This window comes from Tachypleus tridentatus, chromosome 1, assembly GCF_004210375.1.
Source record: "Tachypleus tridentatus isolate NWPU-2018 chromosome 1, ASM421037v1, whole genome shotgun sequence".
Classification (NCBI taxonomy): Eukaryota; Metazoa; Arthropoda; class Merostomata; order Xiphosura; family Limulidae; genus Tachypleus; species Tachypleus tridentatus.
The window spans coordinates 151,247,159-151,391,337 of NC_134825.1; the positions used below are offsets into that span (position 1 = coordinate 151,247,159).

Genomic DNA, 144,179 nt, shown 5'->3' on the forward strand with positions numbered 1-144,179 from the left:
TGGTTATGCTTTTAAGTGTGAACTAGTGTGTTATAGTTGAAGACCAAGCATGAGCTGCAACTAAACACCAATAAATCGTAAAAGGTTTTCATAAATACTTGTTAGAAGTTCTTAAAGTTCAAAAGCTGGCTGATAATAACCATATCTAATAAACATTTGTGGGAAGTGACTCAAAATGTTTGATAAAGTCAAGGTTCTTCTTGACCATCATTGTTGCTTAATAATATGTAAATAAAATATTCTAAACAACAAAAGTGATGGCATTCAAAATAAATATTTACTGAACATCAATGAATATAAATAAATATATTGTTGTGAAATGAGTAACAAAACAAAGCATCAGATCTGTTATACAGTACTCATGATGTGATTAACAGTTTTATACAACACAACAACTACTGAAACTTAACATTTTGAAGAGCTTTGACAATATAAATTTAAAATGCATTTTTGATACGATAAAAAACAAGCCTTTTAGAACAAAATTTCTAAAACAGAATAAAAGCTGTCAGAACGTTTTCAGAGGAAACTTTAAAAAATCAAAAACATATACATTTTCTTTAAAATCTGTGTGTTGTATTTCTTTAAGAAAAGGAATTAAACGTGTAAAGCTATTTTCGGAGTTGGTCAAGTAGATTTGTTTGGGTGTAATCGTTGATATTAAAGCATGCTTACACATGACAACTATTTGAAGTTTAAATTGTAGTTTAGGAAGCTATCGCACCAGCTACGTATTTGTGTAACTCCATTGCAACACTTTATGTACACCTGTACGTTGTCAACAGTCTTGGCACATCGTTCACAGAAGATGCGGGTGGCACTTCCAACAGCACAACCACTGACATCTCTTCTGGTATTGTACCGCAATGGAGGATTGATTTCTTCGTATGAAAAGTCCACGGGTCCGAGAGCAGGCCGGGCCTCGAATACTGGAAGTGTCAGCAGAAACATCAAAAGAGAAAGCTGATATACTGTCGAGGTCACAACTCGTGATTTCATCTGAAACAAGTACATAGATGAAAGTCAAATATGAAAAGGCAAAAACACGAAACGTTTAAACAGATTTTTATCAAATCTTTATAGTACAAACAAACAAACAGAGAAAACTTACTTACTTTTATCTGTTCATGTTTGTGTTGTTAAATACTAATAATATTATACCTTGTTTTTTTAGCAGTAGCTTACCAAAGCTCGAGAGCGTAAAACGTTAGAAACGTAGAGAGTGGTTAATAATTAGAAGAAAGCCTTGGAAGAAATGAAGTAATATTTAACAAAATAACAACAACATTGAATTTAGAATTTATTGAACCCACGTGAGGATTGTTCTCATTGGTTTTCAAAGGGAAATTTATATTTGCGTGTCTGTGTATTGTCCCCAGTGAAACAGCGATAAGTCTTCGAATTTGCAACACTAAAATGAGAGGTTCGATTCGCCTTGGTGGACGTAGCGGATACTCCGATGTGGCTAACGAAACGCACATAAACGCACATTTGTTTGCGTTTGAACAAAAAGCTACATGTTGTGCTGCATATACAGTGCCCATCACTGATATCAAAACTCGAGGTTTCCAAAGAAGAAAGATCCCTAGTTTGTTCCGTTTAACTGTCAAGAAAGATACTGCTCGTTTGTTTGTTTGAATTTCGCGCAAAGCTATATGAGGGCTATCTACGCTAGCCGTCCCTAATTTAGCAGAATAAGACTAGAGGGAAGGCAGCTAGTCATCACCACCCACCATCAACTCTTGGGCTACTATTTTACCAAAGAATAGTGGGATTGACCGTCTAATTACAACGCCCACACGACTGAAATTAGGAGCATATTTGGTGCGACGAGGATTGGAACCCGCTACCCTCAGATTACGAGTCGAACGCTTTAACACACCTGGCCATGCCGGGCCTCAAAATAGATATTTGGAAACGATCAGTATTTCGATCATTAAGCCAGTTTACAGAGTGGTATGCTTGTTAAATTGTTTTGCGGATTCTCATTCGATAATATATTGAGTGGCGTATAAAGACTTTTATGCAGATTATTTATTTTTAAATTTCGCGCAAAGCTACATAAGGGCTATCTGCGCTAGCCGTCCCTAATTTAGTAGTGTAACACTAGAGGGAAGGCAAGTAGTCATCACCACCCACCGCCAACTCTTGGTGTTCTCTTTTACTAACGAATGGTGGGATTGACCATCACTTTATAACGCCCTCACGATTGAAAGGGCGAGCATGTTTGGTGCGACGGGGATTCATATCCTTCAATTCTATGCAGAGGAGTGAGAACTGAAAGATAGCTGTCTAGTCTAATGTACAAAAAATGCTTCCTGAATCTGAATGCATCTTGCTTTTTGCTGATTAAGGTATATAATTACAGTGCAAATAAAATAACCGGTAAAATTGTTATCAGATATTAAAATAGTGATAGAACCTGAAGGGGATTCGGACCTTTTGATCCTCCCAAATATGTCACTCAATATATTACGGCTCCTCGTGTAAGTAACATTTCTAGGTGTCTATTCCTTGGTTAAATTCATGATAAAAGTTTATGAGAAATTATTTTATCGAGATATTTGTTACTTACTTTTGTTCTAAGTGACTTGAGAACTGTCTGCACATCCACAATGGTTCAGTAGTATGTCTGAGGGCTTATAACGCTCAGAAACGGGTTTCGATTCGAATGATAGGTGTATCACAGACAGCATATTGTGTAGATTTGTGATTAACAGGAACAAAAACAATTCAAAAATAGATTAATTGGGAAGTGATAGACTGGAGGGTAAGGGAACACCGCCATTTCATGTTGCACTCTAAGGGAAGGTAGGATTTAACCATTACGTTTATAATACACCCGCGTGGGCCCGGCATGGCCAGGTGTGTTAAGGTTAGCGACTCGTAATCTGAGGGTCGCGGGTGCGCATCCCTGTCGCACCAAACATGTTCGCTTTACACCCGTGGGGGCGTTATAATGTTACGGTCAATCCTACTATTCGTTGGTAAAAGAGTAGCCCAAGAGTTGGCGATGGGTGGTGATGACTAGCTGCCTTCCCTCTAGTCTTACACTGCTAAATTAGGGACGGCTAGCGCAGATAGCCCTCGAGTAGCTTTACGCGAAATTCAAAAACAAACTAACACACCCGCGACCCCGAAATGAAAAGCAAGTTTGTTTGTTTTTCGGTAATGAGACATTGAAGACATTCTAATCACTATAGGATATCAAAATAAATAAAATGTTGTTTGCTTGACCTAAAAACATCCACTAATCTCAGGTGTTTGGGGAGTGAAATCAGTTAGTCTTAAATAAAGTTCGAAGAAAGACTTTTTGACACTTACAACTAAGTACAACAAGAAAGATGGTGTAAAACAAAATTAAAAAATTTAATCACTCAACAGAAATTGCGAAAAACGCAAATTCACCAAAACACTCCGAGTGCAAAGAAATGTGGTAATATGAGACTTTGATTTCACGCGAAAAGAGCAAATACGCAAGATTTATATATTATCTCAAAAGCTATCAGTCCTTGGGTTCAGTGAACCATGACGTTACGCATGAGTCACGGAGACAAAGACCTCAGACAGAATGGAAGGTAAAAAGTGCAGGTCCCACTCCCAGAAAAAGCCAAGATGAAGGGAAAAAGTGCCCTTTCGAAGTCAGAAAGCCATTTCCCTCGTGAAGCTAGATAAAAGTGTTAAAACGTTTTGTTTCATAAAACTACAAAACGTTTCAAAGAGAAGTTTGGAATGAAATAAATAATAAACTCGTTGATTCAAAGTATCAGAGTTAAAGAGTTAAAACTGATAAAACATTATTAAATGATGAAAGGAAATAATGCTTTCAAATGAGGTTCTATTACGACCCATTAGTTTTGTGTATAGGGCTGCCATGAAGCTAATCGCATATTTATTTTACATTTTATGTTATTAGGAAATTTATTTTCACGCATGATTTGGTTTGTTTGTAATTAGACACAAAGCAAAATAAAGGGCTATCTGTGCTCTGCCCATCACGAATATCCAAACACGCTTTTTTAGCGAGGTGACTGCAGACATACCGCTATACCACTGGGGAGCTTTTTGCGTATGAAAGCTGTGACTATGTTTTCTCGCACGTTTATGTGTAGATTCCAATCGCAAGCCTTGAGTTAATCCTTGGTTATCTAAACATATTAAGCCTTATTTCGTACTTCAAATTTAATAAACTGTTACGTGTTAGTTCGTAAGAAGGTTAATTGTTAGTATTTAATTCAACAGCAGTCGTACTTTGAAACGAGAACGAGGACACCAAACTTATATATACAAAAGACGCTGTTTTATCATACTGACTGGATTCAGCATTATTGCGAAGGCCAGGACGTACTATACACACAGAGAGATTACAAGAACCAGTGATTAGTTGGGATAGGTATATACGTCTGTAAAATTAACGGCAAAAATATGTTTTTATCTAAAAGACGTAGAAGGCAATTCTTGGATCACTTAACAACTGGCACTAAAATTATGCTGGTTTCAAAGTCCATAACGGTTTTAAGGGCCTCACCATGAGATTTTTGAACTAATAAAGTGTGTATAATTATATTAATGCATCAAATATAACTTAAAATGAAGAAAATAAATTATATTTTATAATTAAAATTTTCTTCATCAAATTTGATGCTAAATACCTACACTCTGTTATACGTGGAGAACCGCACCCTATATCATTGTAATTTCGTAAAGTTATTTTTGGACCAATCGGGAGATTTTTTTTCTTTTCTCGCGAATATACTTGTAATGTAAACATATTTATTATTGCTGTTTGAGGGCCAATAAGTGGCGGTACATGAGTCGTTTCATTTACCCCACAAAAATTTAAATACATAAATAAGCACGTATCATTAAATCCAGGTGATTAAGGTACTCGTCTCGAAATATGAGTGTCGCGGATTCAAATCCCCGTCGCATCAAACATGCTCGCCCATTCAACCGTGGGGGCGTTATAATGTGCTACAATCAATCCCACTATTCGTTAGTAAAAGAGAACCTCAAGAGTTGGCGGTAGGTGGTAATGACTAGCTGCTTTCCCTCTAGTCTTACACTGCTAAATTAGGAACGGCTAGCGCAGATAGGACTTGTGTCGCTTTGCGCAAAATTAAAAAAAAAAATCATTATATCTTGTTCGTATATATACGTGTGAGCGTGCTGTCTTTCACTTGCGCAAAACTACTAGGCTAACATCGTAATCATTCGTGGTTCTAATCATTCTTTCGTTCTTAAATCGCAGAAGTAAGATACAGTTATGAACAGTTACTTAGCACCAGATGAATGTAATAAGTTTCTTAAGTTACATACGTGTACATATTTAGGTATTTTCTTAGATACATTTATTGTTTGTAAAACTATAAAGTTGTATTATCTAAAATATGATTGTACTGGAAAAAATCTAACTTACAATAATCTACCCATCTGTCTACCATTTTTCTCCTGAAGTTTTTGTATGCATATTTTCACAACATGTGACAACAAACGTTCTGTAGCGCCCTCAGTTTTCTCAAGAGGAATGACTAAGCTCAAGGTGTTATATAGATGACAGTAATGTTTGCATCTTGATATTTACGGTTTGTATTCCAAACCATCGAATATTCAGTGTTTAAGGAAACTCTGTGGAAAGTTATTCAATATCCTTTAAAGTGATTAGATCATAAAGAAAGGCTAAAAGTTAGCGAATAAATAATTCATGACAAATGAAAATCAAAATATCCTTTAATTGGAGTATATTACTTGAGTATAGACAATTACTAAAAGCAATGCCTCACAGTTGAGGGATTTTTATCTTCGATGTATGATAGTTTATCAGACTTATATATTTTTCTCTCCTTTTTTTTAATGTCTCTGTCAGATTTTTGTGAAAACATTGTGATGTCCCAAAACTTGGAGCTATATCAGATTTAAGGTAACGAAGGAAATCAGGATTTACTGGTGTTCGGATAGATACACACAGTAAGCCAGAGTCCTCGTAAACATAAGTTCTCGCAGTAAAATTTTTAATTTCCTTCTCGGCTTAACGTCGTCTAAGGGACGATTTCTTGTAACACGGGCTGCTATATGACGTCACTCTGACGTCAACCATGACCTTGTGGACGTTTATTCCCGACTACAGTAATCAATCAAGTATTCCGAAAGAAAGAAACAGAGGGTGGTAGTATCAACATAAATTTGAGGAAAGCCGGTTTGTAAAGTTTTTTCAACTATGTTGACAGGTGCCTTAAGAATGAGACCACTACATTTAAGAGTTTGGTACAGAGGTTCATACGAAGATTGTAATGATCATTATTTAAATGAACTTAGAGAATTAAAATGTTATCCTTAAAATTTAACACTCACCATAAGTGGTGGTGTTTGTTTGTTCATAATAGGGTAAGAATTTGAAGACGGTGAGACGTTGCTTGAAACTGACCACTAGAGAAAGAAGTGATCGCTATAAAATAGCGGGAAGAAGACAAAGAGGTAATGGGAAACAAATCTGATCTAATTTGCATTTATTAGTACTGATGGTAGCTGTGTAAATGTAGTACTGTGACATCAACGTTACCACTGTAAAAACCACTTGTGTAAAACTCTAAAATCTAATTAATTGCACACAACCTAGTAAATATATATCACTTTATAGCTATTCTTAACCACCACCAGAGGGCATAGGACTTTAGTAATTTGAAATCTTTAGAATCATTTTACGCGTGACCTTTACTGGCAGAACAGGCACAGTATGTCGAAAACGTCCCCTCAATTCCTTCCTTCAGTAACACAGCAATAAATCTGAGAGCTTATGACATTAAAAATGACAATCGTAAGGGGCACGACACAGATAGTCCATTGTGTATATGTCGATAAATAATTTATTTATAAGTAAATAGAAGAGTTTTTGCTGTTCATTTACGGTGGTAGTTTTTGTTAATAAATGAAGCTGTTGAATGAAATTATAACAAGAAATACACAGGTAATAAACATTTCTGTTCGCTAAATGTAGACACCTTTCAACAATGTTACACTTGGTTATAATAAGCTGTTAGCTAAAAAACTGGCACTTGGCGAGAACAGTAGGACATAACATTTACCATTTAAAGTAAATGGTATTAAATTTATTCCTAATAACAATACTTATTTAAAGGATAGGTATAGTGACAGTTATTCATTTTACTAAACGAATATTTTAGTGCTGTCCTCTAGTGATGGGAATTATCAACATATAACACAAAAAGGTTTAACAATTAATTGTAATATAGTCTAACACATCTCATAAAGGTCGAAATTCTTTTGTCCGTTTTAACAATTAAAGCCTTTAGAAATGAAGTAATACATTGGTAATTTCAGCTTGAATATCACTTATGCTCATTTGGGCTAAACGGCAACTTCAGACACACTGGGATTCAAACATAGTTGCTCCTACTTTCGAAATACTGCCCAGGGAGAAGGTAACAGTTAGCAGCACACCTCAGCAAAAGGACTTTGCTCCACTTTTGAAATCGAATTATGGGATTGGCTGGCACTTTTATAACAAAAACGCAGCGGAAAGCGTCATTGTGACTCGAACTTCGGACTTTCTGATCAATCAGTTAAAAGTCAAATAGGTCTATATAGTAACTGACTTAATTACAGATAATTTAAAAAGTTTCCTCTCCTTCATGAAAACATGCAAGGATTTTCTCTCACAATGCATTATGTTTTCGTCTTTCTGGTAAAACATGTTAACGAATGGCTAACACTTATATTACAACTTCGCTCAGATAATTGTATAACTTTCATTGAAAGATAAATAATGTAACATAGTAGCCCGAACTTGCGTTTAATTTTTTCTAAAGTAAATTCATAAATTTTGCATGATGTGACAAAAAGGCTATTTGCATGTGGCTGTCCCTAATGTTTAAATGATAGACTAAAAGCAAGGTAGCTGGTCTGAAAGACGAGATAGTAACTTTATTCACCTTGGTGAAAAAAAAACCCCAAAATCTCACTGTTATTCATTATCTTCCTTAATCTGTGTTTTCTTATAGATAAGCTACATCGAACTATCTGCTGAGTCCACCAAGGGATTCGAACCCTTGGGTTTAGTGTTGTAAATCCATAGACATACCGCTGTACTAGCGGAGGGGATTTCCTAATCTATCCACCGTCAACTTTTTGGCTACTTTTCTATGGTTAAATAGTAGGATCTGACTGCCACTCTTAAAGAACACCTAAGATTTTAAAGTGTGGAACACGTTTCTGCGGCAACAGATAGCAAAGTAAAAATTCTCGATTTTACCGTCAGGGTACACTATTAACTAAGCTTTCTCAATGTTTCAATTATAGTAACTGAATTCAACAAGTATTAACTAGTGCTTGAATGTTCCTTAAGTAAAAGATGTATACCATATTCTTTCTTTAGTGTTAGAATGCTTAACAAATATATATATATATATATTAGTTTTGGTTTTTAACATAGACACTAACTTGCATTGTCAGGTTAGTTTATAGATTTAGGGCTAATCAAAATCCCCTTAGCTGCCCGAATCTTGTAAGATATTATTCGGTTTACGATCAAAAATATCATTAAAAGAACAATAATTCAAGAACATTAAATCATATAAAAATATCCACAGAGATAAAAAAGAACCGAATACAAAAAAATTACGGTTGTCCCAAAAGTTAGAAAAATTCAAAATGGGTAGAGTGTAGATATCCCATCATTAACGGAATATCAATTTCATATATAACTTCCCCAACACAACCGTATATATTTTAAGGACGAGAACAGTTAATATCTAGCTCTTTCGAATCATCCAACGTAATTGTTTGTTTATTTCAGAATTTCGCGCAAGGTAACAAACACAGGACAATTCCCGTATAAAAGTCCCTTATCTTCAACTCATAGACTAGAAGAAAGGCAACTAGTCATTTACGTCCATCAATTACTCTTGTCTGGTAGAACAGTAGACTTGGGCCGTTACTTTATTATGCACCACGGGCACAAAAGTGTGGAGCGAGATTTTGAGGCAATAAATCGCGAACTATAAATAATCGAATTCATGCTAGTCACTAGTCACATGGGATTCCCGTTTGAGACTTAAAAAAGAATAAAAGGTTGTTGTTGTTTTGAAGTAAGCACAAAGCTACACAATGGGCTATCTGTGCTCTGCCCACTACGGATATCGAAACCCGGTTTTTAGCGTTGTAAGTCCGCAGACATACCTATGACCCACTGGGGGCAGAATAAAAGGAGAGAGACTTCATGAGATGGGGCCCAGTCGTGCTCACTGAAGTCATAACATCCATGTTCAAAGTAATATAGCATTTATATAACTGTTGTACATCATTGAGTTATGAGTGCGTTATGCAATGCAGTGTAAATTAAACTGGACGGTACGGTGAACGATGCAGTTTGTTCTGGTCATGTGTAATGTGATAAGTTTTTTTTCCCGCCTCTTGTTGTCGAATGTATTTCTCCTAAGCATGAAATTTTGTAGATTGTTACAGGTATGGCAAACTAGGCTGCTCATGCTTATAAATATCGTAATTCTTAGTTGCTTTCTTATGTGAGCAATATCTTGTTCAAAGAGCAAAAACGTGATTATTTACCACTTCCCCTGAGGTGCGAGGTAATTCTATCCATAGATGGAATGATCTTCCGTAACTATGTCTTATAGGTTTTCGCTTTGAAAGCACGTGAATATTTCAAATTTTATTTTTTTTCTCATAATCTATCAAAGTGAAAGTTACCACTACACTCAATGAGATTTCACAAACAAAAAATCTCTGAAGTTTTTTTTGTAAGATGGCCTCAAGGGCAAGGATTTAAAAAAGAAAGTTATGAACCTATGTCATTAAATAATGAATCATCAGTAAATCCACACAACCAGTGACGGGGAAAATATGGTGATCAGATTATCAGTAAATTCACACCACCAGTGACGGGAAAAATATGGTGATCAGATTATCAGTAAATTCACACCACCAGTGACGGGGAAAATATGGTGATCAGATTATCAGTAAATCCACACCACCAGTGACGGGGAAAATATGGTGATCAGATTATCAGTAAATCCACACCACCAGTGACGGGGAAAATATGGTGATCAGATTAAAAAAAGTCGCCCTAACCGTTGTTATTTCTCTGCTCAGGCTTATTTACTGCACCACTGAGTTGATTACTTAAGATAACAACTTCGATAAATCTTCCTTGTTTACTGTTTTGGTTTGTTTTGAACTTCGCGTGAAGCTACAATAGGGCCGTCTGCGCTAGTCTTCCCCAATATAGTAGTGTAAGACTAAAGGGAAGGCAGATAGTCATCACCACTCTCCACCAACTCTTGGGCTTCTTTCTTAATATCGGGATTGACCGTCACATTAAAACGCCCCCACAGCAGAAGGAGCGAGCATGTTTGGTGCGAAAGGGGCTCGAACCGGCGACTCTTGAGTTGCGAGTCGAGCGTCCTAACTACATGGCCAGGCCGAGCCGCAGAGGATATCGTGATCAGCATTCTGGAGTTATCCCATTTACCTACTGCCGAGTCTCAGGATAAACTATATTAAAGCCTCCCGCAAGTACAGCGTAAGTCTACGAACCTACAACGCTAAAATCAGGGACTTAATTCCCCTCGGTGAGCTCAGCAGATAGCCCGATTTGGCTTTGCTATAAGAAAACACACAGATACACATATACACCAAATTAACATAATTACAAAACAATTCAGACAAATCGAGTTTGATATTATGTTGCTGGAGAACCATGTTGTAAGACATGATAGGAACCCTTTTATCATTATTATATTTATTAGGAATATTACACAACCGATGCGCAGCAATAAGCAGACTTAGACTAGCCCTCTCTGTATACAAAACCAGAAGGAAATTATAATTATTTTTGCCAGTAAATATTTTCCTTTATCCTATAGAAACAGAAATGATATTCTCTTGTTATGCTACTTCTTGGCTACAATGAAAGATTTATTTGTTTTATTAGATGTTATTTGTATAGGCCAGTGGATACCTAAAATGAGTTCAAATAGCCATTGGAATCATTTTGAAAACAAAACAAACTTGGTACCCTTTAATCAGTGATGTCGAGAAAATCCACTTGTAGAGAAAACATATATATGTAAAAACGGCTCGTTTGGGTTGAGAAAAATTTTTACGTAGAGGAGTGAACAACGTTTCGACTTTCTTTGGTCATCGTCAGGTTCACAAAAAAAGAAAGAGGTAACTGACCGTCTTGTAGCTTTACAAAGGCAGAGCAGCTTGCATTGTACTAACTGTCAGTTCTTAACATTTAATTTTGCCATCATCTACATTCCTTGGCCAGGCATAGCCAAGCGGGTTAAGGCATTCGACTCGTAATCAGAAGGTCGCGGGTTTGAATCCCTGTCGCATCAAACATGCTCGCCCTTTCAGCTGTGGGGGGTTATAATTTTAGGTCAATCCCACTATTCGTTGTTAAAAGAGTAGCCCAAGAGTTAGCGGTGGGTGGTGATGACTATCTGCTTTTCCCCTAGTCTTACACTGTTAAATTAGGGACGGCTAGCGCAGATAGCCCTCGTGTAGCTTTGCGCGAAATTAAAAACAAAAAAACAAACAAATCTACATTCCTTTTAAGTTTGTATTACTTGTTGAATTTAAATTGTTAATTTTTAACCGTCCCTTAACCCTTAAGCTTGCAATGTTTAAGAATCAAACTAGTAAACAGAAGCATTTAAATAAAGCAAACAGATTGAAAATAATAATACTCACCGCTGAAGAAGTCACAAAGGAGTTTTCTCTAAGAGAAACAAACATGAATATTGATTCTTTCTTAACAAGATGAAGATGTGAGACGAGACTAAATTTGATATTCATGTTTTTCTGAGCTATATGTAAGTATATATCGTCGTTCAAAGAAGTGTTGAAACGAAATTGAGGAATTTTCTCTGATAAACATTGTTCAGTTCTTTACATTGCGTGTGACGTCACTAAGTACGCGGGAAAAATATTATCGTTTCTTCTGCTAAAGTAGCCATTGAGATAGTTAATATTTAATACTGTCTCTGTTTGGTATTTTTATAACAGTTAATCATAAAACATTATAAGATTGGAGCTTACAAAACATATATGAGATAGCTCTTTTAATTTCTTATCAGAGCTACCACTTTAAACCCATAATTTTTCGTCTTTTTTAAATTTCTATATAACTCAAAAAGTTAATGATATTGAAGTCAGAGGTCAAGGTCAAGTGGGTCCTACTTATCTAAAAGTATTTCTACTAAAACACCTTTAACAGAAGTAATTTCCAAATGTATTAAAGAAAAAGGAAATTTTCTTTTTCTGAATCATGTGAAAGAAAATCTAATTTAATAAAGTCACAAATATTTCAAGGTGTGTTAGTACCTGTAGCCACTATCAAGGTGTTAGTACCTGTAAACACTTTTAAAGTATTATTACCCGTAGATATTTCAAGGTATTAGTGCCATAGTAATTATGGTTTGATATTTAACATACGAGATGTGACATTAAAGTAAGAATCTGCCTTCATATTAAGCTTAATTTATTCACCTGAATTACAAAAACTATTTGGATGATATGGAGAGTGAATATAGCTTTCGTTGACATGTATATAAATTATGTGGTGGGTACCTTCTTCACCTTTGTGAATCTACTTTTGCAAGTCGGAAATTTAGTGCCAAGTTTCTGTTTTCTTGTTATATTTTCACACTTTTCCCTACCGCTAGGCCTAGCATGGCCAGGTGGGTTAAGACGTTCGACTCGTAATCTGAGGGTCGCGGGTTCGAATCCCGGTCGCACCAAACATGCCCGCCCTTTCACGTTATAATGTGACGGTCAATTCCACTATTCGTTGGTAAAAGAGTAGCCCAAGAGTTGGCTGTGGGTGGTGATGACTAGCTGCCTTCCCTCTAGTCTTACACTGCTAAATTAGGGACGGCTAGGGATAGCCCTCGTGTAACTTTGCGAGGAATTCAAACAAAAACCCGTATCTCTACTGCTTTGACTTTCCTCGAAACAATAATAACAGTTTGGGTTAAATTTATTTTGTGGACAAGAAAATTATATTTCCGAATCTTCCCAACTATTTGTTATTTACCATGAAATTGGTGAAACTCCAACATTAAACGCTAGAGAAGATGTCTATTAGATATATATTATATACCTGCTCGCATACGACTAATGAAAAACTTTGCAAATTTCAAGTTTCAAAATAAACGAAAGCATGTTCTTTATTCACTGTTCGTTCCGTAAGTTAAACAGTTTATCTTGTTCGTGAACAAGTAACAGGTTTGATTCATAAACATTCTTTGTTTAAGAATCGAGAAAAGGAGCCGTTTTTAAACTTGTTTACCGACTTTTTAAAAAGTGATTTATTGTACTGTTTCATTTCAGTATGTTATACTTATGTTGATTGTAATTTTGTGTGAGGTATAAAAAGTGTATTTAGAAATTATATTGTGTGCTTACTACTTATTCAAAGCAATATCTGAAACCAGAAAGCGTGAAATAAATGTAAATTAGGGTATGTGTAACGAGGCACCATACGTTGTTTTAGTTCAACATTTGTGTATTTATGTTCAGAAAGAGACAGATAAATTATGTGTTTAGACCTCCACAGTAGGAAGTTTAACAGTTGTCTTATGTACGCCACGAAGCAGTGTAACATTTTATGAAGCTTACTGGTCTGTTTACAATGGTTCGTTAGGGGTTGGGTAGGTGTTATTTCTAATACACTGCTGTCTCTGAAATGCCAAAGTTTTCTGATAACTTTATGAAATGGTTAGTTAAAGCAATCTTGTAAATCTAGGACACACCTTAACATCTAACCCTTAGGGTTGGAAAGTGTTGCAGTGTTATTACTAGCGCAAGCTTCATTTGGCAGTGTGGTGTTTTCAGTGCAAACTTCTAGGTTTATTATAGCAGTGATATGGTCACTGCACCAGTCATAACATTTAACTTCATTATGAAGTGCTATTCTGACACTTACAAAAACAACAACAATGAATGTTTGTACTCACGTGGATTGTCTGCCTCTACTTCTGTGAACACCTGTTCAGCTCAAAATTTGTAGAACTCAATCAAAAATACTTTGTCCTCCTCTTGACAATGACAAAAATTTTTATTATCACGGTGAGCCCCACGTTTTTAATGCCTAGTTCATCCAACTGCATATTCGTTTGTATTTTCTAACTTCCGTTGGTGCCAGCCAAATCAATCTCGCACTTGATGTGACACCTAGAGAGCAGTTAGCATGCGTTAAAACGCTACTGGCCCTAGGGGTTCCGTGTTGCTCGTATTTTCTAATATATTCCATGTGCTCATTTCTTAAGCTCTTAATATAATCTGACCAAAGTACATGCATATGTAGACAAAATTACAGTATTTTTATGTTTCTATGTGCTTGCACAAACGATGTTTGAAACAGTGCTGAAACGAAAGAGCAAATGATTTTAAACTAGACGTTTCTTTTCTATTAAGAAGCGTGTATTGTATTATCTTTATTCTCAGTTGGGGTAAAATATGTAAAGCGCAATTAATCATATTTTGAACTAACTGTTGAATAATAACCTAACTTGTTTGTAAGAGAGAAACCTATTTCTATTTCAACAATACTTCTAACTTGTTCATTTATCAACAACCTGTCTCCGCTAACATGTTCACTTCTGGGTTTGAATAATAGTTATTTGTATTTTGTATTTATGAAAAAGCTACTAAAGCTGTCGTTATCCTTATTGACCAGTCAATAGCAGCATATATTCATAATCCATGCTTCGATCCTGACTGTCACTATTATAACGAGTTCACCCCTTAAAGTGTAGGAGAATATTTTATGAAATCGCTCGAGTTGAAGCCCGGCTAGTCAGCTTCAAAATAAAGTATATTATCATAGAGCCAATAATAATTATAGTAAATAATTCAGATATTCAGTAATAGGCAAACAGCTTCGAAATTGAGAGGTACAAGAAAGTATATATTAGTGGTATGGAATGCAGTCTTGTGGTCCTACACTATGACATTTATTATTGATATTAAATGAAGAGTTGTGGACCAATCTTTAAAAATTATTAGTGGTATGGAATGAGGTATTGTGAACATAGCTTGTGATAAGTACTATTGGTGTGGCATGAGATGTTGTGGGCCTGCGATGTGCGATGTGAGAATTTCATTGAAGTTGTTGCAAGTCGACTTCAAGTTTATATTATTAGAAACGTTTATTCATACAAATTATACACCAAGAATGTCAACTGTAAATGTATGGGCAATGACAATTGAAACATTTTAAACCTAATGTTAACAAGCTTATTCCAGAACAACTACCGTTACAAGTATGACAGCAGCTGGGATGAACATCCTAACAGAACTATGAAATGATGAAAAACAATCAGTAAGTGTGTTCAAAGTGCTACAAATGTACTTCAGTTGAGTACTATGCTATCATTTAGACATTATAGTAGGGGCGGTAACACAATGCTTACGTGTTACCTTATGTAAAGGGATTTAATTTTGTTTTTACCTTTTTTGTTCTTCAAATATGCAGTGATCTGTTTATGCAAAATTCTGGCGTTGTTGTTTGTAAGTACCTCTATGCACGTGATTAATTCTGGCTTAAAACAATTTATTTCGCTTTTGTAGTTCAAACATTCCAACGTAAACGGCGGGAGTAACTATGGCTCTCTTATTGCCTCGATAGCTGGACTTTCGATCCCTAGGCCTGACCAGACTTCCGGAACATATCATTCTAATTGGAGGAATATGGAAAGGAAAAACTGGAAAAGATTTGCCCTGCAAGGGCATGGTGTAGAGCTCTTCAAAGGCTCAAGATCTGCCAACCACTGGTTACCTAAACCGGTTGGTATGAAGGCCCACCAATGGGTGAAGTGTCTAGCTCTAAGGGCTAATGTATATCCTACGAAAGAGGGTCTCAGTAGAGGTAACCTCAGTAAGACCAAGGTTTCTTTTAAGTGCCGGGGCTGTACAGCCAGGAGAGAGACCATATGTCATCTTAGCGGTCAACATCCGAAGTTAAAGTCGATGAGAATACGCCGTCACAACAAGATCTGTGACCATTTGGTAAAAGATGCCTCCTATAAAGGGTGGAAGATTCTTCAAGAATTCACCCTTAAGACATGTAATGGTGAACGCCGAAGACCGGATCTGATCTTCCATCGTGATGATAAAGCGGTGGTTGTTGACGTGACGGTTCAATACGAACTCATGTATAACTCGTTACGAGAAGCATACGAGTCGAAGGTTTCTAGATATCACGATCTAGCACTTCAAGTAAAAGAGCTCACTGGTGCCTCTTACGTTGTTTTTCATGGTCTACCAATAGGTGTCCGCGTTGCCTGGTTGCCTGTAAACACGGAAGTTCTAGCAGACCTGGACATCAATTCCAAATATTTCGAAGAGTTCCTATGTAGGCGTACAATCCTATATACGCTTGATATCCTATGGAAAGCGAATAATGAAGAACATCTCGCTTAGTAGGATTTATCGGCTTCAATCGAAGTCTTTTCCACGTCATTCATTCATGTTTAACATCAGGCATCTGTCGGTATTGTTGACCCTGAGGTAAAATTGGGTAATTTGAAATATTGATGCCTCGTCATCTAATTAGTGACGCGCATGAACAGATTAACGAGATTCCCACTGTCCCTATCTACTTTCTAGCGAAACCACAGCCAACATTTTAGATTATTATTCAGTTATGTAATTTATTTGATTGTGAAACTAGTTTTTAAACAGTATTTTGGGACACTTGAATTAAGTGACGTTTTGAGTCATCTATGAATATTTGTTTAATAATGTATATTCAGTGGCACTTCTATTGAAGCAACGATTCAAAACTTCTTTCACGACACTCTGTGCTTAAACACAGTCGTATGGCACTTTCTGCTTAAATGTCGACCCTCTGGTGTTTAATAAACATTTTATATCTGAATTAAATATGTTTAAAACATTGATATTTGTGTGAAGATAAGTAAAACACACGTTTTTAATTTTTTATTAACTGACCGTTTTCTTCATGTGTTGAAATTCCGTTTCAGTTTGTAAGTAAAAAACTACTAAATATAATGAAAATAATTAGTTTAAAATAAGTATATTTATCACATAAAACGTCTATTTAAATCGCATATTATTTATTTGATTTTACTTTAAGAAATATGTGGAAAAGCTATTCCGGTTAAAGCTAGGACGCATATTTCATTCAGTGTATAAAAGGCGTAAACGAGATGTTGTGATCGTTGAGCAAAAGATAACAATTATATCGATATAGACACGTATTTTAGAAGTGCGATATTTATGTATAGCAGATCATCCAGACCGCACCATTTTTATATAAAATAATATTATTAACAACCAGAAGCCTAAATACACATTTGTCAGCCTCAGTGTTTGTTATTTCTAGTACCAGCATGTTACCCATGTGACAAAAAATAATTAGTGGCCGAAATTAAGGTTAACGATATGATGGGAGAGATCAGTAAGAAACTCATGTCTTGTTACGTTACTGCCCACCAATTACCTAATAGGAACCACAATTACAACTGATATACTGTTTATTTGAAGCGTATTTATAAGCAACATAGACTTTTAGAATGTCTGAAATAACATATCCACACAAAGGATAAGCCAAATATATCCTAAACGATATTATAACATTAGTGATATGTAAATTAACACTCGTTTTTAAAGATATTCTGTAACTAGTACTTTTATTATTCGGTTAGGTGATGGTATCAGTTATTTTTCATTTATCCATTCATTCTGTATCAAGTATTTGATGTTGACAATTACCACTTTCTTTTAATATTAGGCTGTCAGTTAGACGTAATAAGGATGACAAGAAACACACGATTATGAGAAGCATTTTTGAGCAGAGCTTCAGATCAATCGAAGTATATTTTTATATTGAATCTTAAGCTTCACAAGACGTTTCCGAAAGTTCAAGACTGAACGAAACTCATGGTTTTAGCATGACGAGCTACAGATCTGAAGGTCTAAAGCTCGAGCCACAATGTACTAGTTGAACCTGTTTCGCACTTTCACCTGTATGAATGTTATAACTGACACTCACACCAACTATTTAGTTAAAAGTATCCATGTAAACGGCGGGTTCTATTGACTGGTTGTCCTTCTAATTAGCTAAGTCTTTCACGCTGAATATACGGAATACTTGAAAGTTTGACATTATAAATATTACATTATCAGATTACGACCCAGCAGAGCGTATCAGTAGAGTTTGAGCAATAGAAAAAGTATTTTATTCAGAAGAATTGAAATTCAAATTCGTAACAACATTTGAAGGTTTAAAATACTACGATAAACTTGTTGCCAAACGTACAAAGGTAAAGTATTTGGAAATGCGACACCTAAGCTGTAAAACTTACAAGATGCAGAATATTATTAATTAATTTATAAACGGACCAGCCAGTCATTATGTAAGGAAGTAGTGTTCAATCCGGGTTGAAGGCGGATGCATTCCTGAGGTTCCCTTGGTATTACTGAGTTTTCACAAAATTAATTTTAGTTCTTCTTACGTGGACCATTTCTTCAATTGATGTGTTTCCCCTGTGTTTTGTCGTTTGACTGATATACAATCATAGTCTTATCCTATTGAGTTTCACTCTGAAGGGCTCGCGTGGAAGCTGATAGTTGTTATTCCTGGTAAATCAGTTATATCGAGTGTTTATTTATAATGAAGATATATTTTGTTACTTACTTGGAACGTTCTTTTTTTTTCTTTGTACTTGAGTATAAGAACTGTTGTATCGGTAGAAAGTAAAACAAGCTGGCAAAGAAACTTTCCCAAGTGGTGTTTCTGTCCCAGAGTTTTTAAGAATATTTATACACGTGAAAACGGCATTTTTAGCCGAAGCCTTGGTAATTCCGGGAAGGCATATAGTTGCCCTAGAATTCCAGATAATTGAAGGTTAAATGTACGCTGTTTTCCTGGAAAAGGATAATCCCATATAATTATGATGTCCAGTTAGTAGTGTGTGGTGATGATTAGCTGCCTTCCCTCTAGTCTTATACTGCTAAATTAGGGACGGCTAGCGCAGATAGCCCTCGTGTATTTTTGCGCGAAATTCAAAACAAACCAAACAATAGAACTAAAATTAAAAATGACTTAAAACAGTAGGAAACTGGTTTTTGAAAACAAATAGTGTTTTAGTACAACTAAAACAAACACGAGTATCCATTTTGAATTTAAAAATAAAATGATTTTAAATTGTATATTCGTGTATAAATAGTAATAGTTATTAACGTTTGCATATTTAAAGAGTAGAAGTTATAGAATATTTAAACTTAGAGACTAATAAAAATTCAAATTTAAAAGAGAACGTTGAAAATTTTGGCAAAATACTAAGAGTTACATTAATTAAAATATATTCTTTGAAAAAAATGCTAAACGTTCAGATGCTAAGAATTTTTTTCACATTGATTGTTTGTTTGTTTATTTTGAATTTCGCGCAAAGCTACTCAAGGGCTATTTGCGTTAACCATCCCTAATTTAGCAGTGCAAGACTAGAGGGAAGGCAGTTAGTCATCACTACCCCACGCCAACATTTGGGTTACTCTTTTACAAACGAATATTGCGATTGACCGTATAATTATAACGCCCCCACGGCTGAAAGGGCGAGCGCATTTCATGCGACGGGGATTCGAATCCGCGACCCTCAGATTACGAGTCGCATGCCTTAACGCGCTTGGCCATGCCGGGCCATATAAGAACTAAAATGTTGATTTACAACACTTATAAAGGAAATTACACACAAACGTTTTGGTTACTTAGCATTAAAAACCCCATAACAGACATTTATTGATAAAAATGAAAATAATGTAACAAAGTAAGAGATTATTGATCGATTACAAATGCAAGGGAGATTTTAATTTTAAATATAACTATATAGGATACCAGATAATTATAATCAATAATATTTACTCAAACGAACTAAAAGCTCTTGTATTAATCATAACTTGTATTGAATCATTTTATAATTGAATTTATATTGTAACGTATTAGTAATTACAATATAACTAGTTTCAATGTATGTATTAAAATAGACAAAAACATCTGAAAAATAAACAAATTATATATTTACAATAATTATTGTGTTAATGTATATATTAAGGTGTGGTAAATGACTAATACATGAATACGTTTTACTAAGTGTTGACTGAGGATAAATAAATGATGTGGTTTAAAACAACACTGATTCTTCTTGAAACTTATTCACTGCCATCTAGGAAATAAAATATGAATGATTTTTTTATTTGCAAATAAAATCAGCATTAGCACAAGAATGAAATTTCCACAAATTTTTCTGAGCCACCCGACCGGTTATCTTATGTTACAGACGTTCCATGACGAAATACTCATCAAAATATGTGGTAAGAATTGTGTATCGTATCATTCAAGGAACCTTTTTTTTATACTAAAACATCAGCTCTGGGCCATATTTAAATAATTCATGTACGACAAAAAAAGGTTTATTTGTTGAATGGCATAAACTGTGTATTTATACAAATGTTATCGTGTAGTATATACTTTTTATCTCATGTACGTTTAGGTTTACTATAGACGTTTCTTTATGTGCCTTGAAGCATCGAAGGAAAAGTCATATTTAATCAGTATTGGTATTTTCAACTTGAATCGCACAAGGACTAAACGTCCAAGTTAGAGACATACAGTGGGTATTTTTCTTATAGCAAAGCCACATCGAACTATCTGCCCAGCTCACCGAGGGGAATCTAACCCCTGATACCGCTGTACTAGCGGGGGGCGGAAATATAGAGCGTCTACAATATATACAATGAAAGATACAATGGTTTTGAACTACAAAAACATGGCACTTGTATTCCTTATAGTGGATCCGGCATGGCCAGGTGGGTTAAGGCGTTCGACTCGTAATCTGAGGGTCGTGGGTTCGAATCCCGGTTGCACCAAACATGCTCGCCCTTTCATTCGTGGGGGGTTATAATGTGACGGTCAGTCCTCCTATCCGTTGGTAAAAGAGTAGCCCAAGAGTTGGCGGTGGGTGGTGATGACTAGCTGCCTTCCCTCTAGTCTTGCACTGTTAAATTGGGGATGGCTGGCGCAGATAACCCTCGAGTAGCTTTGCGCGAAATTCAAAACAAACGAACAAACATCCTTGTAGCGCCTCCACAGCTGGAGGTAAAGGATGCGTAGAAGCATTGTAAGACTTATAATACACCTACAGCTCAAAATAAAGAATTCTCAGTGGCATCGAGGCACGTGTCTTGGATTTGTTTTGAATTTCGCGCAAAGCTATACAAGGGCTATCTGCCTTTTCTCTCTAATTTAGCAGAGTAAGACTAGAGGGAAGACAGCTAGTCATCACCACCCACCACCGACTCTTGGGTTACTCTTTTACCAATTAATAGTGGGATTGATCATCATATTATAACGCCCCCACGAATGAAAGGGCGAGCATGTTTGGTACGACTGGGATTCGAACCCGTGGCCCTTGATTTACGAGTCGAGCACCTTAACCACTTGGCCATGCCGGGCCAACTCATTCGGGAAAAAGGTCATTTTACTTTTTTAAAACCAACTGGTCACGTTCGATTATCAGACACAAATAAGTGGTGTTCACATAAGTGTAGAACAGTTAAAGTGCTCCGATATGGGTTGACGATTTATCTTATAATTTAATTTTCAACACCTGACACTTTTTCAGTAACTTTAAATAAAAGTTTTAATTGGATTTTATCATAGATGTATATTAGAAAATTTTCAAGGTTGGAAAATCAATTTACAGACATTGGGAGAAATGATATTTATCTATTTATATATGGACCCGGGTAGGCTTAGTGATTAATGCTAGGTTGCGGAGTTTAGGCTGTGATGTTCGAATCATTATGCCATTAAGTACACTATTGACTTTCATTCCTCGGTACATCATAAAAGTGATACTTAATTCAGTTACTTCACTTATAAAGATGGGCGAAATTTTTGCGGAGCAGGGTGTTATTCACTATCTTCTCCCCCACCCCACAACCTGCAAGGATCTTTGGTCTGACCTTTTAGCATTTATTGCCACATGTTTCTAGTAATTGATCGCCAGTCCACTTTTTATTTTCAACTCGTTATGATTGTTGCAAACTTCATCCGTATCTCGTTTATTTTTCTGACTTTGTTTTCAATAACTTTCGTTACAATGCAGTTTGTTTACGCTAATCATATATTTTATTGTGCTGTCGATAATATGGTCTACAATACAAAAACAATGACAGACCTTGTTATTTTACTATTAGGCAAATAAAATCTAAATAGATATAGTTGCAGAATTTAGAATTTTTCTACGCTTGTTTATTAAACTTTGAAAAACCAACCTCTTTATATTCTAGAAACTTTGTGTAACAGACTTTTTGTTACATTTTCTGTTCCCATTATTTTTGCACTTGATCAGAGGTTTTGCTAATCAAAGAATTTTATAATATACATGTAAGAACAGAAAGTCAAACGTTAATCCTGACAGACAAGTAAGTATGCAAGCAGACAGAGTGAACACACCTTGAATAAAAAAAAAAAATCTGATAATCTCAGTACCTTATTTCTTTATTTTCATTATTTTTTATTTTTATCTTTTTATGTTTATCTTTTTCTTATTCTAACTTGGGAGAGCAGTCACCTTCCCACAATTGAATGCAGGCAGTGAAGGGTGATATAGATGTGGGACGTTGTAGGCTTGAGCGCTCACTTCCTGCTCTCCTAATTTCTGATCTAATTGTGTCTATTTCTTACGAGTATGTGAGACTAGCGAATTGGAGGTTAAGACTGATAGACGGTGTATCCCCACCGCGATGTGGGTCCTATTCCGCAGTCACTTCCAAAACCTAGGATACATTTTATAATCCCACGTTGCAGCTTGTAACCTAGGACCTTTTTTTTTTTAAATGTAGCGTATTTTGTTTTAATTTTAATGTTTTGGCTTAAAAATTATGGTTATAATTAATCAGCGGTTGGGATTTGCTGTTTCTAACGCAGTCCTTCTTCATAACTTTGTTTACTTATTTAACTTTATTTAAATGTATTTGTTTAATTTGCAAAAAAATGGCTATAATATATATATAATGATAAATTTAATTTGTAGAGAAAGCTGTTAATTTTTTAAATGCAACACAATCTTTCATTACATTATACAGCGATTACGTTTTAATCTTATCGTTTCTTCTGTGAGTTGAGGAACATTTTAAAGAAACTTGGATTCAGTTAGATGTTACTAGTGAAACTAATTTTATATATATACTATCACGTGTACTATTAATATTTAATAGTATCCCAGTAAAATGTCCACTAGAAACAGAGGTAAAGAACCGTGCACCGTTCTTACGTGGAACTATTATTACAGCATAGTGCTATATGAACTGCCTTTGGTTAATGGTGCAAAGACTTTTTCTCAAAAACCGATATTTGGTTTTCAATCGTTAATAAAACCATTTTTAATGCAGTCAAAGATTAAATAGTGTAATAGTTAACATGTAATTACATACAACATGTTTTAATACCTTCGCCCTCTGAAAACGCTTATATTGCAAGTTGTAACTAAATTTGATATAAATATATATATTTATTATATATATTTGATATAATACTTACAAATTACACCTGATATTCTGTGAGTTCTACACCCTGTTTATGAAAATAATAGAGCACTGCAACCAAGTGTTGTTTATATAACTGATGGCACGTAGTTGTTCAAATGTTAGCTAAAAACGAACTGCTACTGACAACTGTAAGATTTTGGAACATGTTGGACGAGAATCTTTTACTGCAGTTTTGACTGTAATATTACTCATATTAAGGAAAGTCGACGTCCATATAGACCAGACTGGAAACATCTTTGTTTAGTAAATTCATTATATATATCTACACATATATAGATAATCATATATAAATCTTCACTGAGACAAAATTAATCACTAAAGTCAGAAAATGTATAGAAGCCGCCATGATAGCACTTAGGAGCTATTTAAACCGAAAACAAATATTTTCTCATTAATTACGAGACGCGGCTACCCTCGTAATGCACGATAAAAGCAGAACACTCGATATAGTAGCTCTGTTATGGAGCAAATGTGGCATTTTGCACTGAATATTTCTCACAACGTAACTACATCATTAAAGAAGCTTCCTTTGTATCAGAAAACGGAAATATTGTAACCGCAAACGTATTTTATGATAATGAATGCAAAAGATTCAACTTAAAAGAAGATTTATTTTAGAATGGCTGCATAAGGCTACACAAAGAATAATATGTGCTTAAACGTTCCTAATTTATAACTGAAAGACTAGAGGGAAAGCAGATAATTAACAGCATCCTTTACCAACGTTTTCACAACTATAAGAGAATAGTGGAATTTAAGTGTTTCTCTTATTATACATCCATGGCGTCAGAATACGAAGTGCGCTTTTACAACAACAGGACTCGAACCAGGGGCCATTGGATTCATATTACGGAATTCTAGCTGCTTCATTTGTAGATTGCTCGATCGTCAAATGAAAGCAAATAAATTATTTGATAGATTGTTTAGGCAGAGTATTCATGATGAAACTTTGTATAATGGACGGAAACTGTCTGTTGTGGAGACACAAGTGTAGAGGACGACGTTTCGAAAGTCTTCTGCCTTTCGTCTTTAAATCAGCGTGTGTGTAAGGTATTGTCGGTCTTTTATAGTGCCCTGGTTCATTGTGGAGAGCGTGTTATGACTGCTCCACTCTACAAAGTTTCAGCAAATAAATTTTTGTCATCATTTCTCGCCTGTGGAACAACTAAAGAATAATTTGTATAAGTTACTTCCATGAACTGAAAGACACGAATGATGATGCACGTTATTTCTGAAAAGAAAAAGGATAAATATATCTGTCCAATTGGCAGAATATGCACAATCGAGCATTTAATCAGAAACAAATGGATACATTTCTGATAGCTTTCATTACTTGTTTCTACTTTCTGCTTGTTTGTGTTAATAACGATAATGCATGATTGATTAAAAATCTCTATTAAACAAATCGTACGAATCAAATTTTTCAAACATTTGTCAACAAATACAAGATAAATGTATTAAGAAACAAATATAATCAGGCAGGCGCGTCCATCAAATGTCATATATAAACATGCGTAAACTTTTACATGTTATGTAAAGAATCAAAATTATATTTTATTTTCGACTTAAGGATTATTCTGTGGAAAACAAATATCCGTCTTATCCGTTCTTGTTACAAGATTTCGTTATTTCATTTTCGCATGGGTAACTCAGTTTATAGATTTTTTATTTGTTATTAAGCACAAAGCTACATAATAGGTTGTTTTCTTGTTTTTGAATTTCACGCAAAGCTACACAAGGGTTATCTGTGCTAGCCGTCCCTAATTTAGAAGTGTAAGACTAGAGGGAAGGCAACTAGTTATCACCACCCATCACCAACTCTTGAGCTACTCTTTTACCAATGAATAGTACTATTGATCGTAACATTTTAACGAATCCACGATTGAAAAGGCGAGCATATTTGGTGCGACATGGATTCGACCTCGCGACACTCAGCTTACGAGTCGAGCGCCCTAACCACCTGGTCATGCCGGGCCTTACACAATGGGCTACCTTTGCTCGGCCCACTGGGCGTATTGAAACTAAAGTTTTAGCGTTACAAGATCTTGGGCTTTTCACAGAATCCACCAGCGAGTAGGAAGGGGCACTATAAAAATAAGTCAGTACTGTTTCGTTTTAGCATTGTTCTATTTCCAGTTAAATAAAACCAATAAACATTATTTTTCATAATAAAACTAATTAGAACTATTTCTTTAAAAATGCACTTAATCTGCAGGGTTTTATTTGATAAACATAGTTTACCTTCAAAATAAATCATTCAGATTTTTTAAAACTAAATTCGTCATTGTTGTATCTTTTCAAAATTAAAATTAATTAGTTTCATTTTTGTCATGTAAAAATTAATCAATGTTGTTACAACATAAACCATAGTTTGCCGACAACTATAAATGATTTGGTTAAGCACAAAACTACACAATGTGCTATGTTCATCATGATTTTCGAAACTTGATTTTCAGCGTCAAAAGCTTGCAGACTTTTCGCTGAGCCATTGGAAGGATAAAAGCTATAAGATAACTTCAGATAGTATGGTTAAAGCCTGCAGACGTTTTGTTGAGTCACTGGGAAGCTAAAAGCTATAAGTTAGCTTTAGATAATATGATTAAAGCTTGCGGCTTTTCGCTGAGCTACTGGGAGGCTAAATGCTATAATGTAACTTTAGATAATATGGTTTAATTTCGATTCAAAGTATTAAAGTTGCTGAATAAAGTATGTGATCTTATTATCTCCTGTTTCACACGAAATGAAAGTTGGAAAAAACTAACATTAGATATAAACAGTAAGAAAAACATTCAATGACAAGAATATCTCACCTCAGGTTTTCTTGTGGATCTGTTGTGTAGAGACTCGAAACCAGCGGTGATTCTTCGAAGCAGAAGAAACCCCTTAAAGGATCAAAGAATACCAACATTTCTTGTTGCGGAGCTTATATCACAGGTATGAAGAAACGTGGTTGGACGAAATTGGTCCAATCAAATTCACGGAACTAGATTTGCGGGGGTGTTAATGTGCTGACAAATAAAAAATAGTCTTATACTTTTAGCTGTGAGAAAGTCTCTGTTGAAATGTATAAACTAATAGCAAGTTATGAATTAAAGCTAAGCAATAGAAGGTAATACCAGGAAAGTTCTACGTTCTAATTGAGTTAAGTATATAGTGTATACGTGGGTTTACATGACATTTCATCAAAAATATTTTCTTGTAGCTCTGCTACGCTATACTTTTTGTGGTAATTTAGAAATAAATTGAGGGTAATTTTTATTCTAAATTATTTTCTTTATTAAATTGTTTAGACTTTTCTTCGAAAACAAATCGGAAATAGAAAGCTCTCTGTGTTTTAAAGATATAAAATTCATTGTGAAATGACGAAGAAACTTTGTTTTGTTTGTTTTTTTGGAATTTCGCACAAAGCTACACGAGGGCTATCTGTGCTAGCCGTCTCTAATTTAGCAGTGTAAGACTATAGGGAAGGCAGCTAGTCATCACCACCCGCCGCTTGGGATGCTCTTTTACCAACGAATAGTGGGGTTGACCGTCACATTATAACGCTCCCACGGATGGGAGGGCGAGCATGTTTGGCGCGACGCGGCGCGAACCCGCGACCCTCGGATTACGGGTCGCACGCCTTACGCGCTAGGCCATGCCAGGCCGACGAAGAAATATCAATAGTGTTTTAACATAAACTTTACAAGAGTAGACACAAAGATACAGTGAAACAAGAATCGAACAACGGATATATTTTGAGGTTCGAGCTTTGTACTTAATATTAAACAACAACTGTTAAGGTTCTAACTTTATATTAATAATCAATTTACGTGTACAATATTTAATGGTAAAGTTAAAAAAATACACGAGCTTATCACACAAGCTTTAACTAAGAATATTACATAATTAGTATTATTATTAGTAGTATTGAAACAAACGAATTTGTTTGTTATTCAAAAAAGGTTGAAACTGTTTCTCTGTTATGGGAAAATAGCCTTAGAATAACCTTTCTGGGTATAAGCTAAAGGACGTTAACTTAAATTGAATTTCAAATATCATACGAATGCTTCGATTCCGTTCTTAAATAAACATGCATTCTGATACTAAGCCTTTTTCTAGTATGAATTAAGCCTTATGTTAAGCTGAGCACTGAACAAATACGTGATGGATAAATAGATATGTCCTTACATATAAAAACGTAAACCCACGTGTTTTGTTTTACTTAGTTTTATACTTACCTCACAAAACTTCACGGAATAAATGAATATTTAAAAAAACAACAACAAATATTTCAAACTGAGAGATCGATTTCAGATGCGCAGATAGCCTAGCTGCTTTGCACTATTGAGCCTCAATCAACAAAAACAACTAATGTTTTCAGTTAAATACTTTTAGCGTAATACAAGTGTTATTATAAATAGATTTCGTAGTCATATAGCTGACTTATATACAAACATTTGGAGTTGAGCGTAGCAATGAGGTCAGCATGCTTGGACTGTGAATTCAAAAACGTATGACTTTTGAACCATTTCTGCAAAAAATAAAATGCTCTTCGCATCTTGGAGTCGTGTGTAACTTTCTAGACCAATAGTCAGAAAGAATAGCATCAAGTTGAAGGTAGGTGCTGTTTATTTCCTTCTGGTCCATCAGCTCAAATTTAGATCTTGTGTAAATTTTAGAAAAAAACCCAACCAAAGAGAATGCTTGTCAGTGAAGACGTCATTGATACAATACACTTGTTGTATTAAGTTATGTAAAAATATTAATTAATTTATATAAAACATTAAATAGTGTAAAAATTCACAAGTCGACTCCGAAATAAAAGTGTTTCAGAGGAGATCAATGTATAATATCAAACAAGGGTTCTATTTCAGTGTTAAAGAAAGGAGATTTGAAGCTGGGCAGATACGTTAGGATTTAAATTTAATAATCAGAAAAATACTTTATTTCATGGGGAATAATCCCCCTCTACACTCTCTGAAGTCTGTAATGCTCTACTTGAATTGCCAAAACATGTGATGAACAAATAATATGAATAAATAAAACTAATTAAGGTAGGTATTATACTTGTTAATACTTCATATCACAATACTAATATTTCAATATTACTTTCAAGCTGCTCCTATGAGTTAACTGACAAACATGCAGTTTATTTGTCTTGCAATAACAGAGATTTTAACTAACAGATAGTTTCGGTATTTCTCTTTTGTGTTTAAAAAAATAGCCAACATTCCTACTTTTCTTTTTATCTCAGTTCTTTAAAGAAATCACTTTAGTTTTTTTTAAAAAAATCGCTTCTAGTGATATATATATTCATACATTCCAATAAATGACATGATTGCATATTTGAGGAATTTTAACACACATTTTAGGATATTTTAGTGTTAATCAATTAAGCTGCTTACAAAACAAATGTCACACTATTTTATACTTAGAAAGAAATTAGATAAGAAGACGCGACAAAAAGAAAGATGAATAACTTGGATCGATAGTAATGACGTAAACAAGACTTCTTTCGAACAGTGAATTATAGAGTTGGAAGCGGTACGGTATGGTGAGGTGGTTAAGGCGCTCGATTCATAATCTGAAAGTCGCAAGTTCGAATACCCGTCTTACCAAACATGCTCACTCCTTCAGCCGTGAGGGTGTTATAATGTTTCGATCAATCCCAGTATTCGTTGGTAAAAGAGAAGCCCAAGAGCTAGTAGTGGTAACTAGCTACTTTCCTCTAGTCTTACCCTGCTAAGTTTGGGACGACTAGCGCAGATAACTCTCGTGTAGTGTTAAGCGAAATTCGAAAACAAACAAGAGTTGGAAGTATTATTGTATGTTTTTATAGCAAAACCATATCGAGCTATTTGCTGAGTCCACCGAGGTGAATCGAACCTCTGATTTTAGCGTTCTACGTCTGTAGACTTACCGCTGTATTAGCAGGGGACAAAGTTACACATGGGCTATCTGCGCTAGCCGTCCCTAATTTAGCAGTGTAAGACTGGAGGGAAGGCAGCTAGTCATCACCACCCCACCGTCAACTCTTAGGCTACTCTTTTACCAGCGAATAGTGGGATTAACCGTCACATTACATCGCCCCTATGGCTCAAAGGCCAAGCATATTTGGTGTGACGAGGATTCGAGCCCGTTACCTTCGGATCACGAGTCGAGTGCCTTAACCACCTGGCCATGTCGCTCCGAAGTATTATTAGAAAGAAGTTTAATTTTTTGTCATGACAAGATATTTTAACATGCTTTATTTTTATATCATTCTATCGGTGTATTAAAGTAAGCAGGTGTATGTGTTTGAAACAAGCACATTATCAATGAATCTGAAAAATATAAAATTACACGTGGGTTGTTTGGAACCCTTAAATTACTGTTTTATCGCAATGTTCTCAGTTTGTGTAATTCGTAACTCTCTGACTAATTACATAGTTAAATGTATCTAGATATTTTATCAATTATGGTAATATATTTATAAATCTGAATATGAGTTTGAAAACCACTAAATTATTTATTTAAAAATAATAATAAACTGCTTTCTCTACACTGCTAAATTGTAAAGCAGAGAAACTAGCTTTACAGTCTTGTTTTCGATGGAACCTGTTTGTAGTAAATCCTTCATATGAAAGTATGATGTTTTTATCTGTTTAACAACGTAAACACCTAATTTGATCCGACGTTTAATATGAAGTATCCACTTTTCTAAACATGTTCAATAACATTAAAAAAAATTGAGAGAACTATAATTCAAACTTTAATTATTTTAGCCACCTAAGTTACAGACTCTGTCATGAATTAGATCTTTAAGATAAGCTTATTTAAATACTGTTGATTACGATATATCTTAATAGATAAGTCGGACCTGAATTACGGATGTATGAATGCTTGATCTAAGCCTGACTTATTTTATCATAAATTATAAACACATTAGAACTACGCTTTTAGACTTCTGACTTGTACTTTTTCTACTTATTTAAGTAAAGTTTAAAACTTGTCAACCACTCAAATATGGTGTTCTACTTTAGTTACTCTCCATTTCTACAAAGTTGTTTTTTCTTGATGGCTAATTTCTTCTTACAGATAACCAATCGAAACGAAACATAACTCAACTAGAATACATCTTTGAGTTAACTAAACTTACAAAGCCTTTTCTCGCTATGTAAACTTTGCAAAATTTTAATTATTCTAGATGTGTAGGAACATGTTTATTACTTTTAATGAGAGCTAGAGTTTTACGGAGTGAGAAAGAAACAATAAGGATAATGGGTTTCTTAGAAAAACATGTTTTAAGAACTAACCGCACCAAAAGGTTGCACTTTACGTTTCTCATCTCTCCAGATTTGTAACAATAAAAACAAAAATTAATTATAATCCCAAATAAAAATAACTAAATATATGACAGATGAGAAATTATGGCGCAATCTTTTCTTCATGTTCTTTTCTGCTGTGGAAGGCTGAGAGTAGTGACTCATTCCATGATGAATGTTGTGTTTGACAAGTTTCCTAGCAATGAAGAAACAGTCCACGAAATGAAATGGATATTATGAAGACTCCGAAACTGATATAAAGGCTGTAAAATGAACACCACTTATCTAAATTATTTAAAAACTTCCAGTACTAAAGAACCCCGCGTAATATTTTGTATTATGACCAATCCTCCTAAACCTAAGACTATCTCAAGCATTTTTGTAGAAACATATAAGTTTATTTCAACTTAATGACCATTTAGAAAGACACCCAGGGGCATAGCGGCATGTCTATGGACTCACGATACTAGAAACGTGGTTTCGATAGTGGTGGTGGGAAGAGTACAAGTAGCCCATTGTGGAGCTTTATGCTTAATTAATTTGAGAGTTTCCTGAAGAATAAACGGAAATTGAAGTATATTATGCTCATTGTAACTTTCAATACACCCCCTTCTTCAAATAAAATACGTTTTCAGACGTGTAAGTTTTAAGAAAACTACCGAATAAACAAAATACGTTTTCAGACCTTTAAATTTTAAGAAAAAACTACTGAAACTGTCAGCGAGAGATTACTTTCAAAACTACACAACTCCATTTATTTTATGCAGTGTGAATATCACTAACCCTACTATGTTAGGCATAGCTGAATGATATTTAGAGAATATGTTAAGAACCATAAATATTCTACGAATGAAAAAAATGCCTTTCCATATCCCAGCTTTCAAACCCACATGATGATTTTAACTTTTATTATTTTCTGAAACATATACTGAGATCAAAAATATTACAAACTGCTTCTTTGAAATTTTTTTATCCATACGGCGTTAACTACATTTTTTTTAATATATTTTACCTCAACATTTTTTTTTACTGCAAACAAAATAAAATCAGTCACTTTTATCTTATTTCTGTCTTCAAACTTTGTTGTTTTTTTTTCTAACTTCAATTCTTATTCAAAACATAAAACTGTTCAGGACATCCAGAAAGTAATTTTTTTTTCAGCACTGAGCTAGAGAGATTCAATTCATCTCTCCAAAAGCAATGTATACCTCTCGAAAACAGACAGGAATTTGTCAACTTTCTTTTACCTTACGTGTCTAAAAATAATGAATAAAATTATTTATTACGTTTAATTATATTGTATATATATCTATACATTCCTGTTCTTTTTTTTACCTCAAACGTTTCTAGTTAATTTTAGTTGATAATTATTCGTTACTTATTGTGTTTTTAACTATGTAACCCAATTTCCTTTTATAACATTTCGTCAAATCTTAATTATTTCTTTCTTTCGCATGCCTTTTTGTCATCCTATTCTTTTCTTCCAAAACACTGAAAATTACAATAATTTCTGCAAACTTTTGTGTCAAAAGCCCTCTGGTTGAATAGCAATAAATCTTAGTATTTACGACGCTACAGTCTGGGCTCGAGCTCCAGTGCTAGGCAGACCATAAAAAACACATTATTTGGCTTGGCGCTGAAAAAACAACAACAAAGCTTCAACCTTGTCAAAATGGACATAAGCTTTTCCACGTATATGCCTACGACGTTACTGAAGATTACTTAACTGTGTTTTACACTTCACTCCTACTTCACGCCTGAAGAGGGAAGATCTACTTCCCAGGAGAGCTTGGCTTATCCGGTTTCTTTAATTATCATATGTAGATAAAATATAGAATAAATACCTGATACTTCTACCGTTGGAGGTTTCGCGTGATAGTTGTGTTTGCTACTTTGTTGGCAGTCTCGTTTTCATTAACTGCTGATAACTGCTTGTTTGCTGAAGGCTTAATAATGCCATTATCTCACCATCTGCCAGCTTCCTGTTATTTTATCTGGTTCCAGATCTGCCACAGTTAGGCCAACATTAAATCCTTGGTCACCCACCCTTTCATCAAAACATTTAATGAACAATGTAACGTTGCAAATTCAAAACAAATCTAATAATTGTGATAAAACATCGGGTTACATTGTAGAAGATACTTTTTAACCTTCTGTTAAGGTAGCCTATTGCCAAATTTGAATCAGAAATGCGTGAAAGTAGTATTTTACACACGCAGGTTTTTGTTTAATGTTAGAATTCTATAAATAAGTTAGATGTATAACAGCTGAACGTTTATTTGAAATGCTAAACTTTACCGACTGTGTACATAGGCTTACACATGGTTAGCGTGTTGGTTTGAAGATCAAAGGGTCTGGAATTTGAGAAGTGCTTCGCATTTCCAGCTGAAGGTGAGTTACAAGAGTGACAATGAATCACGCTTTTTGATTAAGAGTAGCCATTTTAGGCAGAGTGTGCTGTCGACTTGTTTCCTTCCCTTTCATTCGCAATTTAAAACTGAGGATGGGGATACATGAGATATATTGGTCGCTGATATGGCTTTACCAGAAACATAAGTTAGCAATGACTGATAAGGAAAAAAAATTATTTATACTCTGAACAGGAACATTCAACAACTTATTTTCTTTTATAATTTTCCATGAAATTTACACTTTATGTTAAAATCTGAATCACCGTTCACACTCAAATACGACCAAACCACTAGTTCCGACTTGCCACTTTGGCGCAACCTAATGTTATTGTGCTGGATTGTAAATCCGAAAGTTCATGGTTCACGTCCCATTATGCTCATGGGTGCGTTATAAGGATGATAGCGAAATCAGATTATTCAATTAGTGTAACTTAAGGTTTAGCAGTGAGTGATGTTGACTAGATATTTTTTCTGTTGTTTAGCAGTGAGTGATGTTGGCTAGATATTTTTCCTGTTGTTTATCAGTTCAAAATTAGAGACATTTGCGTGATTATCGAAAACTACAATCAACCAGTCCTTCAAATACAAATAAACGTCTGGTACTGTACTGCTAATCTCCTTCAGAGTATAACAGAAAGCAGAATTTAAGAAAACTAACGTAATATTTTGAATATTATGTATCTAAGCGTCATTTTCTGAACTGAATTCATGTAAACACGGCTGAATGTCAAAATCTGAAATCACGCTCATCCGGATTGCAAATTCTGAAATTTTGAACTCCATTCAGTTACTACCAACAGCTAGTTTTGTATGGTATTGATGAACTTCAACAGTACTACTAAATGTTATATTCTGAACATTTTCATTCTCCATTCAGGTACATTAGAATAATAAATCTTAACACTTCTGACTAAGGATTAAGAAATATCAGACTCTACGAACGATCATGTAGATACGTTTTATTCTTATAAAAGAACTGTATAAAACAAATAGTGTTTGATATTGTCTTGTATATTGTAAGAAGATTGCATATCTAGCAGGTCGAATAAAAAGGTAAAGTAATTGCAAGAATGGATGGAAGTATTTAGTAATTGTGATGTGTGTTCCCAGATAGTACAGAAAACATTTAAACCATTTTGTGTAATTTGTCTTCTTGTTTCTACTCATTTATTTTGGTAGTTTAATATTGCTGATGGAACTAAAATTGTTAGATAGATTGTTGGATCCCAAACTGGCTATAAACTTGAGACTCAGAATGTTATGTGAACAGTAGCGGAAATTGAATTTTGGTTAATATGACAAGAAGAACAATTAACAGGCCAGTGCCTAATCTCTAAGCCCTCTCGTGGGAATTGACGTAAATAGTGCTGATGTTCACTTTCATTTTTGTAAACAACGGTATTCATTAGATGACATACTTTTACAACATCAACTTTACGAAGACTTTGCTCTTTAATATTCTTCACACGAGTAACTGTTCGTAATGTTATCCAGCCACCTAGAATAGAGTGTTATTATTTTAAATAATAATTATTCTTCAACGTGTTGAAGACTAAACCTGTTATTTTTCTGACCAGGCTTCTTTGGTTACTGTCAGTCTAATGATAAAAAAACACAACATTATTACATTAAACTGATATTGTAGTTCAACTCTTTAACAAATGAATAACCATCAAATTACGCGTAATAGATCATTCACAGGTTATCGTACTCTTTAAACTGTAAACAGTTTTATGTCATGCTTAACTAATTGCTTTATCGAAAACTGGCACATAGGTCACATGACTATACAACTTTGGGGCATAAGCTAATATTTTAGCAGCACTTAGCCAGTATTCTTTCTTTACGGTGGGCCTGGCATGGCCTAGCGCGTTAAACAAACAAATTTTTTACGGTTTCAAGTTCCTGTCAAAAATGATAAGGCTGTTTGATTTTTATTTTAGCACTTACTGTTTCTGTTGAGCACGAGTTTTGTGATTTTATTTTCAAAATGTCTTATTGTGTGTTTTTTAACGGACCAATGCGTTTTTTTTTTATTTTCAGAGATAATCATGTTCAACCAAGTCAAGAAAGATTAGGAATATATCTTTACATTTTACCTCTATCTTAATTAATGATTTTAAAAGGAAATAAATGAAGTTTCTCTTGTAGTATGACTATGAATAATTCGTTAAATTTTATATTTAAATATATTTGTAATTTTACTGTTTTTTGACATAGTATATTTCGTTCATATATACAGGCGAAATTATTGCATTACAAAGAGTTCACACGAACACTGCAGACTTTATTTGTAAGGAGTTTGTTTGTTTATTTTAGAATTTAGCGTAAAGCTACGCGAGAGCTATCTGCGCTTGTCGTCCCTAACTTAGCAATGTAAGACCAGAGGAAAAGCAGCTAGTCAACACCACCCACCGCCAACTCTTGGGCTACTCTTTTACTAACTAATAGTGGAATTGACCGTAACATTATAACACCCCCTCGGCTAAAAGGGGCGAGCATGTTTGGTGTGACGAGGATTTGAACCTGCGACCGTCGGATTACAACTCGAGTGCCGTAACCACCTGGCCATGCCGGGCCATTTCTAAAGAGACAAACATTATTTTACGTCAAAGAGTATTTGAATATTACAGCTTCAATTTGCTCAGATCGAGAGAAGTAATGCTTTACATCAAAGTTGAGGCAAACATTGCTTATTTGGTTAGCTCTGGTAATTTCACTTTACACCAGAATTCATATAAATGGAAGTAGCGCTTTGCATCAAAACTCGTGCAAACACTGCAGTTTTAACTTGTGTACAAACACAGGAGAACTTAGTTGTCGGTCTACGAATTAATAACTGTTTTTTTGAAGTGGAGAGCTGACTTTTACGATATTTATTTGTTCACTGAAACACGAAATGCTTGTTACATGGGGCCCCCCAGTGGCACAGTGGTATGTCTGCGGACATACACAGTAAAAACTGGGTTTCGATACCCGTGGTGGGCAGAGCACAGATAGCCCATTGTGTAGCTTTGTGCTTAATTCTAAACAAACAAACAAATTGTTACATGGGGCTGACAAGAATGGTGAAAGATCGGTGTTACATACGATATCTGGAACATTATATCCGAAACACACATCTATTACACTAAATTATTGTTTGTATTTTTTTCTTTATTATGTCTTCAAAACTCAGATTACGGAACGATACAGTTCATGTTTTTGGTGAAAACAAAACAAAACAAACAATATGGACTTGAGAATAAGTACTCATCTCATAGTAAATTATTTTATTTATGTGTCTCATGAAATTCAGTGTTATAAGTTTCTCATATTACAAGAGGTAACATTTAGTTCGAAGAAGCAAATGTTTTTTCTTTCTTTCGTCTTATATTATGACTTAATGTTTGTAAAATTTTCCATAGTTTAGGATTTCCAAATATTTATAGCACTAAAGCACGTGAACGCAAAATTATTTTTTGCGCTTAATTTTTTGTTTTACGTCTTCAGGTATCATCAGACAACGAAAATAGTTTTCTCACTTCATTTATTGGTTTTCTTTTGCATAGAATATACAAAAATTATCGCTATTTTCCATTTGTGAAAAAATGACAAAATATTATCAGTGAATAAAACTACAATATTTTTCCTTTTTAAATTCATGTAAAAAATAAATTAATTTGACGCATTATAAGCCCCAGAAAAACAAAATAAAGTGTTTACAAAACATTAATAGTTTTACATCTATGAGCAGAAGTAAACTTGATGTGATGGATGCAATTGTTTATCAAAAATATTTCTTTATTTCAGCTTAATCAGTTAGAATGAGCTAATGACACCTGTTAAAATGGTTAACAGTGGATCAGGTGCGCTTATAGTATTAACTAAAAAAGCCTTTTGCTTGGAGTTGACGTACAATATATATATAATCGATGATACTGTCAACCCTTTGAAATTGCTTAGAACGTTGAGACAAAAATAATTTTTACGAAAGTTCAGAGACCTACTCGAACATCATTAATAAAAAGTTCATTGATCTTATGATACATTATATAAATTGTCATTACACTTTTGGGCATTAGTGTATTTATCGGATATGCGCAGTTTAACAGGAGTTGATATTGACGTATCGGCTATTACTAGTCTGCGTTTTATTTATGTGAAAGGTGGGAGAAAAATCTTGCTTTTCAAACCCAGTTTCTATCTCATAGTTATTTGAGATATATACATGCATATATGTAGATATATACATACAGCATGGTCACTTTGCTTAAATGATGTTGTACTTGAAACTGCATTATCCGTAGTATATTTTTTCTTTATGGGTTATTCTGAAAATTTAAATTGTTTTCTAAAAATATTCCAAGTATTAGCTCATCATTTAAGTTATTAGTTATATCAGTAGACAATAATTTCAAACATGTTCTTTGTTTGTTTGTTAGTAAGCCCAAAACTATGCGATTGTAACCACAGCTGGTATCGAAACCCGTTTGTTAGCAACATAAGTCTTCAGACTTAGCGCTGAGTCAGTGGGAAGTTAAAGATATTCCAAAAGTATCATTTTAACATTTAGTTTACTAAAGATCACTCTAGAATTATTCAAAGAATGTTAACAGATCGTTCATCTTTACAGTTTATATTAATAGTGGATTACTTGGCAGGATATAGAGGAAAATGTCATTGTCTCTAATGATATTTTACTCTATATCCTGTCAAGTAATCTTTAACTGTCTCTAACGAAGTCATAGTTCCACGAAGTGGAATCAGAGGATAATGGTGGATTGCTAGGTTGCCATGACGTAAGAGACAATGAAGAACATGACACACGTCAACGTGTCTCAACATGGCAAGGTTTAAAACACGAATTCATTAGTTCTATATTTAAATACATTTCCTCTCCATTTATACGTAAATCTTCCTGGAAAGAGATGCTTATTTTAAATATCGCGCAATGCTTTAGAATTTACTGTTTCACTAATTTGACTCTTTAATTATAAAGCAAGTGATTATTTTAAAGATGTCCAGTAAATGATCACAATAAAAAAATTCTGGATACTATCCCTTTTAACATGTTATCAAGTTTTTCACAATAACGATTTTGCAGTCTGACCTACATAAAAAGACATATCTATTGATGTGTAGCTAAAGCACAAAGCTGCACAATGGACTATTTGTGCTATGCTCACTACGGGATCGAAATTGTATTTGTAACGTTGTAAGACCTCAGATATACTGCTGCACCGCACGAGGCAACATTTTTCTTAAGGATGTTTTTACATGAAACATTTTACAACAAAATCATGAATATATAGTCCATTACTATCTTTGCGGAATCCAAATTTAGATAGGAATTTTTGTTTCGACATACGTCCACAACGACATTAAGCATTATATATATACAGTGGTACCTCGGTTCTCGAACGATTCCCTTCTCGAACAATTCGGTTTTAGAACATTTTGTTTGAGAAAAAATGTCTTGGTTGTCGAATAATGTCCTGAAAAGTAAACTAAATGTCGTGTGGAAGGCTAATAGTAAAGCATGAATAACCAGGTAATTTTTAATGGAGTGAGTCCCTGAAATGTTTGCCCCAAGTGTAAAGATTTACCTCACGAAAAAAACAGTTACCACTCAAGGCTCTTCTTGTGATGGACAATGCACCTGCCCACCCACCAGGCTTGAAGGACGGGTTGGTAGAGGAGTACAGTTTCATTACGGTGAAGCTCTTGCCCCCTAACATGACTCCTCTTATTCAGCTCCTGGACCAGCAGGTCATATCGAACTTTAAGAAACTCTACACCAAAGCACTGTTTCAAAGGTGCTTTGAAGTGACCTCTGACACAGAGTTAACCATCAGAGAGTTCTGGAAAAATCACTTTAATATTTTCCATTGCTTGAAGATCATAGACAAAGCCTGGAGGGATGTGTCTTTGAGGACCATGAACTCAGCCTGGAAGAAATTGTGGCCAGACTCAGTAGCAGATAGAGACTTTGAAGGCTTTGAGGCTGAGCCTGTTGTCGAAGATATTGTCTCACAAGGCAAGTGTATGGGCTTGAATGTGAGTGGTGATGATGTGGAGGAGTTGGTGGAAGACCACAACACTGAGCTCACCACGGAAAAACTCCAAGACCTTCAGAAGGAGCAGCAACAGAAGGCAACTGAGGAAGTGTCTTCAGATGAGAAGGAAGGAAGGGAGGATGTTCCTAGTTCACTAATCAAGGAAATGTGTGGAAAATGGGGAGAGTTACAAAGTTTTGTGGAAAAATTCCACCCTGACAAAGCTGTAGCAAACCGCAACATAAACCTTTTCAATGACAATGTCATGTGTTATTTCAGAAACATTTTAAAATGCAGGCAGAAACAAACCTCATTAGACAAGTTTTCAATGAAAAATAGGTCCAGTGAGTCTCAAGCAGGTTGTAGCTGTGCAAAGAGACAGAAAAGAGAAAGAACCCCAGAAGGAGAGTTACATGACGTTTTTATTGAAGGTGACTCCCCTTTCAAACAATAATAATCCTCCTACTATCCACGTTCCTCACCACCTTTCACTTACGCCATCAGCTCTCCTCAGCACAGGTAAAGTGCAGTTAAATTTTCATTTATTGTTTTTTTGTTGTGTTTATAGTTTTTGTGGTTGACTTTATGCATGTATGTATTATTATACAGGTATAAATAAGCAATATTTTTACTTAAAATGCTTCATAATGCGTAATTTTTGGAGGTCTGTAATGGGTCAATTTAATTTACAGTATTTCTTATGGGAAAAATTGATTCGGTTTTCGAACAGCCTTTTCAGATATCATATATAATTATTCTAGACTGAACAGTTTCTGAAATTCACTGGAATTCTGCATATTCTAGAACGTTTATAGTGTTGGTTAAAACACTGCAAAAATGCATTTCAATTCGTAAAAGTTATAGTTCACCGAGTTACAGTTGGAATCTCCAGCAGCTGGATCGATAAGATCAAAAACATAGAGTGTATATCCTCTCGACTTTTCGTCATATTCTGTATCAATTTCTTGAACTTAAACCTGTTTTTCTGTCCACTAAATAACGTTTCATAACTTCATGCATACAGCTGAGTATCAAATTCTGGTTGTAAAAGGCGAGCGTGAATCTGTTTTCCATTCACGTTAACTGCCACGAAATTAATATTTTAGTGTTTGAAATTGTATGGATTTTTCTTCTAAGATCTAGTAAATACACCTTTATCAACACATCCTATAACAAGACGTTTAGATGCTTGATCTAAAAACACATTATCGATAAATGCTTATAAGTTTCCACGGGCAATTGAAAACGATTTATACATAATATATTTCAAAGTATATTTAGTTGTTCTTCACGAAATGCTTTAGCGTGTGACAGAATGGCGGATGGGCTGAACTTGACTTTTCTAGTGCAGTTAGAAACATGTTGTGGTACAATGTTGAATCCATATTCATCATTTGATATAAAATAAAACGAATCTTTACTTCACAGGATTAGGAGTTTTAAACTTGCATCGTTAGGTTTGGTTTGCTTTGAATTTCGCGCAAAGTTACATGAGGGCTATCTGCGCTAGCCGTCCCTAATTTAGCAGTTACTCGAGGGAAAGCAGCTAGTTATCACCACCCACCGCCAGTTCTTGAGCTACTCTTTTACTAACGAATAGTGGAATTGGCTGTGACATTATAACGCCCCATAGGCTGAAAGGGCGTGCATGTTTGGCGCATTGTTAAACAAGAATTTGTTCGGTACAAAAAATATATATATTCAAAAAATGTTGACTGTTTAACTACCACGTGTAAATTATATTTGTCGGTCTTTGATTTCGTCAGTCTCACCATCGTTAAAATTGAGACTGTCAAACTACCTGCTGCGTCTTTTATCCACGTGGACAATGACAAATGACTTATCTTAGCTTCCCCATTATAACAAAGTTCTGATCTCCTTGTGTTGTTCGTTGTTTTCCAGCATCTACAAAAGATTTGTCTGATGCTAAATTTATGCCTAACCAAACAGCTTTTTTTTCTTCAGAAATGGTATAGCTGAACTAAACAAGTTACTCCAAACCTCTTCTAATCCATGTCCCTCTTGCTATTGGTTACCAGCATTATAAGCTGAACCATTTCCAACTTGGGAATCGTAATAGACATCATAAATGGCTGGTTCTTGATAGTAAGGAACTTTCATGTTTGCAGAGATGGAACGTTAAGGTCACTCTTACTTGTCCAAGTTAAATAGGTCGACCGAAGTCATCTTATATCTTTATTTCTATAATCTAAAAATTTTGTTTAGATACGGGTTTGTATTGAGGATTTGTAAATGTTTCATTGCTTATGTGTCCATCCTGACCTTTAACTTGAACGATTTATATCAGTGGTAGATTTACATCATCAACATTACTAGGTTTCTTAATGTCTGAGTGAACACAGAGCGAATAAAGTTCACCATGCATGTTAACATTATCTGTAGCTATAGTGAACTCTGTTATCGTGTAATTATTATCAAACCCAAGTATTAGTGGCAGTACAGGATTGGGTACTATAGAGGCTGCATCATTTACATTCACTATTACTTTGCGGGTGAACGAATCATAAGTAAATATAAGTTCATTCTCTGGTTTAGGAAATATTTCTTCTACTTGGTTTAGGTTTATAATTAAATATTGAGGCTGTTTGTTATGACTTGGTTTTATATAATTTATTATGGTAACAGAGTGAAAGCCTGAAAAGTACAATAACAATCGTGTACATGTGTTGAACCATTCTCTCTCTGGAGTGAAACAGTTTATGCATACTTAGAAGACACGTCAATACACGTGAATAAATTCTTAAATTGATTGTTATGAAGAGTTAGGTTATAGAGATCCATTAAATCAACCTTATTTTGTTCCTCGATTCCTGAAACAGTTCTCAGAAACTTATATTTTACTTGTCTGTGTAGAATGTGTGCAATTTGTTGACTTAACCTAGTTAGAATAACAGATCTTGTACTCTGATATAATAAATAGGATCTGTATGCTTATAACAGATGTCTTGTAGGGTTTTATTAGATTATTTTTCCTGGAGCAGATATTCATATTTATGTTTCCAACGAAGAGCCACTACTCACTTTTTAATCAATGTAACATCTTTTATTATCTTAATCTTACCATCCATTAATGAATGATACTCTTTAACAAATGTTATGTTGTTTGAGCTCAGATATAGACTAACATTCCCAGAAAGGATTAAGAGGTAATTTTGCAACTGATCTTTTTCTGGATTAAACACCATATTTTCTAGGGTCAGTTGCACTCATTCATTTTCGTTATACAGGGCAACGTGATTTCGCTTTGCCTCTGATGTTATACAGTGAGAGAACCAACCAGAACTTTCTTGCTTTAATTTAAGAAACTTATTCACATGTATATTTAAAAATATCAAGATTTAACAGGAAAATGATAAATTTCATATATTCTTACTAGCTGGTATCCACGCTCGACTACTTTATTTAACATTTTCTGTGACCCAGGTACTGGTGAAAGCTTTCTTGTTATCACAACGGTTACATGGTCGTGGTGGTCATCTGGATTCCACAAATGATACACATAAAGGAAAGGTTAATCTCTCATTAATTCTAAATGGTAAAACACAATGAAAGAGTTTCATCGCAACTAGAATTTTACACTTTACAAACCCAAAATAATTATTTAAGCTCGAAGAATGTGTTGTTATTATTGTAAAATTTCAACTGGACACTCACAATATTAATATGTCCATCGATATAACAATGTAAAGTCCATGTACTTGATCTTTTGTTTTTCTTTTATATTGTATAAAAGTCTTGTCGCGTTGACTCTCCTTCAATACATGGCACTTCGCACATCCAAACAGGATGTTATTCCTAAGGAAATTCTTTAAATTTGAATAATTAAACTTTATTTTCTTAAACTTATTCTTTCTTATTGCTATGGCCATGTATCCTGAAACTTCCACTTGTTGTTGTTCTTCTAATAAGCCGCATAGTCTACTTAGAACATATATAACATACTGGACCCATGATAATAGCAACTACAAAACTCACAGACCGTGTTTTATTCCTTTCAGAAACTGTCTACTTTATAATTCAGTATTTGTTCATAGCTACTGTTTACTGCATGTTGGATCCTGATCCCCTCGAATTTTTGTATATAATTTAATCATCAGATATTTACTTGGCTATAGATGTTGGTCATAAAGTATCCCTGATTAGATACAATTTGCTTCTATATAGCCATGCATACAGAAACTCTGTTCTGAATTGAAAAATGCAGTGCCTAAAAAAACAATTATAAATAGAACAACAAAAATTTCAATAAGAATTAGCACTAATAGTGTTAGTTTTTCTTAGCTGTACATCTCTTCTTGAAATTCAAAGATGCACTCTTTTTCTCATTACTGAAAGTGCCAATACAGGAATTTTTCAGCGAGTAAAAACCAAAATCAATATCCCCGATATTACTGAGTTGACTTTATATTGCAAAGATGAGAGGAACCCTTTCTGTAGTTCTTCTATTCTAAACGTCTTTGGGAATAATGATAAAGACATAGGTATGAAATTGTGACTGTCGATTATTCTGATTCTCATACTTTTCATCGTCATAACTATAATTTTTTCACCGTTTATGTTAACGTTGGATTTTATCGCTTGACAAATAAGATAATTCAAGGTAAAGTGACCATCAAAACCTTTTTATATTATACACATAGCTGTGTAATTCTTAAGTTATTTTGAAAATAACACTATGTAACACAAATTTTGTTCCTGGATAGTATGTGTTATTTCTTAATTGCTTATGTTGTAAAAGTACTGAAAATGGCCATTATTCCTTTCAAACTTTGCTTTTATGACCTGAATAATGAAATTTAAAAATTAACCTATTTTCTATGTAAAACGTGCAAATTTGCACCTTTTCATTTACATAAGGTCTGAATAAAACAACATATGAATCAAGATTTACATGTATTTAAACTAAAGTTATACAAAAATGAACAAAAATGTTTAGAAGTGAGTAATTTTTCGAGATTTGCGACTGTAATGTAAATCACTTTTACGTATCAGCCCCCAAATATAGTCTTCCATCATGTTTTCGTTATACGCTCTCAGGTCACAAAAGCAAAGTTTGAAGAGAAAAATAGGTCTTTTCCATTTACTTTAGGCATAAGCAATTGGGAAATAAAATAACATTTTCTGCCCAGGAACAAGAAAAAGTAAAAATTTTGTTCCATAGTGTTATAGTTAAAAAATATGTCACATGAACTATAACCTTTTAAAACTGTTTTCTTACATCAAAATCATGAACCACATAATTTACCTGTGAATTCCGGTTTCCTGGTCAGTTTCAAAATCAAAAATTAAGTATTTATGTAAGAATTCTTTGACATTTTTTTTCGTTTGGAAAGCAAAAATGGTTGTTTAAAACATATGATTCACATTCCCCACACATGATTTTACCATATGTATGAAATTTTGTAATATGTTTCTTTCTGTCAATAATGACAAAACAATATCTACACTTAAAACATTATCACATGAATAAACTTTTTACCATTCATTGTTTTATGTTTATAATAACAGTCTGTTGATATAAAAAAAAGTTGTTACAATCAGCACAAACTATGGATTGGCTTTCGAGCATCCATTACTGTAACATACGTTATAATATCCTGTACAATGTTTATTTAAATGATCAAACGTCTTGCGTCATTCTGAACAGTAATAATTTACCTTTACATTTCATTGATGTGACAGTGTCGTAATGATGGCTATGGTACTATAGGAAATGAAGAACCTTTATAAATTACACGGTTGAAATCTTCCAATGATATGGCGTGCATTTGTTTGTTTGTTTGTTTTGGAATTTTGCACAAAGCTACTAGAGGGCTGTCTGTGCTAGCCGTCCCTAATTTAGCAGTGTAAGACTAGAGGGAAGGCAGCTAGTCATCACCACCCACCGCCAACTCTTGGGCTACTCTTTTACCAACGAATAGTGGGATTGACCGTCACATTATACACCCCCACGGCTGAGAGGGCGAGCATATTTAGCGCGACGCGGGCACGAACCCGCGACCCTCGGATTACGAGTCGCACGCCTTACGCGCTTGGCCATGCCAGGCCCTAACATGCATTTGAAGATGTAAATGAAGTTCAAACTTGGAAGTTACTTCTATTTCACGTGGTCCTTCTCGAACATTAGATAAAGTGTATAGGTCTTTAGCTATACGTATAAGTAGAGGCCGTCCTTGTTTTCTAATACTAGTATACCTGGGATGTTTTCTGAGTGGCGTTAAGACTTTTTATAGCCTTAGCCCAGCAAAGGTCATCATTACTACTTACAGCAATGACTGATTATTTTAAGTCAAGCGAGACTTTTGAAGCTCCCTACTAGTAATCCCAATGTAGTAACTTCAATCTTAGTAGGTCATCTAATGCTATGTCTTATTGCTTTGATTTACTTTTGCTATGGTAGTTATAATCAATCATAACTTATAATGAAAAACGTTCCTTATTATGTAAGCATATACTTATTTATTCATATCATTTTAATAAGTACATACCCTTACTTTATCTCTATTGGTTAGGTGTTTTGTTGTATCGTCCAATATGTTTTGAATATTCTTATTAATACTGTCGATAATATTTGTTAGTCAGTGTGATTTAGGGTTAAATGATATATTGTATTTTGTAGAAGCTACATTTTACTTTTTAATATGCCATTAGCACACACTAGGAATTTCTCCAATTGCAGTTATTTTAGAAAAAAGCTTCATTAGCCTTTCAAAAGTAGTAGTTGTATTACAAAAGGCCAAATAACACAATTAAGAACTTATATATATCACATCTCATGCTCTCATTGGCTCATCTTGCCATCATCTGGATGTCAAGTTTGAAAAATTGACGTGACGAAAACCTTTCAGTGCATCCATACTTCAGTTCTTGGCAAGGGAACGGGGCCATTTATCATGTTCACCCGTATCTTCATTCTTCCTTTCTGAAAATCGCTACTAGAGACCACCAAACACTTTCTGAAGTCTGTATGATTCCATCTTTTAAATATCTATTATATATTGGCATTGCTATATTTCTAGTGCTCTAGGGAAGTTAGCGCAGTGGTTGTTTAATTTGACATATATCACCTGAATTTATGTGATGTTTGCTATATCTAACCAACAATCAAGGAGATCCTGTCATTGTGTTGAGTCTGCATTGTTTGCATGAACCTCATCCAGTGTTATCAGATGAAATGGTAACCATGTACTTACTTTCAAATGCAACACGACGGATACGACACTATTGTTACCATTAGCATCAGTTACTTTCAGTTTTCTCATCATATCAATGGCCATTGCAGCAAAAAACTAATAACTGATCACCTCTGCTGTGACTTAATTCTTTCTTGAACATATAACTGCCTGAGTTAATCCTATTTGCTTTTTGTATGGAAAAACCTTATTTTATATACAGGATCTATGAATGTATCATATAGGACCAGTGTACTATACTTCATCCATGGTTAACCATGGACACAATACTTGTATAGATAAAAGTATTACGCCCTCTTCCACATACACTCAAGTAGTTCAGTGTTCCTAGACCTAGTTTTGTGACTGGCATTGAATAATTTTACCAAGAAACAGCAGCTCGTTGGATGCACAGGAAAGTAACAGATAAGAACTTCTGTAAATCTGTCCCAATTACGTTGATATCAGAACTAGGGTCAGCAATTAAATATACTCTTCAAAAACAGAAACGCAAAAGGCAAAATATAAGACAAATTGTTAACAAGTTTATTCCGGGTAGTTCTGTATGACATGTGTGAAACTTTGCACATTCACTGCTGAACATCCAAAGTCTGCAAAGACGAAGTCCACGCTCACTAGGTGAAGTTTAACGTCACTCAACGTCAATAACGAGTATGCCCCCCCCCGTGAGCATCAATAACTGCTTGAGATCTCCTGCCCATGGAAGCGATGAGATGACGAATTACATCCTGTGAAATGGCTGTCCACTCAGCCTGCAAAGCTGCTGCAAGCTGAGGTAGAGTCTGCGGTTGAGGTGGTCGCCGTCGCAGACGTCGGTCCAACTCGTCCGAAAGATATTCGATGGGGTTTAAATCTGGTGATCTGGAGGGCCAGGGAAGAACATTGATGTTGTGGTATCTCAAGAAGACAGTGGTGAGTCGGACTGTGTGAGGACGGGCGTTGTCATGTTGAAAAACGTCGTTGACGTTCACCATGATGGGTTGCACATGGGGCCTAAGAATCTCGTCGACGGTTGCGTACGGTCTGACCGGAAATCCTATGCAGCTCTGGTACGGTTGAGGCAGTAGACATCGCAGTGGTAGTCCTATTCCGAAGGTGATGTAACCGGATATTACGATCTTGTGCGGGCGTGGTCACACGAGGTCTGCCAGATCGTGGACGGTCACGAGTTGATCCATGTTGTTGGTGACGATTCCATAGCCTTGTGATGGTGCTTGGGTGGACATTCACAGCTCTGGCAACATCTTATCGAGATTCACCTACTTCCAAGCGACCAATGGCGTTGTTGCGTTGTGCTTCAGTCTGTCTTGGCGTAACTGTATTGCGTGTCGGTGGCTTAACACTGAGCTATGGAAACCGAGAACCCGTCACTTCTATAGGAATTTTGCACATGTTGCACTTGCAGAACGTACAGATCTCTCAAACAAATTTATTGGACACGCATGCGTTTTGGCGAAAAATCCAATGTTTTCCTCCGTTTTCAAAGTGCACAACTTTTATTGTCATTTTGGTCTGACAATCAGTGCCTTAACACGTGTAACATCACATACTCTGAGCTTGTAACGTTATTACATATATTTCTCTTTAAAATAACAAAAATATCCCTTTTGCGTTTCTTGTTTTGAAGAGTAAACTTTCATTCCTTAAGCAGTGTTTATCTAAACGTAGTTGAAAATTTGCCTCTCCATTCCATTTTAGTTCTTACCCCTAACTAAAAGTTTGAAGTTTGTGTCAGCTATTCCAAGTGGTAATTTTAGTTGGAAAGCCTCATATAACATGAGATCTACCATTGTTATAACCACTCCTATAGGAACAATGAACTATATCTTTCATCTTTAAATCCTAACTGACAGGTACCAAGATCCACCAACCTTTGAAAATGCTTGGCTGACCGCCAAATCTTTAAGTGCAAGCCATTATTCCCCTCGGTAGGCTCAGCAGATAGCCCGATGTGGCTTTGCTATTAGAAAACACACACACACGCAAACCATCTATTTCCTCCCCAAGTTAATGATCAGGCTTGACTTGCATAAGTTTTCTAGAGTATTATAAGCAGTCTTCATTGCTCGTTGTATGGAATGTATGGGCAGTTCATTCTAAAGTGACTCACCACAATTCTCCACAAATAAAGTAAATTAATTGCTTTTTCCTTTCAGGATAACATCCAGATGAAAGCATAATTGGCAAAAGCTGAGGCATATAAACTTGGAGGGAACTGAAATAGCTCTGCTCATTCACAGTGTATTACTGCAGTACTCCGAGGTGTATGTGTTGGCTAATCCTTAGTTGGGGTCGAGGTCAAAATGACCACTGCAGGCTTTTTCCTCACTTGTGAATGATCAGTGTTATAAGCTCATACCATGTCACTATGGAAACTGTCTTGGCAAGAATGAGATCTCTTACACCTATATGATGCTTCATTATCACATTAAGTAGCTCTTCTGCAAACTTGTTAACAAGGATATCTTCAAGAGGCACTAAAGCCATTGCAGACTAATTCTTACCATGCAAATGAGCCGATGGTCCATATTTGTGGTCAAACACTCTATGTATCCTTCTTTCAAGCCTTGAATTTAGCCTAATGGATTGCTTATTTTTTCTGGATCATACCTATGTAGCAACTGTCTAATATATTCAAAGTTGGGCCTCACTGAAGTGCTGAATGATGTCTGTGGCTGGACCATCCAGTCAGGCATTCTGTAGCCTATTTTAGAGAGTGTCATTCCTAGCAGTCATTTGCCTGAAATACTTTTGGATGCGACTTAAATATTCCTTTGTTGTACCCTTGAATGTTTGAAATAAGACCTAGTTTGCTTTACTCATGAGAAAATTCTGTTATGGTCAAAACTTTTCCCTCAAGAACTTTCACTCATCGCCTGAATGAAACATACTCTGCATACAGCAATATGAGCATGCCTATGGACTGCAACATTTGTGTAGATAGTTATTTCCTGGTCCAGGATGGCAAACCAACAATTTTCAGCTCGTGTATTAATACTACACGACTCCGAGATCCTTCATTATTACCCTGGCAGTATATCATCTAGTCCAGTAAGGTTCACTACTATTCTATGGTTCATATTCTTAATTATTCAATGCTTACAATCTTACCCACTACCTGTTAGTGAGCTACCTTTTGTTAGTAGATGTCATTATTGTTCAATCCTTCCACAAACTGGTCAATGATGATATTCTAACAATCTACTAATTCCACTACACTGTAAATCATATAATGTTAATAGGCAAAATTTCCATGGGTAGCCAATTTCTCTGTGGCATCTGTCTTCCAAGCCTTGCATCTACGGACATTCTGGTGAATTGTTTTATTTTACACTAGATTGAATCTTAGAAACAACGTGACAACCATTTATCACAGTGACAAAATTTAGCCATACTCAAAGTAATCAATGGTGTCAAACGCTAGACCACCTAGACTTAACATCAAACGTTGTGTATGCTGTTTTGGTAATTAGTCTTTCCAACCAATTACCTGCATGAAAACACTTCTGGAAATGATTCGGATCTTCCTATGCTACACGCTTGAATGTTGGGAACAAGTTATGTGGCCCATCACCTGACTGACTTGCACTCAACATTGTGAATATAACATGTTAGGCATGCTCAGAAGACAGTAACTCTAACACTTGTGTGACTACTCACTCCTTGAACCAGAGTGGTAGAGTAATGAGTAGTTCATGTCAACTCCACATTACCCCATACCCCTCCATAATCTATGGTTACCCGGCAGTAGACCTCCCACTCAAGAGATTCACCACTACCCTATGGCTTAAGTCTTCATCACTCATTACCTACCATCTTATTCCCTACCTGCTAGTGAGATGGCTTCTATTGGCAAGTGTCATCCTCCAATAGTACTTTCCTCTTCTCTTAATCATTTTCAGGTGGCTTCAACTACAGTGTTAGTTGGATTACGCTAAGAGTCATATACAGACTTTATTACTTGGTCTCAAACAATCAAGATACCAAGCAGCCATAACAATCCCCAGCCACCCATGAACCTCACACTGTTGTTAGTCATTGGAAAAAGACTGTAAATATTCATTGTGAGCATACATAACTTCAGCAACTCTCCTTCCTGGATCATTGGCTATAATGAAATGGATGTCATAAGCTTTTGCAGTATCAGCAAAAGTTTATTGTCTAGGACATGACATCTTCTGAACTCAACAACTTTCTCAGCCAGCTATCTCCTTTCAAAGATTGACTCTTCCTTTTGATTGTAAGTATTTTGAGTTGTAGAAAATGCCATTTCTATTACAATGAAAACTTTTAAAATTGAACACAAAAGTCATAAAAATAACAGAACATTCGACTGTCAAATATCCTGTGATTATGGAACACAACCAATCTTCTTTCTATCTACAAGGTATCTTTAGTAGCCTCAAGTAAAACTTATTTCATTAAGAGCAGCAACACAGATCCATAGAATGACAGAAAAATTAATTAAAATATTATTTATAGGGCAGTTATGAAGCTGACTGAATTGCTTATAATGAAATAAATAGACTGACCGCAATGAGCAATCTTTATTCAATAATACAAACATAGAACTCCAAATGATCACTTCTAGTGGATCTGAGCTGTTTTCTTTCCAAATTATATTAGTTGAGATTATATAACTCATTCAAACTTAAGGGAAGGCATAACACTGAGGCATCACCTTATCTATTATTGAAGGACACTGTTATCAATATTCTGACCCATGTTACCTCAAGAGAATTACAAAGAAAAAAAGGCAACTAGAACGAAAACCACTTAACGACTTTCTTGACAACATGTTATGTAAAAATTGTTGATATCATAATAATGACAAATTCCAAAAAATACTATATTAAATTAAGGAGTTATAAAATGCGCAGTGTGTTATAAAACTACGATATCAATTATTGCGTCACTTCTTAAAAGTACATTTCTTAGAATTTAAGAAATTAATTAATATTACTAATTGTATGAGCTGTTGGAACAATATTCAGAACGTGTTGGAACATTACTGTACATCATTACATATATTACCTTTTGGGCATTATGCCCAGAAATCTTACAATCTAAAACAGCGTATCTCAAGCTTTTTCGGCTCATGTCGCTCTTAGTGTCTCACCAATATTTTTGCGGCTTTTCTAGGCAAAAAGAAAAACCTAACAGTTCTGTTTATTAATAACTATTTATGTCCTAACAACTCAGTAGCCGTTTGAAAGAATAATACACATAAATTGGAAGTAAAAACAACATTTTTATTTTATTTTTAAATCACCACAATTACTGATGAGATGTGTGCGCCTGTTGGGCACTGCACGGCTGCTCAAACCTTGATTTCAGATTGGACCCCGCCACACTCATTTCCTGTTCTATATTGATTTTCGCGCGGTACTTGCTTTTCATCACAGCAACCGCCGAAAACCCAGCTTCGCAAAGATATGACGTCGCAAATGGAATTAGGCTTCGTTGAACTTTAGCAGTTAGCAGTAGATATTCACCTTTTACTGGTATCCAAAACTCAGTTAGTTCCATGCTGCCAAATTTTGTTTTTAAAGTCTTGTCGCAAAGCCCTCAGTAGCTCAGCGGTATGTCTGCGGACTTAAAACGCTAAAAACCGGGTGTCAATACCCGTGGTGGGCAGAGCACAGATAGTCCATTGTGTAGCTTTGTGCTTGATTCAAAACAAAAACAACTTGTCGCAATACAGCTGAATAAGATTTTCTTCTTCTGCAGAGTTAAATTCAGATAGGGCCTTAACGTTGAATGAGTCTTGGATCCGTGCAAACTTCTCCATATCTTCTGCAAAAGTTGGTAAGGCGCTCCTCAAAAACAGATTTTAGTTCGTGGGTCAAATAAACTTCATTGGATGTAACAAACTGCCGCAAAAGGGGAAACAGTCTTCGCCATCATCTTCATTCATTGTTTATCTCAATAGTAGTAACTTTTTTCTGAAGGCTGAAACCTTTTCTGCGAGTTTCAGGATGTGTGTGCTGCTTTCTTGCAGAGAAAGATTCAACGCATTCAATTTGTTAAAAATATCACACAGGTATGCTAATTTTGATAAAAAATCAGTATCTAAGAAGTTTTTAGCCCATTCATGTTCTTCTTATTTGAGATAAGAGTAGAGTTCCTGTCGTAATTCGAACACACGGAACAGTACATTCCCACGGAAGAGTCATCATGACCTACAGTAGTACAACAAAGATGTGTGCTCAGATCCCATATCATCACAGTTTTTTTAAAAACCTCGCCTTCTGTCGCCGAGATTTTCACAACTTCCAATACACTTTCCAGGACTAGGTTCAGTGGAGAATTTTGGTGCTTTGACGCAAGAGCTTACCTGTAGATTATGCAATGGGTCCACAGTGCATCAAGAGCTTTGCTTTGTATGAATCCTTCATAACAGCCGGACATAGAGCGACCACCATCGGTACAGACGCCAATGCACTTAGTCCAGTCTAAGCTATTTTCACAAATAAAAGTGTCAAGGTTCTCAAACAAGTCTTGAGCCTTTGTACTTGCACGGATATTTTTACAAACGAGAAGATCTTCTACAATTTTGTCACCATCCACGAACCATGTGCAGCAAATCAAATGGGCATCCTTGTTACTATCCATCGCCTCATCTAGATGTAACCCGAATTCCTTCCCTTTCATTTTTTCAATTAGATGATCGTTGAGGTCTTCAGCCATGTGTTGGATTCTATGACTAATAGTATCATTTGATAAAGGCATCATTGAAAGCAGTCTTCTCGCAGATTTACCAAGCATAATGCTCACCATATCCACTGCAGTCGGTACAATCAATTTACATTTCGCGACTCTATAGGCCATTTTGTAGGATGCTAGCAAAGCATTGCTTGGTATTGATGCTTGCTTCACTTCTTCTAACTTTCTGGTAAAATAATCACGGGATTTACTAGCCATGTTAGGATGACTGGTCTCTAAGTAGCGTTTTAATTTACTTGGAAGCATGCACTCTGAAGCCAAAACGTTTGGACATAATACACACTGCGGACACTCTTCATGATTGGCATCTACCGAAGCGAAACTAAAATCTAGATAACTATCATCATATTTCCGTTTCTTCACAACTTTGCCACTGGTTTGTGGTTCGTTATACTTTTATTCACGACCCACTTCTTATTAATCTTCAAAAATCTTTCCATGTTTATGCACAAGGACTAAAAATCGACAAAATAATTCACTGAACTTCGCTAGACCTCACAGACACTTGATCACAACACCCTTTAGTTATTTTGATTACTGACGGACCCGGAGAGTCGACAGATATTTATATACAAAATCTAAGAAACGAGAAAGTTCGAGAAGTTACTGGCATAGCGGAAAGTACAAGTAAACAAAAACATCTCACACTTTCGAGAACGTCATTGAAAGGAATGTAGCGCAATCTAATGTTAAAACTGTGAACTACCTCGAGCTAATAATTCGCACGGTTTCCAACAGATGCCGATATCGAGGTGTTTCCCTCGAAAATTTGAAATGTATCGCGGCGCACAGTTTGGGAACCACTGATCTAAAAGATATATTATTTTGCTCTCATTCATTAAATAGACTTCTAAAAGACCCTAAGATCCAGGCACAGTCATCTTTAATATAGAACTGCTGACTAAATGGAGGATAACCAGTTCAAATTACCCTTTGCTTACATAATTGCTTTTAATCGAATAGTAGTTGTATTAATTGGAAATAGCAAGTAGCTAATTTAACAAATAAATTAGTAAAATAAAGGATATAGGGGCTAATCCTACATCCCCTACTTTATGTAAAATACAAGTTCACAAATCATTAAAGTAAATCTTAAAGTTTTAGTCATCAGTATCAAGTTATGCTTGAGAACATTTTCTAGAAAGTTTCTTACAGTGACTGCGTTATATATTATTACTACTACCACTTTCTGCCGAACTTACTAGAATAGCGTTTCTACTAGACCTAAGTCTAGGTACAAACCTACATATATATTATTGATGGTGCCACTGTAGGCCTATGATTAGTTGATTTTTTTTAATTTTCAAAGAGCAAGTCGATAGAGATATACCTACATCACTAACAAGTAATATTTTTGTTTTCTGAGGAAGCACTAAAATCATTCACTTACATGTTATATATGGCTCAATCTGAAAGGCACTTGTGAATTAATTACAGTTACGCTAACTAAAAAATATGATTAGCTACCTTATGCATGCAGTACTAAAACATCTGCAATCAAAACTATTAGTAGTAAGCCTAAAGCACTGCTCAGTATAACAAGGTATTCCCACCAGTCAAGCTACAGAAAACTTTAAACTTAAAGGTATTATTTCAAATATGAAGGGCCTTTGTCCCAGTTTGAATGAAGATAAACGTAATTACATAACAATAATAGTGCAGTAGTAGACGATTTGCAGCTAGTAAAAAGTACATGTTAATGAGTTGACCCTATATAAAATATTTTTAAGGTTTCAATTTCCTTTCTAGATTATCAATTTTAAAGCAGCCACTAACACAAAAAATTTTGTTTCATGCTTTGAATTCAACCATTTTAAGATATATGAATTCAATAGGGTTAATTTGAAAAAAAATATTTGTAAGGCCTCGACAATCTCGACGTCACGCTAAATGGAAGTCAAAGATGGTGCAAACCATTAAAGCCCGAAATCCGTGTCTTTAGTATATGTAAAGATTTAAAATGATGAAGCGTTTATCTGTAGGATAAACGTCATTAATAATGAAGATGACTTTTCAGTTTTCTTTCTTACTGCTTTCTTCAAACTTCTACTGCTAGATACATTGCTGATTATCAAGTCATAGATGGGTGCCTTGATAGACATGACCTCAATGTCTCTCACACAGTATACGGTGTCCACCTTTATTCTTGTTATGCGAAACTTTCTCCTTGTCCCATCAATGAGCACACACAGATATACCTTGAACCTTACCCATCATCTAGTCATCAGATACCAGACTGGTTCTCATTGCTGAATTTCTACACCCATTGTTTCATAGCACTTTCCCTTTCTTGTACCCAACACAGATTTTACGTATTAGAATGTTTTGGTTTGTTGGAACATGTTTCTCACATGCTACAATCACTTTTAGTACTATTGGCTCATTTGCTAACTTGAGCTGAATATTAGTTATGTACTCTTTAATCATGGTGATAGCATTTAATGTTTGTGGTGAAGCTGACAAGTTGTCTCTACTCTGTTGTTTCTGGCAGCTGCATCCATGGCGAAAACCAATCTTTTCTTGTTTCTTGCCAGCACCATCTTTGTAGGAATCTCTAAATGTTGAGATTTATGCTATTGCTCGTTAGTGATGGATTTGTATCATCTGTTGACTTCTTGTCAGCATCTTGGTGACATCTTGCTTCTTGTCAGCCAACCCTGGGTTTCACTTTGATCGCTTATTTTCTTTGTCTTTCCAGTAATAATCCCTCCAGGGACTTCCATATACTGTTCTGCTAGTTTGATCATCTCATCCACTTTGTTATGCTACCTCTTTTAGGAATAGTGACACGTTATTGAAGCACGTGATCATGAACAGTTCGTGTATTAGCAGATCTGTCATTTGTACAAAACTATCTTCACACTTGGCCATCTCAGTGCACTTGTGAAGTATCACTGCAGACATGCCACAAATTAAAATACAGTATCTCCTTTGTCAGGTTCGACTTCTCTGAACTTCTGGCGAGAATCTTTCTTGGTAAGTTCATAGCATTTCAGCAAGTTTACTTTTAACTTGTCACAGTCTATGGCATTTTCTGCCAACGTGCCCACCTGTACTACTAGGCCTTTCCCTGTGATAAGTTGGTTGAGACAAACTGCTCAGTTACTTTTGTTCCAGTTCTGACTTTTGACAAATCTTTCATAGCTCTTCGGGAAATTATTCATGTCATCTTTCTGCTCATCAAATTTAGACATCTTGGGTCAGTTACCCCCCATTCCATTTTCATTATTGGGTTTTTATTCTTTCATATGGGGGAACTTCGTAATCTCAATTGGCGATCTTATTATTTCTTTTTACAGTCTCCTCGTTCTCTCCTCTTCTTCTTTAGTCTTTCTTCCTATCTTTTCTTTCTCTTGTTGAATTGGCATGGCCAGGTAGTTATGGTGCTCAGTTCGTAATCTGAGGGTCGTGGGCTTGGATTCCCGTCACAGAAAACATGCTTCTTTTTCAGCCATGGTGGCGTTGTAATTTTATAGCTAGTCCCACTACTCGATGAGAAAAAAGTCGCCCAAGAGTTGGCAATGAGTGATGATGACTAGCTGCCATTTTTCTAGTGTTACATTGCTAAATTATGGATGGCTAGTGCACGAAATTAAAAAAACAAACTCTCCCTAGTTGTTGTTGTTGTTTAAGAAACTCTAGCAAATTTCCATCTTTGATTGGTTGGTTGCTTGGCGTTTATTAGCGCAAAGCTACTGGGCTATCTGCACCAAACAATCGGTAACAAATAAAAGTAAAATCGCTTTAAAATGTAAAAATGAATCAATTTAAAACTGAATAAACTGTAAACAGGAACAGAATGCATGATCTGGAAAAGCTTGTTATTACGTTGCTTACTCCAAGCCGACTGCCAACTGGCACGGAGCCGAGCCTTGAATACAGGACTATTGCCCATGTATGGAACAGGCACGGCAGTGATTGCGTCAGAACAGACAACTTAGCTGCTGTGTCGGCGAATTCATTCCCACGAATACTAACATAGCCTGGTATCCAGAAAAACTGGATAGAAGTAGAGGATAAAAAGAAATGGGCCAATCGTTTTTGAATATGGACGGGAACGGGGTGGAAACTAACGTAAAGCGATTCCAGGGCCAATAGAGAGCAAAGCGAGTCAATATAAACAGTACAGTTTATGTACTGCATAGCTTAAATGTGACTCACGGCAAGATAAATGGCATAAAATTTGGTAGTGAACACTAAAACTGTAGAGGGGTTCTGTGTGCAACCACAAAACCACAACAAACCATGGCAGAGTGACTTGATTTCAAACTATCCATATAAATAGGAATGGAAGGATGGTTCGAAAGATGTTTAGCAAATAGAAGACGGTATTTCCAATCAGGAGTATCCACCTTCTTCACATGACTCAAAGAAAGGTCACATGGTGGGATTGGCTGACCAGTGGATACAGAAATGTCATCCTAGGACAGACCTAATTTATCCAACTGCGCCTGGATACGAAGACCAAAATGGACAATGGCAGGTAGTCTGTTCTGAAAAAGCATAGGTCACTGAGGAAGGAAAACACAACCCCAGGTGGGATGCTATGGTAAAGAACGAAGTTTTGAAGCATACAGTAAAGACAGTTGCTAACGGCAGAGGTGCAGAAGATGTTCATGAAACTCAGTGTAGTCTTTTCTGTGGTCTTTGATTACTAAATTATGGACGGCTAGTGCAGCCAGCTCTCGTGTAATTTTGCTCGAAATTCAAAACAAACAAATCAAACCAAATTAGATCATCTTTTGCTCAAACTTTTCTGTCTGAATAACAATGCAGTATTAGTAAGAGTAGTGTAGTAAAGGCATTTAATTTCTACTGATTTATTTATTTATTCTAACTGATGAATAAAGCTTGCCCCAAACGTATTATAGGCTGATTCAGCCTCTTAGAAGTCAAGCAAATAATATTTACGTTATTTGTGACTGCCTTATAACATTAAAACATTTTGTAAGCATACCAATTTGTCACTTACACTTTGCTTTGTTTTAACTTAAGGTTTTCCTTCAGACCCAACTATTACTAATTTAAACCAATAGATGGCATTAATGCACGAATATGTTATACTGCAGTTAGCCGATGATCCAGTTTAAAATCGGAGCCTATGTACAGTACTATCCCTATTGCATTGATAAGATTTCACTTCACATGTACGTAACTAATTCTTCCTATTAGAACTGCTATGCTATTACGAATGTATCTCGATAACTGGTCAATCTAATATTTTGGAATGCATACAAACCAGTCATAGCATTCACGGAAACATAAAACTGGTAACAATAGATTGTTAAAAAATAGATTGCTGCTAATAAACAGCACAGTCAGATTGCTGATCCTTAAGTTTATTAGTGATCTACAGAGCACTGCCCAGTAATACTTTCTATTCTTGGTTTCATAACGTTATTATATGTGTTATCTAAAGTATAACTTTGGGTTTCATAAACTTTGTAATGTGTATTGCTTTTTATGATAGATATTCTTCACATACAAATTAAATATTATATAGCAAAGCTAAATTTATGGTACTGGATCTGAATTCTTATTACAAGTTATCTCAGCTGAGTACCCAAATAAATAAATGAAGCAAAATTAAAAACTATAATTATTTTCTGGTGTTTGGTTCAGCAATATGTGACTTTACACAACTTCACTAGCACAGGAAATACTGTCCATATACTTTGAATATAATAAATATGTATTTTGATATAGACCTTATAATATATACTCAAACCGCTTCAAGTGAAGAAAGTTAGCGTAGAATGTATTGAGCACAAATGGTATCGCCTGGTTAGCAATTATCAACAGAGTTTGTTACCATGTAGAAAATGAAGACCACTTTCACAGTTCTTTCTTAGCTGTATCCATACATGTTACTTTATGAACTTGGAATTTTCGTGAATTAAAAATTACAATTTTTTTATATTATATATATAATTACGTGTGTACAAATGCCAAATTTGTCTGCATGGTAAGATCACAGTGATTGGTGATATCGATTTCGTTTCACACATTACAGAAACGCTATTACTTATAGGAAATGCCTCATTTTACGTAGAATTAGGTCAAGTAACCTGTCTGAGGCAAGTTTCAACTACCTTGTCTGATTAGTAGCGAACTACTAGAGATATATAAAACTGCACTTCTTGAGAACTAAGAAAACTGTGTGCGTATACATGTTTATACACTTACAAAACTATGACTTGTCTTATGTATGTTTACATACGTGTGTATATACATGTATATTTACTGACAAAACTATGACTTGTTTTATGTATATATACATATATGTGTGTGTATACATGTATATATAATGAAAAACTAAGACTTGTCTTATGTATGTTTACATACATGTGTGTATACATGTATATATAATGACAAAACTATGACTTGTCTCATGTATATGTACATACATGTGTGTAAACATCCATATATACTGACAAAACTATGACTTGTGCTATGTATATGTACATATATTTGTGTGTATACATGTATATATATATATATATACTGACAAAACTATGACTTGTTTCATGTATATGTACATACATGTGTGTATACATGTATATATACTGACAAAACTATGACTTGTCTCATGCATATGTACATATATGTGTGTGTGTATACATGTATATATACTGACAAAACTATGACTTGTCTCATGCATATGTACATATATGTGTGTGTGTATACATGTATATATACTGACAAAACTATGACTTGTCTCATGCATATGTACATATATGTGTGTGTGTATACATGTATATATACTGACAAATCTATGACTTGTCTCATGCATATGTACATATATGTGTGTGTATACATGTATATATATATATATATACTGACAAAACTATGACTTGTTTCATGTATATGTACATATATGTGTGTATACATGTATATATAATGACACCTATGATTCGTGTTATATATACGTATATATACATATATGTCCAAACATGTTATAATGAACGGAAAGTTATGACAGAAGATAATTAAATTCCTATAACCCAAGCGCTTTTGAAAAGTGGACCTTTCTTATGCAGGGGCAAACTGAGAATAAGTTATTTACACCTGTAATGTAATAGGTAGAAGTGCAAAAGTCTTCGTAAGTGAAAAGATGAAACCCGACAATACAATTGACGACAAACTAAACATTTCGAGCTTGCTGCCATCTATGCAATTGTATGTAAACTAAACCTCAATGTATTTTCTAATGGCATTTTTCAATTCATTTCTCTAACAAAAAAAAAAAATTATTACTTAAAGAAATTTATCATTTTAAGAATAAATCATAAACATAATTGAATTGGTTAACCTTGTAGATGCGAGTCTACTTACGATTGGTTTTATTGCATGACATCTTAAAACTACCACAAAATTGCATGTTTTAAAAAAAAAAACATTAAAGGAATATTACGTTGTAAACCAAAATCGAAAAATATGAACCACTCATATATGATGGTGAATAACTATGTACAAAAAAGTGACACTTTAACTACAATATTTTTATGGAGTAGCTGAATTTTGTGTTGAGAAAATACCTTTTTAATGATTCTTTTAATAAAAACCTGTTCAATAAGTTGCCTAATTTTAAACTGTAATTAAACCTTTAATGTCTTGACTTTTCCAAGAAGTTGTTATTTTTAGGACATTTTATTTACCAGTCTTGAAAAACACGCATGGATCATCTTTATAAAGGTGAAGGATTGGGAGAGTTAATTAGGTGATAGTAATTTGTTCCGAATTTTTAGCCCTCTTGTTTCTTCAGTTGTAGTTTTATACGTATGTATATCCAGTTAACTCCTCTCATAGTTTTGGAATTAGAAGAAACAATCTTGGCAGAGGGAGCTGTTCTAATGTATGACGTATTCTCCTCACTAGCAAGGGATATCAAGGAGCACTAAAACGCACCCAGAAGACTCTCTAGGCATCAAAGGGTCTGAGAGTTGGTTTTCAAAGTTGCTGAACCCGCACTTAGAACACTTTTGTATTACTTGAGTGTTTGGAATCTTGGGGGAACAATGTTTGAAACTGAGTACATATCCTCACTCATAAGATATCGAGACCAAACTTGGTACACATGCTCAGATACAACAGGTGGGTACCTTTTAGGGTTCTTTTCAGACAAAGACTCCCTTCCCTTTGAACTAGTATTAGAAGTAACTGGGAATAATGGAAGAGCTTATCGGTACATTATAGCATCTTTAAACTCTTTAGCGGATCGTAGGTATTTTATTGCCAGTTTAGCACTGTCGAAATAGGTATTAACAGTAGTATGTTTATTTTAATACGAAGAAACGTGTGGCAAAGAAATGTAAGCAACACATTTTTTTCCTTCCAGTAACACTGCTTGGCATTGACAGAATGCAAATTTTCTATCCCTGTCATGGCGTTTCTGTTAATCCTACCCTCGCTTCTATCAACGTTTAGTGCGGTATTGTTTCACGTAGGTCAACTAACCCACTGCACAAATCGCTACTGATATCATAATGTTTAATTGGATGTAAATAGATATATATAAATACAAATGTAAGTATATTTAACAAGTTGAAAGCTCAGTTTTCTAATTATACAAAACATTTGTGTACATTTTGTATTATGCATATAACTATTTCGTGTTCAGTACCCATAAATCTATAAGTTGTGAATGCAGGGTCTTATTTAAGTAGGGCCTATGGGTAGGGGTTTTACTGGGGCCCATTGATAAGTTTGTTCTATGTATTACATGGGATGTAAGGCCCACAGACCCTTAAATCCTCCACTATGCTACATGTCAATTTAAATATGCATAAACCACGCACTTTACTCCCAGTATTTCTTATGTTATTTATAATTGGTTGCTGTGGTTATATTTATGTTAATAGGAGTGAATGCAACTAGGTACGGTTTTAGTTTTTGTTAAGACTGCGAATATAATATACGTGGGCCATTTTAAATCCAACATTATAAAACATGACGAAGGTATAAAAATAGTCAGATCTAAGAAGTAAAGATAATGTAATCAAAATATATTATACCCTTTTCTGTAAATAATATGTCTACACATATTTGTTCTTTATTTTGCAGTTCACTTGGTGTTGTATTATGCAAATAACTTTTAAGAAAGCAGTCCAGTATGTAAGACTCATTCATGCTGTAAGTCATGTGACACGAAAGTAATACCGTAACTACTCAAATATAGTTAAATGTTAAATATTTAATCTTTAAACAAACATGTTCTTTCTATTTCTTAATAGAAACAATGACGTTTTTTTGGTTTGTCTTGAATTTCGCGCAAAGCTACTCGAGGGCTATCTGCGCTAGCCGTCCATAATTTATAAGTGTAGAACTAGAGAGAAGGCAACTAGTCGTCACCACCCACCACCAACTCTTGGGCTACTATTTTACCAACGAATAGTTGGATTGACTGTAACATTGCAACACCCTCATGGCTGAAAGGGCGAGCATGTTTGGTGCGACGGGGATCCGAACCCGCGACTCTCAGATTACCAGTCTAGTGCCTTATCCACCTGGCTATGTCAGGCCCAAACAATGATGGATTTTATGATTTTTAAAATCATTTTCCGTGGGAACTTGAATCGGATTCGATTATTCCAGTAATCTCCTCAGGCCTAGATTTGACTGTTTTCGTGGTATACGGACGATGTTTCACCCGAATAATCTTTATATAGTCTACTTTTTATTTGATCCGGCATGGCCAAGTGGTTAAGGCACTTGACATCTTATCTGAGGGGCGCAGATTCGAATCCCCGTTACACCAACTATACTCACCCTTTCAGCCGTGGTGGTGTTATAATATGACGCTCACTCTCACTATTCGTTGGTAAAAGAGCAGCCTAAGAGTTGGTGGTGGGTGCTGATAACTAGCTGTCCTTCCCTCTGGTCTTACACTGCTAAATTAGGGACGGCTAGCGCAGATAGCTCTCGTGTAGCTTTGCGCGAAATTCAAACTTTTCTATATATTTTTGTTACTTTTTAAAAGCATCTTGAAAGTTTATTTGCTTCAAAGCTAGAATATAATTAGGTAGGTAACTTGGTAATTATAACTTGTATTTTTCAAGATGAGAAATTACACATTATTGCAAACAATTCGGTACTTTGTTGCTTGAAATTGGCGTCTCATTGGAAAGAAATTGTTCTATTTCAATAAAACAATTGTCAAACACATTTTAAGTCGAATATAAGAGACTAAAAATTTCAAAACAAAAAGCATAAGCCATACTTATGCGAAAAAACCAATTTTGTCAGAAAACAAAACAAAAACTTTGACGATTCAATCTATGTAAAGAAAAACTGAAAAATTGTTCAAAAGCTTTCTTGAATATTTATAAAGATTAGAGAAATTTTGGTGGTTGACTTCATCTGATTACCACATTCAACTCTTATAGTTATAATTTTTCACAAAGTATGCATCTTATGTTTTATCAAAGTAATGCCAAATTTTACCAGAATCTTTGCTTACGAATAGGAATGCGACATGAAAAGTTAACTTGTTTTCAAGCGAGAGTCAGTAATCATGGAGGTGAAACGTTGTCATGGATCTTGTTTTCGTGACTAATTTACAGTTAAAAGAAGCAAGGTGATATATAATATGCAGAATAATGCATTCATATAAACCAAACAAGTTCAAAAAGTTTGAAAAGTAAACTAAAACCTTCTTAGAAATAAAAGAAAAAATCGTGTTACTTTTATATTTCCTGAATGTTAGTAGTTTCACAGCATTATATGAATAATGTTTCTGCAAACACAAGAACTGCCTATTATGAGACCTCTCCAACGGCGCAGCAGTAAGTTTGAAGGCTTAAAATGCTGAAAACCGAGTTTCGATACTCATGACGTATACAGCACAAATGTCCCGTTGTGCAGCTTTGAGCTTAACAATAAACAAGCAAAAGCGCATAAATGTATATATAACGTCTAAGGAGTGACTATATTTTGTTGATATAGATAAACAAGAAAAAACTATCGCACGTAAAACGTTATGAAATACATACATACCAAAAATTATGATTTATTCAAAACACTAGCTTTTAACAATTTATGCAGTATGTGCCAAATTTTATGATAAAGATATAGTAATTTTCGAGAAACAATACTTTTTATGTGAGATGGTGCAAAGTTGAATCGCATTGATTCAACCAGAACTGATAAGATGAAATGTAGACAATGGCGAATTTAAGTTAAATTTATGTACTGACTAGAAATGGAATTTGCAATATCCTTAACAGAACTGTGTTATGATCATCTTTATGACTAATAATGATAAATAATCAGTAATGTGAAGAGGAGATGAAAATGGGCAGGGGTTCGTTGATAAAAAGGATCAAATTTCAAGCTTCGTCAAGTAAAACGTTTCTTAGGGGTGGTGGTGAGAAGACTGTGAGACATATAGAGTAAAGTGCTATAATTAACAAACAGATTTCTTTTATTCTCATCCAGTGAACTTTTTTAAGATTTAGAATGAAACAGTGAATTCTTAAGTAATAATACTTAATAGCATATCACAATCAATTTTAGCATAAAGACTTACAAGTTCCTGTGTGTTTTCTTATAGCAGAGCCACATCAGGCTATCTGCTGCGTCCATCAAAGGGAATCAAACCACTAATTTTAGCGTTATAAATCCGCAGACTTATTGCCGGCCAAGCGGAAGGACGTCTCTGTGTGTGATTCGTTTAAAGCTGAAATTTTCCTAAAAACTCGCAACAAGCAATATATAAAATTAGGCATATCTTTTAGTAGTTGTTGAAAATCTTTATGACTGAGAAAACTGACACTTTTCAGGCATAAGAGCAGGAACGCAAGGGCTTGAGTCCACCCAGTTACCCCAATGTGCTCGTCACTGAAAATAATAATAATACCTTTTATTCAATCGCAAAAAAAGCTGCTTTTGATGTATATATATTGAAAACGCCTTTTCAGCCTTTGGCGTTGGTATTGTCAAATTCAAAGCACACTGAATGCACCGTGGTTTTTACTGAATGTTATAAAGAACGCGCCTAAAATCTTAATGTTAAAATAACTTAGAATCTTCTATATCATTAAATATCTAAATGTTTAATATTCATATAATTCTTTCTATTGTTACTTCAACATTCATAATACTATCTTAACAAACGGACTGCTTGTATCATTTTAATGACAAGTTGAGAATGATAGATAATTAGAATGCAGTCCTTTCAGTGATATTTCTGTAAAGGAAATTTCGTGGTACTTTTCTTGTCAGAGCTACGTGTATACATTTGATAAACACTACAAGTAATAAATACCGTTGTTATTGTTTGGTTGAATTCTTCTTGCACGTTTAATATTGTTTGATAAGTTTAGTTGACATTTATGCAATTAACAGTGAATTAACAACATGCCTCTCATATATATTATTAGCAATTTGTTTTATTAAATAATCAAATTTTAATTATTTTTTGCCTTTAGTACACCCTTCAGTGCTCTTTTAGTTTTACCTATAAAACAGCATATCGATGGTTGTGTTCATTTACGTCATGAATATACTTTGTCCTGAAACGTTAAAGCTAAGTACGCATGCGTAAAGCGCGCATTTCAAACGGACTTTCAAACAAAAAGAGTGAATATTTTATAATAACGTTGGGATTATGATTCAGTCAATAAGAGGAGTTCTTAATTTTAGGCTTTAGGTGATAGATATTAAAAGTATAAAAATGTCCGAAAATCCATCAGAATGGGAGATGAGTAAAGAAAATATACAGCCTTTGCGACAAGGAAGGAAAATGACGAATTTACGAGCTGCTTTAGCTCCACGAGCTGAAGAACAGTTGTTTCAACAACAGCAGTAAGTGTAACGTTACTGTCAATTAACGTTTAAATGTAGGCTTAAATTAGGTACCACTTGCTAGTATTACTGACGCTGACACTGGTATTGTTTTTTTTTTTTTGTTGTTGTTCAAGTAACTTCGTTTCTCGACAGAGCAACACAATAGACACTTATTGTTCACGATACGTTATGATTGCCATCATTAGGGTTTCAGTATTAATCAAAGCTTTAATTGAAATGTCTACGAATTGTTCAAACAATGTTTTTGAAATTTTCTTGAATTTTACCATATAACCGATTTTGCATGATCCTTAATTAATCTTAGTCATTACTCTGTAATTATCAACAATATAGACTACCAGTATTGCACTATTAAAAGCTCTTAATCTTATTTTGGTATAGTGTTTTTACTAAGGACAACGCAGAAGTTCCAAACCCGACATTTATGAAAATTGAAATACTGTTTTTTTTCTTTTCAAATTATTCATATTGAATTTGTGTAAGAAAACTTCATTTAAGAGTTAAGTGTGGAATGTGAAAGTGTTTTAACAATGGAGAAATTCGTGATGATTGGAAGATTTTCAATGTGGTTTAATTTCTTAAGTTCCTGAAGAATGAGAAATGCAGCATTTTGTTTTCAGTTCTTTTGTTAGGAAGATATATAGTTAAGTCATTAAAAAATCATTTAGAAAGTTAGCCTTTAATAAAGAAAAAATTCCCAGCATGACTGTGTTTAAACAGGTTACTGTTTATTTGGATGAGGGTATCTCTTAATGCAGTGTCTTGACCATGAGAAGGTCATTGTATGCTACCTAACTTAAAAAATGGGATGTAGTTTAGAGTGCTCTAATTATGGATGTAGATTAGGGGACTGCAAGGGTAGAAATTGTTCGTTTTTCAGATACGTGTAAGAACCTTTCATTATGTATGTCAATGACTCCAAATATATATATATGGGAAATAATTTGCTGGTAAGAGTTGATTTTTATCTTTTTAGCATCAGTGACTGTTCCAGCACCTTTGAGATTAAATATTCACTTTTCAGTATAAAAGACGTACACTTGGTAAAAAATTTTAGAACTGATTTCTTGTGCGAGAAATTTTAGCAAGGATTTACATGTAATTTCTTAATAAAAATTCTAAAATTTTCTCCTGGGCTTTAACTATAGAGAAAAAAGAAGTATTATAAAAAAGCAACAAATTGAGACTTAAGAGAGGTTTATTGAGATTTTAAAGAAAGTGTGATTTAATGTTTTTGTCACTGATTTTTGAGAAATGAGAGTTTAATGTCTGAAGTTATGGTCTCATGTTTGCATGATGAGATTAAAAAAATTGAAAACTTTAGCAGAAAGGACATAACTAGTTAAAGTACAAAAATTGCATGTTTACTTTCTAACAACCCATGAACATTTTGGATAAAGGTAAGATTGACAGTTGTTCCTTATTGCTAGACTTTGGTTGCTTGTGTAATAAGTCATACCTCACATTTCTGATGTTGGTAAACAATGTTTTTTCTTTCCTCACAATTTGGTTAATCATATGTTTTCCATAATAACTTTAAAATGTAGTCTTAAAACCTGCTTCTTACATAAAGAAATCTATTTTACTATTAATTAGTTAAAAGAATTTCAAGTCCATATGTTTACCTTAGGCTTGTTGCATAGTTCATAACTAGTAGATGTCTTTTAAAATGCAAGTATATGATTATGGTGATTTTTATATAACTTCCTTGCTCTAGATTTTTGCATTACTAAAGTGTTTTTATCTAGTTTTGTTTTAGTTGTTAAATTGCTTAATATTTCATGCTTGTTCACTAACACTTACTGTGATTTATATTTGATCTTTTGTCACAGAGATTTTTGCTTTCGTGTATTACTGTTTTGTAATTCCTTTTAAACCTGTAATAATCCACCTACTAAAGAGAGAGTCGGATGGATGTTTGCTATAAACTGAAATATTTGATATAAATTGAACTTGGATGGGTCATTATTAGAAAGATTGATGACTTAGTTTAAAATGTAATTTTGTTTCATTTAAGACAATGGATGGATGTCTTCTGGCCAGAAGTGTATTTTATGTTGATTTTCTTTTTTGTGTTAACAATATACATTTTTTTAGAATTCTTTATCTGTTTTGTATTCTTTTAGCTTGAATTCATTAGACTATTTTTTTAAATGGCTATATGAAAGTAAGAAGAACTAATTTGGTTAAGGCTAGCCTAACTGGGTTGAACAACAGTCTTGGTTGTCCTTGTGTTCTTGGAATATACAAAACTTGTGCAAATATTTATTTTTGTTATCTGAAGATTAGGGATGATGCAGATGTAGGGGGTAAATATTCTTCTGTTTCATCATTATTCTTCAATTTGAAATATGTTGTTTAATATATTTGCAAATAGCATAGTTTGAGTTAGGTTTGACCTTGGTTTGGAGATTAAGGGTTATCTCTTCTAGAATGTATAACTTACTGTATTTTCACAGTATTCTCTATATATTTAAGTGAAAATATGTGAAGCACATTTTGTTCAAGCATACTGCACCTTTTTTAATGTCTTATGTTTTACTTTTAGGAATTTTGAAGCAGAGTTAAGAACATATCAAGGAGATGATCCTTTAGATATCTGGTATAGGTAAGTGTACATTAACTTTATGATCATATGAAATATCATTGATATTGTTTCACATTTATTTTTAGAGACGCAAGTTTTTGTTGAAGCTTGCAAGATAAAATGGTTGTTGTAGGTCACATAACTTACTAATTTGGCAAACAATAACTTTTATTTTTGGAGAGTAAACTACCTGTTTATGCAGAATATTAATGTCAATATGTTCTCCCAAAAATAAATTTATTATGCTTGTAAATGTTTATTGGCATAATGTGCTTCCATATTTAAGTTAGATAACCTGTTTGAATGTATATAGGAAGTATTTAGTTTTTAATAGTAAAAATTAGCAAGAATGACTTCAGCATCGTGGAAGATATTAGTGACATAGATATAGACTTTTATATATAAAAAGACTTGTTTTAAATAAATTTCTGTAACTTTGATCATTTGATTACCCTGTATTAGAACATCCAGAGTTATTGTGCTTTTAAAATCATAAAAATTACTTCAGATGAAAATCAGTCTTCCAAAATAGAGAATGAATGTTTTCTGCACTTCGTATTAAAATTGTTAGTCTAAAAATATTACTCTTATGTTACTGTTAACAACTCAAGGACTCTTAATTTTAAAATGTATCCATTATTTTTGTTCACCTGTTAAAATCACAGGTTGAGTTGATTTATTGAGTGCATATTCATAATTTACAGACACTAGGTTTTAAGTAATTGATTATACATCACTGATACTCTCAGCAAGAGCTTTTCTTATGTATCTAACACTTATTTCTTTCCTCATCTTCTTGGATATCAAGTCTTGATCAAAGCAATCTCCTCTTTCATTTTGGGCCAATTGTTTCTAAGACTGCAATCACTCCTTAACACTAGTGGAACTCAAGTTTGCAGTACATCAGTTGGACCAGATGATGTTCACTATGAGATGCTGCACTATCTCTCTTCTGCCTCGCTTGCCATTCTTCTAATTGTTTTTTAACTGAAACAGTGAGAGAATTTTCCTGATGCTTGTTGCTTAGCTGTTGTCCTCCTTTTCTCTGGAACTGGAAAGGATCCCAAGATTCCTTTTATCATCTAATTCCTTTGACGAGCTGTCTTTGCAAGATTTAGGGAGGATAGGTAATGCTTGTTTTGTTTGGTTCAAGGAACCAAACAACCTCCTATCACTTACTCAGTGCGAGTTCCATTGACAAAACTCCACTGTGAAACACCTGATTTGACGTGAAACATCAGTCTGGGAAGCCTCCCTCAAGAGGAAGCATCTTGTTTCCATGTTCTTTGACCTTGAGAAGGGTTATAACACTATGTGGAGGTGTGGCATTTTGCAGGACTACTATTCTTATTTGATACATGGTTATTTACCCATTTTCATCCCTAACCTTTTACTGGGCAAAATTTCAAGTCCATGTGGGTTTGACACTTTATCTGCTTTTTTCCATAAGAATTTGTAGTCCTTCAGGGATGTTTTTTTTTTTTTGAGTGTCACACTTTTTAGTATCAAGATTAATGCTATCACTATTCAACTTCTTCCTACCATTGCAAATGGATTTTGTGTTAACTACTTCCACATCTTGTGTTGGTCATTAAACATAGGGTTTCTTGAGAAGTAACTTCAGTCTGTCTTCAATTACTTACTGAAATGGGCCACAGCAAATAGTTTTTACCTGTTCTTCCTCCAAAATTGTTTGCATGTACTTTTGCCAACAATATGTATACACCCTGATCTTCAGCTCACTTTGTGATGTTGTTTTTCCCATTAGGTCTTATTTTTGTCAGTAAGCTGTCTTACATTCCTTGCTTCATGCAGCTGTGTGTCAAGGGCACGTGTACAGGGGGATTGAACATCCTCTGTGCCCTCTCCTCATGGGTCTCTGGTTTATGGTTCTGCTAGGATCTTTGCCTTGACGATGCTGTATCCCATTCATTATCTGGAGCTTTACCACTGCACATGAGCTTTCTGCACTTATCCAGTCCAAAGTTTGTGCATCAAGTCTCATGAACCTCCTTTTCACCTCTGCTATTTGCAACTTTCTTTGCGGCATGCCATTAAACTTAATTCCTTAGTTCATTCCACCATGGCTTATTATCATTCCCATCTGTGACCTTTCTTTGAGCCATCTGAGCAAGGCAGATACTCCTGACTGAAAGTACTATCTTCTCATTGCAGAATATCTTATCTGCCATGGTTTCTTGTGGCTCGGTTGTTGCTTGCATCATCCCTTCTACAGTTTTTCTGAGTTGTATGCCATTTCTCTTGCCCTGGATCATGTATAAGCTATGCAGCACATAGATTGTATTATTTACACTGACTCTTTTAGCTCTCTACTGGCCCTGGAATTGCTTTAGTATTAGTTGTCACCCTGTTCTCATTAAAAATTGATAGGCTAATTTTTCTTTATCTTCTATTTGTATCCAGTATTCCTGGATATCTAGCCACATTGGTATTTGCAGGAATGAGCTTGCCATGTGCTAATTAGTCTACATGTTGGCCATTGTTATTTTTACTCATTTTCTTTTCTCTGGACTGATCCATCAGTATCACTTTGTGATACTTAAGTGATGGCACTGTTTTCAATGTCTTTTTTTTTTTATTATTTTACCCATGATGTTGGACAGTTTTGTTGACAATGGTGATACTGTCCAATTTTCTTGCAATTTTATCTTTTTATGGTCCATCAGCCATTTTAATTCTTAGTTCTTTTTACCTGAATTTTGGATATTATATTTTGTTTCATGTTTACATTTTTTGTTTAACAGAGATAGCCTAGTTGCTTTTCACCAAGAAACGTATATCTTTTGACTTATCATATTTATCGTGACTTTGAACATCACTTCTACACCATAACATTTCTATGAATGTGAATCATTCCACACTGTTCTCACTGAGTAAGTGTTTTAAAATAATACAAGGTTGCATCTGGTGACTTGCTGAGTTTATTGCCACAGTTTAAGGTAAGTGAAAGTCCTAATGAAATTGTCAGTCACTAACAACAAAACATGTTTGATTTGTGTTGTGTATAAATTTTGTAACTGATACACTAATTATGTCCTAAGGTAAGTTTTTTGCACATTTCAAGAAAAAAAATCTCCACTTGCCAAGTACTTCAAAAGTACAAGTTCTCGTAAGTTGAAAGGTGTTTATTTAGAAAATGTATAATGAACATGTAAACCTTTTTTCTTTTTACAGATATGTTAAGTGGATAGAACAAAATTACCCAAAAGGAGGACATGATGCAAACTTGCCTTTGTTAGTAGAACGCTGCCTAAGTGTTTTCAAGGATGCTAACCATTACTATAATGATAAACGTTTTGTAGAAATATGGTTAAAATATGTAAGTTGCAAAATTTTTGTGTGGTTATATTATCTTGTAGGATATTGAATTTATGTTTTTTTAAGTTTGTTTTTCATAGTAATGTTTTAAAAATTATCTTAAGCATTAAATAAGTATTTTTCTATTCTAAGTTTTGCTAATTGATGTCTATATTTAGAGTTAAACACATTCTGCTGTGTGTTTTTTTTTTTTTTTTTTTTTCTGACCATCCATGTAGAAGTCTGAAAGAGATCATTGAATTCAAAATAAGATTATGGAGAGTCAGTTTCCTCAGAATTCATATAATTAGTTAACCACTTAAATGTTCAATATTCAGTAAATCTAAAATTGTAAGCGTGACTAGATTAGAGGTAAAAGAACATCAGTATATAGTTTCAAGTTAACTAAAATTTTGAAACTGTCCAATGTTTTTTTCTTTTTTTATTAAGTCTACAATAAATTGCCAAATTTTGTATATCAAAAATATCTACTATTTTTTCTGTGAGAATACTTTCTTCTTGCTATCTAGTTTTAATATTGGAAAGTGTAATCTTATATTTTTTGTGTGGAAATTCTTAACTGATCTGTTTTTTATCATTCATTGACAATAAAATTTAAGTGGTTACTCTTCAAAATGGTATTAGTGTTAAATTAGTATTAAAAGTTAAGTTTCTAAAAGTAGATGCTGTATTTGTATTTAATATACCAAGATTTGGAAATATTTAAGTAAACTAATTACTTCATAATGGATTGTCTGCTTGAACAAGATTTAAATGAGGTAATATTTTGACACACGTACAGATGGTACATTTTTAACAAGTAAATTTAAAATAATCTTTGAGGTGCAATTCTGTTTAGTTACTAGCCTAAACATATTCCTGGAAGTGCAACTCCATTTAATTTTTTGTTAGGAAACTAATATAAGTACCAATTCTATTCATTAGTGTGAATAGTTAAAATTATCTTTTAAATCTGATCAATTTTGAATAAAGTAAATGTAATATAGATGATTTAGAGTGATTTTAGTTAACAAGACAAGTGTGCATTTGTATATTAAACATAAGATTACTCCACTGATGAAATGTTTATTTTTTATAGGTAAATCAGTGTGACAACAAGTTGGAACTTTATAACTTCATGTTCACTCACAAAATAGGCTGTAAACTGGCTGTGTTTTTTGAAAACTGGGCTTACCAGCTGGAGTTGCAAGAAAACTTTAAACGAGCCGATGCTGTCCTCACTGAAGGAATTGAATCTGGAGCTAACCCTCAAGAAACATTACTGTCAGCTCAAAAGTAAGTGTCTTTTTCTTAAATCTATTTTTATTCTTCAGTAGAGCATAATACCAACTGAGAAGTTCTTCCCTCTTGAAGAATTGTAAAACAATCTTTAATAATTCAAGGTTTCTTTTTTAAACGTAACTAAACAGTTCTTTTTAATTGCTTGGAGAGTTTTAGTGTAGTAACTAAAATAGGTTTTGGTTTTACTTCTGCTTATTATCAGTAGCTAATGTAAGGATTTGTTTTTAATTTTCAAGTTTTCGATAATTATTGAAGGTACTGAATGGTCAGCTATATTTTTAGTGTTTAATTACATTTTAATACTAATTGGTCCAGGCCCCTGATCTGCCGTTGGAACTAATTGTTTTTGTGAACACTCCAACAGGCGAGTTGTTGGACAGGTTTTTGGTTTTTTTTCTTCTGACACTAAAAAAAGAAATGAGACCTATTTTTATTCTTAGATTCCCTACTTGTTACCGAGTTAGATTAAATCTAAGAACAAATTGGGTTTCATGTTTTGCTTCTTGCTAACACTATATTGAGGAATAAAAAGTTTATCTGAAATGTACTTACTTCTACACACTACAGATATTACTTGAGTGTCAGGATTGTTTCATTTGTCCATCTTAGCATTGATCAGATTTTTTTCTTTTTCTCACCTGCTCCAGTCTTTTATACTTCACTTAAGTGCTCTTCTTATGATACTCAACTTATTTCAGTGTCCTTTATCCTGGTGCTCTATAAAAGTACCTTGTACAGATGATGCTCCCAGTTTTTCTCATCAAAGCATTCACTAATGGGTTCCTCTTGCTACACAGTTATTAGGAGATACTTTGAGCATTCTTTGCATTACCTAGTTGGTTTTCCTTTTAAAAAACATACCAAAAGAGAACATTTGGTACCTGTTCCACATCTGATTAATTAGTCTTTTTCATTAGTGTGGGATGTTTGAGTCTTTCTGTAGTAGCTTTTGAGCCTGCACATTACTTGATGGTTGAAATGCATAAGAGCAAATACTTAGCTCTTACTCAGTCCACTGACATTGTTCATGAAGAAAGATTTACTGCTGAGTTGTGTGAAAAGACAGCTATGCCTCACCTACTACAGTTATTATAGGAACCACATGATTTAGCCTATCACCAGTAGGTGGAAACATATATTTTGACTCTCAAAGAATACATTGACTCCTGGAAAGTAGAGTTTGGTTTTTATGTGAATAGATTACTGTGTCCAGGTGGGACAGTGATAATTCTATGGACTTGCCACTCAAATTCAGTCTCTTTTTCTGAAAATAGTCTTTGGTGGAAGGCTACCATGATCACAAAGTCTATTGATGAGCTGAAACCATTTTAAGCATGGATGTTTGTTCTGTTGTTAGGTTCTACCTTCATCCCTGTTGTTACTAGTCTTTTGACATTCATTGGCTCCTACAGGGAGTCATTCTACCCCTGTCTAAGAGTACTGATACATCAGCCACTTTGTTCATTGATACTCTGAATAAATTCTATTCACAACCAGGGGCTCTACTGCTTGGTTGAATGTTGCCAGCTGTAGTGATGATTATTTTATATCTTTTTGAAGTCTCTGTGGGCTCAGCTCAGATTTTTTTTTGAATGTGTGGTAAACTTTAACCACTGACCCATGGGCACTAAAGACCCTTGAGTCAGGATTAGTCATTCATTTCACATCTTCACTGCCATTATCCAACAATCCTGTATGATTTTTGTCTCTTACAGATCCCCACATTTCAGAATTTATTTCTAGTGCTGGTTGACCTGGGATTAGAGAGTTGTTCTAGTGTTTTGGGGTTTTATTCTCATCAATTTGTTGGGCCTGAGAAGACGGTATATTATTGTTTAGTCATCAGTTTTTCTTATTTATGTCAATCAATTCTGAGATTCCCCAAGGTACGTGTGACTCGTTCTTCACCCTGAGTTTTTTAAATACTAGGATTGTGGGTGTTCAAGTTTGTCAGCTGCATATTGCCATAATGGTAGCATCCCACCACTATTGGTGTGTTTCAATTTATTTATATAATCATCTTCTTACCCCTGTGCATATTCTATTTTTTGTGGACAACTGGTTAATAGTGGCGCCATCTCGTCAATTGTTAGAATATTGCACCTGGATTTTACTTTCACAAGCATTCAACACAGCTTTTATTCTGAGAGCTGGGACATCGGAATATGTCATTTAATCTAGCTATTTTTTCATCATGTATTTCAGTCTGGCTTGGCTGACTCCCATCCAGTTCTACATTATACAACAGGAAACCCAATTCTTATTTGTTTTTTCTTCCACTGCATAAATGGTTCTTTCTCCTTTGGAAATGTGGGCATTGCTCGAATCCTTCATGCCTTTGGAACATGTTCATAAGTTCTTTTCAATGGCCTTTATGCAATCAAGATATCATAATTATTGATTGGTAAAATTCTCCAGTTTCCTTATTCAGGATCATTCTTTGATCTCAAGGGTCTTTTAGACTAGGGCAATACAAAATATATGGCTTCCTGTGCTGTCATCTCTTTATGAATGCCTCATTTCAGGGATGAAATATATATATCTCAAATCAGGAAAATCAAGGTACACGGAGGGATGATGAGGCTTCCCTGTATAATATTTTAAACCTTCTTACTCTTCAAATAGTGATACCTCAGGATCTAGGCTTATTAAGGAGAAAAATTATCAGGCTTCACTCCAGCAGTATCATGATTGTATCTTGCATTTCCAATCAAGAGAGCACTTGGTCCAGGGCTTCTTGTTTTTAAAGCTTGGATCTCCTTTCTCGACTATTACTAACACATTACCCTACTAGCTTGCCACCTTCTACAGGTGATATTTTCTGGTAGGTCATTTGTATTTGCCGAAACAGAATCTACCAAACCATTTACTTTTGTTCATCAAGTGAAATAATTTATATTGTACAGTGTATTATACAGCAAAAGTAGATTCAACATCTTTTATTATTACTGTATTTGTTTTTCTCTATGAAGATTTGTTTGTATTTTACCATTATCTTCAAAAATGAACATACTAAATTGGATGACCCAGTTATTTTTCTTTGTAAAATAAAAGTTAATTTTGTTAGTGTAATTGATTAGTGATTAATGAGAACATTCCTAAAAAATGAATTAAATTTAGCTTTGTTATATCAGTTGGATTCATTTTTGTTGACAGTGAATTCCATGAAATTGTTATGGCTCAACTTAACAAATTGCTTAACCTTAAAGAAAATTAAAGTTTATTTATTAGTCTGGGATTATGGTTCTTTACGTTTTGTGGAAATGTTTATTAAAATCAACTTATGGAACAATAACTCCTACAGACAGTTGCAGATGAAAATTGGAAAGTTGATAATGGAAGGAGTGAAAACAAATGATGGGGGTAATTTTGGAACAGAGGAAGAGAGGACTGCTCTAGGTGCATTAAGGCCAAAGGGGAAGAAACAAACTGTGGGGGTCAACAGAGTTGGATCAGCTAGGATTGGTAAGTGATGTTAAAATACGTAAGTCACACAGAAAAAAAAAAAATTGATTATAGTTAATGGCCTTAAGTGACTGTTTCTAGAAAGTTTACAGGTCTTTCCATGCAAAGTTCTATCACATAATTATAAAAGCATGCAAGCCACAATTTTAGTATTTTGGTGTTACCTGTGGGAATAGCATGATTCCATCAAAAAGCAAAGAGTAGTTTAACGTGTAATAACTTGAAGTATGTTATTACATCAGATAAAGTAAAAGTCTGGGGAATTTATTTTTAGATTGCCAAGTATGGTAAAGATAATTTTCTAAAATTTTGGTGCATGCAAGTTACAGCTGTAATGGTTATTTGTAGTCATACAAACAGTTAAGAATTTCCAGGCTAATGTTTTTATCACTATCCCACTATAAATTTGGAAAACCATCTTCATACTGACTGATGGCAATGTAGCCCAGCAAATAAGCATGTTTGTTATGTACTTGAATTTATACATTGAAACTGTTCTTGAATAATATTAGTTTAAGGGTACTTGCTTGACATGGTGCTTTAGGTTTAGTCCTTCACAGAAGCATTAGTTTACAGGCCTTGTGCCATTTTACTTTGTGAATTGGTTGGTATTGTGTTTTTAAACCATCTTCCTCATCCAGCCAACTAACCTTAAGATCTGGTAACTCTCTGAGAATGCTAAACACAACAGTTGCAACAGTATTGTAACTTGTACTAATATATCATTCAGACATGCTAATCTCTTTTTATGGAACTTGGCAGAACAATGTGTATTGAGTAGTATAGTGTATCCAGATTTGAAGTGTTTGTGCATGTCGACACCATACACACCTGTGCTTCCATTGGAGTGTTTGTTGTTATTACTATATTTGCCATTGGATCTGAAGTAAACTTATAAAATTCACAGAAGACATGACTTGAAAAGCATTAGCAATAGTTTTCATGCCCTTCATCTCATTTTTCATTCATGACATTTTAGGTATACTTTCTTGTAGGAATTGTTAGACTGATATACCCCACTCTTTTTGAAAGAATTTTTACATGGTCAGACAACTGCATAGATTTAACTTTATTGTTTACTTTACATGCAGTTTTATTAAAGTAATGGTATTTATTATAATAATAATAATGTACCAATTCTAAAATGGTTATTGGCATTTAGTGTATGACAGTTTTATCAGTTGAAACAAAACTTTTTTTTAAAAGCTAAGAATAAAACTCCTGTTTTTGTAGCAGTCTATGAAATGAATTGGGTTTAATGTATTTAAAGTGAAGCTGTATTGAAAACACTAAGCTGGATAAACAGAAATCTCTAAATGCTTGTTCACAAAATAAGTATATGGTTTTGAATTAACTGTCCATGTATATTTAGATTTAAACAGTTGAGAAAGCTCATTAAAAAGAAAAAATGTATTTTTTTTTTTTTTTAATATAAAATTTTGTGGGTAAGTGTCATTTTGTAAAGTACTTTCAAAATAACTCAAGTTGAAATTGAATACATTCTCACTGTATTAGAGTCAATGGGCACCCCAGACTCCTTGGAGAATGGCTTTTATAATGATACAGGATTTGTAGCAATTGATTTGATAAATTTGTGAAAAGTTCTGGGCAGATAAAGGCAAACATATAATGTATATAGATTTAAAAAATAGAATTTTTTTTATTTGATTGATTGCAAGAGGAGGATGTTTATTGGCAAAATGGTCAGTACAGAAGAAACTATCATTTTACTACAGAGAGAGAGAGATCAGTGCAGTTTGTAACTCCTTTAAAGAACCTAGAAAACTAGATTTCCTGTTTATAAAATGGCTAGATATTGTTGTACTGATTTATGTATGTGAACATTGTAAGCCATTTTTAGCCTAAACTGAGTGTTTCAAATGAAATGATCAAGAATCTTTTGGCCATAAAGTGCTTGCATTTATTATCAGGAGATAGCGTTGACTGCTAGAAGGCACATGTCACTTGATATTAATGAGAAAGATGATTTGAGATATAAAGTTTTATATATGCAGATTTTAATGTGTATACAAGGATGCTCAATCATGCCAACTTGTTCTTATCTTCTGGACTAATACTGTATGGCTTCTCCAACACATCATTTTGCTATATGCCTAAAACTATAAATTCAATATACCAGCTCTTTTTCTTCTCTTTCATTTTTTGCAAGGTGTAAGTACAAATGTAAATTCATGCTATATCATTTGTAGCCATCTCCCATGCACTTGTCTTTTTTAGGCTACTCTCACAAACATCTTGAAGTTTTATGTACACAACTGATGATCTTTGAAAAGTATTTGAGCAGGAAAAAGAACACTTAGAAGGAAAAGTTTCTAATGTGTTGAATATTCATACCAATTGAATGCATGAAATGAATGTGATACAAAAATAATAATTTTGTTTTTATCCTAAAACTTGTGCAACATTCATCTCTTTAAAAATATTTTTGTTTACAATTTGAAAATTTTAACTTTTTTGGGTATTTCTGAGGATTCATTTACTCCATGTGATCTGAACAATTGCTACTGAAGCATAGCTTTCAAATGTGATTCAGGTGGAGTAGATTATAAACTATTTAGGTCAATGTAGAATAAATAAAGTAATTTAACAGTAATTTGCATTTTTTGTGAGGAAATGAGTAAGTAGATGGCACTTCTGTAGGCATGATTTAATGGGAAGTTCAGGAGACTTTGTAACAAACACGGGTTTAGGAATTTGTTTATGGTTTCTCTAGTTGTTGTTTTCAATCCTGAAAATGTTTCTATATTTAAATTAAACTTGTATAAAAAAATAAACTTCTTTTAATTTTGTGGCAATGTCAAGTGATCTTTCTTTAGGTTGGTCAATACTGAGTAAATGAAGTTAGTCACAGTAAAATAACAAGTGTTTAAAAAAAAAAACTTCCTACAACTTCATATACCTAATTTTTTATGAAATGTGTTGTTTGTTTGCATCAATGTGTTCCCTTGTATCAGTATAAACCTTTTTAAAAGTGTTGTAGTGTTACACATTTTCTGTAATCAAATTTTATTTTTTTTATTCTTTGAACTTGTGTTAAAATTATATACTTGAACAATAGATTGTGTGGATGGTCTGCCAGGACAAGAACATCCTTCAGTATTGTCTAAGAACAATGGTACTGTCAAGAAATCCTTTAAAGTGTTCAGTGATGAAAATGATGTTGCTGGTTGTGATCTGCCACTGAAGACCAAGAATAGTTGTCATTTTACAAAACATTCTGAGGCTTCCAAAGAAAATGAAATAAAGCCTGGAAAGTGGACTAAGGCCAAGGTGGGTGGTGCACTTTTCAGAATAGTTTTAACTATTTTTATGACATAGAACAATAAATAAAGAAATTAAAGCATACCATTACAACCTTTGTATTCCTAGCTGGTTGTTTGAGCTATTTAACTATTAAGAAATTTTTGTGTGTGAAGGATGTGGGAAAAAAACAACAACTTTTTAGGCTTTATAAATACTTTTGAATATCCCTAAAAATCCTAAATTACTTCTTCAATACCATAGAATTCCATTATAGTATATCAAATTTAATACATAAGTTGTATTTGAATCTTAGAAAAAAACAACCAATCACTAACAGACAAGACTCCAATTTAACAGCTTAAAGGTTTGTTTTGAAAGAAAAAGAGGATGTAGTTATATTGGAATATGAGTGAGAAAATCAGTCAAGGGACGTTTTGAGTTTGATTGGTTATTCACATGTCATGTACAGAAATATGTTAATGTAAGAGACAGTTTCCAAAAATGTAAAGAGGTGAGGTGGGGTCTACTGGGTCTGATTTACTTACTAAGTATATTGATGGTTCAGCAAATAGAAAGTATAAAAGGATTTTATTTTGTATTCTATCCTGTTAAAATTTGTAATTTGAACTCCTAATTCATACAACTCTATAGATTTTAGATGTTTGTGATGTCAAAATACAATTTGAATCAGTACTTCATTCGACATATTGCATGACACACAAAATTAATGTTTAGTTGTATTTGTTTCTTATATTTTTTTAATTACGATATTAAATGTATAATATAAAAATGTAAACTATAATCTATAGTTTGATACCACACGTATTTAAGGAAATAAATTAGTAGCTCAATAAAATTTTGAAAGTCTGTCAACAAATGTGATGACATGGCCTTTGACCTGTGATTCATCTCTAAAGGGTTAATGTGTTGAAAAATGCTTCTCTTTAAATTTCACATTTTATGAAATTTGCCAACAGAAATGTGTGTGTGTGTGTGTCTTATTTTAACACGAGTTTCTTTTTATAGCTTTCGGTCTTATTAACTTTTTAAATATTTTCAATTGTAGTTGTGGTAATACGTTTTTCTTTTTTTAACTGTTGCCCAATAAAAGTGTTTTTTTTGGTTTTTTTTATGAATGAAAGCTTCCACAAAAAACAACTTCAGCTGTACCATTCACCTCTCTTGGAGCAGTACAGCCACCATTCATTGTCCATGAAGACGAAGATGTTTCACAACCTATTGTGTAAGTTACATGTCTGTAACTTTTATATGCAGCAGAAAATATTTTATCTTTCCAATTTTGTAATAGAAATTGGTCTATTTAACTTAACATGTAAACATAATAAATAACTATTGCAAGTTAGCTGTTTTTTGATCTGAATGCACTTAACCTTGAATTTAATGGTCTTCTAGAAAAGGTTTAAGAAAAAAATTGAAGGAAAACTCTATCTTTGTTAAGCATTTTAGTTTCTATAAATTTGTTTGTTTTTAAAATACCTTTTACTATACTTGTTCTAGTTCATAATATTTATCTAGGTTTTTTGGTTTTTTTTTACAATGCAGTGATTTATAATAATACTTTAATTTTATAATTATCACTTTAGTCTGCTGTACAAGTATTTACTGTTTTATGGGTTTAACACATGATATTTATTGGAACATTAATGCTGGAAGGGTAAGAAAACTTCCAAAACTTGTGTTTTGTCACTGTATGCTTTTATTCTTAATCATTAGCTAAATAGTTTAAAATGTTTTCAACAGAACTCCAAGAAAGTTACCTCCTGGAAGCCATGTCCTTAGGTAAAATCCATCTTTTCCATTAAGACATAATTTATAATAGTCAACAATAAATTGCTTAATGTTAGAATAATAGGCAGTTTTGTTGTTTTAACTGTCATGTATTTTAGTGTACATATTCTCTTGTGTGTGTGTGTGTGTGCGTGTGTGTGTGCAATTGCCATAACTCCAAGAGGAAAATCTAGAAACCTGAAGTTTTGCACCTACATTAAGTGGATTCTGAGGGTGTGCATCTGGGTATTATTACTTATCCATGTGCAAGTTAGCATAAAACCATACATAAAGAAATGTGATAGCCATAACTTTAGGGGAAAGGACCTAGACCTTAATTTTGCACCTATACTGAGGGTATACATCTGCATATTATTACTTATCCATCTGTGCATGTACTTGCACATCATTTTAATAAGGCAATATAACAATAAAACACAGAAAGAAGGGGTTTCTTATTTAACTTCTAATACATAGGAAAGCCAGTGCATTTTGGTAAAAATGCATTTCAACAATGACTTTTATATTATGTTGCTTGGTGATAAGTTTCACCTAATATTATTGTTAAGAGGCTATGTGCTAAAAGTATTAAATATATAAACTACAAAATTGAAAACAATATTTTGTTGCTTTCTAATTTAGAGGTTCTGAGGTTTTGTTTTTTTGTTTTTAATTAAATGTCAGATTGTAGGACAAGTCTGAGAGAAGGTTAACTTTATAAACAGGACACATCTTGTGAAGAAGCTACAAACGTATGTTCTGCTTTGCTAGAATGGATTCAGATTATATACACTGACATAATGATCTAAAATAAATAAGACTAATAACCTGAGTGAAGCTGCATAGTTTTACTAGTAACAACTAATAAAAATGTGGTGCTCTAATATTTTTGTTCTCATAACAATAATGCCATTAATAATGCTCACTAGTTTACAAGAAGAATAGCATTTTAATTTTTGTTATTTTTAACATGTGGAAAGTATAATACGTATAGAGACGTTTTCAAAACATTTACAGAAGTTCAGTTGAAATCTGATCTGATTTGAACTTAACTGTTTTATTTATGATAGTGAAGGTTCCCATCAGCATTAATGTTATTTCTCTCTGTTTATAGTGCCAAGAAAACTGTAAACAGCCCTCCAGTTGCCATTTTTGAACCCCTGATCCTACTAAAATACCCAAGTATGATAAAATGAAAGTTTATGGAGGTGGTAGAGAATTCCAGTTTGAAGAAATTCGTGCTGCAAAGTATTTTGCTAGGAAAAAGGAACAGGAAGGTGTTAATTTTTTTTATTTTTTTTTTGTAGATAATGTTTTTGCTTTCTTAAGCTCTCCCTACACCAGAAGAAAATTGTGCTTAATTAAGATAACAATGAATGAAATATTTTTTATATAAATTAATTACCATTCCAAACATAAGAAGCATGTAGAAAGATTTGTCACTTTAGAAAGATTTGTAGGACTGACTGGAGTTATTTGAACATATTAAAACAACCAATAACTGTTTTTCAATAGACATATTTATTTACTTTTTTGTTCTTATTGTTTCAATTGTACATCTTTGCCAAGACATTACAGTTATTATAAACATTGAACTTCAAAAGTTTCAAAGTTTGTTTTATCATATTTTTTTCACTTGAATGTTGCAATAAAGACAGGCAATTTAGATGAGCATTACAATGTTACAACCATTTTTAATTATGAAAACATTGAAATAGCAACTGTCTAGTGCAGTGTGACTTGGACTAACTTAGAATAGTAATTTACAATACTATAATAGTAGTACATGCTTGTCCTTTTAGCAATGGGGGGGGGGGTGTTATAATGTGACGGTTATCCCACCATTCATTGGTAAAAGAGTAGCCCAAGAGTTTATGGTGGATGATGATGACTAGCTGTCTTCCCTCTAGTCTTAAACTGCAAAGTTAGGGACAGCTAATGCAGATAGCCCTTGTGTAGCTTTGCCCGAAATTCAAAACTAACTAAACTTCTGTGTGTATTCATCACAAAGACTGTATAAATCACCTATTTCACCTAATGCAGCTGTGATGAAAAATTAAAAATATTTTATGGTTACACTTAAGTTATGACTATTAAAATATCTCTATAAAAATATAATAGAATATTAAAACAATTTAAAAATATAAAAAAATTCCAACTCTTTACCACAGAAGAATGATGTGTGGTATAACTTGTCACATTAATTACATTTATGTATCTGCAGTCTAATTTCAAATTTAAATAACTTGTTCCATCTATGCTATTGTATCTGCAGAGAAAGAGAAAACAAAAAAACTAGAAGAACAAGTTCAGTTATTGCAAGAGGAAATGAAGAAGATGTGGAATTGTTTCCAAGGTGGAAAACAAATGGAAAGGCATGTATCAACTATTTTCAATAACATGAAAAAAAAAATGGAAGTTCTGAATAGCTATTATTTAGCTGTGGTGCAATTTAAAAAAAATTGTATGGGGAAAACTTTTTGGGCACAAGAGAAATAAAGCCTATGAAACAAAAGCAGCTTATATTTCTGTGTAATCAAAATATTGATTATTCGTGATGGTGGGTATAGGTATTTAAAACTTTTAAAATAAAATATTTCAATAAGTTTTAATATCCATACTTACTGTCTTGATTTCCAAAATATTTGTTAAATGTCCCAATTTATCAAAAGTTTGGATGTCAAATATGTAATACTGTATTGTTTTATTGTTCTCGTGACACTCAAACAAGGTGTTAAGTTGAGCACAGTAACGTATTCTTTATAGTTTATATACACTACTCACATTTTGACCAATTTTTTGTCTTTTGTTAATACATTTTCCCAGATTTGCAAAATGTTTTTGGTGTGAATATTTTTCATGCAAAATAATTGAAACTTTGCATGTTAGTTTACTATAAAAACTAAAATTTTAAAAGTGGAAAATGTTAACAAGTACGATTTTAAGCAAGGGGTAGAGACATTGATAGTTCTATTAAAACAAATTCAAATGGAACTGGTTTGGTATGTAACCAAACAAAACGTTAAGTAAACCAAGTTATGAAGTCAGAACTTGGAAAATTTATTGAAAGGTTGATTTACTAAAAAAAATAGTTCAATGCAAGATATGCAATGAAAATATGATTCATAGGGTTGCTATGTAATTTTGATATTTTATAGTAAGTTAGTTATTTCGAGACATTGCATCTAATACATTAATTGCAGAGATTCTAATTTTATTTTAAAACCTAGTCCACCCTAGCATTAAACTCCATGTTCTGGACTTTTTCACTTGTTATTAAACACATTTTCCTGAAAGTAAACGTTGCCATCATTTAAAATCAGCAAATGCAGTAACTTGTATATGCATTCAACTCTACTACTACTATATTATTATTATTATTATTATTATTGAAAAAACCAACAAAAAACCAGGTAGTTTTTAGAAGTGTCAATTTTTATTCAAATTTAAGTTTTTGTCTCATTTTAAGTGCATAGATACAAGCTGGATTCAGTGCTGTGACCTTCATGAATATTTAATTTAAAGTTTTAGAATTATAAGCTCTCAAGCTTACTACTGATGGGTTATCCACATTCTGTCCATTTTGGAAATGACACCCAAGGTTTTTAACAGTGTTGATTGTAAACGTGCTGCTGACTTGTAAGGTGGACGTAAACCCAAGACTTCTAGTATCCTGATAAATGACTTTGTGAAGGAATAGATTGTAGTTGTTGCAATGATTAGAAGTTTGGGTATTGTTGGATGTAATTCATTCTTACTTTGACATGTTTCAAATGGACATTAACAGCCACTTCAATTCAAAGCCTAAACCTATTGTAAAATGTTACTCATGTGTTTTAAAAAAATATTTAAGAAGTTTGTACAAAACATCTGTTTGAAGTATAATCTTAATTCTTTTGTTTATGGCTCACTTGTTTTTTTTTCTGTTCATAAATAAAAATCAAATTTACATATATTTGATAATTTTGCACTAGCAATTAGCATTGTTCCTAATTTCATGCAAAAGTTAATCATTAGTTTAAAAGGACAATTTACAAAAGGATTGCTATAATATTATATGGTACTAGATGATCTGATGTTTACAAAAAATCAAACATTATATTATATATTATATATATATATATAAGTTTGAGCCAGATTTCAGCCCTCAAGTATACTACTATAATGGGAGCTCGAATGCCAATGTCAGGAGGTTGTTTCATCTAATGTACCTTCAGTGATAGAACTTTATTTTGTTCTTCTGGAAATTAGTACCCTTTCCACAGCTGTCTGCAGGAAGTGGTGAAGGGTGATAGATGTAAGATTGAGCACTCACTTTTTAGTGTTCTAACTTAAGGCAACAGACAGGACTATTATAATTAAGAAATGAATGGCTGTAAGTACACATGAATACATGTTTTGTTTGGGTAAAATCATGCATTTATTTCACACACACTAAATGAGATTTGTGGAAACCTGCATGATCAGTGTCTACTTTGTGATATTTACGTGTAAAATTATGTTGGTTTATTGGATCATTGCTTGAAAAATAAATAGTAATTCACACTGTGTTATAAGTGATTTGGGAAAAGATGCCTAGTTTTAGTTTCACAAGGTATGTTAAAATGAGAACCTAAATAATCCAACTTTTGTTTTGTAAACAGGGGAGATAGTGAAACTTCCAAAGACTTGAAAGATCATCATGTTCAATGTGCTTCTGGAGAGAATGCATCTTTACTTGGTGCTCCAAAGCTATGTTCTGGCTCATCTTCCTCATCTGTGGATTGTGTGACAACAGGTTTGTCTAATATTTTGTACAAAATAGTACTAAATCTTTCTTAATAAACCTAAATACTGTGGATCTATTATAATACTCTAAAAGGGATATTTTGATACAAGTTGTTGTGTTCCAGTAGCATAATTTAGTGTCTTAAGTATGACTAAGAGCAAAGTATAATAATGAAGAAAGTTGAGTTCACTATGATATGTTGTAGGAGAAGGTGGAGCTGGGTCATTTTACTTTTTCTTTCTTTAAAAAAATTGTGGTATTTGGGACTGTCTTGCCTGCTTCTTTTTCCATTTAAAAATTCCTGGTTACTGGATAGAGCTGCCTTCTCAAAGCACTGTTCTGCTCGTGGTCTATGCCATTCTTCTACTTTTTCCGTTTTGGGCAAGGTTGATAATTTCTTCATGGACTGCTTGCATTTCTTCTTCAAAACCCTACCTGGAAGTCATAAATGCATTTTTGCCACGTCTTTTTCCAAATTCTATTCAGTCAACTAGCAGTGATTTCTTTTGAGATATGATAAATTTTTTCAATTGCCTTCATGATAAAATACATACAAATGCCAGAAGTTTCTGATTGTAAAGTTCTCATTAGTAGATGTTTCATTAAGTAGGTAACAAAAGGAATTGCTTAGGTAATGCATCTTAAGCTTCACGCTGACCCCTTTTATAAACTGGATGAAGTTGCGTTGGGAGGCAAAAACTCAACCTGGACTGGAATTAGTGTCCAAATTGTGTTTTGTTTTTTCCTATTTTTCCAGTATTTTTTTTTTCTGTAATTTCTCCACTGCTGGTCAAAAATAGGAAACAAACCAATCTTGAAAAAGGTCAAGTGTCATCTAAGTTTTGCAACTGGAATCCCACCCAACTGGTGGGTGTGGCTTCAAGAATCCTTTCATAGCCCTTGGAATTTATGAATGACACATTAGCATTGGTTTCAATTTAAAATTTCCTGCTCCATTTACCATTCTGGAGTCCACTTCTCATGAGAAGTGGACATAGGGGACAGCCACATAGCTGTTTGATCTGCATTGAAAACCAATTTGGCAAGATATCCACCACTTATGTTGATCTCCTTTTAACTTGTCTTGAAATTCAAAAGCATCTTGATGATTGGCACTAGTGGCCTCGCTTTTTTTTTTTTTTTTTGATGCAATCTAGATTTCTTTGCCTAAAATTATCAAATCAACCTTTCTTGGTCTCTGCTGTTGAACTTCCTCCTCATATAATTCCTTATACAAAGTTTGTTTCCTCCATTATCAGAGCCTGGTTTAGTGGCGTAGAATTCTGATTTCACTTGACAACCCACATTGTTACAAATCAGTGTATATTTGTGTGTGTGTGTCTTTTAAGATGCAGTTTCTAGCATGGCTTAATTTACTTGAAGCTAATAACATTTATGAGCTGATACATTTATCTTCTCTCCATTCTTAAAATTGTTCTTACAGTTGTTGCAGGAAGCCTTATGTCTTGTGCAACAGCACATCACCTTTCCTCTAAGTATTTCTCAATTTCAAGTTTGTTTGTTTTTTATTTAATGTTATTACAGTTAAACTCTTTTCTTTCTTTTTTTCTCTCATTACATGTAGAACTACTTGCTGGTCATTTGGATGCTATAATTCAGTTAATGTAAGAAAATTTTAAAAAATGTCATTGAATGCTGCTGCTTAAACTAATGCCAATATGCAAATAAGGTTACAGTGCAGTTAAACCAATATCATCTGTAAAGCTTAATCCATGGAAGACATTTATGGAAAGAAGTTTCAGTATACTTCTACTTTTTATTTTATTTAATACCTTTTGAATGATGCAGAAATGAAATGACATAACTGGAAATGATGACATTAATGGGGGGTATGGGGTTGAAAGTATATTAAATGCATATTAAGTATCTAATAATTGTTGCTCTGGTTAGAATTTAGTTTTTACTTATTGTTTGTGATATGTAGGTTTGTTTTGTTTGACAAGACGTAGCAAAAATGTGGTTATTTTCATGATTCTTTTAGTTTTATTCATAACAATAAATTACTTAAGATCTGGTGATGAGAAAAACATTATGGCTGTTTAAATAATTTTTCTTCTACTTTCAGAAGTTTTATCTACCATCCCAAACCCAACTGAAGCTACCACTACTACCTCTAAATCACTAGATATTGGTGGAAGTTCTACTCAACCACATGAACCCTCAAGTCATGAATGCAGTTCTTCTACAGGACCTGCAGCCCTGAGTTCTCGAGGTAGTTCTTATTGTGGTACTCCAACAGCTAACATGCAACAGGCAATATCTGAAGCATGGGATCTGTGGAATGGAACTCTCTCACGCAGTACTAACCAAAGTGTTGCAGGCATGATGCGGTTTGGAGGTGATACAAATAATCCTGGTATGTTGACTAAATTATCATACCAACATATTTTCTAATGAATTGATTCATTCACTATGAAATTTTCATTTTCAACTTCAGATGCTTTCATGCATTGTAGAAGTTCAATTTGCTAAGTTTTAAAGACTACATCATAGAATGGAGCAAAAAAACTAAATATTCATGCTTAAGATCACACTGTATCACATCTTTGGGTGAGTGCTTGAGTAATTAACCCTTTTGCAATGGGTCACAGGTCAAAGGCTATGTCATCATGTTTGTTGACTTGCATTCAAAATTTTACCTACTATTTTGTGAATTTATGTCAATAAGTTTGAATCCAATTGTAGATTTATAATTCAAACTTTTATATACAAATCAGGTCCTTAATTTAAACATATAAATATTAAAAGATTGCACCTAAATATAGATTTTAGTGAGTCACATGGTATGTTGAATGTGGCATGTTTAAAATTAGATGTTTGATGTCAAAATACTAAGTCGATAGTTTTGTACAAACTAGTACCTTAAATTTTTATTATTAACAAGCTAGAATATAAAATAAGAACCTCAAATTTGTTATTCTGCTGAGTTATGGTTTATTTTCTGAATCAAATGTAGTGGGTTTCTTTTTTTTCAATTTTGAAAATGGTCCCTTATATACATCTACTTCAGTATGTGATGTGTGCATAATCAGTCAACAACTTAATGTCCCCCTAGTGCTTTTCTTGGACATTTCAATTTGTGGACCAAAGATTTCAGATGGTAGCTTTTATCTTTAGTGTACTCAAAGTTTCATATTTTTTAAAACTTTAACTAAATCTTAGTTAGTAAACTTAAATTATAGTGGAATTTTGTGGTATCAATGTAGCTATTGGTGATTTTTTGGTTATTCAGCTGTATATATAAAACCTTAAAAAAAAAAAAAAAATTACATGTGAAATTTTAAAAGACTTAATACTTATGTCCAGCAGCAACAGAGTTAAGATTGTAGTGAAAAGAGATAATCGTCTGCTTCACTTCTTGATTTATTGTTCTATATTTTAAGAAAAATAAGTTTTTAATAATATATTTCTAAATAGTAGTAATCATATATTTATATTTAAAAAAGGATAATAATTAAAGTGTGACTATATATTATAAAATGCTAATTCACTAAAACACAGCAAAGACAGGTAAGACTAAAGGTCAATTTTATATTATTGCACATGCACTGCATCAATGCAAGTTATGACTAGGTCAGTATTATAATAATCATAATAATTAATACTGTATATATATATCATTTATAACACTTTTAGACTAAATATTTGCATTTTTGTGTTTATAATAGGTAGTCATACTAGCATGAAAAAGGCATAATTTATATATATTAATGGTTCCAAAGTTGATCAAGTGACAGATCCCACTTTCCTCCATCCACTATAAATTCCTACTGGAGACAAATATGTGAAATGTATTTATAAAGTTTTAGAGATTGTGCAAATATTTGAGAGTTTTAGTGAAGAATAGTTTTCTAATCATAACATGAAATTACTTTGCACTCAGACTAGTAACAAAATACTCATATTTTAACAAAATGTGTGGTAAAAATATTTTGTTAAAAATTGGATTTTTTGTATGTGGAAAATACTTGTAATCTTTACTAAAAGTCCATCAAATTTTGTGAAGATGCACAGGCTGTATCAGAAGCTAGTGCAAATCCTTAATATGTGCAAACATGTAGACAAATTTGTGTATTTTATAATGAGCATCTTGCGAAAGGGTTATTATACAGAAGGTTAAAATACTACCGAATTTCATAACACTTAGTTTCCATAACAGTCTACATAAAGGTTAAACAATCAGGAGATAATGAACTGTAAGTCAAAAGGTTTCATAAAAATGTGGATATTAATACTATAGTTGTTTTGGTTTTTTTTCCATCCTTAATGTTCCTCTGTTAATTAATAAACATCGTGTAAAATGTTTTAGAACAAAATGCTATCGAATGACTGAATAAGTAATTTTGTGAAGCAAAATATAAAGCTCTTATATAATTGTAAATAAACACTGAACAGAACACAAATCTGGGTTTCATGGGAAATGTATGTAATTTTTGGTATATACAAAGTAATTTAAAATAAGAATTTGTAGGATAAAATGTCATTTTGAACAAAGCTTTAATAGCATTGTTTTAGTTTTATTAATTAACTGGGAAATATCTGTATATTTATAATATGTGACAAAATTGTAAATAGGTTTCTTAAATGAGTGTGGTAAAGATGAAATTTAATTTATTTTTTTCTATTAAAGCTATGAAATGCACTACAGAACCTCTTTTTGCCATATATCAAGATCCTACTCAGACTGTTCCAGTTCTTACATCTGCTGGTTTCTCAGAGAAACAATGCTCTGTCCATGAAGGCCAGTCTGTACCTCCTGTCAGTGATGTCGTATCATTTACCAGTAATAAACTTGTAACTGGTGTTTTTTCTGTATATCAAGATCCAACACAGTCTATACCCCCAGAAGTTAATGTTATTCCTTCAAATGCTTGTGGGAAGACAGCAGCAACAGCACCACCTGAATTGAGGGAGTTTCCAGATTATAATGAGACGAACAAAGATAATTTGGAGAATGTGTAAGTTTTTAAATTAATTATTTTAGTATAAACACAGTTTTTTGCTATCCAGCTTAAGTTAAAAACTTTATCATAGAAGCATGCAGCACAATCAGTTGTTAAGATCTATAATGAAAATACAGGGATGGCAGTTATTTCTACAGTTGGGTATCTGAATTAAACATCATTGATATTTCTCTATAGCCAGATATGTGGATGATGTGTCATGGAATAATCCTTATGTGTTATTTTTAGAACTTTGTACATCTTTTTATAACAGATTTTGTCTGTTTTATTAACTTGTGCCTGCTACTTGTTTATGAACTGTTTTCATGCTTTTCATCTGGCATACCTTTTTTCCGAACAATATTTAAATTCTTGCAAGTGTTACAACATAATTACGTTGCAAGTTAAGTAGAAAGCTAATGGATATTTTGATTTTTTACACAATTTTAAATGTAAAAGGCCAAACAAACAAACAAATTTCTTTGTGTATTAATACTTGAAATATTAAACAATAGTTTTTTGATATTGTTAGGTATTATATTGCTTAAATGCACTGTGCTATACCCATGTGAATTATTATGAAAAAACATTGAACCTGAAAGGTAATTTGTATCCTCTGTTAATTTTTTTTGTATGTGTTTTCATAACCCATATTACTTTTTTTCGTATGTATTTTAGCCCTCCTCCTGATTATCTCCAAAATAATACGAAGCGTCATTTGACAGGCATATTAAAACCTTCTATAAACATTCCTTTTAAACCACTGGAAGAGGAAGTAAGTATTTATCAAGAAGTAACAACTAGTAGGCACTCGTTAAACTGTTTCTCTAACTTGTATAGGTGTGTGCATGTGTGTGTGTGACTTTTATAGAACGTTTTTAGTTAGTAATTGTAGCTCAAGTTAAAAGAATTTGTTGCTGGCATACCAATTATTAGCAAGGCCAATCTCGACCAAAATGTGCATGCAAACACTATGAACTATGTAAATGTTCTAAAGGAGACAATTGAATTTAACCATTTTTCTATTTTGTTAAAAACCTGTTTGTTAATTACTCCAATCCTATTGACTCAAATCTCGGACAGTCTTGTTAAGTCTTGGACAATATTGGAAATATAAAGAGATTCAAGGTCAAAGTGAGAAAGTTGCTCCATTGTCTTTTCAATGCTTTGTTCATAATCAATGAGATACAGGGTGTGCAGTGTGTGAGATTACATCAAAATCTTTTATCTGTTTATAGATGGAAGCAAACTATAAATCTTGTTTTTATGAAGAAGTTTTGTTATAATTTTAAAAATTTTGAGATAATATTTGTTCAGTTTTTACTTTGAAATATGTAAATGCTTTAAATTTGTACTGTTTTAACTAAGTGTGAAATCCAATTTACAATAAAATGTAGGTAGTTAAGTAAAATATTGCTTTATTTTCGAAATGCTTGGATACTGACAATAACTTTAAGATCCCCTTCTTCATAGATTATAATGTAGTTTGTTTTCATGTATTGTGAGTTATTAAATAATTATAAGGATATAAAATGAATGTAATCTATATTTGTTTAGGAAGAAGATGGCCTTGATGGGATTGAACCTCTTGAAAATGACGATGATTTTCAGGGTGAAAATGTAACATTTGCTTCTGTGAAAACTGCTGACTTAACAAACAAAATCTCACAATATGCCTCTACTCCCTTTTCACTTGGTCGAGCTCCACCACTTTTTACTGACGATATCACAACCTCTCTAGCAAAACTTGCAGTTCAGCCACAAGATGCCAAGAAAGAAATAGAATTACCCATGAAACCTCCACTACCAGTAATCCCTGCTCCTTCTACAAGTACAGCTAATGAGTTACAGGAAAACTGTAATCAAGGAGATTTAAGGTAAACATTTGTGTTTCAGGTGCAGAAGAATGTTTTTTTTCACAATAAGACAAATAATACTTTTCTTGGCTAAATTTAAAAGGAGAGATTTTTCTTTGTAATATGTAGTTGATAGAATCACTTGTTTGGTAATGGTAAATGCATTCACTTGATTTTACATACAACAATTTTGCCTGTGTCTGAATCTGGTTATATCTTGGATGGTGTTTAGCCCTATAATGGAGTGTAGCCGGGAATTTTGTAGTAGCAAATCTTCAAGCAGTTCCTCAGGATATTCCACTACATTTGGTTCCACCTATCACAACAGCCGCTATCACCTTTCCTCTTTGCACAAGTCGCATAATGACCATCAGTCAAAGATCAACCTTGCAAGACCTACTGTTTCTAATATAACAGCAAATAAAAGGTAATAATAATTGCTAATTAAAACTCTTAAATATCAAAATTTTCTAATTTGTATTTTACTTTTATGTCAATTTATAAATGTTTTTATAAAAGGAATACTGTATTCTACGTGGATTTGATAACATCATTAGTGTGAAATATATTGAGAGTATGTGTTAGAAGATTATAACTTGCCTCTGAACACAGGTTAGCCATCTTCTTTGTGTATCTGCTTAAAAAGGCATGTATGCCACTATTCCATTTTGCAGGTCGTAGTTTTCCATGGAAAGGTGGGTTCTCCAAGTCCTCACCCACAATTGGCCTTCCACTTCTCTTTTTCTTCCATCCAACCCCTTTCTTCTGAATCTGGACACTGGTGTCTAGAGTTTGTTAATTATCTTTTCACAGTATTTCTGGTTGTTTCACACCTTTTTAAATGGAAAATCTCTCTACGTTAGTCTTTTGCACTTGCACTAGATGTCCAAGGTTGATGTTTCAGACACATTCTTTCACATTTCTAACTGCACTATTTTCCAGATGTTTTGTGTGCTTTGTCTATCATAATTGCATATTCCAGTTCCTTGCATATTCAGCACTGTCTATTCAGTTGTGTTGTGAGGGCCTTTACTTGACTACATCTCAAATTTCACTTTTATATAGATGATTTACTTATCATGATTCATTTTCAAGAAGCTGTTTATTTGTAATGGTCTGTTCAGATATCTAAATTCTTTCTTACACCCACTCATTATCTTGTACACCTGGAACGTTTTTCAACTCTTATTTCTGCTAAGTTCAACATTCTTCCCCTTTGCCTGCAAAGCTACAGGGAGTCCAGTTTTCTCTTTTGATGACACTAGTTTTCTTGGAATTGTTCATTCCTTTTGGTTACCCATTCATGTATCTTCTCCAGTGGAATCTTCCATGAGATCCATTTCTTTTGATTGTCCACCTGCATTCTCCTCTACTCTAGGAATTGGCTTGGTCACTGGACTATTCCAAAATCTGTATGGGAATCGTGTAGTACATGCTCTTCTCTTCATGAGAAATCACATTTTCATGTTCTAATAACATTTCATTATATTTTAGCAGCATGGTGTTTTATCATTTTTAGATTTCACACACTTCTTTTATTGTTGTATAAAAGAAATGCTAACCACTGTCTCATGTTCCAGACAAGCTCAAGATTCTGTTCAGACTGATATGAAACCTCCATCTGGATCTCTGGAAAACACTGTTTCAGCTGGTGAACAAATAAAACCTGTCCAAATTGATCCTTATGATCCAAAACTACAAGAAGAACTCTTAAAAGAAGTAGATCCACCCATAACCATGAGACAAGGATATATGACTAAAAATGAGAAACTACCTATGTTGTTAGCTGATGCACCTCTGATTTTAGGTAAGTGTAAACTCAAAATATGTTAAGCTTACTGCTAAGTCATTTTGTACCTAAGCAAATCCTTAAAGAACAGTACTGTAAGATTTAGTTTTACATGGAACTGAAATAGATTGTTTCATCTCTTCTCTGGACAGTTATATGCCATATTTTCACTCCAGCACATTGAGTAGTAGTTTAGTTTAAAAGTACTAATGTAAAACAAGTGCAGTACATTGTAGAACATTCTTGTTTGTTGTCCTATATGAACTATAGTAAAGGTAATTATATGCTTTTTATTTAGACAACTGTTTAATGTGGGTTTGAAAATCCATTAACTGCTACATTCAAACTTTAGAAATTGAAGCTGCAGTGTTGTTATTGTAGCAAGTGCTAAAGTTTACACTTATCTAACCCAACAATTGTGATGTTAGTGATATTTTTCTTTAAAATTAGTGGAAGAAAAATATTTACAATAAAAGATTTGAAACAGTAATATGACAATTTGCAATTTTGATTTTATATATAAACAGTGATATTTTTAAAGTTGCATGTGTTTTACTGGCAAAATAGTTAAATTGACTAATACATGTAATAGTTTTTTGTTAATTTTGGTTTCATTTAATTTGCAATGTCTTTGTAAAGACTTGTACTAATTTTGATTTTAGGAATAAATACATACCATATAACAAAGCAGTATGCAACGGGAGCATATGCAAGGATATTTAAAGCAGTGCTCTTGGACTGTGACAGTAATGATGTTTATGATTTACAAGAAGATGAATTTACAAGCACTTCATCCAATCCAAAAACTGCTGCTCTAAAGGTCAGCAAGCCAAGCTGTGAATGGGAGTTTTATATCTGTACTGAATTGCAGTCAAGACTGAGTAAACATGTTGATGTTCCTGATGTGGTGAGTTTCCATGATACAAGTTACAACTGCTTTGGGTGCAGTCTATTCTTTTTGTTTTTCATGAAATAAAGCCTAAGAAATTATTCAACTAATATTAATATCCTCTTTTACTAACCTCCTATGATTTACAAGATTTACAAAAACTGTGTATGCACATTTTAACAAAAGTAAATATTTCTGTGATTGATTCACAATCTGGTTTTAAGTGTTTTTATATTATGTGTTTTTCTTTTATCACATATTCATTTGCATAAGCCAATTTATTACAATGAAAATTAGATAATTTATTGTGGACAAAACAAGTAACAGTAATTTGGTAGACATTTTGTTATAACACTGTTTATAAACTTAGCGGTTGAACATAATGAGACTGATTATATTATGCTTTTTATTTTATTTTTTCTCAGTGTGACAGGTTGGCTCATAACTTAGTAATCTAACTGTAGGATAGTTTTAAAGCTGACCAAGTACCAACAGTTTTAGTTTAGAAAGTGTAATTGAACCATTTAAAAAAAAAAAAAAAGAAATTCTTGTTCATTAATTGGCTTTTTTAAATTGGTACCTTAAGTTTCACTAATTTCTAGTTTTTGTATGTAGTTATTGCTTTAAGCCTACAAAATGCAAAGTAGGAAAATGTGAAGTGTTAGTATCTTGCTGAGGTTTTCCAATGTTGTTAAAACAATAATATCTTCTGAAAGTCATCTGTTTTTCTCATTAAAAGAGCCATATTTTTTTTCAAGTTTTGTGATTTAACTGGTGTAACTATTTGTTTTTAAACACTTAAACTGTATTTTACAGAGGTCTTCTGTTATGGCTATCAACACTGCTATGTTTTTCACTAATGGCAGTATCTTTGTGAACGATTTCTGTAAATATGGCACCTTACTGGTGAGTGAATCTTTTATATCAATAGAACATCTTTTGTAAACAATTGTAAAAGAAACTGTACCATAGGGATTTTTTTTTTTTTTTAATGTTCACAAAAACTGTGTATGTACATTTTTAAAAAAGTAAATATTTCTATGATTGATTCACAATCTGGTTTTAAGGTGTGGATGCACAAAAAGTCTGCAGTAGTGGTATATAATGCTACAGGAATCTTAGTTAATTTCTTCTCTTCATCACTTCAATGTGGATTTGCTTAGATTATCATGGCAATTATTATATGTGTAGGTTATTTCTCCCACTTGTACAATATTCGCTGTTTTATAACTTGTATTTAAACATGTTGGTGTAATATTTTCTTTAGAACTTTTTGATGGGTGTTGTAATCTGGTGACCCAGTGATAAGAACTGTGTATCTGTTCATATCTGTAAAATAAAACTTGGATACTTTTTTACTATGCTTTAGTAGTTGTAAACTTAAACATGTTTTTTGTATCTAGAGATTCCAACAACTTAAATTTCTTAACTCCATATTTTACAGTTGTATTATAACCTTTAAATTCTGGTTTCATATTAAATGACCTAGTAAAATGAGACAACAACACTTATTATAATAATTTAAGCATTATTTGCTGCTATATTCAACTTTGGCTCAAATGCTCTTTAATCACAAAATAAAATTACTTAGATCAGAAATAATATTGATAACTAGCTAACAGAAGTTTTGAGAGTCATCTAGCCAAGACTGGGCAGGGTTTTCTGCCTGTATGCAGTTTTTCATCTTGGGAATTTTGGGAAAACTGGAAAAAATTAAGAAGGGTGTTTGTTATTACTACATAATGAAGTTGTATAAAATTTCTAGTTTCTTTATGCACTATGAGGTGGCAAACATTTTTGTAATTTTTTGTTTGCCCTTTTAATGGCTAATATTGTTAACTGTGTGGTTTCATAATGATGTTTCCTTTTGCTGGTGATTGCAGTAGTGTGAAAAAAAAATCTTTTTAAACAGATAATATGAATAATGCATATGGGGGGGGGGAAAACTAACATTCTAGGACAATGTTTTTGTCTGATTTGCAACTTGCTGTCTCACTTAACGAAGTAATAGTAAAAAAAGTCCTTTGTAATCACCACATAAAAGAAAAGGAACCTGTCTAGTTATTCTTGGTGATTTAAAAAGAAAATTAATGGATAAATTTACTATTTAAATATCCATGAAGTGGTAGAAAAACAATCAATAATTACAGTAAAACAAATGCATCTAAACAACCAGTGTATTAAAACACAATCTTAATACCCAAATAAAGTAGAAAGAACAGAAACAAACAAAGTAAACAAATGGTAAATATAATATCAACCAAAACAATTACAATATGAAGCTTTTGCCAAAGCACAACTATTGCATAAATTTAAGTTTGAATATATCAACAAATGCTATGCAATAAATCATCATCCAAAATAACTGAACCTCTTTTTTTTCTATTGGCCACAGGAAGTTGGATGCAAAATTAAATTATTCCTATTTTTCTGCTCAGGTTTTCCATTTTTATTAAGGATAGCATTCCTATTTTGTCAAGTATGGTTAATATTTTTACATCATTGCACCTAAAGCAAAGAAAAAACTTTTTTTTTTTTAGTTAAAAGTAAAAATATAAAATTTTTGTGTAATATTGTACAAAGTTACAAGTGTAGTTAGTTTGTTTTTTTTTTAGGATTGATGTTAACTTAGGTTAATGTGTTCATCCAGGCACAAGATCTTTGCTCAATAGTGTTAGGAATTTATACAGGATGTTGTTAGTAAGTCTGGTTAACTTTTTACTTCATCACATCTGAACAATGTTGACTGAGCATGTTATAAATGCAGAGATGTCAACCATTACGATTTGAGCATAATCATTACAATTTTGGTGTATACATTATGACTATACACTCATACAGGTAAATATTATGACTTGTTGCAACTCCAATATTATTATATGCTATATAGGCCTATACAATAAAGTGATAAATTGTCCCTCCAGAGCTTGAAAGGGATGAAAAGAAAATTTCAAGTGAGATACAAATAAATTTTGATAATAAATAAAAGACATAGTCCAAATGGGTACTTGCAATAATCATGTTTGTGCTTGAAATAATAAAAATATTTGTATCTCTGACGTTTACCAATAGTTTGAGTGCGGTGATTCTCCATACTGGGTACGTGGGGGGAATCCATAGATATGTCGTCAGTGCTTCTCAGCCAATCAGCACTCGCATAGATACGTATTTCTCATTTTCTAAGCGGTATAGAAACATCAATGCGATCGTTCACAAGATGGAAAAAAAGAGGCCTCGTTCACCAGATTGTCTTGTTTCTGGCAAATCTAAAAGGACTAAAACTGTGAATCAAAAATTTAGGAAAGAGTATAGAGCAAAATATCTGGTCATTGCATCAAAAGTCAGTGACAGTCGTGCGTTTTGCACAGTTTATCACGTTGATTTTTTTTTTCTGCGGTGTATGGTGGGAAAAACGATTGTTCCAGACATACAAAATCGGTATCTCACCAACAAAAGGCTGAGGCAAAGACAAAAACAATGCAGATAACAACATTTATGAGTAAGAATTCAGAATATGAAACCATAAATGTAGAGGTGATGTTCACGCAATTTGTCATTGCTCATAATTTATCCCTAGCTGTAGCTGATCATGTAGGACATCTATGCACAAAAATGTTCTCAAACTCTTGATATAGCAAAAAAATATGGCTGTGCTAGAACCAAAACTACAGCCACTGTACAAATGTTGGGTTGTGAAGATGACAAAATGATTTCAAGCATACTTACTAACAGTGTTTACAGTTTAGCCACAGATGGATCAACAGACATGGATGACTCAAAACTGTATTCAGTGGTTGTACAACATTTTGACCCTTTCCTTGGAAAAATTGTTTGTTCTCTTTTGACAATGGTGGAATGGAAAGAAGCTTCAACGGGAGACTATTTTCAAGCTTTTGGACCAAGAACTGACAAAGAGGAAATTTCCATGGAAAACTGTCTTAGTTTTTCTTCAGATAATGCTTCAATTATGTCTGGTATAGGTAAAGGTATGATGGGACACATTTCAAGACGACAGCCTAGTATTTACTTCGTGGGCTGTGATTGTCACCTCATGAATATTACTGCCCAGAAAGCTTCCAGAGAACTGCCCTGCCCAGTTTCTGATATATTGATAGATATCTACTATTTTCTGGACAAAAGTGCTAGCAGAAAACATTTCAGAGTTTCAAGGATTGAAGAAGCAAGAAAAATTATATAACTTGTTAACATAAGATGGCTATCACTTGGGGTGTGTCTCAACAGAATATTGGACATGTGGAAGCCATTGAAGAAGTATTTTCACTGTGAAAAGGAAAAACTAGATTCAAAAGGATATAAATGTGCAGCTCAGTCAGGCAGCAAAACTGTAACAGTCAGGATATCCTCTCAGCCACACAGGGACACAGTCAAGACACCCTCCCAGCCACACAGGAGGCTGATATCCTCTTAGCCACACAGGGACACAAGACAACAGTCTCCAAAAGCAGATAAAGAAACATTTGATATAACTCAATATATGTTTAGGCAGTCTGACCTTGAACTAAAGAAGAGACAATCAATGAAAAAGGAGAAGAAAACGAAAGCTAGCAAGGATGTAACCAAGAAAAGTTACGTGCAGAAGAGGTTAGATAAGTTAACAACAAAATGAACTTGTAATTTTGTCTTTTTCTTCAGTCTGCAATTTCTCTATTTGAGCAAGCCAGTTTGATATTGCAAAGAGAAGAACCTTGCATACACATTATGCATAGAACTCTGATTACACAAGTTAAAAATATACTTGTCAGATACATCAAGCCAAAATATCTTGAAGGCAACATCACTGAACTTGACTACAACAATGAATCCTTACACAAATCTGATGAGGCAGTTTCTGTTAGAAATGCTGCCAAGGAATACATTGTTAAATATGAAAAGGATCTGGACCTGATCAGCTTCTACACCAGTGTCAAGAAATACTTTTTTGCAGCTACAAATTACATGATGAAACATTTCCCTCTAAATGATGAACTTCTGATTCACGCAGAGGTTGCTGATCCAAAACTGAAAGTCAGCAAAGATTTCTCTTCTCTTCGCTTCTTCACAGACAGGTATCCTGTCCTTGTCAGTACACATGAGCACGGCACTATTGACAAGTTGGAAGGGCAATATTTGAACTATCAAATTGATACTTTCTCAGAAACTGTCCTTCAGTTGAATATTGACAAGTTTTGGGTTCAGCTGTCTACAGTTAAGGATGGAAATGGCAACCAGAAGTATGACATTCTGTGTAGGGTTATGCTTGGAATTCTTACAATCTTCCATTCTAATGCTGACAGTGAAAGGATATTTAGTTTAGTGACTAAAAACAAAAGCAAGTTCAGACCACACAAGAGCACCTCAGTTTTGAGCAGTATTATAACACACAAGATGTGTATGCAGTCAAATGGACAATATTGTTATAACTCCCAACCATCCAGAGACTTTCTCATGAAAGCAAAGGCTGGAACAGCTGCAAAACTATTACAATAAGTGTCATAAACATATAAAGTAGTCCTCACACAAAGGCTTTTTATGCTTACTGTTTGTGCATGTTCAATGTTGTTTTACCAGTATGTTTGTTACTCTGAACCAAATAAGACATAATTTCAAATGATTTTTTTAAAATTTATTTATTAAATTCACAAAACAGTCATAAATGAGCAATCTATAGCAGTAATAAATAATAAACAGTTTTTATAGATATTAATCAGGCCTAGTAGCTGCAAATGAAAAAGGGCTCAGTCTGCAATCATTACACTCAGTCACTTGAAATAGTTGGCATCTCTGTAAATATTCTACTATTGTGTGGGGATTGCTTTAACCTTTCTTTGCCGTTTTTGTTGTATGACTTATTGTTCATCCAACGTTATATTTACTTGAAGTTCATGTGCAACGTAACTTGTAGTGTATCATGTCCTTTGAATGTATAGGATTTGACGAACTTCTACAAAAAGCAGGGACAGACAGTACCAGAATCTGTTGTCATGTACCTCACGCTTGAGATGCTACTTATACTGGATCAAGTCCACAGATGTAACATTTTACATGGAGATGTAAAACCTGATAACTTTATGGTACTTGACTTGTGAGTAGATTGTTTTTTTCTTTGTGACTAAGTAATTAAAACAATGCAGCATGTTTGGAGTGTGGCACATTAATAAGTTGTGTGGGCATGTGTAGACTAATTGTTACTTTTGTATGGGAAAATAAAAATGGTTATAGAAATGCATTTTAAGTTTAAAGATTTAAGATTTTATTTAATACCTAACTAAATATATTCTGTGCACAGAGTTTAGTGTAGTTATGTAGCTGTGGCAGTTTTTACATACTTAATATATTATTGCATATATAACAATAAGGTAAGTGTAGCTCAGTTGTAAGATGTGTATAATTGGTTGGGTGGGGGGAAGCATATGGAATCTTGAGAGTAAGATCAGTATAGAAGTCAACACATAAATAATTCTTAGTGGCATTGAGCTTGCTAGAGAAGAAACACTTGGGTGGTTGTGATAGTGTTCTAATATGTATCAAAAATCATGACGATTTCTCATATTTCACTAGCTACAGCTGAGTAGCTGTTTTCCTTTATAGTCTAAGGCCTTTGTCAGCTATCAAAACTAAATGCCAGTTAATATGATATTAAGTGATTGTTTGAATGTTTAAATATGACTAGAAATTAGTCATTATAAATCTGTGGCTTTTATGGCTAGTTTAGCTGAAAAATAATAAATCTTGCTTATTTCAGTATATAAATAGTTTATGTTGTCAGTTCAGATATAGCTTTTCAATTATTATAAATAGGTCTTAATTTTCTACTATTGTTTCAATCATTTGAAGCAACAAGGTACAATATCAACTTGAGGAAACCAGTCTAAGGAAAACTACAGCCCTTCGTATTATCGACTTTGGCAGAGGAATAGACTTGAACCTTTTCCCTCCAGGTACAACATTTACAATAAAAGTTAACACAGAAGGTTTCCAATGCATAGAAATGAAGGAAGGTAGACCATGGACTTTTCAGGTAGTTCTTTATATAATGTTACTGAAGTGTGAAAGCACATTGCAGTAATATAATAATAGGGAGGGAAACTCCTTTATCAACATGAGGAATAGTTTTATTGATGATGGAACGTACATGTTCTGTTGAAACATAAGATTCACTGTCAATGAAACTATTCCTTTATATTGTTACTAGTTTTGCCTGTCCTATCAAAACATGATGGGTTAGAGTTCAGTAAAAATAAATACAAAGGGTGTTCCATGAAATGTCTGTCTAGCTAAACATTTAAAAGTTAATACATAAAATGACCTAAAGTGGAATTCAATCTGACCCTCATCAACATTCTGAATATTGTGTACACATCTAAACCAACTATCAGGCTAGAGATAACTTGCTTATGTAATGCTTGTTATATATAAACACTGGTAAAATTGCTATTGTTGATTCTGGTTGTCATCTTGATCTTATAATGGATAATGCTTGTGTTAATAGCACCCAAATGTGTTGGGAATATCTAATCTATTGGACAAAATCTAAATGCTCATGATAAACTAGTCTGCTATCATGGAAAAACAGTATAGGGTATGGAGCTGAGTGCTTACACCCACAATGTCTCAACTTGTGGTTTTCATTGTCTGCAGCCATTTGTGAAACTCCAATCCTCCACCTGTACAAAAATATATTAAATGGAACTAAATGATTTAAAGAAAACTACAGGCCCTATCTTAATACTTCTTGCATATCTAATGATCTCCTGATGATTAGATAAACATTTTAGTTGTTGCATTTCGAACATTGTTACATGTAATTTGGTGGTTTTTTTTTTTGTTCTTTTCTTTCCCAATGGTGAACCTAGAAGAAAATCATATAATTAAATAGCTTAGTATTTTTTTGTGATACTTCATAACTAAATTACTTCTCAATTTTATTTAACAAATGAAACTTTTCCCTTCAGAGTGATTGGTATGGTGTTCTTGGGAGTGTCCACACTTTGCTGTTTGGTGAGTACATGAGTGTCCAGAAAGCTAAGAATGGAGCTTGGTCAATCATTAAAAAATTCAAAAGGTAAGTTGGTTTTACTGATTTATTTTCTAATTAGTAATTAGTGTCTAATAATCAAAAATAAAATGTAATTGATCTAGTTATTAAATAATACTTAGTAATTTAAAAAAGTAGCTACTTATTAAAAAAAAAAATCCATATGTGGTAATATACCCTATTGATATCTGATCATTATTTCCTATAACTTTCTATTTTCTACATGTACATTAGTTGGTTAGTTCAACTATAAGTTTAGTAAATATATTTTTGTTAAATGGTTAAATTCTGTTAATACAATGTTTTTTGGTAGGTATTGGCAAACAGATTTGTGGGAAGAATTATTTACTACGTTCCTTAATATCCCTTCCTGTGACAATATTCCCAGCATAGATCCTTTTGTTGAAAGTATTCTACGAAAGTTATCTGAACCAAGTAGACGAACTGAACTTCTGTTTAAACTACAACAGTTTGCTTGCTTGTGGGAAGGTTAGTGGTTTTCAAATAGAAACTTTTTTTATTGATGTGATGAAATGGGTGAACCATGTAAAGTGACTAAGAGATCTGGACTACAGGAACAAACCTTTTTTTACTTGTAAAATCAGTACTTGTTTTTGTCTTTTATTATGTGTTGCAATTGAAATGTCACTTTCCTGATGCATGTTTAATGATTTTTATAGACAGTTATCCTTTATTCATACACAGTAAGAACCAACTGTTTTGAGAGATTGTACATATATATTTTAAAACTAGTTTTCATTAAAAAGGAAGTATGAATTATTACACTTAATGTGAAAGTAGTGTCATCATTATAGAATTTTTTAAATGTCTGAACACTCTTTTGCAGTAAATATTGATTTACATTTGATGTTTATGCAAGTTAGTCTTAGCTTTTGTTCAATTTTATGAAAATCTTAAGTTGCATTTTTACCAAATGTTTTATAAATGTAGTATGATTACTTGAACTTGATGATAAATCAGTTTCTACAAGAAAAAATAAAGGTGAAATTTTGTACAGAGTAAATCAACACAAGACATAAATCAAGAACTTGGTTTTGAAGTTGAGTTATGTGAAGGTGTATTACTGTGTATCTTTCTATCAAGTGACACAAGTATAGATGGATATCAGCACTAGATAGTGTACTGCAGTGGTTCTGAAACTGGGGTCCATGAAACAATGTTTGGGGAGGGGGGTTCAGAACATGTAGAAATGTTCTCTGTGAAACTTCCTTTACACTGGACAAAGCAATATTCTGTTCATTACAATATCTTTTAAGACCCAAATTATAATGAAGGTGAGATGTCTTAGGAGGAATATTTATTAATTTCTATTAAATCATCAGATGGGAATTATTGATTTTGATGTATAAGGTCTTGGAGGCCTTAAGCAAAAAAAAAAAAAAAAACTATTGCTAGTCTGTTTTAAATTATCACAAAGTTTTGTTAAAACAAACCAAAGATGCCAAGGTTAGAATAAAATATTTAACAAGGTAGCACCCCATCACAACCTGTACATGCATCTGGAGATAAGACACCTGCTATGCAGCATAGAAAAGTGGAAAAATGAAGTTGAACAAGATGTTTAAGAAATCGTAATGTGTTTTTTGTATACTATGTTTTAATCACTAATCAAATAAAATTAACACAGACTACAAATAATTTATTCTTGGTTTAACAGCTAAAATTAAATGAAGTATGGCTAGGCTTAAAATAAACAACTTATGACAATTTATCCAAAACATCTGTGCTATTATTTAGAGTTATAATGGCATAAGTATTATGAAAAAATTTGAAAAAAGAAAAAATTGTGGACAAAGAAGGCATTGGACAATTGAGGTTCTAGTGCAGCCTCAATTTTCAGTGCAAATAGTAGTTAGGTTAGGAATGTTAAAGAAATCAACTGTAAGATATATTAAATATCTCCTAAATTAATTCACTGAAAAAAAGTTTAAAACTAAAAAAAATCCTTGCTGATGAACTAACATGTCAAGCACAAGTAAAGTTTCAAACTATACATTCTAAAGAATGTGCTAAAAATATATGACCTTTGAGAAAGAGTAACATCAAGAAACCCATCCCATTCAAAGAGACTAGTTTTGAAAAAGAACGTGTATCCTGGTCTTTCAAACAAGTGTTAAGTATTTAGATCTGACCTAGTGTTTATATGCTCACTGAAAAGTCAATGAAAGAAGTGGGGTAACTTGGATCAACAGTCAAACGTAAAAAGGCATGGTGGTGGTGTGAGGAGCAATATCTGTAAATTGGTATTGACCATCTCCATAAACTTTGTGGAATTTAGGATCAACGTAAGTACTACAGCATATTAATTGATTGTACTATACCCTCTGGAAATAAGCTACTTGTGCAGAATTTCCTAATTCCAAAGATAATACCTTCAAACACACTTCCAAGAAATGTTTATTTGATAAAGAAAGAAAGCTCAGGAGATTTTCAGTGAATGACTTCTTTAGAGTCCAGAGATAATTTCATTGAACAGACATGAGATTTGCTGGACTCCATACTTAATAGAATGTCTTGTAACAAACAAACACGGATGCAGCTTTAAGGAAAATAATCATTACATGAAAGAAAATATATAGACACAATCGTAAAAATGTTAAGCCATTATTGATACCAAGGTACCCAAACTAGATAATAGCTAGTATTTAAAAAAACTTAATTATTTTGTGTACTGATTTTGTATTCTTTCCTCTAACATTAGTTTTCAAGGAATTTTCATGAAGTACAGAGGAACCTGCACACAGTTATACAAGGGGACTAATCTTCACATTTAAAATTTTCAACTTCTGAACATATAAGATGTCTAAGTTATTCACCCCATTACAAGTCTTTATAAATTCTATTATATGAGCTATCTTAAAACAGTTTGTGGCAATTAATAACACAACTCAAGAAATTTTGGTTTTAATTAAGTAAACTACCACAGTTCAGTCAATAAATTTGATAAACTTCCAGGCAAGCCCCATTGGTAACATGCAGAACATCAAGGTGGTAGATGATTTCATTCCAATAATTAAGTATGTTTTGTGTGGATGTTCTGCAAAACACACAAAAAATTTCTTTTTATGTTATTAATTGCCATAAACAGTTTTAAGATAGCTCGTATAATAAAGAATTTATAAAGGCCTATAATAGGGTGAATAATTTATGGACACCTTGTATTTCACTTCATATAAATGTGCCTGTTTTTTCATTTGCTAGTACCACAAAACAGGAAGTAAAAAAATATGGTTTGGAACCTTTAATATTTTATAAGAGAAATGTGTGGCCAGTTGTGTCAGATTTGATATGTGCGAGTTTTCTGGCTAATTAACAGATTAGAATTTTATTAACTTAGAACTGAAGTAAACTATTTTCATACATGGAGCACTCTGTAGTACAAAAGTATTTTAATAAAATGTTTTCAGGAAACATCTTTTGCTTTATTACTTTTTTACCTTGTACATTTTAGAAAATTTTGTAAGAATTCATCCATTGAAACCTCAAACACTTTGATTCTTTCACACATCTTTATGTAGTGAATGTTGCTAACACTAAAAAGCTAAGACCTGATAATCCATTAATTATGAAAGTTCAACTAATTTTCAGATGAAAAACTGTGTATGTGTACTGCTACCAATGTGGAATTAACAGATAAATCTAGCATACATTGAACTGGTCTTTACAGAACATGGAGATCTGAGGAAGCCACTGAGTTGACAAACAAGTTTAGTAATTTGTAGTGGTAGAATGAAAGATGCAAAACTTAAGCTGAAGTAGTATTATTATTTATTTGTTAAAAAAGATGGAAGAAAGGGTGATTGTACTGTGTAGGATTACTGTTTTTTGATATTCTTAGTTGACAGTAAAATAAAATTGTATTTCAGTGTTAAGGTAACTAGTACAATTGACAAAAGTTATCTACAAAATGTCAAAAATAGATAAAATGCAAAGCATTTTGGGACAGAAATGAAGCTGTACTCTAAGACAAAACTGAATTTCTTTGAAAAATACATTCATAGTCTACATTCTCTCTGTAGCTGAATGATTGGACAAATGGGTCACAAGAATAGAAAAGTATCTCTGCACAATATGATAGTCCAAAAATAGTTTGGCTATCCCATGAACAGCAAATAGCTTCCAAAACTGGAACCTGCTGCAGAATATTTGGCATATGACATTGACTAGATGTAGTTAATTAGTAGATTTAGACATTTGAAACATGTTCTTAACAACAAATAAAACCGATGTAATGCAATTAACTATTAATTCAGATGTCTAATTAAAAAAAAAAAATGTACAGATTCACCAATCAATTAACAATTTTGTTTCCTTGGGTATGTTAGAAGAGTGACTGTCAAGTTCAACTGCCGGATTATAGTTGCTCAACTTTCCAGTGGGTAGTGTTGACTAGCTGCCTTTTTCTAGTGTATCATTTCAAAATTAGACAGTCTTCGGGTAACTTTTTTTTAACGTTTGTAACAGATCTATTAATTTATATTTATTTTAATAGAGATGTTTATTTCAGTTATATATTTAGAAGTTATGCAATTTATAGTATTAAATGTGTATTGCATAAGCCCTCCTGATTCTAAATTTACATCTGTAGAAGTTTCGCGAGAGTAAGAATCGACATGGTATGATATTAAATTCTATTCATTGCCAGTGTTCTTGCCAATCGAACCTCGCCTTAAAGTTTATAAATTGACGTGCCAAGACAGTTTAAAGAATATTGTTGGTCGGCTAAAGTCTTAGTATACTCTAAGTCTTGGGAGCTATAATTGTGATTAATTAGAAAATTACAGATATTTGATCAGGAACGTGTATAGATTTCGAACATTACAAACCGTTTAACTTCAGTTATAAACTTCTGACGTCAGTATTTGTACGATGACATTAGATATTGTCGTCGTTGAAAAACCTTGCACGTGCTTCAAGCTAGCTATCCGTCAAGAGTAGAGTAACGGTACCAACTCGTGTTGACCTGGACCGTCGATAAAATAAGTTCTAGACCAAATAGAAAACTGAATATTATTTGTTAGTTTGTAAAACTTGTGTATATAAATTATTTGTAATAACCGCTACTATAAATTGTATTTTTCTTTGTATAGTAAAATATATTTGTGTCAAAATGGCAAAGTATGTGTATCAGTCTTGTTGGCAAATATTATAAGTTGAATGCATGTCGACATTTAACTTGTAAATTAAAGTTTCGGCTGTATGAAATCTTAATATGTAACGTAACAAAACGAAGATACGTTCGAGATAAATTATGTGTAACACGTTGTTGGCCAGAACAATAAACTATTAACTTGTCCAGCTGCGAATAAAAGGAAATAGAGAAACAACATTGTATATTTAACAAAAAAAAATCTCTCTTTTAAGTAACAAACAGTAAAGGTTTTAATTGGGTTTTCACAAAACCGTTCATGCTTGTGTTTAATTCGGCGTTGGACATTATTAAAGAGAAAAGTAATAACGTTACTTATTGAAAAAATTAAAATAACTTGTTTTTTTTTAAATAAATACCTGTATTCTATATACAAAATATACGTCGTTTTTTACATTGCATGTTGATGTTTACAGAACTGGACTACAAACTTTGAGAGGTTTTAGAACAATTAAAGAAGCGACTTTTATTTTCCCTTTACAGTATTCAATGTAAGAGCAATATGCATCTTGCACAGTACAAGAAAATGGAATACGTATAAGTAATAAATAGGCTATCAATTACTGTAAAACAGTCTAACAGAATTTACTTCACATAATTGCAGTATTAAAATGAATATTTTGGAAGGCCATTCTCACTGTTACATTTCAAGAAAATTGCTCTTATAAAGCTCGCATATACGTTGATCACGGTGTTATCTAACTTTCTGGTTGATTAGTTACTGAAGAAATTTTAAACTACGACTGTTGTATGAAAGAGGAAGTGATTTTTCAGTCGCTGTAAACAGGTTGGTTTTATGTTTATTAATAACCACACAGCTACACGATGTGTCTACCACGACTATCAAACCCCATTAATTAGCTTTCGAATTACTGCTGAGCCACTGGGAGGCAACGAAGACAAAGGATAGTCAAGGTAGCACTTTCAAGTCATACGAAGTCGTAATTCTAGATTAATTACACCAATAGTTATTCTCTTTAAACATTCAAGGGCAAGTTAACTCCCACTTTATATTAACTTGTACAAATCATGGAACTGTCTTTTCTCTTTGGCTTCTGTTCCATCCTGAGGGAGAGGTGATACCGAACTTTGGTCAAGTGATTTGATCATAACGTCTATTGTAATATGTAACTAATCTCGTTTAATGATTAAGCAAGTTTGCAATCACTTGCATTCCGTTTACAAGGGCAATAATTATGTGTAGAATATGTGCATGAAAATCTTAAACTACTTTTAAATATACCTTAATAATAATATATGCATTATTTCATGATTATAGAAGGTTAAAATTCGAAGTTTTCAACTGCAATACTTCTCTCTCTTATTTCAAGAGCTTTCTAGTTCTGAACACTAAAAATTAACATTTACGTAAGTGTCATTGTAATCTTATTAAAAAATCTCCAACAACAATCATGATGTCATTAGACAAACAGGTTAACACGGAGGCTTAAACACCGTTAAAAATAAGAAGACGAAACTGAAATACAATAACCTGAGATAAACTCGCACTACGAAAACATTGAACTAAATCTAATTAAACCCAAAAGTTAAAATTTGACAGTGAAAAAATCAAAATAGTTCTAAATTGCAGAAAACGCGTGTATGTGTTTTCTTATAGGAAAGCCACATTGGACCATCTACTGAGTCCACCGAGAGGAATCGAACCCCTGATTTTTAGCGTTATAAATTTTAAGACTTTCCACTGTACCAGCGGGAGACGACAAAAACGTCCTAAAGATTAACTGTAAGTTGTGCAAGATTAAGCAAAACACTAAATAGCCATAAGTCAAAATAACGTTCTTTTACGGGGCAGAATACAGAAAATAGAACCAAATGAATGCCCACCATGGCTATAATTCAGGATAAGCATGATAGAAAACAGCCTCCATATAAAATAAGAGAAATATGTTCTTATTTATCAAGCTTAAAATTGTCATAATAAATAAAGCTTAAAATTAATATATATATATAACAAACATGAAAATGGACTTTAAGTTGATCTGGAATTATCTTTTAAACAAAAACTGGAAATAAATGGTATGTCAAAAGTGATGCACATAAACTAAAGAAAAATGAATAAAAACTCATAAAAATCCAAACAAAATAAAATATTTTAACAAATTGATTGTAAAATGTAGAAAGTAACTTAAAATATTAATTTATACATATATATATATATATATACATACACACACGAAAATACTATGGTGTAAATGCTTGGAATGTTGATATTGCTGAGGTAAACCCTTCACTAAAGTTTAAATGTTTCCTCCCCAGATATTTGATCAGTAATGCTTTTTTCTTCACAATTAGAATGGTTTTTACCAATTAAGCAATATCTTTATAAACATGACAAATTAATTAACTTTAATTATACACTCATGTTTTTGATTGTTTAGAATATTATAGTAGTAAAAACATCGCATTTTTGTTTACTATGTTTAAATTCACGTAAACTAATAATTTAATAAATCATCCTATTATTCAAATGACGTTAATTTTCATCCATAGTCCAAGTCTAGTGATGTAATATTTTTGCAATGTAAGGTTATCGAGGTTCTCAATGAGTCTCTGCTTTTTCGACTGAGATTTTCTCGAATATATTTATACACATTTCTGGAGTCAAGCGCCTCCTGAATATATTGCTAGTTTTCAGCTATAATCTACCATCTTTCATGTGATGGTTTGTTTCAAGCAATAATCTACCTCGTATTTATACAGTTTATTTGGCAGCTTGGATTAGTAAGTGTTTTTTTTTTTTCCACTAATCTATTTTTTTAATTGTTTAGATGGTATAATTGAGGTAGATGTAGTTGTTGACAAGAGACAGTTAAAGGAAATGATAGAAATTCAACATGAGGTGTCGTCTGAGAAGAAAAACAATATTTATTTTTCCTACAATGCAGAAAAACGATGTTTGTTTTTCTTAACACTGTCTTTCTTGGAAGATCTGGAAACACTACATTCTTTAAAAGGATACTTTCTGGTTTTAAGTCCATTCCATTCTTACTGATGTCTAAAGTAGCAACATATTAGATGTTAACACAACACTCATTCAGGGTGCCCACAAAAACCAATAATTCATTTTTCTTGACATTGACAGGCAGTGGAAAGTATAATTCAAACAATCAATATATGTATATAAACGGTTATTTTGTATTAAATCTCAGTCTGCTGTAGTCATTAATGGTCAGAGTATTTTTCCCAACATCTCCATGGTTTCATTGATTTTTCAATATTCTTCTATTTTATTTTTCTTTACTTCAGTTTTTCTGGCATTCTCAGGTTTTCAGCTTCCCTGTAATTGTCACTGGCTGTTATATGTTGTTAGGTTCTTATATCAGGATGCTGATTCAATAATTAGGCTTTTGCGATGAGAACACTCTTCTTAACATCATTAGCTCATCAGTGTGAAGATGTAAATACTTGTTGACTATGATAGGCATCATAACAAGAGTTTGGTAATTTCTTTTATTGAACAAGAAATCCTCTGTCATGATACAAAATAGATCAGACTTTGATCAAAGATCAAAACGACCAGTTATAAAGAAAATCTGACTTTGTAAAGTAAATGTCAGGATTCAAGCTAAGTCGCCTTAGCCTCTTAGAGGTTAGAAGGCTGGTTAACCATGTAGGACTAAAGTTTGAAACTAATCAGGTCAAAACATGACATTTTCTAGAAAAAAGCATCACCTAATCAAGGTGTAGCGTACACGTCTCTTCTTACAAATGAAATGGTGAATCTCCATTCTACCAAACTAGACTTCACCACTCTCGGGTATTCCAGAGAATATATATGGGTTCCAAGTGCTACTAATTGTCTTGGAACAACACGAACTTCAACAATATCACAAAAATGAAAGTAACCACAGGTAGAAATAAGAAAAAATTGGCATTCCTTCTTAATTGTTCTTCAGCAGCACAGCAGTATGTGTACAGACTTACAACACTAGAAATCGGGTTTTGATACTCATTGTGTTTAGCTTTGAAGAAGCAAGCAAACAAATTTTCTTAATTCACAATTCAGATCACATTTATATATATATAGTCAACTACAAATATATACATATAATGTTATATATTACAAGTACTAATGATATTAAAATAATTATTTTTATGTCACAGCTCAACAACCATCCCGAATCATTTTTTTTGTGCTAGGGTTAAGAAAACCCATTGCAGCAAACGAATGTGAAATGTGTAGTAAGTATCACGTGGTTTCTTCCATAACAATTATAGTTTAACCAATTATGTAGAACAATTATAAAAATACACTGCATCAACATGTTGATCAATATCTCAGAAGTAAATGGTTTGAACTCCTTTTCAGTATCGATTTGTCAACCAGTAGATCATCTTAAATGCACTACAATCGAGCCGAATGACTATAGGCTTGCTATCACAAACCACCACTTGTAACTCAGAAAGAAAATAAAGCAACTAGATTTTAGTTGTTGACTTATCAATCAATATACTGCTCTATCTTCTTGCTAATAAGTTAAACTAAGCCAGAATGATCAAGAGCTGCCATTAACACGTTGATTTATCACTAAAACAGTCAAACTGCTCTTCTACCAATGTTTTCTTATCTGGATCTTTTATGATTGTTAAATATGTACTGTCAGCATATTTCTTTTCACCTACTGAGCCAATATCAGACATTACAGCTCATCTTTGATTCCAAGAACAAACAGTTCTTTAGATACTACACAATGTCAAAGAACGTTAGCTTGTCAACATGTTGAACATGCTTACACATGTCACACAAATAATAAAGTACACTGTTCACTTTATTGAAATGTCAAAATATGAGATATTAACCAGTTTACCCAGAAAACTTTTACGGGCATGGCCAATAACCATAACTAATTATAAGTTGAACCTTTGTTCTGTTACTCTTTGATTGTGACATATCCTTGAATGTTCAGTTGACTTACCCAAGTATTATTGCATAAATTCATTTGTCTCAAGTATTGGAGAACAAAGTCAAACATATTCATATGGACACTACTGTAAATAAACATTGGATTGAGAGCTGTACATTATAACTACCGTAAGTTGTATTTTTCGTCGTACATCAGGAGTTTTAGGAAACAATAAGTTGGTTATTTCTTAGCTGCACAGTAGAGCATCATGATACATGATAGATATTCAACCTAGTCAGTTCGCTTACGATTCACAAACTTAAAGAAACATCCATTTAACAGTTTGTTTTGCATATTTTACCAAATATGGCAAAATACTCATTTTCAGTTATAAGTCTGCAAATAATTGGCTGACAAAGTTTGCTCCTTGCTTAATGTAAATCTCTCAATATCTTCAAATCATAATATTGAGTGTGACAAACTCACCAGCAATAAACTACACTCAAAATTCAATCAGTTGAAAAAACTGAACTTGTTGAGAAGATGAAGTTAAAGAAACCATTTGTCAGTGTTCTTGGTATGATTACATTTTTCTTCTGTTAGCAAACATGATGAAGTGCCTACAGTAGCTTTCAATATCTTTATATGAAAAATTGCTTTCACATGTAAGCGACAATCTTTGCATCGTGCAAAATGTGAAGTACTTCTAGACTTTCAGGTCTGGAAACCAGTACCTTTATCTTATTTCTGTGCAACGCACCATCATGCACCTATAACTTATCATAGAAGTGCCTGATGATACACGAATCAGTAATATGCCTCTACAGTTTGTGACGGTCATGCTTCCCATTATTGTTAAGGATCTGTGTTTTAATTACTATTTATGAATGTCAAAGTTAGTCATTTGTGGCATTCAACTACTAGCAGAATTAGATGGTTTACTGTCACTGTGATTGCAGTACATTCCAAGGATTTAGACATTCAGTGTATAAACTTTTTTTCACTAGTTGGAGAAATAATCCACCATCAAGTTTTTAACCCGTCTGGTACTATATAATCTATTGTATTTTTATAGCATTGTTATCCACTGCACAATTATACCTTCTATATATTTTTTAAATTTATCAACCCTTCTAGTGATGCATCAATAATACATATAGTGAGCTTCCTACCCTATAAGTACTGTTTGTGATAGATACTACAAATGGTAGCAGTTCTTTCTTTGCTATACTTTCAGCATTCAACGTATAGGTTTCATATAAGCTAAGTACCATTCTGTATGGGTGACAGTACAGAATTGTTCCATTCTCATTATCACTGAAGGTAGTTTATAAGATGGACAATTTTCCCAAGGATAAGACAATACTGGCGTCTCGTATGATACCCACCGAAAAGGCTAAAATATGTGTTAATACTTATCTCTTCATAAAAGGTACACGTGTTGTATGCAAGTGCTGCATATCCCACTCTCTCATAGTGTATATTTCATACCGACATAAATGTTTAAAATTTTCTAAATTCCAATTTAGATTCAGAGTAAATCTAGTTGAGATCATGTGTATAATTCATCTTGAAGTGCTATATTCTGCAAAAATTCAGTCAAAGAACTTATCCCATGAAACACTACAATGCACTGCGTTGTACTTAATCTTGTCTGCAGAGAATTCCTTTATCACTGCCATACGTAGCAAAGATGCTTTCAAATTATTGTGAGTTACTTTCCTGATTAGTCAGCTGCAGAAAGAAAGGACCTGTAGTGATTGATGGTTAAGTCACTTAATCCACAATACGCAAATTATTTGGTCAATAAACGTCATAGTTGAATATTTGTAGAAAAAAATCCAACCTAGGATGGATTGTTGTTCTCTTTAAATAAACATTATCATTGTTTTGATTCACGAAAAATGACGAAATGATAAACAATACGAGTTAGTTATTGACATGTTAACATTATTATACATGACTTAAATAACATTGATAGCAATTACAATGTATTTCCTTAATCTAGTCCACATCATAACACTTTCTGTTTTTTTTAATTTGATGATATATGTAGACAGTGTCTGTGATATCCCTGGTGATTCACGATACTGGGTGAAGACCTCTTTGGTACATATTATAACATATTCTCTTTTGCTTTCACTCATGGGTTTTTGAAACAACTATAGAGAGTCAAAGTAGGAGGTTAGTAACAAGCAGTTTTTAATCCAATGACAGCTGGTTAAAGCTCTAATACCAAGATCATTTATAAATTTCTAATGAATAAAAGGGAACCACTGTACAATAATGTGCTTATCCGCATGCATAAACATTTTTCACGATGTCTCTATTCAAAAGCATTCTCGGACAAATTCCTGACAATAGAACACATTTTAAATCTATACGTAATATCTCATCCACCATTTTTGCCATTCACCTAAGAAATCACGGCCATCAGTTTGCAGACATTCTTAGAACCAAGTGGCAAATATTAAGCACTTTAACAACACTCATTAATCAAATTAATTGACAAGTTCCTCTTTTCTTTAGTTTCGTCTCCGTCATAATTGAATCAGCTTCAGTTTCTCTGTAGATTTTGGTAATTGTATTAGTAAGAATAAAAGTCTTTTGAAGCAACAAGTATTATTGCATTGAAAGAAATTTACATTACTATTGTTATACCAATTATTTCCCTCCAAATACCTCTATTCTCTACACATTGTATTCAACATTGTTTTTAAATCAATGATTGTCTTCCAGTGCATAAATACTCGCATCTATTCACAGCAAAGGGAAGTCATGAATGAGTGACACTGTATTCAGCTTTCAAAAGTTCAAGTAGGATTATGATGTTTTATTCCTGTCTTTTATGATAATTAAAATAACATAACCTCGGACAACAAGGAACCACTTGATTTATCATGGTTGTCTTTGTAATAAAAAAAGTATTTCAAGACAAAATGGATTCTCCTCTTGAAGATTATCACTTTATTGGAGGTTAAAATTGTGCGCCACCTTGCTAATATCTAAATTAAATAACAGAAAATATAAACTTGCAATAGTAAAATCAGGTAAGTTTATAAGGGTATTCCTAGAATACCTAGAATATTTGGGATTTTTTAGTGAAACAAATCCCCATTATAAATACGAAAATCAGTAAAGCATTGAGTCGATTTTCAATGTATAGAGCGCTAATCATTAAAAAAAATCATGTATATTCAATTACTCGTTTATTAATATAAAAATGACCTTTAATATTTACAAAGTGACCGTCTTGATTGCGTTTTAGTGGATTAATATTTTATATGCTCATGAAGATTGGAACAAGAGCAAAATGTACACAAGACACACAATTCATACTTTGAATAATTGAAAACCAGCTGGTTCTCTCGCAACAACTGGTCACACTTTTTGTTTCTTGAGGGGAACTTAAAGAAACTGGCAAATTTCCTTTCAGAATAGCTGTTGCTCCATAGTCTTGTGAATAATACACTTGCAGTAGCTGGAGGATTCAAGGATATTAGAGCTGTAAAATTAAGATATTACAAAATGGACACATTTATACCGCAAGCAAACAATGAAAAACAGACACACTGCTTTCGCTGCACTTTATTCACATAAATGCTGAGTCAATAGTGGTTTCTTTTTTATGACGCAGATGTACTTGCTTATTTTGATAAACAAAAAATAAGAATTGCACCTAATTGTGGATGGAATCAGGAACGCCCAAACAACTCGTATGTTCCTATCGATTAAATTTCTCAGCATTTACCAAGAAATCAGATAAAGATTTTGCTTGCATTTCATGCAACAATAAGCTGCAAAAATGTATCATACTTTTCAGCGACAAGTAAGAATACAACATGGAAAGTATTTCCAATACATCATAAACTGCAGCAGCATCTGGGAATAGAAAAACGTAATAATAAGAATGTAAAAAAATGTATGTAAAGGTTTATCTGTAGGTTGTATAAGCATCTCATTGTTGCGGGTTGTGACAATGTATGCATAAATTTGTTTTATAAAGGCTCTCTCAAAAAGCACTGCTACCAACAACTGATGTTGCCCTATTTAACATCTGGTGTACTCATTATTAGGACATGGTGTGGAGACAAATCCACTTCCATACGCAATACTTAATGAAAATATGTTGATGTAAGCTTAATACTAGTAGTTAATGTCTCTCCCTCTTATTTTCGATGCGTGCTCTGAAATTATTTCATGTGCTGACCTATACAACGTCACATCATGCGATGCAGTTACAAGAAGACTGGGCTACTATACACGAGACTTATAATGTACTAACACGTCAGATGAATGTGAGAGCATTACTGAGTAAATCTGCACGAACACTCAAAGAAGCTAACGGAAATCAGTAGACAAAGCAATACTATCTCGTTCATGAATGGATTGTTTGTAAACTATTTGGTTCAAGTAAAATAAAATGGAATTACATTAAAGTTGGTAGACTATTCAATAATAATGTTATATTTGTCAGTTAAATGAGTGTTTCATTCGTTTCAAAATTTTGAATATGAGAAAAGATAATAAGAAAGTCAATTTGAAATACACGAGTCATGCTAACACCGTTAATATAGAAAAGAGAACATGTATAAATTTATGTATGAAAACACAATATTGTGAATCTGTCTATCGATATTAGTTGATATTTAAGATATATTAATTGAAGTTGTTTTGTTGTTTGATATTAAGCACAAAACTACACAAAGGTCATCTGTACTCTGGTCACCACAGGTATCGAAAAACACAATTAGCGATATAAGTCCGCAGACACACCACAGTACCGCTTGAGGGCACAAAATAAAACTAGTTATTCATGAATTTTGTGTGTGTGTGGAACAAAACTATGACTGAAAGAATAGGCAATCATGAAATAGTCGTTAAGCATTAATTTACGTTGTTTTCAACATTTGTTTCGAATTATATAAAATTCACATCTTAGTATACCTATACACGCTGCACTAATTAGACAACGTATTCCTGTGTTTTCTAAAGCAAAACCACATCGGTCTATTTGCTGTATCCACTGCGGGGAATTGAACCGTTTGTTTTAGCATTATAAATCCGAAGCCTTACGGCTGTCCCACCATGGACCTGCATTTTTGTCTTCCGACATATTGATTGGTCGTATAACTGGCCGAATGGCTGACTGACTAATTGAAAAGCTCACTTATGCCTTAGTTTCATTTCCAAGCCCAACTAATCAGAAAATTACAACATTTCACATATTTAAAAATATATTTTGGTTAAAAGAAACCGACGATATATTCCTAACAGCAACTAATTATTTTGTGTGCTAAAAACAGTAAGTCCCAGTTATTGAATATATAATATAGCCACCATTTTATTTTTGAAAATTGAGGATCAGAGATTTAACATGCAGCATGGCAAGCATTATTTCTGAAACCAGCAAACCTTAAATGTACTAAAGCATTCGTTTGGCAACTTTTTGCACCAAATGCTTACAGTCTTATCTTCCTAACAACAAACAAGGTTTCAGTAGTTCCCTGATACACAATGCATTTCTGTTTGTCTCATGTATAATAGAAAATGGCTATTTTTAACATACATATATATAAAAAAAATAAATAATTGGCTAATATATATATGATTACGTTCTTAAGTTCGCAGGTAACAGAAAGGTCCGGAAATTTGTAACCTACCACGTGATTAAGTAGAATTGATAAGGTTTAGGTAGCTTGTAATTTGAAACAAGATAAGAAGTAAAATAACAGATGAGCCTAATGAGGCTGACCTCCCTGTTACATACAAATATATAATGACCTGTTGTTTAACTCAAAATTTTCAGGAAGCAGTGAAAATAGAAACAGCACCAATCACTTTTCATAGATTTGGTTAAATAATCATGAAAAACAAGTTAGTGTAATAAGTTTAGTAAAATATTAAGTTGCTAGTTTAAGTATTGCAATAAATAGCGCCCCTCATATTTTCCTATTTTTAATTTTAAAAGGTTATTAGGCCAATTCCGTAATTGAATAATTTAGTTTTCATTGCCTCTAAGTTTTATTATTTGACTATCGTTTTTAACATAGAAATGTAATTACGTTTTTCAAACTGGACCAAAAATAATTACTACGATCAAACTGGCACATCAATATAAGTAAGAATCGAACGTTTGTTTCAGGTGTAATGTGTAGCACCTTTGTAAGCATTCTCAGAGCGTCAGAGACAATTCTGTTTGTTTGTTTGTTTTGAATTTCGCGCAAAGCTACTCGAGAGCTATCTGCGCTAGCCGTCCCTAATTTAGCAGTGTAAGACTAGAGGGAAGGACAGCTAGTCATCACTACCCACCGCTAACTCTTGGGCTACTCTTTTACCAACCAATAGTGGGATTGACCGTTACATTATAACGCCCCCACGGCTGAAAGGGCGAGCATGTTTGGTGCGACCGAGATTCGCACCCGCGAACCTCGGATTATGAGTCGAATGCCTTAATACGCTTAGCCATGCCGGGCCTCGACAATTCTAATGAGGACTTGTAAGTCAAGTAATAATGCTAAAAATCGGAATTTGATAGTGCTGTTGAGAAGTAAAGAATTCTCAGTTCACTGTATAGATATATACATATAAGAAATATAGTAAACAAACATTGGTGTAAGCTGATCCAAGACCAAAATGAAAATAAACAAATTTAGCATCCCCCGCCCGTTTTTTTTTTTTGCAGCCTCCTCCCCTCTTCTTTTTGAAATTTTTTTATTATTTTTTTAATTATAGCTTGAATTTCTGTCACACCAAACATGTTTGTCCTTTCAGACGTAGTGGCATTGTGAAGTTAAGGTCAATCCCACTATTTGTTGGTAAAAGAGTAGCCCAAGAGTTGATAGTGATGACTTGCTGTCTTCTCTGTATTCTTTTACTGCTAAATTAGGGAAGATTAGCGCAGATAACTTTCGTGTAACTTCACGCGAAACTTAAAATAAACAAATTACTGATAAAAGTTTTTAGTGAATTCGTTTCTATAATAATGATGACAATATTTCATCCATTTAAAACTAACCAACTAATCGAACCAAAAAACAATTAGTTAACTTTAATTTCGACATTTTATCAGTGATTTTTCAGATGGTGTGTACACTATTCTAAAAATTCAAACTGTGCAATTATATTTAGTGAATGGTATAAGACAGAAAAAAATAACAGGTTTTATTTATGTAAACGTGTGAAATAAATATAATATTGATGAAGAGACAACATCTACTGTCATTTTGCTAGAATTATCAGTATAATGGAAATGAATTTAAATTTGATTCAACAGGGCCCAAGTTAAGTATTTACATGTGAAAATTCTGTTAGAATATCACGAGAAGTTCATATTTTTGCTTATAGTTTTAAAACAATTCATTCTTGAACTGTAACTTTGAAAACGTGAGAATGAAAATCCATAAAATATATTTGTAACATTTAAATGATATTAACTAACATGTGATGTATAAAAATTACTAACGATAGGGATTATAATTAATTCTTTTACATTTATCTTAAACCTAACTTGAATGGCAACGTTCCACAACCTAAAACAAAAATAATGTAATTGAACATTTTGAATGGTTTCGGTGCAAACAACTACTGTTAGTTTAAATTCTTATTTTATTTAAAACTACAGTAAAAAATAACATTTTGTTACTAAATTTACAGTGAAATTAAACTGTTTGTAGTAGGTTAGTGCAAGATCTACTTCAAGAGACTGTGTAAAATTGGAATTATTATTTATTTCTGTTAATAATCCGTATAGATATGTAAGGTCAAGCAGTGATACCTAATAATCTGTTTTAGCAGTTTTTGGTAAAAGTGCATTCACTTATACGTGAAATTAGTTTAGAATTCCCTTTATTTCTTTATGTACATCAGTAATATACATGAATGAACAGCTCATTCTTAATTTCAATAAAAGTATACTGTAATAGTACTGAAGGAGAAAAGTTAATAACACAAACACATTTCAATGCAACTACTTTTATTTGCACTTTTATTATATCAAAGAAAAGAGAGTATTGCACAAACAGAGAACGAAGTGCTTACAGAATTAAGGAGGAATATTTACTTAATATTTTAATTCTCGTGATATAGTCTTGTGGTTTAAGCTTTGCTACATTTATGTTACTGTTGAATTTTTTTTCATGTCTAACTCTTATCTTATCATATCCTTACTGGAGGTTTTTATCTTGAATAAATACCATTTTCAAACAAACAAACAAACAAATAAAAGTAAACATTGGGATCCCAATCTGTTCTGAAATCTTCTGCTATAAAATTACCAGTGTATGTGCTCATTCTCAGATGGGTCATAGGCTGGTGAAGATTTGTGCTTTGTTCACCTCTTCTCGTAGTGACCACTTGTCTAACAATCAGAATCAAAATGTAAATCATTATATACAAATTTAAACATGCCACAGAATATTCTTTTTCCTAGATTCCATGTGCATGTACTAAAAGTTAGGTCACTGTTTTAATGAGGTAAGCAAAAAATGACAAAGCTAGACCAAATTCTTAAATTGGTAATACTGCAGTAAACAGAAGTCTTACATTTAAATATTGTACTCTTGATCTCTATTCTTTTCTGTTAAAATACAAAATCACTTAATTCAGTGATGGATTTTATCATAAAAAAACTTGTTGAGTGCTGGTTTTTCATTGTAAGACATGTAAGTCTTTATAGTATCTTAAAAACAAGTGTTAATATTTAATTTTGTATTTTCTCAAATTCAAATTTTATCTCACAAACATCTTTAAAAAATTTTGATATATGTACTTTACAACCATAAGTCTAAATGAGGGTCAGAAATTGTCATTTTATACTACACACAGTGTTGCACAGAAATGTAAGAGACAAGTTATACTAACAAAATGTGTTTTCTTTTATCTACAAAAAATATTTTTTGATAAAAACAGTTTGCAAATTAAATTATTTTGTTTTCTTATCTTCATTGTATAATCAGTTCTGATTCCACTTATTCATAGTTTATTCTTTGTTTATTTCATATTGATCCATCAAATGATTATAATTTGAATTCTGGGATCATACACAAAGTATTGAATGATATATTCTGTGTTAAAATGAATGTTGACAGCTAAAATTGAAGTGTTTTTGGGCATTCTCCTTATTCTTGAGGGAGAAGAGCGTCAAACTTTTCCATTAATACAAAATTTGTTCCTTGTAAAATAACCCATATCTGATTTAGAAGATTACATTGCTGTAAAAAGATATAATCAAGTCCAATTAAAGTAGAAAAAAGTCATGGCTTATATTCACGTAAAAGATAATTTTTAGGCTTAGAAAAAATTATTCAAGCACATGTATTAAAGGCTTGAGTATTAATGCGTAAAAAGTTTAACTAGCCTTGTACTTATCAGAGTGGTCTATTTGGTAATTAACAAGTTGCAAATGATTTCTTTTTTTTTTCACGTAATGAAGTTAAAATTTGATGCTAAAAGTAGGCCAGAAGGATTTTAAATGTATTTAGGAACATGTTAGAGCCCCATAAGTTGTGTGTGCCAAAGTAGATTTCACACATTGGCCAATAGATTTGTTTCACTCAAAATTATCATTAAGCACTTTGATCCCTGATAATGGCAGAAAAGTTTGCTTTTTTTTAAAACTTGAATTAGAACAGTATTTTGGCATTCTTTTATTTAAAATTCATGTAAACATTTACTGGAATTACATGAAACTCATGAACCTTAGTTACTTCAACCTGCAGCAGATTTCACTGAAACAATTGATTCCTAGTACCTTAGCAGTAACTCTGAGGGTTTATGATGCTAAAACTTGGGCTTCAATGGCAGAGCATAGATAGCCCATTGTGTAGATTTGTGCTTAGCAACAAAGCTTAACAGTAATGATTCAATGTATCAGAAAAACAAAGTAAAGATTTGTGAGTTTTAGTATTTGAATGACTTTTTACTTGAGAAGTGTATTGTCTTTATAATATTGTAAAAAACAAACAAAACACTAATGTGTGATCAAGATTACAGTTTGATTGGATGGGGATTGAAAGGATTTTTAATATGTATTAGTACCTTTTAAAAGAGCTTTGAAAAGGTAGACGTTTTGGACATTACTAGGAGCTATCACCAAACTAACAACCAGACTCGTAGTCATATAAGGAGGCAGCGATAGAAAGCCTAAGATTGGCAATGTGGATTGTTATAGATTTAATAAAGAATCACCTATGACCACAGCATAGCTTTTGTTAAGATTGTCCTCACAATGCCTCTAACCAAATGATTATATCTTTTTCATCTCGACTTGGAATCCAGTACACCATTGTATTTGGCATAAGATGAGGTCTATTCTGGCACAATTTCAATAGGATTGGTCTATTACTGGAATCAGGTGGTAAGAACTGACTTAGCAAAATTCATAATAAACCAAACCATTGACCTCTACAATAGTTAAGGCCTCTGCATTGCAAAAATTGAATACTGACCACCTATGTCAAGGAGAGTAGCTATGCTAAGTCAGTTCTTACCACCACGGCTGAAGTGGTGAGTATGTCTGGTGGGATGGAGTTCGAACCCGCGACCCTCAGATTCTGAGGCAAGCGTCCTAATCACCAAGCTAGAGGTCGATACATTCCATAAACAGTCATCAAGTTAGTGAGATGAAACTGTCTTAGCTCTTAGCTAGAGCCTGGCCAAATCTAAAAATTTCCAGGTATAGGCTAGTGGTTAGCGTGTCAGACTGTGGTTTGCGTCCAATTGCCACAAAAAGTATTGCAAGTGTTCATTGTAGGTCACTCATAATACTTGTGTACTAAGTGTCAAATTGAATGTAAATTCAGTTTTATAGCTCATGAATAAAATTATACCAAGTTGTTTTATTTTATTGTGTTTATGAGTTATCACCTACTCTTTGAGTTAAAGTAAAATATTTACTATTTCCGTTCAATCGCTTGTGGATGGATATTAATATTTTATAAATATCTCATAGATGGCACTACCATAGAGCAGAGTAAGTTGGATTCAATTCAAACGTTGGCAAGCTGTTCAAAAAAAGTAACCAACAACCGACGGCACGTGGTCATTGTAAGAATATTCATTTCTAGTTTATAGATGTTAAGTAAGTATTAAATTGTTTATTACTTTTAGGCTTATTTCACTTACCAATAGTAGGCTGTTTGTTTATTTCTGCTGTGTCCACTGTAAGAACAGGTCATATATTTGAAGCTACAACTAAGAATACTGAAAAGATTTTACTCTCTTCTACAGCTGTTCAGGTCAAGGTTGAGGCACAGCTGTTCATAGTTTAGAGATGCTTATTAAAGGGAAGGCAACCATCCATCATCTCTTGGCATCATTCTTCTTCAAGCTACAAGAGGATATGTGCGAGTAATCCCCGATTTTAAAGTGACAGGTAGCTACTTTGTTTGTTTTTTGAATTTTGCGCAAAGCTACACTAGGGCTATTTGCGCTAGCCGTCCCTAATTTAGTAGTGTAAGACTAGAGGGAACACCCCCACGGCTGAAAGGACGAGCATATTTGGTGCGACGGGGATTCGAACCCGTGACCCTCAGATTACGAGTCAAACGCCTTAACCCACCTGGCCATGCCGGGCCTAGGTAGCTAGTCAACATCATCCACCGCCAACTCTTCGGCTACTCTTGTACAACCAAATAGTGGGATCCGTCGCTATTATAATGAATGCATCCACGACCACAAAGTGAGGAGAACGTTTTTTAATTTATTTATTCTTTTGGTGATAACACGATACTAATCAGCGGGCCTCGCTCGGGTCACAAGAAGATAAGGTTTCAGCGTATAGGAATCTAATCAAAACACATGCACATATTTTAACGGTAAAGAAATATTTAAAAATATTATATATTAAAACTAAGTGGCGCTTAAAGACATCAGAATATTATTTTGTCAAACAGCGTTTGGCATAGTGCACATGTTTAAACGTTAACAATATTTGAATATAATGTTTCACAATAGGTGACGTGTTACTCTAATACAAGTGTTAACATTTTACAGATTAGCAGTAAAAAAATATCTGATGATTTCAAAACATTGCGACATTGGATCCTGTATGAACGAAGCCGCATGATTATATGTTCAAACAACGTATAGTTTCTGAACAAGATAAAATTTTAACATTTCAACATTTCTAGACAGTTCTGACACCTGAACAAACCAGGAGATTAATGCAGCATGAACACAATAAAGAATGTGGTGTTTTAACATATAAAGTTAGTGTCAAAATGTTTGTCAGCAAATGATCCTATCTATCTAATCATAATTAACATTTCAATATGTCCGAACAATATTGGTATCTGTTCAAGCGATACCAAAACTCTCAGCACCTGAACTCGAGTTCTCCCAGTGACACAACGGTATGTCTGCGAACTTACAACGCTAGCCACTGGGTTTTGTTACCCGTGGTGGGCAGAGCATAGATAGCCCATTATGTAGCTTCGTGATCAACTATAAACAAGGGCCCGGCATGGCCCGGTGGTTAAGGCACTCAACTGGTAATCCGAAGGTCACGGGTTTGAATACCCGTCACACTAAACATGCTCGCCTTTTCAGCCATGGGGGCGTTATAATATGACAGTCAATCTCACTATTCGTTGTTAAAAGAGTAGCCCAAGAGTTGGCGGTTATGAGTAACTCTTTTCCCTCAAGCTTTACAATGCTAAATTATGGATGGCTAACGCAGATAGCCCTCATGTAGCTTTGCGCGAAATTCAAAACAAACAAAATATATTTAAAAAGAAATCGCAGAAATAAATTATGTCTTTATCCGTACATCACTTAAAATGGTTTTGTTTGAACTTGTAAGTAATTAATTTGTTTACCATTAACAAGAAAATACACTGTATATACTTCAAAAACACGTGTGTTAGAGAAGTTTTGCAAAAGAAAAAATATATATATGTACATATATAAAGACAGGTTAACGAAATTTCAAGTTGTGGAATTTATTTTGGGGAATAAATTATGTTCACTGTCTAAAACCGATGTATATGCAACATATAATTATATATATATATTTAAACAAACAAACGATTTCTTTCCCAAAGCATATAGTAATTTCAGTTTTACAACAACTCTCAAAATTCATTCATTTAGATAATTGATACTTGGAAGATTACAGCTCAGTAAATAGTAATCTCTACTTCAAAATAAAATTATTTTTTAAAATTTTCTAGTACTTAATTTTTTTCAATTGGCTTTCTTATTCCGTAAAATAATTTACAATTAACGGTCCTTTCAAAAAGGATAAACCTATTTATTTATATAGACGGTAATACGTATAAGTTAATTCAATACTGTAAGCAAACAGTATTTCTTCAGAATACATACTTATTTCTACTTTACTGGTAGTATCAAAATAATATAAACCTGTATTTTCTATAACTTGCTTTTCATAAAGCTATTACTTCCTAACAAATACCATATATCAAAGAAACCGCTTAATTTCTTCTTGAAATGATATTTTCATCACCATCTGTTAGTTTTGAATTGAAGGAAACTGTTTCAATTTCACGCCCCAACACAACTCTATTATTTCGCACTCACCTTCCTAGCAATTGTTACTGTTATTCAACCGCTCCAATGCACTCAGTCCGCGGGGATTTTCACTCGTACACTGTTATTAAGCCAATTTAACGAGGCTCAAACTGTTCATTACGGCAGTGCTATTACATTTTTGACCAAAAACCAATTATTACCGCTCACAGAGGTAGGTAGGCCTAAACTAAAAACCAAACCCTAAGCCAGCGCCAGAGAAAGATTACTTCTTTATTCGCCGTCTTTTTATCGACACATGCATTCCAAGAAAAGAGTCCAAACCTGTTTTCAGTGTTACATTTATTATTTGTGCTTCAAAACATTTCGAATTTTATATCATAAACGTTACGATACGAGGAAATAATTTTATATAAAGAAACTATAAATGAGCTCAGAAGTCGTATAAATAGTACAAGCTGAACAAACTTGTGCTACATAATGGAAATCAACAAATTAGAAGAAAAATATGAGTCTAAATATTATTATTATAAACACACACAAAATACTGTGTGAAAAAATGTGACTGTGTTCTGTTTATCTGTTGACTTTTGCGCTTCGTAATTCATCCACAGCTAGTTTACTAGAAGAACTTTTAAATATAACAGTAGAAAGTGAAACTACGAATTCAGTTTTAATTTCTCAGCTATACAATATAAGAGTATTGAATTAAACATTTTTCTATTATATATAATATTTGCGGCTATTTTCTCTCTAAGAAAATATTATACCACAAATGATGTGTTTTATCGTTAATCCTGGCATGGCCTAGCGCGTTAAGGCGTGCGCTTCGCAATCCGAGGGTCGTGGGTTCGCGCCCGAGTCGCGCCAAACATGCTCGCCCTCCCAGCCGTGGGGGCGTTATAATGTGACGGTCAATCCCACTATTCGTTGGTAAAAGAGTAGCTCAAGAGTTGGCGGTGGGTGGTGATGACTAGCTGCCTTCCCTCTAGTCTTACACTACTAAATTAGGGACGGCTAGCACAGATAGCCCTCGAGTAGCTTTGTGCGAAATTCCAAAACAAACAAAAAAATCGTTAATCATCGAGCCCCCACGTGGCTAAGCGGTATGCCTGCGGACTTACAACGCTAAAATCAGGGTTTCGATACCCGTGATGGGCAGAGTACAGATAGCTCATTGTGTAGCTTTGTGCTTAATTCAAAACAACCACATTAATCATCGATATTTGGTTTCTTTATTTATTTGATTGTTGTTAAGCACAAAGCTACATATTAGGCTGACAATGTCCAGCTTGATGATGATTTGCTATCTTTTTGCAGGCCATTGGCCTTTTTAATTCTATTTGAGTTTTATCTGATTTTTAGACACTGTTCAGCGTTTAACCTACTTCTTTTTATTTTTTACAGTTTTAATTTTTTATTTTTTTTTTCCCGGTTATTTGACGCAGATAGCCACATTGCTTTGCACCAGTAAACCTTACACAAACAAACAAACAAACAAACAACTGTGACCACTGTAGGTGTCACTTGGTATTTAAATGATTCGGGGCTTGAACACACAGGCGCTGGAATTTTCGGCGTTTCAATATGAAATCAATCATCGTTTCCTATTTTGATTGTTCAAGACACCAACTGGGGCACTTTCACCTAGAAATGAGGCATGAGCCCCGTGTATCAGTGCCTAAAGACACCTCTGGTGATTATTACCGGTTTTTAGCATTATAAGCTTTAAAGAAAAATGAAGTTATAACTAAATATAAAGATCCTCCCTTTCTGGAACTCCCTTTGAACTTTAGAAACCTTTATTAGACGTTCACAAAAATTTTGAGTCATGTTTTAATGCAACTAGATATCAATATTGTTGATAAAAACGTTAAACTGAAAAAAATGAAGCTAGGAACTTTTAAAAATTATGCTACAATGTTGTCTACTCATAGCCTATTAGATACAATAGAATTTGTACAAAAATCGTATGAGGAATACCTAGGGATTTCAGAGTTGACGTGGGTGTGTGTATATGAATGCCATGTGTTACTCCGCGGGAACCCTAAGAATACATGTGAAATATGTTTGAGATAAGTGAAACACTATATTATGTGAAACGCAAACGTACAGACAGACGATGGCCCCATTTTGATCTGAAAGTCAGACCTGAACGAAAATACTTCCAGAGAAGCACTAAGGGTGCACAGAAATTTTGATTGAAAACGATAAAAAAGTGTAAGCTTCAAACGTGGACTCACAAAGTAAAAGTTAATTACATCTACTTTATATAAATATACATGCATATATTACTTTTACTATCCTTTCTGTATACTGACCACGTGTTTAGTGGATAGTTAGAGTTGGATTGTGTTAGACACAGCCAATTGTGTGCTTGTTTTAGTAAGCCTTACCTAAGAATCTCACTTGTAAATGACCAACATAAAATTGGTAATAATTATAATTAACGTGCTAAAATCTGATTCATGATCTAAAAGTTGCTCATGAAAATGATCATATATTTCGATATAAATATAATAGCACTGTCTCTTTGTAGGAAGGGAATATTGATATCTTCCACAAAATTTAATGGAGGTTCATTAGGTCCATACAAGGGTACATATACATTTTCAGCTTTGCGTTTTGCGGTTTTTTGGGCGTTTTTATCACTACTTTGTCCCTTGTTTATGGATCCTTACCAAATATAACCCGAAGGTTTTGTGCCAATCATAAGGTAATGTAAACTTATGGTTTCACATTTTGTGTTTGGGACGTTTTATACAATTACGTATAAAGGAAGTGACTTTTCTTGTCCTAACATAACTTTTCATTAATCATGAATTTATGTAGCTTCCGGCCTCTTCGACATTGGATATAGAAGTGTAGTGTACTTGACATATAACGTATTATTCTTTATTTACACTAACATGTAGGCCCAGCACGGCCACATGGTTAGGGTGCTGGACTCATAATCTGAGGGTCGCATATTCAAATCTCCGTAACACCAAACATACTCGCTCTTTCAGCGGTGGGGTCGTTATAATGGTACAGTGAATCGCACTATTTGTTGATAAAAGAGTAGCTCAAGAGTTGGCGGTGGGTGATAATGACTAATTGCCTTCCCTCTAGTCTTACACTGCTAAATTGTGGATGGCGAGCGCAGATTGCCCTCATGTCAGCAAATGCTATTTTACTTGCTAATTACCCTGGCTTGCGATGGTTTTATTCTTTTGACATTTTTACATGTTCTAGAGTAATTCCTGCAGCCAAATCCGAAAAAATATATCTATTTTTATTCATCACATATAGAGATTTAACAAAACGTAACATGAACTTGTACATGAATAATTTTTATTGAAATCAGGTCACATTTTATGCTTAAAACGGTGACAATCACTGATTACACCGCACAACGATTTTTTTGAGAAGTTTTGCTTCCTGTAAAGGTTTTGCTGATTGTGACAGGTACATGGTGGGTATGCACAAATATAGTTTCGGTTTTGCTTCATCACGGTGGAACTCTGAGAAATAGACAGTTAACTGTTTACCGGCAATAACGTATTTAATTGCGTTTATGTTTCTAATACGCTATTAAGTTCAACATAATTAAAAGTGTTGTTTTTTTTCCTGATCTTCGTTTGTATTTAATGTCCGGTGCATCACGTTGCAGTGTCCAACAGTAGTTAGCAAGCATTGACGGATTCCAGTTGCCCTGATATCGTTTTTCCATTTTAGCAATAACCTGGTGAAACTGAAGATTTTGATGAAACTGTACGTGATGGGCAAATTTGGATGTGATTTTCGTGATCAGCAGCCAAAAATCTATAAGGAACACCCAACAGTGTTCAAGAAGCAAAAACTTTGTTGTGCAGTGTTATAGATTTCTCTAGACCAATTGCGACGTGCAACTCTTATGAATCATTCTAGAACCTAAACATAAAAAAAAAACATTATAATAAAAATATTCATTGTTGTAAACGAAATAATAATTTAATGTAAGTAAGAGTTTTCATATTATAAAACAATGAATATTATTTTCGAAATTTGCGTAGCTGAATTATCGAAACTCCTTTACTGATACTAAAACAATCTTCATGAAGTTTGAATTTGTAGATCTGTGTTATTAATATTAGAATATTATTTACCAAATTATGGTTGGTTGTTTTGGGTATCTGGCAAACTGGTAAGAGAGCTATATATGCAAGCCGTCCCTATTTTTTAATTGATAGACTACAGGGAAGACAATTAATTAACAGGACCCACTGTCAGTTCTTGGACTACTGTTCGAATAATGGGATTAGACTGTCGTCTGTATAGCATTCCCACTGCCACAAAATGCGCAGCGCGATTTTGCGGTAACAGGACATATACCATATGTCAAGCCAGGACCTAGCTCATTCTGTTTCGTTATGAAAAGTTGTAACGGATTTGCTATTCTATATGTAGTTTTCGTTATATAAATATGTGCTTGTTACTTATACTGTTGAATGTGTGTTGAAAATTCCCGCTTATTCCCTAAATTTGTAGATTTTTGAGTATAAGAATCAACAACTTACGAAGTGTGTATGTAAATACTTGAAGTGCTAGTATTATTGCCGACTGAAATTTCGAGAACCTCATCTACTGATTGTAGAAGGTAGCCGTCGCAATCTGTGAAGAGACAGTTTTATATTGTGGGTTTCCTAAAGTTAGTAGACCATAAACCTCGAACGCTAGAACTGTGATTTTGTAAAGTCCGAACATTATAAACTGTTTAACTTAAGAGAATTAACCTTGGACGTTAGTATTTCTACGAGGACATTACATATCTTCGTCGGTAAAAAAATAAGCTTGTAAATGGTGTAAGATTAGCAAAGAATAGAGAGCTAGCTAGGTACTCGTTAGGTTAACTATACTGATATCAACTCGAAACTAATTCGCCCATGATGAACCTTCGATAAAATATTTAGTTCCAAACTCAATATTATTTGTAAATTTATAAAACTTTTGTACATAAGGGACTATTTCTTATCACTGTTTTTATAAATTGTATTGTTGTCTGTACGTTAAAATATATTTGTATTAAGAAAGAAAACTATATATCAATCTTGGTGGTAAATATAATAAATTTGAAAAATATTGATATTTAATTAATTACTAAATGAAAATTACAATTTAACTCAGTTCAGACTGTTTGAACTCGTAATACGTAAAATAATAAATTGAAAGCTCGTCCGAGATAAATTGTAGTACGTAACACAGTCATTTGACACATGATACATTTCCAGTGTGATATTCTTTGTAAAATGATGCAATAAAGCTTCTCAGTAAATATCCATGATAACGAATATCTTCATATCTATTATTTTATCCTTCTACATAATGATATCTTCCTGGACTTATGTGTTGACACCTTTTGTTTTTATTACACCAATGTTCCCAAGCTGGTTCGGTAGATGGAACTGACGTTATTATTTCTACCTACAGGCTAAATGTGCAATTCATAGAATTTAAGGTACGTTTTATTATACAGTACAGTAAATTTGAAGTACTTTCTAAAGGTGTACTGTGTGCTGTTGGAACTTTGGTGTATGACACTCTTTCCAAGTCTCTTTGAAAACTAACATTGTTATCAACACACTAAACTTGCTACTGTGTGTGCTACTTGTCGATGTTATTTTATATGTTGTTAATAGTTGTCTCTGAAAATAGTGTCCTTCCTTAGGTGATTATACGATAAGTTAGTGGGTTCATGACAATAAAAATTTGGTTTAGAAATAGGCAGAACACAGAAAGCCTATTGTGTAGCTTTGTGCTTTGCAGCAGAAATAGAAAGTAGTTTTGGTTCTTTCTGCTATTTGTACAGAAATACACTTCTTTATAAAGGATTGTGATACATTACCCCAGCCATAAATTTATATATGGTGTGATTGCACTGTCGACTGATCAGGAAATCATTTTGAACCGACTGTGACGCCAAGACTCACATCTGCAGTTAAACATTACTGTAAACATATACAGGTCGTTATTATTACAAATTGCAATTAACCTTCCATAATATTAATAAGTATAATAAAAGACACACACACACACACGCAGAGAAAGCGAGTAGGGTTGTCCATCTATCTGATGTTTTGCACTTAGAAGCTGTTGTGATAAGCTTGCTGAACCAATTTCGATTAAAGTTCGTGATAGAAATTAGATAGACCTTCCAAAAACTTTATCTAAACGGATGAACAATCGAACAAACGGTTGAAGCTTAACAACCATTATAATTTTTGCAATGTAAGCCGATATTGAACGAAAGGAACATGTAACATGGATACATTTGCTGTTATATATTATTTCAAATATTACGGTCATTATAAAGAAAAATGGAGTAGACCATTACTTTAAAAAAAAACACATTAAACATCACTTGCTAGTTCCTTCAATCCACTCGGCTTATCAACAGCTTATAGGAGCTCATTTATAAGAAGTACAGTAGCATTTTAATTTAACAGACAGATGTTACAAAAAAAAAAGCTAAAAATCAAAACAGTATTTCAAAGTATTCTTTCATTAATTTTATAATACTTTACACCAGCACATCGTATTAAAACAAATATATGTTGCAATATTTTATCTCGTTAGTTAGTTAGTATTATGGGAAAAGTTACATAATTGTCTATATACACTCTGCCCATTGCAGGTACAGAAACCCCAGTTTTTAACGCGAGACTAATGAGAATCATGGAATGGTTAACTAAAAACATGGGTTCTTCTACTTAAATTTCAAGACATTGTATATCTTGCCAGATGTAACTCTGAACATATCTATGAAAACAATCAGAATCTAATAAAGAGAACTAATTATGTTTTCCGGCGAGGGGACTGAGGTTAAAATAAAACAAAACTGTGGGGCTATACTTCTTGCGAGCACACATACTTAGTATTTAAGAAGTGAATCAACTTCATCAATAAGCTTTGTTCTTTTGTTGAGGAGGCTACAGAGGGGGTTAAAGCATAGTTTGGAGTAGCTTCAACCTCCGACAAGCCCACTCCTACCTTTACGGCTATCCTTGTAAATTTCAGTCACGTGACAGTGGCATAATCTTTATGTATTGTGCAGAAAAAAAGAAAGAGATAGAAAAATCAATACAAGTTTTACTTTTTTCATTATGCCTTAAAGGAGGTGTGACGGTAAAAAACGATTATTATTTTCCCCTTTTAAACCATGTAAGAAAGTAAAATATTTTTTCTCTTTAAAATGCTATACGCGCACATTTAATATTCGACATGGTTGCTTAGTAACGGCAACCTTGGACATGCATTACATTTTTCTCCTGTATTTGTGTTACATGCTTTAATAGATTGACTTTTCCTATATTTGTACACATACATATACCTATTTTCCCGTTGAACTACTATGTTCAGAGAACACTAACATTTCTCATTTCTTTCAATGAATTTAATATCCTACAGAGATTTAATTTCCGTTTGACGATTTCATCAAGGTTAATGAATTTATCAAGCCAAATGGTTAGTTTAGAACTTCCAAAGTAATTTCATCGCTTCCCGCACTTATTAAAGTTCGCGGAAACAGTTATTGATGGAGGTAGCTTTGGAAGACAGAACAGATTAAATTTCTTTCTTGTACGGTCAAGTGAATATATATATATATAATTAACAAATACAGCATTTAGTGTATGTTTGCAACAAATTTTGCAAGCTCGAATCGATTTGTTTGTTGTTGTTTTTCACACACAAAAAACACAAACAAACACGATTATATGAAAAGCAAATTTTTAGGAAAATAAACAAATAAAAAAGGAACAGATGCGCTAAAACAGGAGAGAAAAGTTGAGGGAAGGACAAAAATAAAAATGAGAAATCAAGAAAAGGAAAAGATAAAAACTAATTTTTAACCTTTGTGACGAATATTGCGAAAATGATAAATGTTTAAAATTAGAAAACTGCGATTTGATTCTAAAAGTCAATTAAAAAGTTTTCAGTAGATTAATTTTTGTTTTGAATTTTCGCGCAAAGCCACACGAGGGTTATCTGCGCTAGCCGTCCATAATTTAGCAGTGTAAGATTAGAGGGAAGGTTGCTGGTCATCACCATTCACCGCCAATTCTTAGACTACTCTTTTTAACAACGAATAGTGAGATTGAGTGTATATTATAACGCCCCCACGGCTGGAAAGGCGAGCATGTTTGGTGTAATAGGGATCCAATAAAATAAATGATGAATGTATGGAGTAATCTGGAATAATGATAAGAGGTTATCGTGTCCAACTCTGACAAGCATTAGCGTATGGAATTTCTCACTTATGGAACTTAATGACACACAATTCAGTTTTTTTAGCAAATCAGAACAAAGTAGCTCTTTTATTCTTTCCTGTGCACAATTTTATACAGTTACTGGATAGATGGCTGGGAGAACTGACCACAGACAGACATAGAAATAGAGTGAGTAAAAAAGAACTGCCATAAGATAGAGAGTTTTGATCTTGTCGGTTATACAATCCTATGCACTTTAATTTTCCATCTCTGAACGTTTCTGTGTTCGACCCTGGGACATAATATAAGCTTTACCGATGGTCACACTATTTAACCAGTGATCGTCAGAAAAGTATTTATACTGACGCTTTAAGGGATCAATATGGATTCACTGTCTGACCAAACAGAACTTGCAACCATCTTATTGGATGAGGCGTATATCATCTCACTCCTTTACAAGTCAAAACCTCGTGAACGTTTCCTAAAAGTAGGTTTGCTTTTCGGTTTTTGGTTCAAGTTTGACTCTCATTTTTAGAAAATTTCACTTTTACCTTTAAAATACACAGTATGACAGCATTTCAATCATAACGCAGTATTCCTAACATACCTACGAACATAATACTTCAGTTAAAACGCAACTGCTATAAGAAACAACTTTTACTGACATCTATTAGAATTTTACGAAAAGAAAACTAACATTAACTCAAATACATCAGTGAAAACCTTGACTAAAATTAAATGCATCAATAGTAACATATATTAAAACCAAATGCATTAATACCAATCAATGATAAGCCCAAATGTACCAATACATATAATAATCGTTTGGAGATTTTAAAGTGCCCATCACTTACCATCAGTAAAAAATGAGAAATAAACTTTAGTTGATAACTGTACTCTTTGGCTGATGTTATTATAGCAGAAATATAAATGCATAAGGACAAACTAAGTGTAAATGTTGCACATCTGATATTAAAAAAAGCACAAAATAACTAAAATAAATTAAATAAAATACACAAAAACAGTTTTTTGATAAATGTTAAAAGTTGGAATGGGTATGCATAGCTTTATTCTGCTGTCACGTGCCAAACACGACTAACTTTAAAAATATGGTATAAGCCCTAAATTAATCAGATGTGTACAACTTGATGCAGAAGTTAGTTTGGTTCAAGGTTTTTACTGGGAAACAATAAAAATAATACTTAAAATATAATAAATAATACTTCATATTACGTCATGCCTGCATTAAATTGAATTGGTAATTTATATAAAAAGAGGACATTTTTAACAATCCTTCGTTTGGACATTCGGAACCGAATAAGAACATAAAAGGTGAATTAATATATGAGAGTATGTTCTGATGTAAACTCTATGTTTTGGCACATTAAATTGTTAGCAAACACGAAGTTATATACTCATGTATAAAAACATATTATGCTAATATAACGGTAAATGGATAAACAACGATTTATAAGTATAATGAAATGGTTTTATTTGGTGAGAGGGACATGCTTACCTGTAGATCATACTGAAGAAGGTAGGCCAATATTATGTCGAATCATGTAGTATGTTCCACCAAAATGTGTGGAAGAAAGAGGAAGTTGAAAGTTAAGCCTTTATAGATTTCTGAAGGTTATTTAATATTAACATTATAATTTATAGTAAATTGACTTAAATAATTATAATATTTACTAGATATAGTAATTTTGATAAATAAAAGTAAAACGGTCAAAGTTTTAACTTAAGAGTTTAGTGATGTATATATTATTACAGCGTTAAAATAGGTTTAATACGTGCAACGATACTTTAGGCTTAGGAGTTACGTATATTTGAACTTGCTAGTAAATTGTAAAACAAGATAAATACAATCTAAAAACTAGTTTATTGTCACTTGGTGTTTTAATGATTAACACTCCTACGAAAAGTGGGGTCTAATAGGCCCCAGAGCAACTTGAAAGGTTATTAATATTAGGCTAATAATTTTGTATTTAAATGAAATTGCCATTTAAATCCATTAATGAATGGATTAACGAGATTCCCACTGTCCCTATCTACTATCTAGCGAAACTACAGCCAGGGGGAACGGGCATGGAGAAATCAGGACTAGAAACGTCTTTTCGTCGGAGTGTTAACTTGTTTACTTGAACTTAGATCTATTAATTTAAATTCATCTTATAAGTTATAGATATTGGTAAGTTATAATAATCAGGCTGAATACATTTTATGATTAACGTTACATTGTAATAAATCATTTTTCTAAGTTCTGTATAATTAAAGATAAACTTTGTTACTTTAATGCAAAGACAAAATAGCGATAAAAATATAATTGTTTTTCAATCGTTAGGCTTAACAATAACAGTGCTAACAATAGGCTATTGGTATTGAGTACTTATTTTCAGGCTCTAAGTTCAGATATAATAGTTAAGACTAATGTAGGAGTTAAGCGTTCACAGCTCGTTAGGTGTAATGGGTGGGTTTTATTTGAGAACTCAGGACTTGCATGTATTTTTAAGGAAGCTACTAATGAATATATGCACTTTTCATGTAGAGTTTGCAAATTGGAGGAGACGTTGGAAGCTATTATAATTAAAGTGAAGGTAATAGATAAAGAGAAGCGTAGATTATGGGAATTGTCAGCAGGATATAATGAGGAGCTTAAGACTTTACGTACAAGGGATACGCCAGCTAACAATGACTTTCAGGAAGTTGGAAAGAACACTGTGAGGGTAAATACTATTGAATATATTTATATTTACCCTGTTCTGTTGAGCAAGAAATTCTGCAGATGAGGAACTGTTGGAAGGAAAGAAAATGAAAGGGTCATAGAAAGACGTGAATGATAGGCTATTTCTTGATAATACATGTGGACATAATAGTCTGTGGGATAAATAGAAAGAAAACATTAGATTATGCTACCCAAGGACACAGGTGGGGTATATAATTGACAGAGTATGAGATATAATAAAGGGGGGTAAGAGAGAGGCTGTTTTTGTGGTGCATGTATGGACTGATGATGTAGGAAAAGGTAGGTCAGAGGAAGTTGTTAATTGGTACAAGGGGCTGATATACATATTTAAAATAAAAGGCTATCGTTTTGTCAGGGATATTGCCCACAATTAACTGTTGGGATGACGTCATAAGTAGGTCACTAGGGCTAAATGCAAGGCTTATGTTAGTATGTAAGGATGAGCAGATTGGCTGGTTAGACTTGTGTGATCAGTTCAGTGGAAGAGGGTGCTTTTTTAGTAATGGATGGTTTACATTTAAATAGAGTAGGAGCTGTCTTGTTTGCTAAGGCAATTAACTCAGCTGTAAGGGAAGTTATAAATTAAGACTTGATAGTGGTGTGGGCATAAATTAACTAAATGCAAAAAGAATGAGAGGTAGAGAAAAGTTTAGTGTAAGAAATGGGGATTTTGGTATAATGAGAATAAGTGAAACATGGTTAAACATAGATGACTTTGATAACAGAAATGTTTGTGAAATACAAGGTTACAGGCTATTTATCAGAGACAGAGTACTAAAGAGAGGGTGGGAAGGAATAGGTTTATATTTAATATGTGAATTAGGTCCTATTGAAATTTAGAATAACAAAGATAATAGCAAGAAGATTGGACCCATTTGGTTTTCTATAAGTAGATATAAATCAAAAATACTTTTAGAGGCAATTTGTTGCAGACCACTAAATGATATGGATGAAAATAGTGAAAAACATGAGATTTCAGCTGTTGATGAAATCATAATTACACTGCACGACAATTTTTTTGAAACGTTTTGCTTCCTGAAAAGTTTTTGCTGATTGTGATAGGTACCTGGTGGAAATGCACAAATATAGTTTTGGTTTTGCTTCATCACGTAGGAACTCTGAGAAATAGGCAGTTAACTGTTTACTGGCAATAACGTATTTAATTGCATTTATATTTCTAATATGCTATTAAGTTCAACATAATTAAGTGTTTTTTTCCTGATCTTTGTTTGTATTCAATGTCCGGTGCATCACGTTGCAGTGTCCAACAGTATTCAGCAAGCATTGATGGATTCCAATTGCCCTGATATCTTTTTTTTCATTGCAGCAATGTCCTGGTGAAACTGTACGTGATGGGCAAATTTGGATGTGATTTTTGTGATCATCAGCCACAAACCTATAAGGAACACCCAACAGTGTTAAAGAAGCAAAAACTTTATTGTGCAATGTTATGGGTGATTTTAATTTCAGTTATATAAATTGGGAAATGCTAAATCCAAACCATGAAAGAAAAAGGGTTTTGGAAATTGTTCAGAGTGACTTTCTTCACTAGTTAGTCACAGAACCTACTGGAAACAATGCTATTTTAGATTTATTGTTAACTTCAAATGATTGACAGTGTGTAAAATGGAAAACATCTGGGTACAAATGTTCATTGCTGTATTAGGTTTGATGTTTTGCTGCATAAGGAGATAAGGAATAATGATATTTTGGTTACAAATTTCAAAAAAGGTAAAGTTTAAAGAGATGTGACAAGAATTATCTGTTATGTATTGGCAGTTGAGTTATTTGAAGACACTGAATAGATTTAAAAAAATGTAAAGATAAGTTTTTAAATATTCAAGGTAAAAGTATTACTTATATAAAGAAAATGGTAGCTACAATTAAAAAAACTAGGTTTGTTCACAAAGGGTTTAAGAGATAAAAATTAAAGAAAAGCATCATAAATTTAAGAAATTTAAATTGACTGGTATGACAGAAGATTTAAAAGATTATGGAATATCAAGAAGGTTAATGAAACAGGGAATTAGGACATAAAAAAGGATGTATGAGAAAGTTTGGTTGATTGTGTAAAGATTAACAGTGAGGATTTCTTTAAATACACTAAGGGTAAACAAAATGTTAAAATAGGGGTAAACCTCTTGAGAAATGATAAAGGAAGGCTAGTGTGTGATGATTATGAGATGGTTGGATTATTAAATTTTGCTTTTTCTTTGGTTTTTACTAATGAAGAGTTAAGCAGTATTCCACATCTTGAACAGTTGATAAATGGAAAGGAGACCTAATAAGATGAGTGTATTAATTATGAGCTGATTAAGAAAAATTGGGACACTTAAAAAATGATAGGGCTCCTGGACCAGATAATATTTCCCTGAGAGTTTTGAAAGAGATTGTATTCAGTCTTGAGCTCTTTACTTTAGGAAAGACCTTGAATTGTTGGAAATGGTTCATAGAAGGTTATTAGAATGGTTCCTGGGATGGAGGATTATCATTCAAGGAGCAGCTGAAATCTCTTAAATTGTTTTAAAAAAGAATAGGTAGAGGGGATCTTATTGAGGTGTTTAATATTGTAAAGGGAGTGATAGTGTTGATGCTCATCTTTTCTCATACTTAACAGTGAGAACAGTAGGACTAGGGGAAAGAAATATAAATTTTGGCAGGGCATGTGCCATTTTCAACTAAGACAGTTTAAATTTTCTAACATGGTGGTTGGTTTTTGGAATGGGTTGCCCTTGGATTTTTCTAGAGGCAGTAAATTTTAAGTCAGTTTATAAAATAGCATGATAAGTGCATGAATAATAAGGGCTGGTTTTAAGACTTTTTAGTTATTTTATGTTAGTTTAGAGAAAATAAGAGCTGAGATGAACAAATAAATTCCATGTTGTACCAAACCATTATGTTAAAATAAAACCACTTCATTATGTGTATTGATTGTTTTTGTCAACTTACATATTCTATATCTATCACAACACACCATGATGATACCTATAAGCCCACTCTTCCCTAAGAAAAGAATGAATATTCTATTAGTCCTTAAATAATACGTAAATAACCCACGTTAATATTTGCAAACTCTCTCTTCCTTGAGTAATTAATAAAATTATGCATTTTGTTTAAGTATGTCTGTAAATTGTATGTTTCTCTAAAAGCTAGATCTAATGAATCATTGAGTTAATAGACAAAACTTGGGAGTACAAGTTTGATTTAATTTAAATATATTTCAATATTTATTAGATAAAGGGAATGAGGTGAAGTATTCTTTTGTGCATGGCTGAAGTTTTGATAATAGAGTAAAATTGGATAGCTCACCACCAGTCAATTTGCTATTGAATTAATTAGGTCACGACTTCGATAATACTTAGACACAATTTATATAACATTTCTAAAGGTTAATTTATACTGCCTAGAGCGCTTCAAAGTTGGCAATGTTATTTTACAAATGTGTATTGTATATACAATAATTGTTTTACTGACATTAGAAAATGCGCATTATAAGCAGAGTACTGTTTAAATTACCTTGTTTACTGTTTGGCACAAAGCTGCACAGTGGGCTGTCTGAATTGTATCGATCACAAGGATCGAACCCCCAAAAATGAACCCCAACTGTTATAAAACCGTCAAGTTGAACATTGTGTTATTGGATAATGGTGTGGGTTGGTACGAACTTGATAAAACCTTTATCTCACTAGCTTAATCAAATCAAATATATGTTCGACAGCTGTTTTCTTAGGCTGTGTAAATCTGCTTTAAAGCTTGATAAACTTTGGAATGGTAACTGAGAGCAAACGTTTTTGTTAATAATTCTGATTTGTAAATGATTTATAAAAGAATGATAAACGTTACACTTCACTAATTGAATCTATTTCACACTATAACATCGTATTCATGCAGTCCGATAACACAAATTGCGTCTCAACCATTAATATGTCTGTTATATTCCAGCTGGGTCTCATGAGCCCTAGTGTTACGCAAAAGGAACTGGATATAGCAGTATATATATAGTGTGGTATCCATATCATTATAAATTCTTTATGTTCATTCATAAGGTATTTGAATTAATAGTGTAGTCTTCTCCCATAAACGTTGTGTTTCCTAAATTTGCACCAGGGACGATAAAACTAGCTTTTTGGTTCGTTTGTATTTTTGAATGACAAGTAAGTCTTGTAAAAACAAATTAATAATATTGTATTATTGATCCGCACTATAATTTCGGTTTGTAAATGGTTAATCTAATATTGATAGAAATTACATTTCACCAGCTTAATATAGTTCATACTATGAGAGTTGTTGTTCATTCAATTTGAAAATATAAATAATATATTAATTTCAATTTTGTCTGTTTTATATCTGCCGGTTTGATGAGCCCTGGTATTAGGCACTGAATATGGTAAATATAGTGCAGATGATATTGTGACGAATTTAGTATTTATTTTAATATCGATATTCGTTTTACTTAAATATATATTTAGAAATGCATGTAACTTCTACTGTGTATTGTGAAGTTCCTTCCTATTCTCTACACTTGTAGAAGAATCTCGAGTGTAAGAATCAATAACGTACTATGTGTGTATTTAAAATACTAGCGATTGTCACTATTATTGCCAACTGGACTTTCGAGAACCTCGCCTAAAGTTTATAAATCGACGCGCAAAGAGACGATTTTTTTTCTTGATTTGTTACAGTTAGTATACTATAACTCTCGGAAGTTATAACTGTGATAAACGCTTATTAATTGGGAAGCTACAGATATTTGACCAGGAATGTTTATAGATTTCGAACGTTATAAACCGTTTAACTTAAAATAATTAACATTGGATTTTAGTACTTCTACGGGGACATTACATATCTTCCTCGGTGAAAAATCAACTTGTAAACGACGTGAGACCCGCCAAGAATAGATGGCTAGCTCTACCAGTTAATTGAACTGTACTGATATCAACTCGAAACCAGTTCGCTCATTGTGCATCCTCGATACAACATTCAGTTTCAGACCCAATAGAAGACTCAGTATTATTTGTTAGTTTGTAAAACTTTTGTATATAAATCATTATTTGTAATAACCTGCTCCCTCTAGTAACAAAGCGGGTTTACGATACCCGTGGTAAGACAGAAAATTATATTTATCACTCTTATTGGCAAGTATCTTAAATTTGATGCATATCGAGATGTAATTGATTTCTAAATTTGAATTACAAGTTAACTCGGTTTCAGGATATTTCAGATCGTAATACGTAACATAATAAATCAGAGACTCGTCCGAGATAAATTATACTGGGTAACAACGTATTGTTATTCTTCACTTTCTCTGATAATTTATTATAATTATGTATCCTGGAGTGTTATCTTAGGTATAAGAAAGATTGGATTTTTATATAAAAGATGTTATTTTATGATGTTTCTGTCCTGTTCTTCTTTGAGCACCGAGGCTCGGCATGGCCAGGTGGGTCATGGCGTTCGACTCGGAATCTGAGGGTCGCGGGTTCGAGTCACCGTCGCACCAAACATGCTCGCCTTTTCAGCCGTGGAGACGTTATAATGTGACGCTCAATCCCACTATTC

The 144,179-nt window shown here is 33.4% G+C and overlaps 4 protein-coding genes and 3 long non-coding RNA genes across 10 annotated transcripts; 4 read left to right on the forward strand and 3 right to left on the reverse strand.

Annotated features, from left to right (window-relative positions):
- Positions 1 to 255: 255 nt before the first annotated feature.
- Positions 256 to 11,887, reverse strand: LOC143227182 (uncharacterized). Its single transcript, XM_076458680.1, has 2 exons — positions 11,731 to 11,887; positions 256 to 999 (listed from the first exon to the last, which is right to left on the reverse strand). Exons 1-2 carry the CDS (start codon positions 11,833 to 11,835, stop codon positions 685 to 687), a joined length of 420 nt encoding a protein of 139 aa, XP_076314795.1. The 5' UTR covers positions 11,836 to 11,887; the 3' UTR covers positions 256 to 684.
- On the forward strand, positions 6,303 to 35,453 carry LOC143227193 (uncharacterized). The gene is made up of 3 exons (XR_013014930.1): positions 6,303 to 6,474; positions 26,432 to 26,550; positions 35,357 to 35,453. It is a non-coding gene; the product is annotated as an uncharacterized LOC143227193 (long non-coding RNA).
- Positions 35,454 to 52,239: 16,786 nt separating this feature from the next.
- On the reverse strand, positions 52,240 to 53,297 carry LOC143233286 (protein FAM200A-like). The gene is made up of 2 exons (XM_076469399.1): positions 52,903 to 53,297; positions 52,240 to 52,384 (listed from the first exon to the last, which is right to left on the reverse strand). The coding sequence occupies exons 1-2, from the start codon at positions 53,295 to 53,297 to the stop codon at positions 52,240 to 52,242; spliced, it is 540 nt and encodes a 179-aa protein (XP_076325514.1).
- Positions 53,298 to 65,829: 12,532 nt separating this feature from the next.
- Positions 65,830 to 107,555, forward strand: LOC143227200 (uncharacterized). 2 transcript variants are annotated; one of them, XM_076458694.1, is made up of 23 exons: positions 65,830 to 66,095; positions 68,647 to 68,706; positions 71,881 to 72,025; positions 73,103 to 73,299; positions 76,610 to 76,770; positions 79,850 to 80,061; positions 81,177 to 81,277; positions 81,796 to 81,834; positions 82,937 to 83,099; positions 84,098 to 84,197; positions 86,466 to 86,599; positions 88,677 to 88,967; positions 91,242 to 91,569; positions 92,233 to 92,329; positions 93,112 to 93,431; positions 93,643 to 93,837; positions 94,991 to 95,217; positions 95,862 to 96,106; positions 96,905 to 96,994; positions 102,016 to 102,170; positions 102,923 to 103,106; positions 104,041 to 104,150; positions 104,437 to 107,555. In XM_076458694.1, the coding sequence occupies exons 9-23, from the start codon at positions 83,015 to 83,017 to the stop codon at positions 104,615 to 104,617; spliced, it is 2,742 nt and encodes a 913-aa protein (XP_076314809.1). In that variant the 5' UTR covers positions 65,830 to 66,095; positions 68,647 to 68,706; positions 71,881 to 72,025; positions 73,103 to 73,299; positions 76,610 to 76,770; positions 79,850 to 80,061; positions 81,177 to 81,277; positions 81,796 to 81,834; positions 82,937 to 83,014; the 3' UTR covers positions 104,618 to 107,555. The 2 variants fall into 2 exon arrangements, with proteins under 2 accessions (XP_076314809.1, XP_076314814.1); XM_076458699.1 differs by having other exon boundaries at positions 65,852 to 66,095; positions 91,434 to 91,569.
- Positions 65,965 to 81,281, forward strand: LOC143233290 (mitotic checkpoint serine/threonine-protein kinase BUB1 beta-like). The gene is made up of 7 exons (XM_076469414.1): positions 65,965 to 66,095; positions 68,647 to 68,706; positions 71,881 to 72,025; positions 73,103 to 73,299; positions 76,610 to 76,770; positions 79,850 to 80,061; positions 81,177 to 81,281. Exons 1-7 carry the CDS (start codon positions 65,965 to 65,967, stop codon positions 81,279 to 81,281), a joined length of 1,011 nt encoding a protein of 336 aa, XP_076325529.1.
- Positions 107,556 to 121,911: 14,356 nt separating the features above from the next.
- Positions 121,912 to 127,923, reverse strand: LOC143227235 (uncharacterized). The gene is made up of 3 exons (XR_013014954.1): positions 127,701 to 127,923; positions 125,283 to 125,487; positions 121,912 to 122,517 (listed from the first exon to the last, which is right to left on the reverse strand). It is a non-coding gene; the product is annotated as an uncharacterized LOC143227235 (long non-coding RNA).
- Positions 127,924 to 137,241: 9,318 nt separating this feature from the next.
- LOC143227218 (uncharacterized) lies at positions 137,242 to 141,545 on the forward strand. 3 transcript variants are annotated; one of them, XR_013014950.1, is made up of 3 exons: positions 137,242 to 137,411; positions 138,423 to 138,600; positions 139,948 to 141,545. It is a non-coding gene; the product is annotated as an uncharacterized LOC143227218 (long non-coding RNA). The 3 variants fall into 3 exon arrangements; XR_013014941.1 differs by having other exon boundaries at positions 137,410 to 137,506; XR_013014945.1 differs by lacking the exon at positions 137,242 to 137,411 and adding an exon at positions 137,604 to 138,065.
- Positions 141,546 to 144,179: the final 2,634 nt, after the last annotated feature.

What these genes read in the sequence shown, in the direction of transcription:
- LOC143233286 (XM_076469399.1), bottom strand. Translation starts at nt 53,297, where the DNA reads ATGCCTTTATCAAATGATACTATTAGTCATAGAATCCAACACATGGCT. An exon ending in ACCCATTGCATAATCTACAG is followed by an intron (nt 52,385 to 52,902) that starts GTAAGCTCTTGC and finishes TCTGTTTTTGAG; the next exon opens with GAGCGCCTTACCAACTTTTG.
- LOC143227182 (XM_076458680.1), bottom strand. Translation starts at nt 11,835, where the DNA reads ATGAATATCAAATTTAGTCTCGTCTCACATCTTCATCTTGTTAAGAAA. An exon ending in CCTTTGTGACTTCTTCAGCG is followed by an intron (nt 1,000 to 11,730) that starts GTGAGTATTATT and finishes TACTTGTTTCAG; the next exon opens with ATGAAATCACGAGTTGTGAC.
- LOC143227200 (XM_076458694.1), top strand. Translation starts at nt 83,015, where the DNA reads ATGAAAGTTTATGGAGGTGGTAGAGAATTCCAGTTTGAAGAAATTCGT. An exon ending in TAGGAAAAAGGAACAGGAAG is followed by an intron (nt 83,100 to 84,097) that starts GTGTTAATTTTT and finishes TTGTATCTGCAG; the next exon opens with AGAAAGAGAAAACAAAAAAA. An exon ending in AGGTGATACAAATAATCCTG is followed by an intron (nt 88,968 to 91,241) that starts GTATGTTGACTA and finishes TTTCTATTAAAG; the next exon opens with CTATGAAATGCACTACAGAA.
- LOC143233290 (XM_076469414.1), top strand. Translation starts at nt 65,965, where the DNA reads ATGTCCGAAAATCCATCAGAATGGGAGATGAGTAAAGAAAATATACAG. An exon ending in CAGTTGTTTCAACAACAGCA is followed by an intron (nt 66,096 to 68,646) that starts GTAAGTGTAACG and finishes TTTTACTTTTAG; the next exon opens with GAATTTTGAAGCAGAGTTAA. An exon ending in AGTTGGATCAGCTAGGATTG is followed by an intron (nt 76,771 to 79,849) that starts GTAAGTGATGTT and finishes CTTGAACAATAG; the next exon opens with ATTGTGTGGATGGTCTGCCA.